Raw genomic sequence first — 137,662 nt, forward strand, 5'->3', positions numbered from 1 at the left:
GCGGTGGCTGCTGGCCCCAATCACCCGTCAGGGCTTCTCCACCTCCCCCTGGTCCTGAGGGGAAATCAGGGCAGCAGCCGCCACTCACATCTGCTGACAGCACTGACCCCAACCGCTCTGCGCCGTCAGTGGGTGTGAGCAGTGCATGGGAGCAGCAGCAGCAGGAGCAGGGCAGCCAGTAGACAGGGGACTGGGGGCCATGGTGGGAGGGGACAGGCAGGGGCACAGAGGATGGGCCAAAACCCGCCCTGTGCCCACTGTAACCTCGCAGCCCACAGTTCCTTTCAAGGTGCACAAATTCATGCAATGGGCCCGTAGTAGAGTTTATAAAAGAAAAATATTGAATATAACTTAAATGTCCATTAATAGAGAGTGATGAAATAAATGCTGGGTATAATTTCAATATAATTATAAAATAATAACATACCTTCAATAGCAGGCAACCACTAAAATAATAAGGCAGATCTATATGTACAGAGAAACATCTCTAAGATATATCATTAAGTTCTTTAAAAAAGAAACAAAGTGCTCTAGCTGGTTTGGCTCAGTGGATAGAGCGTCAGCCTGCAGACTGAAGGGTCCCGGGTTTGATTCCGGCCAAGGGCACATGCCTGAGTTGTGGGCTCAATCCCCGGTGGGGGATGTGCAGGAGGCAGCCGATCAATGATTCTCTCTCATCATTGATGCTTCCATCTCTCCCTCCCTTTTCCTCTCTGAAATCAATAAAAATATATTTTTTTAAAAAAAAGAAAGAAACAAAGTGAGATCAGGTATGCAGCACATTGCCATTTCTGTGGGAGGAACACTCAATGAATTTGCTTGCTTATATATTTATAAATGTATAGATTTTAATGAAGGGTATATAAGGAATCAGTAGTAGTGGTGGCTTCCAAGGAGAAGTATATTATGGGAGGAAGGAGCCTTTACCTTTCATTGTGCACTATTTTGTACCTTTCAAATTAAATGATTTACATATATTGTCAATCCAATAAAACTAAATAAAGCATTTAATGTCTTCTATTTAAGTAGAGGGTTTCTTCTTATCACAACTCTATAGCGCTTCTTTTGCCAACACTCCAAATTATATACCTTCCCTGGTCCTGCAACTCTCAGAATTATAGTATTTCCACTTATTCATTGAAGAGAAATTTTTTTGTATTTATTTGATTGCCAAGTACAGTATCTGGATTTACTAAAATTTAAGTTTTAAGGATTTTTATTTTTCCCTCTATTTTGTCCCTTTTATCATTCTTAAACCATTAAGTTAATGAAAGTTTTTTAAAAACATTGAAAAATCAAAGTTCTATTATTTGACATTCTTTTGAAATATACATTTAAATTATACAGAATTGGGGGGAAAACAAAACACCTTCTGTTTATAAAAGAAAACTCTCAAGCTATTCTTCTCAACTAGTCCCTCATTTTCTCAAAAATCAAAGACTTCTGTGTTTTTAAAATCTGAGTGAAAATTCTGTTTAAACAGGGCAGACACCGTAGTTCATTAGGGCTGCTATAACAAAAACACTGTGGGCTGGGTGGCTTAAACAACAAATGTTTATTTCTCACAGGTCTGGAAGTCCAAGACCAAGTCTAGCAGATTTGGGGTCTGGTGAAGACCCACTTTCTAGTTCATCAATGGCTGCCTCCCTGCTGTGTCCTGCATGGTGGAAGGGATGAGGGAGATTTCTGGGTCTCTTTTATAAGGGCACTAATCACATTCAGAAGGGCTCTGCCCCCAAGGCCCCACATCCTAATACCATGCATTGAGGGTTAGCATTTCAAAGTAGAAATTTTGTGGGGACACAAACATTCTGCCCATAACAATAGGTACATTCCTTAAATCAGAAACAAATAGTAACTAAAGGAGAAAATGATAAAAAATGTACTTAATTTGCTTTACCACCCACCTTTCTGAAGCCAAATACAAAGATTAAATTTGACTCTGCAAAGTCTAGATTTAGTTGTGTGGATAACTTAATTAAATTGGAAGTGGAAAAACAAACTGACTTTAATGTGCTTATAAAAGAAAGAAAGGATGCATCATAAAGTAAATAGCCATTGGGATTGGTTAATGAAAGAAATGACTGATTTTAGTAAATGATCTAAATTCATACAAAATTTTCTAAAACTGTCACAGAGTATGATGACCAAGGTCCTCCCTTTGCAAGGTGTCCTTTGGCCTGGTCATGGTAAACCAGGAGATCTGGAAGCCTCTGGAGAGTTGGGAGATTATCTTCTGAGGGCATTTTTTTCCAATAGGACTGGAAGTTCAGGTCAGAGTGGGATGAGTCAAGAGATCAGAAGACTGGACTGCCCAGCAGAGCCCAGTCCAAATTTTGAAGACACAGAATTGTGAGCTAAATGAAACGGTTGTTGTATTAAGCTACTAAGTTTTGGGTGTTCTGTTATGCAACAGTAAGTGTGACAACTCCCCATCAGCAAGGCATGATATATCTCACTTTCCCACCAACACTTGGCAGTATCAAGCTTTCTAATTTTTACCCATCTTACAAGTAGGTATATAGGCATACTAGCAAATGATATCTTAAGTTGGATTTCTTTAAGATTATAAACAAAATTGAGTATCTTTTTATATACTTGGTGGACTTTGGGCTTCCTCTTCTTAAAGTTGCTGCCTTTTTCTTGATATATTCTAGATGTTAATACCTTTCCATTTTAGGTACTACAATATCTTCTACTACCCTCTAATCTATGGTCTTTGCCCATGATGGCCTTTGTTGAATAAAACTCCTGAATTTTTTATGTAATCGAATGTATCAAATTTTTGCCTTATGGTTTGTGTTTGTAAAGTGTTTTTTTAAATATATTTTATTGATTTTTTTTTTACAGAGAGGAAGGGAGATGGGTAGAAACATCAATGAGAGAGAAACATCGATCAGCTGCCTCCTGCACACCCCCTATTGGGGATGTGCCTGCAACCAAGGTACATGCCCTTGATCAGAATCGAACCTGGGACCTTTCAGTCCGTAGGCCGACGCTCTATCCACTGAGCCAAACCAGCCAGGGTGTGTTTGTAAAGTTTTATTTAAGAAACGCTTTGCAACTCCTAAGGTCACAAAGACACCTTATTACAATTTCTTCTGTCTTCCTTAGAGTTCTTAGACCATTAGATCTTTCATTCATTCTGATAGTTTGGAAAGTGCATTTTCAAAAGGGCATTTTCCACCAAGTGGTCATGATCCCATGGCCTGGCTTTGGCACATGGTGTTAGATAGGGGTCAGGTTTTCTTTTTCTTCACAGTGAGTCAGTGTATCATCTATTGCACAATTTGCCCTTTTCTCCATTGATTTGTGATGACACCTTTGTTGTGTATCAAGTTCCCTTGTGCAAATGACACTATGCTAGAGATCTTTCTTCTATCCAATTGGCAAATCTGTCTAAGGAGCTTATTGTCTAAACAGAAAAATGACAATACAGTGAGTGAAGACCTATATGAAACTAAGTATAAAGTACAGGCATAGTCCAAAGGAGTGAGAGACCAATTTACCTGGGATGCATATCCAGGAACAGAATTGGTGGATTTGTGGGGCAAGAATGAGAGGGGGTTCGGGTAAGAGTGGGCTGTGTCAGAGGAAGAACTTGGAGTTGGGTCTTGTATTTTGCACAAGAATTAGGGAAGGCACCTGGGAGGAAAAGCATTCAAGTTGAGAGGATGTTTGAGTTAAGGGACAGAGCTGGGAAACAGGCTCCAGTGGGGGACTGGAACATTGATGTGGCTGCAGCAGGAGTTGTAAGGCCAGGAGAGGCAGATGATGAGGCTGTAAAGAAGGCATTTTTCTTGCTTTCCCAAAAAGGTGAAAGAAAAGAGAGTCTCTTTTTTTATGTGAAGTGATGTGATATGTACCCAAGTTAAAGAAAGTTTGCAAAAACTTCTTTGTGAGAAATTAACCAATGTATGTAGATATAGAAAAAAATTAATATGTGCATGTTAGAAATAGGCCTTTGAAATTATTGTTTATTGGAGAGGATTTAAAAATGTAGTTTGTTGAATAAACATTATATTCAAAAACTAAAGGGTATACAGTAAAAAGTAAGTTTCCTCCCACCTCTGATCCCCAGAATTTTAAATTTCCTTCCCCAGTGGCAAGCACAGTGGTCAGTTTCATATGGCATAAACAAACATAAATCTTATATTAGTTACCTACTGCTGTGCAACAAATTGCCCCAAAACTTAGTGGTTTAAAACAACAAATATTTATTTATTTACTTATTTATTTATTTAAATATATTTTATTGATTTTTTACAGAGAGGAAGGGAGAGGGAGAGAGAGTTAGAAACATCGATGAGAGAGAAACATCAATCAGCTGCCTCCTGCACACCTCCCACTGGGGATGTGCCCGCAACCAAGGTACATGCCCTTGACCGGAATCGAACCTGGGACCTTTCAATCCACAGGCCGACGCTCTATCCACTGAGCCAAACTGTTTAGGGCAAAACAACAAATATTTATTGTCACACATTTTCTGTGGTCAGAAATCCAGCGGCTTAACTGAGCCCTCTGGCTCAGGATCTCTCATAGGTCATGGTCAGTTGTTGGCTGGGGCTGCAGTCACCTCACAAATCCACTTAGGAGGATCTGCTTTCAGGTGCACTTAAGGGGTATTGGAAGATTTAGTTTCTCACAGGCTGTTGGGCTGAGGGCCTCATTTCTTTAACTGGCTTTTGGCCTGAGGCCTCCTTCAGTTTCTTGCCACGTGGGCCTCTCCACTGGGCACCTCACAGCATGGTAACTGATGTCATCAGAATAAACAGGCGAGAAGAGCTAGAAAAGTAAGAGAAGAAAAGAAGCCAATGTTTTTTATAACCAAATCTCAGAAGTGACATCTCACCTTTGCTGCAATTTTTTTAAATATATTTTTAATTGATTTTTTACAGAGAGGAAGGGAGAGGGATAGAGAGTTAGAAACATCGATGAGAGAGAAACACTGATCAGCTGCCTCCTGCACATCCCCTACTGGGGATGTGCCTGCAACCAAGGTACAAGCCCTTGACCAGAATCGAACCTGGGACCCTTCAGTCTGCAGGCCGACGCTCTATCCACTGAGCCAAACCGATTAGGGCTTTGCTGCAAATTTTTAATGAGAAGGCACATCACTAGACTGAGCACACACTCAAGGAGGGATTACATAGGGCATGGTTACCAGGGCTGAGAGATCATTGGGAGCCACCTTAGAAGATGCCTAACACAGTGTATGCTGTATTTCTACCTATAGGTACCTTTTTTTTTTTTTTTAGCTCAAATATTCACACCTTGCTTTTGTCATGCAACAGTGTATGTTTTGTAAGTCTGTACATAAAGATCTCTCTCATTCCCCCAGCAGTGGCAGGGCTTTTCAGCCCTGCTTCCACACTGAGCATTTTTTGGATGGGCCATACGCTGGTAAATAGTACCTTCTGATGGACTTTTTTTGTGTGTTAATCCTCACCGGAGGATATTTTTCCCATTGATTTTTAGAAAGTGTGGAAAGGAGGGGGAAAGACAGAGAGAGAGAGGAACATCAATGTGAGAGAGACATATAGATTGGTTGCCTCTCACACATGCCCTGACTGGGGCTGGGATTCCAGCCTGCGTGCCTTTGACTGGAACCAAACCAGAGACCCTCAGTCCGTGGGCTAACGGTCTAACTACTGAGCAACTGGCCAGCACGGTTAGGGCATTTTTGATCTTTTGCTGTAATGACTTGCTGTACATGTTCCTTATTGGTGTGAGAATGCATCTCCTTACAGAGTTGCTGATCAAAGGGTAGGTGCACTTCACATTTCGATAACTGTCTGAATTGCCTTCCAAGGGAGGTTGCACCAGCTTATTTTCCAACCCCAAAGTGTAAGCTTTGTCTAATTCACCACACCACCTTCAGACATTGTTTTCATACGTTTTGATGAAAAAGGAAAAGAGAAATGAGAAAAACTGAAAACAGAAATTTAATAAATAGCACAAATTGGGATAAGAGTCTACTATTTGCTAATTTGATCTGGATTTACCAGGGTATTTTCCTGGTCAGGCCCCAGTGTACCTGGAGACCTGCTGTGGCTCCTGTCACTGTTATCTCAGAGAGTATTTCCCTTCTGAGGCATGTGGTTCTCTAAGAGCTTTCAACAGCTCATCAGATTCCAACTTCTTCTGGAGGAGATGACACAAATATCAAACGAAGTTTACACTGATTTACTTTGGAAATTATAGCTTTGGTAATTTTTGTCTTTTCTACTGATACTTCAAGCATTAGAAAGACAAAGACAGTCTTTGTGAAGTCATGCCGTTTCCTGCTTCAACAGTGCTTGGACCAACCAGAGCTCAACCCATCCCAGACAGCCACCACAATCCAGCCTCACCACCTCCTCACAGCACCCTTGGATGCCACAAGCCCCCGGGTGTAAGGACCGTGACCTCCTTGCAGGTGCACCAGAACTGCCACCAAGACTCACAGATCACGCCAAAACCGGTTTGGCTCAGTGGATAGAGCGTCGGCCTGCGGACTGAAAGGTCCCAGGTTCGATTCCGGTCAAGGGCATGTACCTGGGTTGCGGGCACATCCCCTGTGGGGGATGTGCAGAAGGTGGCTGATCGATGTTTCTCTCTCATCGATGTTTCTGACTCTCTATCTCTCTCCCTTCCTCTCTGTCAAAAATCAATAAAATATATTAAAAAAAAAAAAAAAAAAAAAAAAAAAAAAAAAAGACTCACAGATCAACCTACAGCTCCTATATCTACTTGTCCAGGTCTTACTGCTTTGACCGTGATTATATGGCTTTTCTGAAGACCTTTGCCAAATATTTCCTTCACCAATTTCATGGGGAATATGTGAGAAATTGATGAAGCTGCAGGACCATTGATGTGGTGAACCTTCCTTCAGGCTCTCAGGAAACCAGGCCCCAGGACTGGAAAAGGGGCTGGATGCCATGGGGTGTGCATTACAATAAATCAAATAGAATAGAGAGACGGTGTTGGGGTAAAAGCAGTCTTAGAGCCCAGGAATAGCTCTCCTTCAACTCCCCTCACAACTCTGGAAAATTTTCTATAATCAACTAGCTCCTGTCTGTGTATTTTCACTGAAATACTTATTTCATGAAGGTAGATTGTTCCACTGTTAAACAGTGTAGAGGTTAAAAGTTATTTTGGAATGAGAGATATCTTTGCTCTGTGTCTACATCTAGTGCTCCCTCCCCTGTCCAAAAGCAGGGAAGTCTTTGTTCTCAGAAACAGCTCCCAGAGCCTCCTCCAGGCTGCCCTCCTCCATGCTGCCCTCCTCCAGGCTGCCCTCCTCCATGCTGCCCTCCTCCAGGCTGCCCTCCCCCAAGCTGCCTTCTCCCAGGTTGCACACTTTACTCTGCGTTATTCCTTCTTCCCAGGAATTGATTTTCTGCTGAACCCCACAGGATAGGCAGTGACTTTTAGGGCCATTGGTTGAGAGTTTGCATGACAAAGAGCTGCTGTGATTTAAAAAATGCTATGACAACGTTCATAGCAGCACAATTCACAAGAGCCAAGAGCTGGAAGCAACCCAAATGTTCCACGCATGAACAGATAAAAAAATTGTGACATAAACATAGACTGGAATATTATTTAACCTTAAAAAAGAAGGAAATTCTACACATGCTACATCACAGATGAAGCTTGAGGTCATTATGCTAAGTGAAATAAGCCAGTCACAAAGGGACAAATACTGTATGATTACACTTATATGAGATATATAGAGTAATTAAATTTGTAGAGACAGAAAGTTAGAATGGTTTCCTGGGGCAGTGGGCAAGGATGAGGGTGAGAATGGGGAGTTAGTGTTTGAGGGGAAGAGTCTTTTTTTTTAAAAAGTCTTTATTGTCGAATTATTATATATGTCCTCCTTTTTCCCCATTGACCCCTTCTAGCCTGCACCCGCTCTGCACCCCAGGCCTCACCACCCTATTGTTTGCTTAATCTCTTCCACCAACCCACTCACCCATGCCTTCCCTCTGAGATTCGACAGTGAGAACAGAGTTTTAGTTTGGGGAAGATGAAAAAGTTCTGGAGATGGATGGTGGTGATGATTGCACAACAATGTGTGTGTCTTAACCCACTAAACTGAATATTTACAAATTATTAAAATAGAAAATTAAATTGTGTATTCGAGACTCATTACTCATATACTATAGTTAGTTTTGGCTCACATTCCCTGTCCCCAAAATCTTCATTCATCCTGGTAAGTCTCTGGGAGCCACTTCCCTGGGTTCAGATGATTAGACTAAGAACAAGCATCTAAACTGAGCTGGATTATTCAGAATCCATGGCTGCAATTTTGGAATTCAGTTTCAGGAACTTCTTGTTAGTTTCTGTGTGGGGTGAGACAGAATGTGTTTCATATAGGTGGGAGCTGCAAAGTTGCCATCTCCACACTGATTTATTTTTTATTTCACCAATGTTTACTGTTCACCTGTTGTGTGCCAGGCATGCTAATATGTGCTGGGATTCAGCCCCGTCCCTGCCTTCCTGAATAAGCAAAGCAAGCCTGGTGCAAAGGTATTATCTCTAATGTTATCAATAATATTTCTATTATCTCAAATATTTTGTGGACTGTTCTCCCCTAAGTGAACATCATAGTATACCTCCTTTTATTCATATTTAACTTCCCCTCCTAAATTATTTTTAGCATATTTTTCAGCACCAGCACTAGCACAATCAATGTATTGGTTGACAATGACAGGGTATTAGATTTAATTGTAATAATAAATGTGACAAGAGCACCAAGATCATTCACAGAAGCTCTGTGTGTATTCACTGGACACCAATAAAGAATGGTGAGTGTTTTTGCTTACCAGTGGCAATAGCACCACCACGTGGCAAAATAATAAACGACATTTGCAGTCCCTGGAGCCTGCCTGCATAGAAATTACACAATTAGGTTTTTGTTTTTTTTTAATGTGAAGATCTAATTGGCTTTTTAAAGTGATTCATGAATTGGGCTATATCTCATTTGGCAACTAAAAGGGCACTCCCAAAAATTACATAATTCTTGGGGGGAAAATTTTTATTAGGGGGTTGAGAAATGCACATTATTTCCAAATTTGTACAGAAGAGAGACTTTTGTGCTCCCAAAACCTGCCTTTGATGTAGGATTTACTCATCAACAAATATTTATTGAGTGCCTTCATGGTGCTTACTCTGCTCTAGACTTTGCAGATACAGCAGTAATCAAATTGAACTAAAATTTGTCTTCACTGCTTACTCTCTGATTGTGACACATTTGTTTCCTTTATACCTTGGAAGTCAACAGAGACCTGTTTCATACCACCTTCACTGGAACCACACCATCTACCCACTGAACTCCTCAGGAATAATTTCAGAACTCAGCTATTTTGAAATGATTGTATTTATTAGGACCATCCACATATCAGTTTTATTGTGGGATCAAAGCTATGCCTGTCAGCCAGGGACAAAATACAGAAGCAGAAAGTTCATTTTAGATCCTGTGGCCAGTAAATAATAGCCCTTCAAAGAGTTCCACATCAGCCCTAGCCAGTTTGGCTCATTTTATAGAGCGTCGGCGTGTGGACTCAAGGGTCCTGGGTTCGATTCCGGTCAAGGGCACATGCCCAGGTTGCAGGCTCGGTCCTCAGTAGAGGGCATGCAGGAGGCAGTCAATCAATGATTCCCTCTATTGTGGATGTTTCTATCTCTCTCTTCCTCTCCCTTCCTCTCTGAAATCAATAAAAATATATTTAAAAAAAAAACCAAAAAAAAAAAACCAAAGAGGTCCACATCTTAATCCCCAGAACATGTTAATTTACATGGCAAAGGGACTATGTGGGTGTGATTAAATTAAAAGTCTTGAGATGGGGAGATTATTCTGAATTGTCCTGGTGAACCCAATGTAATCACAGAGTCCTTTCTAAGAAGAGGGAGTAGAGTTAGAGTCAGAGAGCAGACAAAAGGATGAAGCAGAGTCAGAGAAGAGAGGAGATGCTATGTTGCTGGCTCTGAGATGAAGAAGGGGACTACGAGCCAGTGAACTTGAGAAGCTGAAAAAGGCATGGAAATGGATTCTCCTCTAGAGCCTTCAAAATAAACAGGCCTGCCTGCACATTTGGACCTCTGACCTTCAGAACTAAGTCAATTTGTAATGTACATAAATCCTATATAATAAAAGCCTAATATGCTAAGTGTCTGGTCAACCATTCAACCAAAGTGTAATCCTATATAATAAAGAGATAATATGCAAATTGACCATCACTCCAACACATAAGATGGCTGCCCCCATGTGGGCACAAGATGGCCTGCAGGGGAGGGCAGTTGTGGGGGACTGGGCCTGCAGAGGAGGGCAGTTGTGGGGAACCGGGCCGAGCCAGCTCAGCCAAGGGTTCACAAGCCTGAGTGAGGGCGGTGAAGGATGAAGAAATGACAGACAAAGAGAATAAACTGGGTCTAGGTCAGGGGTGGGCAAACTTTTTGACTCGAGGGCCACAATGGGTTCTTAAACTGGACCAGAGGGCTGGAACAAAAGCATGGATGGAGTGTTTGTGTGAACTAATATAAATTCAAAGTAAACATCATTACATAAAAGGGTACGGTCTTTTTTTTTTTTTTTTTTAGTTTTATTCATTTCAAACGGGCCGGATCTGGCCCGTGGGCCATAGTTTGCCCACAGCTGGTCTAGGTGGATCTTCCTGTGCCTGGCTGAGGCCACAGAGAGAGATCCAGAGGCAAGCTGAGCCTTTATTTTATAGTCAGATGTAAACAAAGTAGTGGTCACCACAGTTACAATGTTCTTGTGAGTTTCACTTGTTTTGGCAGCACTTGCTGCACCTCCCACAGCCCATTAGTTTCCCAGATAAGATCTAGGGAGCATCATAAGGTCAAGCTTAATTATGCTAAGAGGACTGTGCCCTCTAAGCTGGGACTTGTTTATGGCTTTGCCAACAGGTCAGTCCGAGGCTTAACCCTATAGCCGCGCCCTACGGGGGTTACCGGCTGCCAGGGGAGGGCAGTTTGGGGCAACCAGGCCAGCAGGGGAAGGCAGCTGGGGGTGACCGGGCCTGCAGCGGAGGGCAGTTGGGGGCGACCGGGCCAGCAGGAGAGTGGTTAGGGGGTGATCAGGCTGGCAGGAAGAAGTGGTTAGGCGCAATGAGGCAGGCAGGCAGGCAAGCTGTTGGGAGCCAGCAGTCCCAGATTATGAGATGGATGTCCAACTCCCCCAAAGGGTCCCAGATTGGGGAGGGTGAAGACTGGGCTAAGGGACACCTCTCCCCCCAGTCCACGAATTTTGTGCACTGGGCCTCTAGTATGCTAATAATATGCTTAGGCCACTCAACTGCTCGTTATGACATGCACTGACTACCAGGGGGCAGACAGTCGACCAGTTGACCAGCTGCTGTGACATGCACTGACCATCAGGGGGCAGACAGTTGACTGGCCGACCAGTTGCTATGACATGCACTGACCACCAGAAGGCAGATGCTCCGACCGGTAGGTTAACTTGCTGCTGGGGTCCGGCCAATTGGAATTGGGACTGGGCGAGATGGGCCAGACACATCCTGGAGCCCTCCCGCAGTCCCTCCCCAGCTGGCCAACCTCAAGCGTCTCTCCCTGGCCCTGATCGTGCACCAGTGGGGTCCCTCAGCCTGGCCTGTGCCCTCACGCAATCTGGGACCTCTTGGGGGAAGTCGGAGAGCCAGTTTCAGCCCAATCCCACAGGGGAGCGCCACTCAGCCAGAAGCCAGGCTCCCTGGGGAGCGGGCCTAAGCCATAAATCGGACATCCCCTGAGGGCTCCCGGACTTCGAGAGGACACAGGCCGGGCTGAGAACAACCCCCACCCGGGGCTCTAGTGTTTATATATAAGCCACTAACTTGGCAGTAATTTGTCATGGCAGTAACAGGACACTAATACAGATTTTTAACTGTCCTCCCCTAATCAGTCCTTCCTGCTACCCACTCTCTCTGGTGCACAGAGCAGGACACTTCTAATTTGTTCCTATTTTCCAAAGTAATGGAGTTGTCCTGCTTTTTCTCAACACAAGCCTATAACTGTGCTTTTCTAACAGGGTTGTCTTTGGCATTCTTTGGCATATCCCAGAGTCCTTGAGGTTTCTATGAGAATTAAAAATTCTGTATATTAAGTTCCAAAGTTAGTTAAAAAATTAATATGTAATTCAACTTAAAACCCAGAGGTCAGACTCACCTTCATAAGAACACTCAAAGCGTTATCATGAAAGTCAGGAACAAGATAAGGGTATCATAAGTAGCACTCTTGCCCTGGCCGGTTTGGCTCAGTGGATGGAGCGTCGGCCTGCGGACTGAAGGGTCCCAGGTTCGATTCCGGTTGGGGGCATGTGCCTGGGTTGTGGGTGCATCCCCAGTGGGGGGCGTGCAGGGGGCAGCTGATCGATGCTTCTCTCTCATCGATGTTTCTAATTCTGTATCCCTCTCCCTTCCTCTCTGTAAAAAATCAACAAAATATATTTTTTTAAAAAAATAAGTAGCACTCTTACAGCCATGCTGGAGGTGCTGGCTATTTCATCACACAAGAAAAAAAAAAGATAGAATGGGACAAGAGGAGGTAAACTTGTATTTGTTTGCAAATGATATACCTGAAGGTCCAAGAGAAAAAACTAAAAAAATATACTAACAATAAAAGAATTCAGAGAAATGGCTTGGCACAACACTAATGTATAGTAATCAATACGTAAACCACAATTAGGGCATATAAATAATGTAAAAAATTATTCTGTGTCTAACAACAGAAACAAGAAAAGGAACAAGAAACATGTAAAATCAATATGAAGGAAATAAGCAAAACTTGAAAAAGAAAAAAGTATGCTTTGGTCTTTGATACAAAGATATGTGTTTAAGATCACTACAGTTAGATTTGTTATTGGCAACCAAATAAAATTCATAAGAGAAATTTTTATCTTGTTCAAAAGTTCATTGTACATTCAGCCTTTTATATTACCTGGTCTTGTCTCAAGAATTTCAGTCTTCATGGAGATATGTAGGCTCTCCACTGGTGGAAGGCAGGGCACAGGTTAAGTGAGGCCTGATCTCTGGGTGGTCCAAGCCAAGCCCACCTTCGGACTACCAGGCCATGGTGGGAACTCCTTAGATAGTGCCCTCTGCTAGTTGTCATGATCTGCCATGAGCAACTTCAGTCATCCTCTGTCTCTCTTCCTCTCACTCTCTCAAACACATACACACACACTCTACTCCATCTGGACCATGCTAGGTTTCATTATCTTATTGTTATAACAATTGCTACATGGTAAGGATAATCTTCCCACCAGGATCATAGCTAAAATAGCAATTTTTATTATCTTCAACATGTCTCTAGCCCAGGGGTGGGCAAACTTTTTGACTCGAGGGCAACAATGGGTTCTTAAACTGGAGCGGAGGGCCGGGACAAAAGCATGGATGGAGTGTTTGTGTGAACTAATATAAATTCAAAGTAAACATCATTACATAAAAGGGTACAGTCTTTTTTTTTTTTAGTTTTATTCATTTCAAATGGGCCGGATCCGGCCAGTGGGCCGTAGTTTGCCCACGGCTGCTCTAGCCCATCCTTGGGCTATAGGCTTTTTGACATCATTTTTACTTGTCTCATTTCACCCCAACTTCTCTTTCAGGTAATTGTCAGCAACACAGCAGTAAATATCAACACAAAGCAGATTATTATCGTAGATCATGCAGGGAGAACAAAGGGTAAAATATTTAACTGCAGCAGTATTTGACTATATTCTGTGCAATGAGAAAACCTAAAGTCATTTCTTCTTTTAGTCGGGTCAAGTTTCTGAGCTTTCTAAATATCCATTTTCCAGCTAATGAAAAGAAAGCAGGATTCCACCGAGTTCCTATCCACCTACTCCAGGACTTCTGTGAGGATCAAATGAGAGGAGGCACGGGAAAACACTTCACAGACATTTGGTTAAAGTATAAAATGCTTCCACCTGGCTATAAAGCAAGTCATGTTCCTGGCCAGAAGAAACTCCAAGGAGTCTAGTTGCTAGGGAGAGGAAGCTGGGCGTTGCTATGTGACATCATTGCCCGGCAACCACAGCCACCGTTTCAGGGCTATGGGCCTCATTTTGCACCATGGCAGTGTTGGCTGCGATTTGGTGGGCTGTCACTCGGGGTGGTGGCGGGGACTGTGTCCCACTTGGGGGAAGCTGAATGATGCTTTGTGGGCACCAAGTCTGCACTGCTGTTTCTCTGTAAATGGCCAGTGTGCATCACAGCAGCTCCTGTGTTGAGCATCTGCCCCCTGGTTGTCAGGGCACGTCATAGCGACTGGTTGGACGGTCACTTAGCATATTAGCCTTTTATATATATACTACAGGCCTGTTGCATGAAAAGATTTGTGCAATAGGCCTTACCTTCCCCTGGCTTCCGGAACCAGTTTTCCTCTGGCACCCGGAACCCAGGCCTTCACTCCGGCCAGAGCACCTTCAGTCTTAGCTCCGCGGCTTCGTGCCTATGTATGCAAATTAACCGCCATCTTTGTTGGCAGATAATTTGCATATCACTCTGATTAGCCAATGGTGGGAGTAGCGAAGGTACAGTCAATTTGGATCTTTGTCTATTATTAGATAGGACTAGGGGCCCGGTGCATGAAATTCATGCACTGTGTGTAGGGGGTGTCCCTCAGCCCAGCCTGCCCCCTCTTACATTCTGGGAGCCCTCAGGGGATGTCCTAGTGATGGCTTAGGCCTGCTCCCTGATCCCCTTGGGGATAGGGCCTAAGCTGCAGTCTCGCCTCCCTTTGTGGGAGGTGACCGAGCTGATCAGTGGAAGGCACCAGCCCCATCACCCCGCTGCTGTAGCCACTGCCAGTCACCGCAGCCAGCAAGGTTTTTTCATCAACACAGACTCCAGTCCCTTCACGATGAAAAAATAACAACTTTCTTTAGGCATTTTCAAGATGTGTCTTTCATATAATAATAATTTATTATTATTTTTATCCTCACCTGAGGATATGTTTCCACTGATTTTTAGAGAATGTGGAAGATAAAGGGAAAGACAGAGAGAAACATCAAAGTGAGAGGAACACTTTGATTGGTTGCCTCCTGCATGAGCCCTGACCTGGGCCCCGGCCAGGGAGAAGCCTGCAACCTAGGTACATGCCCTTGGTCAGAATGGACTCAGACCCTGCCATCGGCAGGCCAAGACATTATCCACTGAGCCAAAGTGGCTAGGGCAGGATATGACATTTCTTAGCCCTCCAGCAGCGGACCTTCGTTTTTTTTGCCAGGAGTGTGGTGAAAAACCCTAGATCACCTTTTTGGATTCTTATTACCCAAGTTACTAAGAATATTACCAGTGGCTTACAGGGAGCTTAGGCAATGAGCAGTCAGAAAAGGTGTTTCCTCTGTAGTTCACACCAATTGCCGGCTGGCCTCCCCCCTCCCCCACACCCCGGGCCTGACGCCTCTGGCCCAGGCTTCAGGCCTGGGCAGGGGACCCCCATCTCCCCTCGATCACCGGCTCCTCCCTCGCCCAGGCCTTGACCAGAGGTGTCGACCTCCATCACCCTCTGATCGAAGGATCAGCCCCTTGCCCAGGCCTGACGCCTCCGCCAGAGGTGTCAGGCCTGGACAGGGGACCTCCATCTCCCTCCGATCACCAGATCGGCCCCTCGCCCAGGCATGACAACTCAGCCAGAGGTGTTGACCCCCATTACCCTCCCATCGCCAGATCAGCCCCTTGCCCAGGCCTGACGCCTCCGCCAGAGGTGTCAGGCCTGGGCAGGGGACCCCCCATCTCCCCCTGATCACTGGCTTCTGTGGCTTCTGGGGCCGGCCTGCTGCCCGGGATGGCAGCTTGTGCTGGCGGCTGTGCTGTCCTGTCCTGCCTGCAGTATGCAAATTAGCCGCCATCTTTGTTGGCGGTTAATTTGCATATCATGCTGATTAGCCTATGTGAGGCGTAGTGAAGGTATGGTCAATTACCATGTTTGTCTATTATTAGATAGGATAGATGTTAAATGCTGCCTTTGTTGTAGCCTTTCCACTCTACCTCCTCCCCCTCCCTCACTTATTTTAAAATAAATCAAAACATTTTGGGAGACCTTAAAAGTATCTGTGGGCCCTGGGTTCAGAACTTTCCTTGCCAAATGGATGTTAGTTCTCCTTGGTGCCTGGGAACTGACTGTTAAATGTTTTGATCATCACCTTTGGTAAGACTTAAATTTGTATGTGAGAAGTATGTGGATGGGAAAAAAAAGGGATACTTTGGAAAGTAACTTCATAGGGTGATCTAGTCATAAAATCCAAACTGGGCAGGTCACGGTGGGTAGTCTCACCCCAGGCATAAAATTTCTTTAGTGGAAAGTTTTTAGCCAGCCTTGTCCATTGTTTTTGTGCCTCTAGATCAGTGGTTCTCAACCTTCCTAATGCCGCGACCCTTTAATACAGTTCCTAATGTTGTGGTGACCCCCAATTTTATTCTTACAAACTGAACATAATTAAAGCATAGTGATTAATCACAAAAACAATATGTAATGAGAGAAACCAAGATGGCGGCATAGGTAAACACCTGAAATTGCTGCCTTGCACAACCACTTCAAAAATACAACTAAAAGACAAAACAGACATCATCCAGAAACACAGGAAGGCTGGCTGAGTGGAAATTCTACAACTAGAAGGAAAGAGAAAAGCACACTGAGACTCAGAGGAGGTGCGGAAGTAAAGTGCAGAGGTACGGAGGCTTGAGCATGTGTGGAAAGGGGCTGGCAACGGAGGACGCTGGTGTCTTTTGCATTTGGGAGGGAGGCACAAGCTCCCGACGGCCCTGACTCCAGTTCCGGGCGAATCTCTGGGGACCCAGACTGATATGGGGAGAAACTGGACTGTCTGGCAGCGGGTAGAACTCGAGGGCGGTTTTTCTCAGAGGTGCTTGCAGCGATTACTGTGGGACACTGAGACCCGGGTCCTCTTAGGGCAGGACTGAGGATCAGCCATAGCTGTTTGCTACGCCCTGTTGATTTCCTGAGTCCCTGCCCCACCCAAGCTGCACGCAGAGGCTTTTGCATATGAATGGGCTGGCCCTTTGAGATCTAAAATTACCTAACAAACTGCAGCGGGGTGAGAGACCCAGAACATCCAAGAGAAGGCCCAAGGCCCCACAGCAGCTTGCATTGCTTCACAGCTGGGCCTCATCTGGGCACCTCCAAAACCCAAACAAGGAAGAGGAACCTGCAGATCTCTCCGTAGCTCTTGCTGGGTAGCCTCAGGCAGAGGCTAAATTAGCACCTCCTTAGAGATCCAAGAGCCTGTGTACCCAGTGGTCAGATTGGCACCATCCTGATTACAACTCCTCAGATCCATAAGGGACACACTCAGGGGGCAGACTCAGTGAGCACCAAAGCCCCACTGAAGCAAGTCTTGCCCCAGAAGGGTGTCTTCAGCACAGAAGTTCTCCCACTGTAGACACAGCTGATTCTCACAGACAATTGGCCTGGAGGTCAATTCCTCCCAGTGATACCTACAACAATCAAAGCTTAACTACAACAAGACTGTGCACACAGCCTACAAAGGGGTGCACCAAGAGTGTCCACCCCAGGAAATTGGGAAGGCTGAGCCACTGGGCCCTATAGGACACCTAGCACAGAAAGCCACTCTATCGACACAGCATAAAAAATGCGGAGACAAAGAAACAGGTCACAAATGACAGAAATGGAGGAAAGCAAACTACTGGATATAGAGTTTAAAACCATGGTTACAAGGTTTTTCAAGAATTTTCTAGAAACCGCCGATAAATTTAGTGAGACCCTTGAGGATATGAAAAAGGACCAACTAGAAATTAAGCATACACTGACTGAAATAAAGAATAATATACAGAGATCCAACAGCAGACAAGAGGATCCCAAGAATCAAGTCAAAGATTTGAAATACGAAGAAGTAAAAAACACCCAACTGGAAAAGCAAAAAGAAAAAAGAATCCAAAAATATCAAGACAGTGTAAGGAACCTCTGGGACAACTTCAAGTGTACCAACATCCGAATTATAGGGGAGCCAGAAGAAGAGAGAGAGCAAGATATTGAAAACCTATTTGAAGAAATAATGACAGAAAACTTCCCCTATCTGGTGAAAGAAATAGACTTACAAGTCCAGGAAGCACAGAGAACCCCAAACAAAAGGAATCCAAAGAGGACCACACCAAGACACATCATAATTAAAATGCCAAGGGCAAAAGACAAAGAGAAAATCTTAAAAGCAGCAAGAGAAAAAAAAGTCAGTTACCTACAAGGGAGTACCCATAGGATTGTCAGCTGATTTCTCAACAGATACTATGCAGGCCAGGAGGGAGTGGCAAGAAATATTCAAAATGATGAATAGCAAGAACCTATAACCAAGATTACTTTATCCAGCAAAGCTATCATTCAGAATTGAAGGTCAGATAAAGAGCTTCACTGATAAGAAAAAGCTAAAGGAGTTCATCACCACCAAACCAGTATTATATGAAATGCTGAAAGGTATTCTTTAAGAAGAGGAAGAAGAAAAAGGTAAAGATACAAATTATGAACAACAAATACACATCTATCAACAAGTGAATCTAAAAATCAAGTGAATAAAAAATCTGATGAACAGAGTAAACTGGTGAATATAACAGATCAGGGGCATAGAAAGGGAGTGGACTGACAATTCTCGGGGGGGAAAGGGGTGTGGGGGGTGTGGGAAGAGACTGGACAAAAATCGTACACCTATCGATGAGGACAGTGGGGGGGTAAGGGCAGAGGGTGGAGTGGGAACTGGGGGAAGGGGAGCTATGGGGGAAAAAAGAGGAACAACTGTAATAATCTGAACAATAAAGATTTAAAAAAAATTTTAAAAAAGCAATATGTAATTTCTGATGGTCTTAGGCGACCCCTGTGAAAGGGTCGTTCGACCCCCAACGGGGTCACGACCCACAGGTTGAGAATGCTGCTCTAGATCAACACATCTGTGAAATACCAGAATTAATTCCCCTTAAAAGATAATATTAACCCTCAAGAGATCACATAATCTTGTTACTATCCTGTAATCCAGTTAATTCCTGCCTTGCTTTCTCCCACCTCCATGTAATCGTCCTTACATCCCCTCCTTAATTTCAAATGCAGAAGCTGCAAAACTGTTATTCGAAGAATTTGAGATCTTGCTCCCTGGCATATGTAGTCAGTTTGGGTCAAAAAAGCTTATAAAAATTCTCTGCAGGTTGGGGTGTTTCTTACACTAACAAGTAGAAAACTCAAATGCCTTCAAGCAGTCTGGCTGTGGGGCATTTATTTGTTCACAGCATGTGTGTGGTGACAGCCTGGTGAACTGGAGTGCTCAGCCCGATTTCCAAGAAATTGCTGTGGCTCATTGCCAGACTTTTCCATTTTTCAAGAAAAGCTGGAAATCCTGAGTATTAAACAAGTAAATTCTCCCAATTTAAAAATGCCCGCAACCAAGGTACATGTCCTTGACCAGAATCAAACCCGGGACCCTTGAGTTTTCAGGCCGACGCTCTATCCACTGAGCCAAACCAGTTAGGGCAGTAAGTACACTTAATTAGGCCTTAATAAAGGCCTAGGTATAACTTATAGTCAGGTCAGATTTGTCTGACTTCCTTCAGGGCTTTATCGTATGAAAAAGAGAGGGAAGAAGTCTGCATTAACTTTAACTCTTTTGGGGTACACATTTAGTAAAAATTATTTTTATAAGAAGCAGAACTTTAGGAATCTGAATGAAAAGCATGCATATATTTACTTTATAGAGACCAGCTCATCGTCAGTGGAAAAGTGTAGGTTCCTATGGATCAGAAGCAGTCTCTAACTTAGGCTTGACGGGGGAAGAAGGTCTGTAAAGTCCTGGAGGAAGTACCATCTTCAAAAAAGTAGCCTTCAATTAGAGGACAGCATGAGGGTGGGGGAAGAAGTACAAAACTGAAAAAGCAAGATCTGAGATTGAAAATAGATTCAATTGGACTGGAGGTTGCAAAGCATTGTTCCATTTTAATTTCAATGTATAGCACTTGTCACTTTCTAATTATTTCTTGTTTAGAAATCCTTTTTTTTTTTTTTTTTTTTTTTGCTATTTGTTTATTGTTTGTTCTTCTAACCCCTCCCCTCACACAGGAGCCCTAGCCTGCTGAATCCTCAGTGTCTGGCACACAGATCCTGTTCTACCGGCTTCCCTCACCACTACCCAACCTCCCGCCTTCTGCTCCCAACACTAACAGACAAAATTTTACTTCTTCAGAGTTGGTTCGAATGCTTCCTTCTCTGTGAAATCTCCCCCATCTCCTTACCCGACCTTAACCTCAGAATTAATTATTTCTTTCAGAGTTCCCACAGCTATTGAGTTTTCCTTGCAGGATCAATTTAATTCTACAGTGTTAGTTTGCTGTTCTCTTGCCCAACCCTCATTAGGTTTTAAATCATATAGAGACAACGTATTTTTGTCTCTGCAAGCCTCTACACTTTGGGCAGGCTTTTATACACAAAAGGGGCTCAAAAATAGTTTGCAGAAATAAATTAGAGTGAAGTCATGAACTTGTCCTCTTCCCTTCCCCCAGTCCTCAGAGCCATCTTTAAAAACTTAAAATCTGACCAAGTCACAGTCCTAGTTAACTCTGTTGAAGGCCACTCTAGATCCTCAAAACATAATTCTAAATCCTAACCACCCTGGTTGCCTCAGGGCCCAGTATGAACGTACTTAGAATAGTATCTTCATGATTTTCTCTTATCCTGTCTCTGTAGACGCCCTAAATAGAGTCCGATCTCCCATTGCCGGAACCTCAGGTTGGGTCAAAAACTCATCTTCTCCGCTTTCTGGGCACAATTCTATATTCAAGTACCTTGAGCAGACTGCAAGTTTCCCATCAGGGTGTGAGCTCCCCAGTGGTGCGAACAAGTCTGCACGGAGCACCAGGTCCCTAGGCCGTTCCAGACCTATTTTCGGAGTTGAAGTAAAATCCTGCCCAGCTGATCAGTGCCTTTCTTCTTTAAGGAGACGTCTCCTCCTCTCCAGGAAGCAGAACCGGCTCGCACCTATCAGGGACTGGCACTTGAAAAATAGTAAAGTATTGGCAGCTCCTGAAAGTCAGGACCAGAAGCTTCTTTAAATTTGCGGGTCCAATAACACACCCAGCAACCGAGACAACCAGAAAAACCAGCGTAGTGGGCGGGGCCGGGAAAAGGAGACTCCGGAAGTCATATGCACAAGAGCTGGAACACCATCTCGGCAGTTGACTATTCAGCCTTGCAGACGTTCTGGCGGGCTCCGCTGCGATCCACTCTTTCGGCGCTCGACTCGCCGGCGCTGCTGCCGCCGCCGAAGGAGGGGCAAAGCTCAAGATGGCGGACAAAACGCCAGGCGGCTCTCAGAAGGCCAGTTCAAAGGTAATTTCTCAGAGGACTGCGTAAGTCAGAGAGTCCCCCCGTCGTCTGGGACCTGCAGATGCTCCTGGCCGGCGGGAGGGGTTTGGTGGGAGTCCGCGTTTCGGTCGCGATGGCAGGCCGGGTGCCGACGCACCGTGGTGCGCAGGTTGAGAGGCCTGGTTTCCCTCCTAGTGCCAGCCCGGACTGGCTGGAGACTGGCGGGCCCTGGGGTGGTGAGGGCTGCCGTGAGGAATCCGGCCCACGCTTGTCATTGGCATGAAGACAGAGGTTTCGATTGGGGTCTGAAGCGGCGAAAATGCGCCACGGTGTCTCACCTTATTGCGCGCTGAGGCCGCTGATCACAGCTTGGGAGAGGTGATCGCTTCCCGACGATTACGTCCCTGCCCATCTTTTCTCGGCTCTTTGGTTCTGGGTCTCACGGTGCCGGCCTCCCTCCATTCCCTTCAGGCCCGCCTGGGAATCAATAACCCGTGGGGCGGGCAGTTGTGAGCCGAGGACCCACCCGAGGGCGCGGGGCGGCGCGGCGCGGCGGGGCTGCTTCCCGAGGTTCACGCGCTGCACGTGGCCTGCCTCGTTGCCCCGAGGCAGAACTGAGCGAGTACCGGGTGCGCCCTGCCTGCGGGGCGCGGGTCCCCGCGTTTCCGCGTGCGCTTTACTGAAAGGGGGACTTCCGGGGTGCGAGGCCACCTGGTTTAGAAAGTCGCCGTGGAGTTTGCAGGGAGTTGGGTGCGCCACTTGGAAAACCTTTGAGCTGGAGAAGTTGTTTGGTGTTAGGTTGTGTTTAGCAGCATCAGGTCTTGGACGGGTCATTCAATCGTTTTCTCTTTGAGTTCCTCATCTCGAACACGATATAGGTACTGGCTGCAGTAGCTGTTAAGTTTTTAATGCTGATGTCAGAAGTTGTTTAACACTTAAACGCTCTGTTACATCTTAAAGCCGCTTATTAAGAAGTTAAGTGTATGGTAGACCGGGCGGACGTGCCTTGCGTTTACAGTTTGTTGTGACAAACATTAATAACCAGTTTTGTAGTTGCTGTCTCAGTTTCTAATAAATCGTAATCTTATGTCATTTGGGGGATGATGTTCACAATTAGTTTGTAATTAGAATGGCTTTACCAGACATCTTTCAGTTATGTAAAACTATGGTAGAGGGCCACTTTTGGCTGCTTTACATTATGCATTTACTCTTTGTCATTTTCTCCCTCCCTGGTACATTTCCCCTTGGGGATTAGGGGATTAGTTGGATACCTTACTCTACCCACTTTCTAGAAACAGACTCCTGACAAAAACAGCCTTGCTTACTATTGGAACTGTTGCTAAAGCTAGTTAAACCTATAACAACTCAAGCATAAGCGTCACAATTTTTTGTTTCTCCTCAAAATAGTATTTTAAGTATCTCCTAGTTTGAGGCCTTGGATACATTTTAATGTCTGGTTAGTCTTCCTTCTATAATAGGACTTTTCGTGATTGTGTGTGACTGTTGCCTATAATTAAATTGTTGGATCTTCCAGTAAATTTTTTTTGTTTGTTTTGTTAATCCTCACCCAAGGATATTTTCCCATTGATTTTTAGAGAGAGTGGAAGGGAGGGGGAGAGACAAACACCGATCTCACATCGATTGATTGCCTCTTGCAAGCTCGCCCCGCTGGGGATCAAGCAACGGAGGTTCATGCCCTTGAATGGAATTGAACCTACAACCCTTAAGTCCTTGGGTCAGACACTCTGTCCACACCAGCTAGGGCAAATCTTTTTAAATATATTGTTTTAGATTATCATCAGTTGATGCCAATAAAAGATATTCTGATGTCTGTAAAAGGAATCAATATCTCAGGATTCAAATAATATTAACATGATTTTCTCTATTAATATAGAGGCTACATGATGTAGAAAGATCTTGGATTTTGATAAAAAATAAACTAGATTGTGTTCAGGTCCTGTATTGGTAATTAATTATATTTGCAATTTTAAGGCAGATTGTATAAACACTTTTTTTAAATTGACCTTAAGGAGGAAGGGAGAGAAGGAGAAACATCAATGTGAGAGAGATACATCAATGGGTTGTCTCCTGAATCCTCCCTGACGGTATTGAATCTGAAACCTAGGTATGTATCCTCATGGAATCAAACCCACAACCTTCGACAATGCTCCAAACAACAGCCATAAATGGCCAGGCCAGATTGCATAAATTCTTGAGTCTTAGTTTCTTTTGTAATATGTATACAATTCATCCCTCTTTTCTGGGGTTGATGTAAGGATTAAATGAGCTAATGTTTATAAAGTACACTAGAGGCCTGATGCATGAAATTCATGCAAGAGTAGGCCTTCCTTCCCCTGGATGCTGGCACTGGCTTCCCTCTGGCACCTGGGACCCAGGACTGGGCTTCCCTTTGGCCACCAGCAGGCACCTGGGACCCAGGCTTCCCTCACAGCCCCTGCTTTGTCTGGAAGGTTGTCTGGTATAATTAGCACATTATGTTTTTATTATTATAGACTAGAGGCCCAGTGCATGAAAATTTGTGCACTCGGGGGAGGAGGGGGCTCCCTTCAGCCCAGCCTGTGCCCTCTCACAGTCCAGGACCCCTCGGGGGATATCCACTGCCGGCTTAGGCCTGCTCCCTGGGGGATCGGGCCTAAGCTGCAGTTGGACATTCTTAGTGCTGCCAAAGAGGCGGGAGAGGCTCCTGCCACCGCCGCTGTACTCACAGCTGTCAGCCTGGCTTGTGGCTAAGCAGAGCTCCGCCTGTGGGAGTGCACTGACTACCAGGGGGCAGTTCCTGCATTGAGCGTCTGCCCCTTGGTGGTCAGTGCGCATCATAGCGACTGGTCATTCAGCTGTTAGGGTCAATTTGCATATTACCCTTTTATTATATAGGATTATTATATAGGATTATTATATAGGATAATATTAGTTCTTTCCCCTTCTCCTTTTTATCCTTAAAAGTACTTTTCAGAATGTCAGGAAAATGTCTAATCCTGAGATTTAGAATCTTAAGTCATGGACTATCATAATGACTGCCCAGGTTGCTTTTTATTTTTAACACAAGTCCAGAAATGTTTGGAGGGAGGATCAGACCGTTTTGGCTGATACTACAGTATTTGGAATTTCTAGCTTTTGATCTCTGGTTTGATTTCCCTTCCTCTTGTGAAAACAGGTGAGTGACATTCTACAATACAGATGAAGAGATTTTTCTGTTTCATGTTCATTCTTCTTTGCTACTTAAATTACCATTGATATGGGAAGGGATGTTTGTAAATCATATTTCTAGACATTGAGAAAAATTTTAATTTAAAAATGTACAATATACAAGATTTTTGCATAGATAATGGCAAAATTATTTTGACATGTCTTAACTATAAAATACTGAAGTTATGTTAGATAACTTCTACAGTTCCTTCTAGCTTTAAAAATTACATTTTATGTTTGCATAAAATGATTTACCTTTATGTGTAGTTGTCCCCAGTGAAGAGATTCCATGTCCTTTTGTCTTCTGTTTAATTTTTTAAAAATGTGTTTTTATTGATTTCAGAGAGGAAGGGAGAGGGAGAGACAGAAACATCCTTGATGGGAGTGAACCATTGATTGCTGCCTCCCCCACGCCCCCTCCTAGGGATGGAGCCTGCAATCTGGGCATGTGCCCTTGACCGGAATAAAACCCGGGACCCTTCAGTCCGCAGGCGACGCTCTGTCCACTGAGCCAAACCGGCTAGGGCTCTTCTGTTTAATTTTGCTATGTTTTTCATTTTAAAGCCTGGCAAATATAGAAATTCAGAAATGTTTTAGGAATGAGCTAAGATTTTCCTATTTATTATTCCTGTTTATCACCAGACTAAAATACTGCTTTGGGGGAGAGGGACATTGATGCTATATTTGATTTTGGGAGGAGAGACAAAGACAAGTTTATAATTATTTGCTTATAAACTTGTTAAACATTTTCTTAGAATTTATCAAATTATTAAGAGGTTTTTTGTTTGCTTGCTCAGCAAAAATGAGGATATAAAGAGAATGTGATATATTTTCTTTGCTTCTGCATCTCCTGTGCTGGTAATAATATTAATATTGAATTGTGTACCCTGTTATTGCACTCTGACAATGCTTATTTTTTCCCACATTTAAAAATTGGGTTACATAGGTAAACATAATATTGCTAGCTTCCTTGACATCAGGTACTAAGTTGGTTTGGGAACAATTTTGATTGACTGCTGACTAACCAAGTATTTCACTTGTAAGAAATAAGTAAAATGAGCATTCATCCAAGGCTTGTGATCCTTAAGTATTAATTACTGCCTGTGTACATCTTTTTTTGTAGTTCCTGAAAATATGTAAGATTTAAATATGAACATCTGCAAACAAAACACAAACCTTGAAAATTAGGCTCTGCATAGTTTCCAGTTTTAGATTAAACTGAATTTTTATTATAATATGGTCATAACCTTATCTTAAAATATAAGGTGATTAATTTTATGTGTGGAAGGTTGTGTTTTGGGGTGGAGAGTGGAATTATGAACTTCCACTTTTTTGATCAGTGTTTTTTAGAAATGAGTATTTGCAGCATTGGTGCTTGAATATGAATGTTGATATGGGTAAAAAATATTCCTACCTTAATTGGATTGAATTGTTTTCAGAAAGTCTTTTTTTAAAATTTTTTTTATTCCTGAAACTTTGTTTTTCCTGGGAAGTATACCAATAAAAGATACCCATTTGCCTTACTACATCCCATTTGGGATGCGAGATGAAGACTCCTGCCTTTCTAATCCTTTTTACAAAGAGCTTCAATTTTGAAATAAAAATTAGAACTTGATATAGGATAATAAACTAAAAAACATTGATATTACAAATAATTTGCCTCATGTGCTATTATTAAATACCTTTAACATTTTATTACACACCAGCTGTGTGCTAGAAATTTTGTGGAAATAACCTTTTTGAAAGCAAGAAACAGTTGCCTGTAGCACTTGAGACTATTTGGTAGATGTCTCTTTGAGAAGTTAATTTTTTTCACTAGGCTCTTCCTCAGGTTAAATAAACTGCAGGACACTTAAAATGTAGTTACAACTTTTCATGTATTGGTACTGTTTTGGATATAATTTTAAAGATTACTTCAGGTTTGTTATTTAATTTTATTATACATAGTGCATGTCTCAGTGATCTTATGGAGTTGTTTTGGTTTGGCTTAGAGCAGCGGTTCTCAACCTGTGGGGCGCGACCCCTTTGGGGGTCGAACGACCCTTTCACAGGGGTCGCCTAAGACCATCGGAAAACACATATATAATTACATATTGTTTTTGCGATTAATCACTATGCTTTAATTATGTTCAATTTGTAACAGTGAAATTGGGGGTCACCAAAACATGAGGAACTGTATTAAAGGATTGAGGCATTAGGAAGGTTGAGAACCACTGGCTTAGAGAATGGTATTAAGCTAGATAGCTGTTCCATGTTAGTGAGTGGACAGCATAGTATGTGAACAGTGTATGGTGCAATTTTGTTGTGTAGGTTAAGCCAACAAGTATATTGAGTTCCGGTCACTTGCCAGATCTTGTGCTTGGTTTTGAGAAAGAAAACATTAAATAAGACCCTGGCCACTTTTGGGGGAGCATGCTGTCCTGTGAAAGAGGAGAGTCAACATCAAAAGTACCTATAAATTGGGTGAAAGAAGTGACAGCTGGTTGAATGGAGGGTGGATGGAGAAATCTTTAAGAGCATAGAAAAATTTGATTAAGTCCTTTTGAACAATGAGAGTTTTGAAGGATAGAGATAAGGGGTATAAAGAGATGGGTGAGGTGAAGAAAAAGAAATCTCAGGGAAGTGGATTGTTAAGTGGTCTTGTTTAGATAGGGGGCTTGCATATGACAGAAGGAGCTGAGATGGAAAGGTTAAGTTTTAGCTAAATTGTGGAGGGCTTTGAAAGCTACAGAATACAATTAAAGAGCCACTGGGGGGGGGGGGGGCGGGATAGTTTAGGAAGGATTTGGAAGTGAGGAGGACCAATTTGAAGATTATTGCAGTGCTGATATTAAGGATTGCTTCAAAAATCTCACCTCATTGTTTCTGGGAAGCTCTTCCTAACATCTTCCTCACTCCCATTAAGATTTGCCTCTGCTCTTTTGGCATAGCCACATTTTCACTTGTCTCTCTTATTAGCTCCTAGTGACAGGAGCTATGTCTTACTTTATATCTATAATGCAAGGCATAGTATTAGTAGATGGTTGCCCAGTAAATGGTTGAATAAAGGGGAGATCTGAACCACAATGGTGTCTTTAGCAAGGGAAAGGATTCCTTGTAGAAGAGTTATAGAATTAGAGGCAGGATGGACAGAATTTGACTCAGTTGGTTATAGGGGATCAGGAAGGAGTCCAAGATGACCCTGTTATTATGCTGCTGCTGGCTAACACTTATTGATTAACTAGAGGCTCTGTGCACAAAATTCGTGCACTTGGGGGGGGGGCGGTTGTCCCTCAGCCCAGCCTGCACCCTCTCCAAACTGGGACCCCGTAAGGGATGTCCGACTGCCCATTTAGGCCTAATCCCGGTGGGATTGGGCCTACTGGGATCAGGCCTAAACGGGCAGTCGGACATCCCTCTCACAATCCAGGACTGCTGGCTCCCAGCCACTTACCTGCCTCCCTGCCTGCCTGAATGCCCCTAACCGCTTCTGCCTGCCAGCCTGATTACCCCCTAACTACTCCCCTGCCAGCCTGATTGACACCTAACTGCTCCCCTGCTGTCCTGATCACCCCCAATTGCTCTCCCCTGCCGGCCTGATTGCCCCCAACTTCCCTCCTCTGCAGGCTTGGTCCCCCCTGCTGCCCTCCTCTACTTCCAAGAAACACCATCCGAAGGATGTAAAGTTCCAGTATGGTGATAAACTTGTCCGTGCATTCTAAAACAGTATGGCCCATATCCTGATGGCGATGCAATATTTGCACCCATGGAAGCAAAAGCAAAAGAACTATTTATGGAATGAATATTTTCCATGAAATTTTTACTGTCAGAATCTTCGTTTGTCATTAATCTTTTAAAATATTCTGATTATTCTGGAAAATGTATATCATTTGGACAGACTTTACCTTTGCTAAAACATCGAGTAAATTTCCCATCGGATGGTCTTTCATCAAAGAAATTTAGTGATAGGCAAAATTGACATCTAACAGTCATTCCACCACAACTATGTTTGAGAATTGCATCCTCATGTACTCCATTTTTGCTGAGAAGGCAGTTCCTGCTGGTATTGGTAGTACTTGTTGATGACTGTTCTTTAGACATATTCTGTTGTTGCCACTGCCTTCTTTCAACTTCAAAGACACGTTGGTCTTTAGACATTTTCTGTCTATAAGCCCTCTTCTTTCGGCTGCAGAGCTACATTGTATCAATAATTGCTCTTTAGACATAGTCCCACCTCTCTACTGTCACGGTCTGAGATGCAGGTGAATGAGAGTCCTGGCTGTAAGGCCACTGAAGCTGTCTCATCAACGGCTGATTCTGGCTGATTCTGTGGGGGTAGGACTTCCTTCTCCCTGCTGTCAGAGTCTCTGTGGCGGTGATGACGAAGCAAGCATTCCACCCAGCCGCTCTGGGCCCAGCCTGCCCAGAGGCCCTCTGCGGCCAGGCCAGAACGCTTGCCTCGTTGTCGGGGCGACAACGCAAGCGTTCTGGGCTCAGCTTGCCTAGAGGCCCTCTACGGCTGGGCCGGATCGCTTGCCTTGTCACCAGGGCAACAACGCAAGTGTTCCCCCTTTCCCCCCGCTGCTCTGTGCCTGCTGCCCAGAGGCCCTCTGTGGCTGGGGTGGAACACTTGCCTTGTCGCCGCAGAGATGAAGCAAGCATTCTGCCAGGCTGCTCACGCTGCCCACTCTCAGCGGCCGTCCTCCAGGACTGGGGGACTCCATCAGGGTTGAGAGGACTCAGCGCTGCCATTTGTGATGGAGTGTCGGTCAATTTGCATATTCACTCTTTATTAGATAGGCTTATTATGTACCAAACACTGAGTGCTTCACCTGTATTTATCCTTCACATCATCACTGAGGCAGGTGCTGTACAGCTTTACACATGAAGGAACTAGTCCCAAGGCTACAGATCTGGTAAATCTGATTCCAGAATTTGTGCTCTTAGCGCAGTGGTTCTCAACCTTCCTAATGCCACGACCCTTTAATACAGTTCCTCATGTTTTGGTGACCCCCAATTTCATTGTTACAAATTGAACATAATTAGAGCATAGTGATTAATCACAAAAACAATATATAATTATATATGTGTTTTCCAATGGTCTTAGGCGACCCCTGTGAAAGGGTCGTTCGACCCCCAAAGGGGTCGCGCCCCACAGGTTGAGAACCGCTGTCTTAGCATCTTACTATTTCCAGATTATGAGTAATTGAGAGTTACCACCTAATGTTAGAGGATAAGATAGTTTGTGAGGCATTTTACAACTATTGGATTTGAGAATGATGATCCAGAGAGCAGTTTGAGAACAGACTAGAACCTATGAGAGGACGAGGTTAAGATCAGGAATTGGCAGTCATCTCAGTACAATAAAGGTGTTGATTTGCTTCCTGTGGAAGAGATTGTTAAACTTGGGGGAGGTGTAAGTTGATGCTTTAGAGCAGTGGTTCTCAACCTTCTGGCCCTTTAAATACAGTTCCTCATGTTGTGACCCAACCATAAAATTATTTTCGTTGATACTTCATAACTGTAATGTTGCTACTGTTATGAATCTTAATGTAAATATCTGATATGCAGGATGGTCTTAGGCGACCCCTGTGAAAGGGTTGTTTGACCGCCAAAGGGGTCGCGACCCACAGGTTGAGAACCGCTGCTTTAGAGGATGAGAGGACAAAGACATCTGGGAGACAGAAATGGAAATGGAGAGCTGACTAGGCAGAATGGCAGCACTGGAAGGATGTTACTGTGGATGGCTTGCTAATTTGAAAACTCAGGTATGGAGGCCTTTCACTTAAAATAACGTAGGAGCAGCCAGGAAGAAAAAAGTTTTTATTCTCAGTCACCAAGATACAGGGTCATATGGCATGAGTGTAGTTGGCCTCACCTTTATCTTGTATCCTCAGCAGACATCAGAATGATCCTTTTTCCTTTGGGATTTTCTTGCTGTCCTTCCCCACATCTGTACTGTCACTTGATAAATTTCTCTTTGCATCTTTATTTCCTCAAACCTCCCTTACTCTACCCTTGCTTTTGGGTCTTTTTATTTGGATGAGGAATTGTTCTGTAACTTCAGAAGAACTTTAAGCATTAACTTGTTGTTTTTAGATTTAAAAGAAAATAAAAATCCAAGCCCAAGACAAATAATATGGTTCAGTTCCAGGTTAAGAAGAGGGAGAGGCTCAGCTTCTGAAGTAGCATTACATTTACAGTTTATCTGGAACACTAGCTTAAAAAGTTGGCTATTCTTTTTTAAAATCTTATTAACTACTATTTGAATTTAACTTCTCTTAAATGTCTGGTTTGCACTAAATATGACTGGTGCCATCTTAGGGTAATTGAAATCAGCTAATGTCTCTTCTTAAGCCAGGCTGTTATTTTTAAATCTTACAAATGATTTGGATGTGGTGGCATAGAAAATTAAAGACAGGCTAGCACATTCTTAGGTACTCTTGTATGCTTATTCTTCTGGGTGAACTTTAAAATTATTTTATTTTATTTATTTTATATTTTTTTAATTTTTATTTTTTAATCTTTAATTTCTTTATTGATTAAGGTATTACAAATGTGTCCTCATCCCCCCATTAACCCCCAACTTCCCCCCTTCCCTCCCACTCATGCTCTCATCCCCCTGTTGTCCGTGTGCATGTATACAAGTCCTTTAGTTGATCTCTTTCCCTTACCCCCACCTTCCCCTACTTTCCCTTTGGGGATTGATAGTCTGATCGCTGTTTGTCTGTCTTTGGATCTGTCCCTGTTCATCAGTCTATGTTGTTCTCTATATTCCACAAATGAGTGAGATCATGTGGTATTTATCTTTCTCTGACTGGCTTATTTCACTTAGCATAATGCTCTCCAGTTCCATCCATGCTGTTGCAAATGGCAAGAGTTCCTTTTTTTTTACCTCAGCGTAGTATTCCATTGTGTAGATGTACCACAGTTTTTTAATCCTCTCATCTGCTGATGGGCACTTAGGCTGTTTCCAAATCTTGGCTATGGTGAATTGAGCTGCTATGAACATAGTGGTGCGTATATCCTTTCTGATTGGTCTTTCTGGCTTCTTGGGATATATTCCTAGACAGGGATCACTGGGTCGAATTAGAGTTCCATTTTTAGTTTTTTGAGGAAACTCCATACTGTTCTCCACAGTGGTTGCACCAGTCTGCATTCCCACGAGCAGTGCAGAAGGGTTCCTTTTTCTCCACATCCTATCCAACACTTGTTGTTTGTTGATGATAGCCATTCTGGCGGGTGTGAGATGATACCGCATTGTCTTTTTCATTTGCATCTCTCGTATAATTAGTGACTTTGAGAATGTTTTCATATGTCTTTCGGCCTTCTGTATGTCCTCTTTCGAAAAGTGTATCTAGGTCCATTGCCCATTTTTTGATTGGATTCTTTATCTTCCTATTATTAAGTTTCATGAGTTCCTGTAAATGTTGGAGATTAAACGCTTATTGGTGTTGTCATTGGCAAATATATTCACCCATGCAGTGGGTCGTCTTGTTGTCTTGTTGATGGTTTCCTTTGCTGTGCAAAAGCTTTTTATTTTGATGTAGTCCCATTTGTTTATTTTCTCTTTAGCTCCCATTGCCTTAGGAGCAGTATCAGAGAAGAAATTTCTTCAGCATATGTTTGTGATTTCGCTGCCTATGGATACCTCTAGTATTTTTATGGTTTCCCGTCTTATGTTTAAGTCTTTTATCCATTTTGAGTTTATTTTTGTGTATGGTGTGAGTTGGTGGTCTAGTTTCATCTTTTTGCATGTATCTGTCCAATTTTCCCAACACCATTTATTGAAGAGACTGTCTTGACTCCATTGTATGCTCTTGCTTCCTTTGTCGAATATTAATTAGGCATAGTGGTTTGGGCAGATTTCTGGGTTCTCTATTCCATTCCATTGATTTATATGTCTGTTCTTGTGCCAGTACCAAGCTGTTTTGAGAACAGTGGCTTTGTAATACAGCTTGATATCTGGTATTGAGATCCCTCCTACTTTGTTCTTCTTTCTCAGGATTGCTGCAGCTATTCGAGGTCTTTTTTTATTCCAGATGAATTTTTGGAACGTTCGTTCTAGATCTGTGAAATATGCCATTGGTAATTTAATGGGGATTGCATTGAATCTATAGATTGCTTGGGGTAGTATGGACATTTTGATGATGTTGATTCTACCAATCCATGAACATGGTATGTTCTTCCATCTATTTATGTCTTCCTCTATCTCTTTTTTCAGTGTCCTGTAGTTTTCCAAGTACAGGTCTTTTACCACTTTAGTTAAGTTTATTCCTAGGTATCTTAATTTTTTTGGTGTGATGGTAAATGGGATTGCTTTTTTAGTCTCACTTTCTGTAAGTTCACTATTGATGTAAAGAAATGCCATAGATTTCGTGGCATTAATTTTGTATGCTGCTACATTGCTGAATTCATTTATTAAGTCTAATAATTTTTTGATGGAGTCTTTAGGGTTCTCTATGTACAGTATCATGTCATCTGCAAATAAGGAGAGTTTTACTTCTTCTTTTTAAATTTAGATGCCTTTTATTTCTTCTTTTTGTCTCATCACAATGGCTAGTACTTCCAGTCGTATATTGAACAGGTGTAGTGAGAGGGGGCATCCCTGTCTTGTTACTGTTCTTAGGGGAAATGGTTTTAGTTGTGGATTTTTTTTTTAAATTAAATCTTTATTCTTCAGATTATTACATTTGTTCCTCTTTTTTCCCCCCATAACTCCCATCCTCCCAGTTCCCATCCCACCCTCCGCCCCCACTCCCCACCCACTGTCCTCATCCATCGGTGCACGTTTTTGTCCAGTCTCTTCCTGCATCCCCCACACCCCTTTCCCCCCCATGAATAGTCAGTCCATTCCCTTTCTATGTCCCTGATTCTATTATAATCACCAGTTCATTCTGTTCATCAGATTATTTATTCACTTGATTTTTAGATTCACTTGTTGATAGATGTGTATTTGTTGTTCATAATTTGTATCTTTACCTTTTTCTTCTTCTTCCTCTTCTTAAAGGATACCTTTCAACAGTTCATATAATACTGTTTTGGTGGTGATGAACTCCATTAGCTTTTCCTTATCTGTGAAGCTCTTTATCTGACCTTCAATTCTGAATGATAGCTTTGTTGGATAAAGTAATCTTGGTTGTAGGTTATTGGCATTCATCACTTTGAATATTTCTTGCCACTCCCTTCTGACCTGCAAAGTTTCTGTTGAAAAATCAGCTGACAGTCGTCTGGGTATTCCCTTGTAGGTAACTGAGTTTCTTTCTCTTGCTGCTTTTAAGATTCTCTCTTTGTCTTTTGCTCTTGGCATTTTAATTATGATGTGTCTAGGTGTGGTCCTCTTTGGATTCCTTTTGTTTGGGGTTCTCTGTGCTTCTTGGACTTGTAAGTCTATTTCTTTCACCAGGTAGGGGAAGTTTTCTGTCATTATTTCTTCAAATAGATTTTCAATATCTTGCTCTCTCTCTTCTTCTGGCACCCCTATAATTCGGATGTTGGTACGCTTGAAGCTGTCCCAGAGGCTCCTTACACTATCTTCGTATTTTTGGATTCTTTTTTCATTTTACTTTTCGGTTGGGTGTTTTTTGCTTCTTCGCATTTCAAATCTTTGACTTGATTCTTGTGATCCTCTGGTCTGCTGTTGGGAGTCTGTATAATATTCTTTATTTCAGTCAGTGTATGCTTAATTTCTAGTTGGTCCTTTATCACAGCATCGAGGGTCTCACTAGATTTCTTGAGGATCTTAGTACATTTATCGGCGGTTTCTAGAAAGTTCTTGAAAAACCTTAAAAGTGTGGTTTTGAACTCTATATCCAGCAGTTTGCTTTCCTCCATTTCTGTCATTTATGATTTGTTTCTTTGTCTCCGCATTTTTTATGCTTCGCTGTGTCGATAGAGTGGCTTTCTGTGCTAAGTGTCCTATAGGGCCTGGTGGCTCAGCCTCCCCAATTACCTTATGTAGACACTCTTGGTACACCCCCTTGTGGGCTTTGTGCACAGTCTTGTTGTAGTTAAGCCTTGATTGTTGTACGTAACACTGGGAGGATTTGACCTCCAGGCCAATTGGCTGTGAAAATCAGCTGTGTCTGTGGTGGGAGAACTGTGCTGAAGGCACCCTTCTGGGGCAAGACTTGCTTCAGTGGGGCTTTGGTGCTCACTGAGTCTGCCCCCTGAGTGTGTCCCTTATGGATCTGTGGAGTTATAATTGGATGGTCCCACTCTGACCACTGGGTACACTGGCTCTTGGATCTAAGGAGGTGCTTATCTAGCCTCTGCCTGAGCCTACCCTGCAGAAGCCACCTGTAAAGCAATGCAATTTGCCCTGGGGCCTTGGGCAGCTGCAGTTTGTTAAGTAACTTTCAGAGTACAATGGGCCGGGCCTTTCATATGCAAAAGCCTCCGTGCATGGCTTGGGTGGGGCAGAGCCCCAGGGGATCAAGTGGGGGGGCAGGCGGAGTGAGCAGTACGGCTGCTCTCAGCCCTGTCCTCAGAGGCCCCGGCAATCACTGCGTGTGCCTCCGAGAGAAAGCTGCCCTTGAGTTCCGACCGATGCCAGACAGTCCCGTTTCTCCCGTATGAGTCTGGTTCCCTAGAGACTCACCTGGAAGTGGAGCTCAGAGCTGGAGATTCCCTCCCAATTGAAAAGGACAATTGTGACCTCAGCCGCCAGCCCACTCCGCGTGCACCTCCGCACCTTTGTATTTTAATTCTGCACCGCACCACCTCTGAGTCTCGGTATGCTTGTCTCTTTCCTTCTAGTTGTAGAATTTCCACTCAGCCAGCCTTCTTGTGGTTCTGGATGATGTCCGTTCCGTCTTTTAGTTGTATTTTTGAAGTGGTTTTGTGAGGCAGCAATCTCTGCTGTTTACCTATGCCGCCATCTTGGTTTTTCCGGTTTTAGTTTTTGCCCATTGATTATGATGGTTTGTCATATATGGCTTTTATTATGTTGAGGTATGATCTTTCTATTCCTACCTTGCTGAGAGTTTTTATCAAGAAAGGGTGTTGGATTTTGTCAAATGCTTCTTCTGCATCAATTGATATGACCATGCGATGTATCACATTTATTGATTTGCGGATGTTGTACCATCCTTACATCCCTGGGATAAAACCTACTTGGTCATGGTGAATGATCTTTCTGATGTACTGTTGGATCTGATTTGCTAGAATTTTGTTGAGGATTTTGGCATTTATGTTCATGAGGGTTATTGGCCTGTAATTCTCTTTCATTGTGTTGTCTTTATCTGGTTTTGGTATTATGGTGATGCTGGCTTCATAAAATGAGCTCGGAAGTGTTCCTTCTTCTTGAATTTTTTGGAATAGTCTGAGGAGGATAGGTTTTAATTCTTCCTTGAATGTTTGGTAAAACTCCCCTGTGAAGCTGTCTGGTCCCAGGCTTTTGTTTGCTGGAAGCTTTTTGATTACGGCTTCAGTTTTTTCCATAGTTAGTGGTCTATTGAGGTTTTTAGATTCTTCCTGATTAAGTTTTGGAAGGTCGCATTTTTCTAGGAATATGTCCATTTCTTCCAGGTTGTCTAATTTATGGAGTAGAGTTGTTCATAGTATTTTTTAACAACCCTTTATATTTCTGTGGGGTCTGTTGTTATTTCTCCTTTTTCATTTCTGATTTTGTTTATTTGGGTCCTTTTTCTTTGTTTCTTAGTGCGCCTGGCTTGAGGTTCATCAATCTTGTTTATCCTTTCAAAGAACCAGCTCTTGGTTTTGTTGATCTTTTGTATTGTTTTTGTATTGTAGAGCTATGAACTTCCCTCTCAAGACTGCTTTCGCTGTGTCCCATAGGTTTTTGATTGTTGTGTTTTCATTGCCGTTTGTTGACATGATGTTTTTTATTTCTTCTTTGATCTCTCTGGTAACCCAGTCATTGTTTAATAGCATGCTATTTAGTCTCCATGTGGTTGATTTTTTTGGATTGTTTTTATTGTAGTTGATTTGCAGTTTTATGCCATTGTGATGTGAGAAGATGCTTGGTATGATTTCTATCTTCTTGAATTTGAAGAGACTTTGTCTGTGACCCAATATATGGTCTATCTTTGAAAATGACCCATGTGCACTTGAGAATAATGTATATTCTGTGGCCATGGGGGGAAATGTTCTGAAGATGTCAATTAATTCCATCTGATCTAGTGAGTCATTTAGGATTGATGTTTCTTTGCTGATTTTTTTTTTTTAGAGGATTTGTCCAATGGTACTAGTGGGGTGTTACAGTCCCCTACTATGATTGTATTGCTGTCAATCTCTCCCTTGATCTCCTCCAGAAGTTTTCTTATATACTTGGGTGCTCCTATATTGGGTGCGTATATGTTTACCAGAGTTATTTCTTCTTGTTGGATTGCTCCTTTTAGTATTATGAAGTGGCCTTCCTTATCTCTTTTTATGTCCTTCACTTTGAGATCTAATTTGTCAGATATAAGTATTGCTACCCCAGCTTTTTTTTCGTTTCCAATCGCCTGAAAAACCTTTTTCCATCCCTTCACCATCAGTCTGTGTGCGTCTTTTTTTCTGAGGTGGGTTTCCTCTAGACAGCAGATGTATGGGTCGTGTTTTCTTATGCCCTCAGTTAGGCTGTCTTTTGATTGGGGCATTTAATCCATTTACACTTAAAGTTATTATTGATAGATACTTGTTTGTCGCCATTTTTATTCTTTACCCCTGTGTTCCTTCTTTGTTTCTTATTATTTTTACAGCAGACCGTTTAGCATTTCTTACATTGCTGGTTTGGTGGTAATAAACTCCTGTAGTCCTTTTTTGTCTGTGAAGCTCTTGATTTCACCCTCAATTTTGATTGATAGCCTTGCTGGGAACAGTATTCTTGGATTCAGACCCTTCCTTTGCATGACTTTGTATATTTAATTCCATTCCCTTCTTGCCTGATGTGTTTCTGTTGAGAAACCCATTGCTAGTCTGATGGGGGATCCTTTGTAAGTAACTTTCTGTCTCTCTGGCCATTTTTAAGATTCTTGCTTTGTCGTTGGTGTTTGCCAATTTAATTATAATGTGCCTTGGCGTCGGTCTTTTGGGGTTCATCTTGTTTGGGTCTCTGTGAGCTTCTTGGATTTATGTGAGTTTTTTCTTCCATATATCAGGGAACTTTTCTGTCATTATTTTTTCAAACAGGTTTTCCATTCCTTGCTCAGTTTCCTCTTCTTCTGGCACCCCTATTATGCGGATGTTGTTTTGTTTCGTGTCCCAAAGTTCTCTTAGGTTCTCCTCTTGCTTTTTAATTTTTTTTTTCTAGAAGTTACTCTGCTTGGGTATTTTTTCCTACCTTGTCTTCTAGCTCACTGATGCGGTCCTCTGCTTCTTCTAGTCTACTGTTGATGATTTCTATTGAGTTCTTTATAGCAGTGATGCCATATTTCATTTCTTCTTGGCTCTTCTTCATTTCCTCTTGGTTCTTACACATATTGTTGAATTTGCCTTCCATTCTTTTCATCCACCTTATGACCATTTCTCTGAATTCTTTCTCTGACAGTTTGCTTGCCTTCATTGTCTCCATTTTGTTTACTTCCTTTTCTGGTGATGGCTGTTTTTCTTTCATATGCGGGCTGTTTCTTTGTCTCCCATGATCTCTCTTCTCTAGGTGTTTGGTTATGTAGCTCTCTCTCTGCTGCGTTGATTTAAAGGCACAAAATACAACACAACAAGGCACAACGCACAAGGCACTGAACACAAATGTATTCACGATACTAATATCCCCAAATAAAGGTGACCACCATATCAAAGATTATTAGGGGATAAATAGAAAAAGAAAAAAGAGAAAAAGAAAAAAAGGAGTGCAGAAATGAAATTGGGAAAAGGAAAAAAAAGTAAGAGATAAAAGAAAGATAATGAAATAGAAGAGGGGAAGAAACTATTTATATGGGGAGAAGACTCCAGTAGATCAGCCACTAATCCCAACTAATTCCAGCAACAGATCCATGGAGATGAATGCAAACTACAAACAACAACTAATATCAAGCAAGGTGAGGGAAAACAGAGGCATAAAATTAACCAGGGAAAAAAAAAATCCATTAGAAATAAAGAAAAAGCAAAACAATCTCACAAACAAGCATAAAAAAACCCCAATATACTCAGCAATCAAGCAAACAACAAGAAAACAATGGAGAGAAAAAAAAACTTTGGATAGTGAAGAAAGAGAAGAGAGAGGTGTATATGGATTTAGAGCAGGAGATTGGTAATTCGATATATAAGTAGGGTGAAATTTTAACAGGAGGTAAAAAATAAGGAATAGGGAAAATCTAAATCAGGGATAGGGTAAGAGAAACAGGACAACAGAAGGGGAAAAGTGAGGAAGAAAGTTTTGGCATAAAGGTAAAGTTGAGGTAGAGTAAAAGGATGCTAAAGGAAAGAAGAAAATAGAATGTAGAACACTAATCCAAAAATATTAACCTTAACAAGACATGACCCAATGGGAACAAAGCATGAATGTACTCACTGCACCGATAACCCCAATACAGTGGGGCCTTGACTTACGAGTTTAATTCGTTCTGTGACGGAGCTCGTAACTCAAATTACTCATATGTCAAATCATAAAGTGAATGAGTGAGACACGTGATGCTGGGCTGATGTTGTGGCGTTCACTTTGACGTTCGCTGTGCCAACTAGCAGTGGGGTATCTGAAGCTGGCTGGTAACCCGAATTTGAGCTTGCAACTCAAAGCAAAAAATTCGGCCCAGAGACGGCTCATATCTCGAAAAACTCTTTAGTCAGGACACTCGTAAGTCAAGGCCCCACTGCATAAGCAACCACCTGAGAAAAGATAATTAGGGGAGAGAAAAGAGAGCACAAATTATATCTAAGAGAGAGAAAAAAAGATGGGAGAGAAAAGAAAAAGGAGGATATATATTTATGGAGAAAACACCACAGAGCCAATAGATAAACCAAAGATATACAAACACCAAACACTCAGTAAAGAGGGTGGGGGCAGAATCTGTAGAGGCTGAGCTGATATACAGGAAATAAGGTTAAGAATTGGATAAATATGGAGGACCTCAATTCAGTATAGAGGAAGTAGGAAAGGATGAATGGATAAGCAGAGAAAGAAGGGGAAAAAATAATATATTTACAAAAAAATTGATTTTAAAATGGTATAAAAATAGAAAATAGCAAGTAAAAATAAAATAAAATTGAATGATGAAAAAATAATTTGAAAAGAAGTAGAAAATAAAGCAACAAAAAGGAAAGCAGAGAAACAAGCAACAAAAAAAGGAAAACAAAAAAAAGCAAAAAGAAAAGCTAACAAAATAATAATAAAAAAATAAAAATGGGAAATTGAAATGTCGATCCTTTGGCTGACTTAAGATCCTAGTTTTCTGGAATGTCTGTGATTTTTTTTTTATTCTGTTTCTGGGACTGAAGGCCAGACCCTGTTAACTCCCAGGGACTAATCAGATTATTTTAATCCTTCATCTCATTCAGGGTGGAATCTGGGTGTGGCAGTATTCCTTGCCTGGGGGCTGGAGGGAGGGGTTAACTTTAGGAGAAAATGGCTGCCCAGGTCCTGGGCTTGGGCGTGACTCAGCACTCAACTTGCTGCCACCTCTCCTGGACCACCTTCTCTCCCCAGCCTCTCCCCAGATTCTACTTGTCTGCACCTTCTCCCACTCCTCAACACGGGTGTCTGTATCCAAAATGTCCTATGAACTGGGTTCAGTGAAAATAAACAAACGCCGGCAGCAGAAACGGGGAAGACTGAGTCTCTGGGAGCTCCTCTCTTACCAGCACTGCATGGTCTGGTCAGCGCTTCAGGGTGCCCCCTCTGGGCTCAGTCTTTTGTAATTATGGCACCCAGATCTCAAATCCCCCCGTGCCAATAGTCCTGCGGATCTCCTTTCCTCCTTCAGAGGCTGTGCCTGTCCCAAGGGATGCGGCTGGGTGCCACGCAGTTTCCCTTTGACCCCCTGGGCTCAGAGATCGGGAAGACTTTCCTGCCCAGAACTCTGGTTTTTACCTTTCCAGGGGAACTCTGCCTTTCCTGCCTGCAAACTATCTCACCAGCTGAGTCTGCTTCGTCAATTCGTGGTGGATATTATTCGTTTCAGCTGCTCATTCTGTTTGCTCCGGGACAAGCCTTGGGACACGTCTGCCTATTCCGCAGCCATCTTGTCTCGTAGAGTACAAGGTGGCACAGAACAGTAGTCTGGAGGGCAGCAGCAGGAAGACTAAGATGGGAAGTTGGGGGAACTTTAAAATTATTTTTGGCAATCCCCTTTGCCCCCTTGCGAAGATTTCCCTTTGGGATTTTGAGCTGTTGAATGAAATTGTATTAGAAATGTGAATACATTTGGGTATATTGGGCATTTTCTTAATGAGTTTTCTCATGCAAGAATTGGATGAGTCTTTTCAAAAGCTGACTTGAATGACTGAGTCCTTCTGTAAAGTTTGTGTTTTCACACAGGCTGTATACATTTTCTTTAGTTGGTTTCTAGGTGTTTTATATTTTTGTTACTATTATGATTAGGATATTATTTTTATTACTTAGCAGATTAATAAATACGGCTATATTGGAAGGCAGTTGATTTTTTTTTCCAGACCATTCAGTCTTTTGACTGAACATTTTTCTTTTCTAAGAGGAATTAATTTATTTTCTTGGATTTTCTCACTGTCTGCAAATGGGCACATTTCAAATTGTTTTTGAAGGTGTGTTTTGCAGAGTTAATTTAAATATAAAAAAATTTCTTCTTCCATACCATCTTGCCGTTTAAGAAAGGTTAGCTGGGAGAAGAAAGTAAATGTGGATCACAATAAAAGTTGGGAAAAGAAAAACAATGGATAGAAAGAACAGAGGTAGCCCTAACCGGTTTGGCTCAGTGGATAGAGCATCGGCCTGTAGACTGAAGGGTCCCAGGTTCGATTCCGGTCAAGGGCATGTACCTTGGTTGTGGGCACATCCCCAGTAGGGGGTTGTGCAGGAGGCAGTTGATCGATGTTTCTCTCTCATCGGTGTTTCTAACTCCTTATCCCACTCCCTTCCTCTCTGCAAAACCAATAAAATATATTTTTAAAAAAAGAAAAGAAAGAAAAAGAGGTAGGAAGTATCTCCATGCTTGGTTGTTTTGGGCTGAATTTGACTAGGACCCAGTAAAGTAGAGTTCAGAGGGATAAACTGATTCAGTATGAAAATATGACCTGCTATTCTTAGCCTTATGTTTAGACAAGATAAATAAAGTAGTACTGTGTGGATCCACATGAATTTTATTTAGTCTTGCAGCTTGGCTTCTTTGTCTTTAGTAGTACAAAACCAATAAAATGTCTGCTGTATGTAAACAATAGATTAAGGGGGAAAAAGATAAAATTTTGAGAGTTGACATTGTTGGCATGTGCCATGACTTAAAGACTACTTGTGCAATAGTCAGCAACAGTGGCATGCCAAAGTTGAAGCAGCCCCCTTAAAACAAGTTGCAGGGCCCTGGCCAGGTACTTAGTTGGTTAGAGCATCATCCCTATATGCCAAGATTGTGGGTTCGATCCCCGGTCAGAGCACATACAAGAAATAACTAGTGAATGCATAAAGGAGTGGAATAACAAAGATCTCTCTCTCTCTATCTCTTTCTCTCTCTCTCTCTCTCTCTCTCTCTCTCTCTCTCTCTCTCTCTCTTCCATCAGTCAATCAATAAAGAATTTTAAAAAGTTGCAAATGGAGGCCCAGTGGGGATTTCATAATAGGATTTTGTTTTTCTTGAAATTTTTTCTGCAGAATTTGTACCTTTTGCTATATATCAAGAGTTTAATGTGTATTTTCTTGCTATTAGACTCTGCTATATGACTTTTGGGTGGTTGGAGAAAGGAGGAGAGGGTTTTTTTGCTGTGTAGTAAGTTGCTGCTAGGTCAGTGTTACAGCCGTGATGTATCATTTGTATCATATTATGGGCAGTACACATTCTGAATTTTAAAGAATGGACTTGCGCATTTATTTTGGATCACAACTTTTTCATGTTAGAGATTGCCCTTTGGTTTTATTAGTTGAGAAGAAATTGCTACAAGTTTGGAAAAATTAAGTCTGAAAAATTGAGTATGAGAAACACTTGTTTTGTTAGTATAGTAAGACATTTTCTGATCATTTAATATTGACTTACTTTTCATACTTGCAGACAAGATCATCAGATGTTCATTCATCTGGATCTTCAGATGCACATGTGAGTATAAAAGGCAATCTTTATGTGTTTTTTTAAAAATTTAATTTCACTTTGTGTATATCCCTACCCTTATGATTTTACTTGATAAGTACAATTATAATGTATGTGCCTCTTTGTTTTTATTTTATTTGTTAGGTGTCCTTCTCTTTTGGTTCTGTTCAGATAAGTTGGAACAGAACATGTTAGAAACCCAGTATGTATATTTTCTTTTTTTTAATTGTGCTTATAGAATTCTATGCATACATAAAGGTGTATACTTGTACGTTAACTATGGCATTGCACTATACACCCTCATTCTTTTCTCATTGCACAATATACCTATTGAAATCCCTGTAAGTTAACAGGCATAGCGCTAATCTAGTTTTTCTAATGGCATCATAATGTTCCACAGGAAGAGGTACAATTACTTATTATGGTATTTTTCTGTTGATGGGCATATACTTTTTGTTGAAAGGGTTTTGGCATTTTGTATAGTACTGCAATGAACATTCTTTACATGTTATTAACAGCAGTACTCAAAGTATGGTCTTCAGACCCCTGAGAGTCAATGAGAATCTTTCAGGGGGTCTGTGAGTTCAAAACTATTTTATAATAGCACTAACACATTACTTGCCTTTTTCACTGTGTTGACATTTGCACTTACGGTGAAAAAAACAATTGATGAGTAAAATGTTGGCACCTGAGCACGAATCAAGGCAGTGTTTCCAAAATGTTTTAGAAGTCATTGTATTATTTCTCAAAGGCATAGAAAAATATGCTAGTTTCTCTTACGACTGTTCTTGATGAAGCAGTAAAATTATTATTATTAGATTTTGTCCTTTTATATGAGTCTTTTTAATGTCATATACAATGAAATGGAGAGTACCAATAAGGCAGTTCAACTTACTAAAGAGTAATGTTTGTCTTGAAAGAAAAGTAATTGTGGGATTTTTTAAATTGAGAAATAAAACTGGCTTTTTTTTTTCATGGAATACCATTTTTATTTGAAGGAGCAACTGAGAAAGTATGGTTGGGTGTTTGGCAGATATTGTCTTGAAAATGAAAGAACTGAACCTGTTACTTCAAAGTAAATAGCTGTTTGTTACTGATAAAAAATTTGAGCTTTCATTGAAAACTTTCCCCATAACTAAGGACCTTTCTGATGAAATTAGTGGTGATATTAAGAGATGAGTGATTTGATAGTGTATAATTAAATTTGTCAATATTTGGACAATGGGGTTATTTCTAGTTTTCAACACTACATATGTGTTGAAACATATGACAAAACTTATTTTCCTTTTCCTATAAAGATGGATGCATCTGGACCCTCAGAAAGTGATATGCCAAGTCGAGCACGACCTAAGAGCCCAAGAAAACATAATTATAGGAATGAAAGTGCCCGTGAAAGCCTTTGTGATTCTCCTCACCAGAATACTTCAAAAGTAAGTTGTTGATAAAGATAATAAAGTATAGTTGATGATTTTTTTTTCTTGATTTCAGAGAGGAAGGTAGAGGGAGAGAGAGAGAGAAACATCAATGATGAGAGAGAACCATTGACAGGCTGCCTCCTGCACGCCCCCCACCAGGGGTCGAGCCCACAACCCCGGCATGTGCCCCTGACCGGAATCAAACCCGGGATCGTTCAGGCCACAGGCCTATGCTCTATCCACTGAGCCAAACCAGCCAGGGCTAATTAATGATTTTAATCTGTTCTTTAATTTGGTGCTTGTATATCTTGGTTTTGTACTTGTTTCATCTTATAATATTTGAAAATAGCATTTTTTGTTGTATTTGGGTTAATGATAAACTTAAGTTCATCCAAAGAAGTGTTTTTTAGTTATAAGTGAGGTATGTTTTATTTAAAATTTTCTTTTAAAAATCAACGAGTGTTTTGGATGTAAAATGGTTAAAATGGTCACATTTATTATCTCTCCCTCCCAACCCCCATTTATACCACACATTTACTGAAACAAGTGCAAATGCTAGTCACATACACAGATGTTTAAAACATAGATAGCTCTTGCTCTCAGCGAGCTTATAGTCTTTTCCTGGGAAGTAGACAGACAGGTGCTATTCACACTGGGTAGTGCATTGTCCAGGGCAATATGAGAACCCAGAGAAGGACCTTCCTTACTGCATGTGTCTGAAAAGTGCTCTTTTTTCTGTTTTAAATGTTTTCTTGTGATTAAATGTGGAAAACATAATAAAGAAGGTAATCAGCACCAGCCAGTATTAACATTGATAACACTTAAAAAATTTTCCACGAATATTTCTCAGCATAAAAATACTTTTACTTTCCTGAGATCCATTTACAGGAACACATTTAGAAATATTCTGTCTTTAGTTCTGATTTTTCTAACTTTCGCAAAATAAAAATTTTTAATGGATGATTGCATTTCTTTGCGTGAATAGTCCTTAATTACCTTAACCATTTCCATTTTGGGTTTAGCTCTTAGGCTATAAATAAAAATTGAGCCCAAACATTTTGCTTTATAAAATTATGTATTTCATTGAATTTACATGTGATTTTACAATTTGTTTAAACTTTTTAAGTTGAAACCAAAGATGTTGACTGAATGATGGCAAAACATTTTTCTTCCTATTGCAGAGAAAAAATTATTTTGAATCTGTTCTGAAATCCAATATTGACTTTTGGGTTATAAGCTGCTTTATTTATTTATTTTTTTTAAAGGAATTTAATGTAACTTTAAAATAGTTTGTAGTAATATTACTCTTTCATTTTGCATATTGCAAGGGCAAGCCTTTTTAACTGGGATTGATAAAGTCTAATTTTGCAGTTGGTTAACTTCTCATTTTAGTAGGTGCTAGAGAAACCTTCAGATTTAATGGCAGATAAATATTTTCAGTTATAAACATTTGTCTTAAGTTATGAATCATAAGCTAACATTCAAATTAATAACTGAACAACTAAAGGTCTATAATTTATTCAAACCATATTTCAGAAGGAAATACTATTTTCTCACATTCAAAAGTAATTGATGAATGTTTACTTGTGCAGGAACCTGAAATACTGTTTATGATATATTACCAGCAAAGAAAATGAAATTATGTTCATAAATATTACTATTGTTGATGAGGTGCTTTCAGGTGTCCCTCCGTAGATGAGTGGAGAAAAATTAGTAGTACATATAAACAAGGGAATATTACTCATCCATAAAAAAGAATGAAATTTTATCATTTGTGACAGTGTGGATGAACCTAGAGCAGTGGCCGGCAAACTGTGGCTCGCGAGCCACTTGCGGCTCTTTGGCCCCTTGAGTGTGGCTCTTCCACAAAATACCACGTGCGGGTGCGCATGTACAGTGCGATTGAAACTTTGTGGCCCATGCGCAGAAGTCGGTATTTTGTGGAAGAGCCACACTCAAGGGGCCAAAGAGCTGCATGTGGCTCGCGAGCCGCAGTTTGCTGACCACTGACCTAGAGGATATTATGCTAAGCTAAATAAGTCAGTCAGAGAAAGACAAATACCATATGCACTTATATGTGAAATCTAAAGAACAGAATAAATTAATAAGCAAAATTAAAATAGACTCATAGGTAACAGAACAGACTGATGCTTGTCAGAGGGGAGGAGGGTTTAACTGGGTGAAAAAGGTGAAGGGGTTTAGAACAGTGGTCGGCAAACTGCAGCTCGCGAGCCACATGTGGCTCTTTGGCCCCTTGAGTGTGGCTCTTCCACAAAATACTGACTAATGTGCATGGGCCATGAAGTTTCAATCGCACTGTACATGCACGCTCGCACGTGGTATTTTGTGGAAGAGCCACACTCAAGGGGCCAAAGAGCCACATGTGGCTCACGAGCCGCAGTTTGCCGACCACTGGTTTAGAAGTACAAATTGGTAGTTAAAATATAATAATGGGAATGTAAAGTACAGCATAGGAAATATAGTCAATAATCTATAATAATCCTATCTAATAATAGACAAACATGGTAATTAACCATACCTCTGATACGCTTCCCATTGGCTAATTAGGGTGATATGCAAATTAACTGCCAAGAAAGATGGCGATTAGTTTGCATAGGTAGGCACAATGATGGGAGGCGAAAGGGGAAGGACGGAAGAAGCCGCCTGCCGGTGTCGGAACCTAGGTGGCAGCCAGAGCTGGAGAACTGGGCCGCCTTTGTGATCAGAGAAGCCAGGCCGCCTTTACCAGCCCTGGGCCAGTAATCGGAGAAGCTGGGTGGGGCAGGGAAGAGGGGATGTCCACCTCTTCCCTGCCCCCGCCGGGCTTCTCAGATCACTGATCACCAGTGATCGGAGAACACCCAGAGGCGGGTCCAGAGGCCAGGCTGCATCCCTGCCTGGGGATGCTATCCGGTCCCGGGGTGACACAGCCAGGCCTCAGAAGGAGACCCAGGGGCTGGGGCTGTGTTGCCGCCGGGGCACGCCAGGGGCCAGGGCTGTGTCGCCGCCACCGGGGCACGCGATGCGGTGCCCAGGCGGTGACACAGCCTCCGCCACAGAAGGAGATCCAGGGGCTGGGGCACGCGATCCGGTCTTGGGGGCGACGCAGCCAGGCCCCAGAAGGAGACCCAGGGGCTGGGGAATGCGATCTGGAGCCTGGGCAGCGGCGCAGCCAGGCCCCAGAAGGAGACCCAGGGGCCGGGCCTGTGTCGCCACTGGGGCACGTGATCCAGTGCCCAGGCAGTGGCGCATCCCCAGCCCCAGAAGGAGACCCAGGGGCCTCCCAAGCGGAGAGTCTCCATGGTCAGACTGCACAGTGTCGGGACAGGAATAATGATGGAGGTGACTCAGATGCCTGGCCAGTGGCGTTAGACCAGCAAGCAGGGCCTTTCAGCGGGGACTCGAGGTGGGGGTGGAGCGAGGAAAGTGAGCGGGAAATAGAGAACTACAACTCCCAGGAGGCTTAGCGGCCGGGGCCTGTGTGCCTGGCCATGAAATCGGATGGGGCGAGTCGTTTTGCACTTTAAGAGGCTTGCAAGGTTGGAAGTTCTGCCGGGAGCCAGGGAGAAATGGAGTTGGAGCAGAGAGAGGGGTCCGTGGCAGCTGTGGGCTTTGAGTTCTCAGCATCTCCCTGCTCGGAGCTGGCGCTGCCTCCGCTGTTCGGTGGTCACATCCTGGAGAGCGAGCTTAAGACCGAAGTGGAGTTCGTGTCTGGGGGTCTGGGCAGCTCCAGCCTCCAAGAGCGAGATGAAGAGGAGGAGGCAGCCCAAGGCCAGCGGCCATGGTGCCAAGGGGAACTCAATCACAGGAAGTACCAGGTGCTGGGTCGGTGCTGCAGGGAGATTGAGCAGGTCAACGAGCGGGTCCTGAACAGGCTCCATCAGATATAGAGAATAACACGGAGACTCCAGCAGGAGCGGAGGTTCCTCATGAGGGTGCTGGACTCCTACGGCGATGACTCCTGGGCCAGCCAGTTTACCATCTTACTGGAGGACGAGGGCAGCCAGGGCACAGATGCCCCCACCCTAGGCAATGCCGAGAACAAGCCTCCGGAGAAAAGAGGGGCTGTCCCTGCCCAGGAGGGCACCAGCGCCTGCAGAAGCCAGCAGCCCGGCCCCTGGTGAGGGGCCCAACGGTTGGAAGAGGCGGCGAGTACCACGGGAAGGGTGCCGGGCGGGAGACTCCGGAGCTGGCCCCCATGCAGATAAAGGTGGAGAAAGACTTTGGCTTCAAAGTGGTCAAGGCTCTGGACTCAAGTTGGGTTTCTTGGGGGCCAGACAAGCTGCTGCCCTACCCCACCCTAGCCAGCTCCCCCTTTGACTGACACCCCAATAAACAGATCCCATGCTCTCCTCTGCAAAAAAGAAAAAAAAAAGCTTATAGAGGCATGCTTATAGGATCAAATAGTATAAATATAGATGTAACAGGACAATAAAAAGAGAACCTGGCTATGATGATTACCTGAACATTGCCTCTGTGTCATTCCTTCTTCGCCAATTCCGTCCACATCTTTGGGAACCTCTGGACCTGCTGGGGCTGGACCCCAACATTCCTCTTCTTATAAGGACTTCAGTGAGATGGGCTAAGAGTCACACTGGAACTGCCTCAATTTAATGTAATCCCCTCTTTAAAGATCTTATCTCCATATGCAGGTACATTCTGATGTTCTGGGGATTAAGATTTTAACACACATTTTGTTGATTACCCAAATCAGCCCTTAACAACCAGCATGTTTCAGAAAGTAGATTCCTACAGGGTTATTTACCAAACATTCAGAAGTATTTTTAAAAGAGCTAAGCCCCTCACCCACCGCGCGGGCCTCTCCTGGCGAAGAGCGAAGGCCTGGGTTCTGGGCGCTGGAGGAAAATGTGCCAGCAGCCAGGGGAAGGGGCCCCAAGGGGGCCCCAGATTGCGAGAGGGCACAGGCCGGGCTGAGGGACCCACCTGAGTGCACAAATTTTTGTGCACCGGGCCTCTAGTAAAAGTGTAATATGCTAATTAGATTGGATGTCCTTACTGATGAAGTCAGGGCTTCGAGGGAATCCCAGGTCCCGGGTGCCTACCAGCAGCTGGAGGGAAGCCCAGGTCCAGGGTTCCGGATGCCAGAGGGAAGCCGGTGCTGGCAGCAGGAGGAAGGAAGGCCTACTCTTGCACAAATTTTGTGCATTGGGCCTCTAGTACTGTAATAATGATGTATGGTGTTAGGTGGGTACTAAAAATATGAGGGGAGGGGAACACTTTGTAAAGTACCTCAAACTAATCTTTATATATAAAAGCCTAAGTGACCATCCAACTGTCTGACTGGTAGCTATGGTGCACACTGACCACCAGGGGGCAGATGCTCAACACAGGAGCTGCCGAGCTGCAGTGACTTGGCAGCTGCAGTTCTCCGGTGATGCACCGGAAACAGAGAGGAGGGAGCCTGATTCCAGGGTGCATCACCCGAGAACCACCCTCTCGCAATCGGGGACCCCTTGGGTGATGTCAGAGAGCCAGTTTCAGCTCAATCCCTGCAGGTCAGTCCAAGGGACCCCACCAGTGTACTTGCCTCTAGTACAAAATAATGTTGAATGTAAACTGTAAGTGGGAAAAAAAAAAAAAGAAAGAAAATAGAAAGGCATTGGGGGGAAAAAGGAATGAGGTAATTTACTGAGTTATACAAGGAAGTGATGCAATTTGTGGTACTTGAACTGTTGGTTATAAGACTTCTGCTTCTGAACCATGAAAATGTATGCCTCTTTCTCTCTATTTGAAATGTCTATTTTCTATACCGCTGCTTTTGCTGGGAAACTTCTGTGCTTTCCCTCCTCAATTGCTTTTTTATTCTTGCTGCCAACAAGCAAGTTGAATGAGTTCGAGGCCTTTTTTACCTTTTATATGTTGGTAACCTTCAGCTAACAAATGAAGCTATTCTTTGCTAGCTGAAGGTAATGAATACTTACATCAGATTTAAGCTTTAAGATAGGTAGGTACCCTGATGCTTAGGGTACTCTCAACTTTTCTTTACAATGAATTTTTTAAGTTGTCTGTTCTGAAGATTTGGTTATCAGTTTAAGTGTATTAAGTTATAGATAGTATTAAGACTATGTAAAGGTATGCTTTTTATTTCTTTTCATAGCCTCTTCTAGAAAACAAACTTAAAGCATTCAGTATTGGAAAAATGAGTACAGCTAAGCGAACTTTAAGTAAGAAGGAGCAAGAAGAATTGAAGAAAAAGGTAATGTTTAAAATGTATTTTGAGTGATCCTTGGAAATGAATGTATCCAAAGGGACAGTAAGTGTATGGGCAGTAGAGATATGTTTTTCAGAGATTTTTGACCGCCAGGGTTTCTTAGCTGCCACCTCCAATTCAAGTCTATGACACAAGGTCTATTCAGAGGAGTCCGGCTTCTATCCCTATCTCTTCCACTGTTTTCTCTCTACTATTGTAACAATTTTGATTATTTTCTGGTCTATTCTGTACGCAAGTGTGTATTTCTATATTGTACCCCACTCCTCTTTCTTAGGTTCACAGTAGCATATAGTTTTTTCATCATGCGTTTTTTCACTTAACATTATGTCTCAGAGATTACTAGAAGTATATTGAGATATTTCTTTTTTTTTTAAGTATATGTGTAGATATGCAATAGTTTATTCAATGAAAATCCTATTTGTTTCGGTCTTTTGCCATTTCAGATAGTGCTGCTATGGATAGTTAATATGCATATGGTTTTTTCTTTGCTAGTGTATCATTGGGACATATTCCTGTAAGTGACATTACTGGGTTGATGGTAAACACATAAATGTAGCTCACTACTAAATATTGTCAAATTGCTTTCTCTAAGGGCAGAGCCAATTTGCTTTCCTGTCAGCAATTACTGAGAGGTAGTTTCCTCATAGCCTATCAACAAAGGATGTTATCAAAGAAGTTTTGCCAACCTGCTAGGTGAAAATAGTATCTCAGTATAGCTTTAAATTTGCATTTCTGTTATAAATAAATAAAGTTGAACAACTTTTCTTGTGTTTGTTTCTGTGACTGTCTGCTCCTAATTAAACTAATCTTTCTGTAAGTTAGTAGGTTACCTATATTTTTAGAAACCTTGTATATTATGTATATTAACACTTGGTCTACAATACAAGGTGGAGTGTTTTGTCCCAGTTCATCGATTGTCTTTTTATTTTGCTTCCGGTGTTTTCTCATGTATAAAGTACTTATTATGTAATCAGATTTGTGGGTCCTTCCTTTAGGGTTCTCTTTTTTTTTTCTCTTAAGTCAAGTTTTTTCCACTCCCAGCTTATAAAGGAATTTCCTGATTTTTTTCCTAATACTTACATGATTTTATTTTTTTAAAATTAAATCTGTGTATAATGTGAATAATTGGTTCATTTTTATCTCTTTTAAAATAGCTATCAAGGTAGCCCCCACCATCATTCATTGAAAAGTCCATCTCTTCTTTGCTAATTTGAGATGCCACTTTTATTGAATACTAAATTTTCACATGCTGTTGGATTTATTTCTCTACTTTCTATTCTGTTCCAGTGGCCTTTCTATCCATACATTTTGGAGAGCATTTAGCATCCTATCTAATAAAAGAGAAACATGGTAATTAGCCGTACATCCACTACCATTCCTATTGGCTAATCAGGGCGATATGCAAATTAACTGCCAGCCAAGATGGCGGCCGGCAGCCAGGCAGCTTGAAGCTAACATGAGGCTTGCTTGCTTCAGTGACGGAGGACTCCAACGTTCCCCGCCTGCATTGCTGGCCTCTGAGCTTGCAGTTTGAAACATTGTTACAAATATAGAAGCTAAACAAAACCCCAGAAACCTGCTTTCAGCCCACCGGGATCTCAGAGCTGGAGTTGATACAGTGTTTCGATTATAGAACCCAAACAAACCAGATACCTGCTTTCAGCAGCAGAGTCCTCAGAGCTGGAGCCAAGCCTCAGAGCTAAAGCTGGCCCAGAATAAAAAAAAAGAAAAAAAAGGAGCAGTTGGGAGCAGCCTGAAAACAGCCCTCAGCCCCTCACCCAGGCTGGCCAGGCATCCCAGTGGGGACCCCCCCCTGATCCAGGACACCCTTCAGGGCAAACCAGCCAGCCTCCACCTGTGCACCAGTCCTCTATCCTATATAGTAAAAGGGTAATATGCCTCCCAGCACCGGGATCAGCGGAGCCGAGAGGCCTCCGGCACTGGGATCAGCGTGACGGGGCAGCGCCCAAACCCCCTGATCGCCCTGCGGCTCTGTGTGTGACAGGGTGGGGCACCCTAACCCCCTCCACCCCCCATGGGCCCTGCTCTGTGTGTGACAGGGTAGAGCCATAACCTCCCCATCGGCCCTTCCCTGAGTGTGAGAATGGCAGCGCCCCAACCCCCTGATCGGCCCTGCTCTGTGGGTGATAGAGGCCGGCGCCCCAACTCCCGTATCAGCCCTACTCTGTGAGTGACGGGGGAGCTCCTCAACCCCTGATGGGCCCGCTCTGTGCGTGACAGGGAGGAGCTCCCCAACCCCCTGATGGGCCCTGCTCTGTGCATGACAGGGTACAGAGCCCCAACCCCCTGATGGGCCCTGCTCTGTGCATGACAGGGGGCAGCGCCCCAACCCCCTGATTGGCCCTGCTCTGTGCATGACAGGGGTGGTGCCGCAACCTCCCCATTGACCCTGCCTTGAGTGTGACGGGGTGTTTCCCCAACCCCTAATTTGGCCCTACCCTTAGTGTGACTGAGGGTGGCATCGCAACCTCCCTGTCTGCCCTGCTCTGTGCATGACGGGGTGGCGGCCCAACTCCCCAATCGGCCCTGCTCTGAGCCCGACCAGGGGCTGCACCTAGGGATTGGGCCTGCCCTCTGCCACCCGGGAGCAGGCCTAAGCCAGCAGGTCGTTATCTCCCGAGGGGTCCCAAACTGCGAGAGGGCACAGGCCGGGCTGAGGATACCCCCCTCACCCCCGAGTGCACAAATTTTTGTGCACCGGGCCTCTAGTAGTTATTATAATGGAAATTGTCAAGATTCTGAGTTTTTTTTTTGTTTGTTTTTTTTTTAATGCCAACTGTCTGGATATAATGCTGCTTCAATTTCTAATATTTATGTCTTCAGTGGTTTGGAAAGGAAATCTTTGTATTTGTATTCACTGAATTAAATCAGTGTGCCTTGGAAACAGTATAAACATTAATAGAATAATATATTTTCTGAAGTCAATTGTCATATAATTTGACCCTAGAATTGTCTCTAAACAAATTTACTTAGTGGGTCCTTTGTGGTTCTACCAATTATAGTCAAACCTCGTTTTTTGAATGTCTCCCATCTAGAAGAATTCAGTTCTCAACCTAGTTGTTCACAGAAAAGATGTGGACCAAAACTTCAGTTTTCCACCTGACAAACCCTTTCTGGCTGATAACCTCAGCATAACAAAAAGCTTCCCTCAGGCAACAAAGGGAAGAATGCTTTTGTTGCTGGCCAAATCAGTGGATGATTAGCACAATTTTAAAACACGATGACACCATCTAGAGTGCTAAGGGTGTGAAAGTGCTCACAAAACAACTATCACAGGCTATTGAATAGGTAGAAAAACTGTTGAATGGATAAATGAAAAGCAGGTAGCAGCCATATATGAAAATTTTGTTTAAGGCTAATAGGGGGTGGGTTGATAAATTTAAGAAAGGAATTATTTATTTGTAGATTACACAGTATAAGACATATACCGTGTATGAGAAAGGTTAAAATGGAATAATTTGAGGGTCTGGAACTGATTAATTCAATTTACATTATTGCTAATGGGAAAGAATGATTCGATTTCCTAACAAATCACTTCTTAATCTTTTGGAATGAATTATGTTTGAAAACAGGTTCCACTGTACCAGTAGAAGAGCAAAGCCTCTTTCTTAGTTTCAGTGTTAATTAATATGTAACATCTATGTCTTATTTTACCTATTAAGACTACTTAACCTACTTTCCCCAGCAAAGGGAGAGGTTTTGTTTACATTATTCCTATTGAGTTTAAGCCTACGTACAATAATAATTTTTGTATTAGGCAATATTAAGGTATTCATGTGTATTTAGGAGGATGAAAAGGCTGCTGCTGAGATTTATGAGGAATTTCTTGCTGCTTTTGAAGGAAGTGATGGTAATAAAGTGAAGACATTTGTGCGCGGAGGTGTTGTTAATGCAGCTAAAGGTAAGCATGAATATTATAGCCCTTGTGTAAACCCAAAAGCCTTGGTTGACTGACCAAGATAATTATGAGAGAAGTTTGGTTGCTTTTGAATTTAATGTTTCCTTTTTATCAGCACCCTCTAGTGGTGATATTAATTATCAAAATAAGTGGCCAAATGTGGGTTAATGAGAATTGGAGCCAGATAAATTTTAAAAATATTTACTACCTTCCAAATTTTAAGACAGCAGAACACTCTGCAAAAACATTAATATATTTCAGTTTTACTATAAATTTATTAAATTAGTATTTTTAAGACTATGTATCAATACTAAAAGCATTTTATTTTTATTTTTAAATACAAATAGCAAATAAACAATTCAAATAATATGAAATTAATATTGAAAGTTAGTGTTTTAAATTTCAGAAGAACATGAAACAGATGAAAAAAGAGGCAAAATCTATAAGCCATCTTCAAGATTTGCAGATCAAAAAAACCCTCCAAATCAGTCATCCAATGAAAGACCACCATCTCTTCTTGTGATAGAAACCAAAAAACCCGTAAGTCCTTCTTAAATAAGTGATTACTTATGTTGAGATGACACTGTCAATGGTACTTTTAGTACTTCCACTGTAAGCAGGACTTTGGTTTCTTTTTAATTCTTTTGGGACTAGATGTTGAGTTTTGGACCTTAATCTTCCTTCCTAGATGAGAGAGAATAAATTAGAATAGCACCTGTTGTTCGGTTTTTAGAATATTATACACCTTTTGGAGTCAAGTTTTGTATCAGCTATATGATTTAGAAATGTTTTCTCCCATTCTGTGGGTTATTTTTGCACATTCTTGATACTGTCCTTTGAGGCATAAAAGTTTAATTTATTTGAAGTTCAGTCTATCAGTTTTTTTCTTTTGTCATTTGTGTTTTTGGTTTCTTGTCTAAAAACTTGTTGCCCACGGTCATAAAGATTCACTCCTGTGTATTTTTCTAAAAATTTTATAGTTTTAGCTCCTATATTTAGGTGTGTGAACCATTGAGTGAAATTTTTTATACAGTGGTGGTTTAGAGTTGTGTGTACATGAAACAAGCTTATTCTTGTATTATTATTTATTAACTAGAGGCCTGATACACGAAGATTCGTGCAAGAATAGGCCTTCATTCTCCTGGCTACTGGCACCCGGGCCTTCACTCCGGCCCTGCCACCCTCCTGTAGCTCCCTCCACCCCCCACACCTCTCCTCATAGGAGGTGTCCGGGGTCGGGTGGAACGCCTGCGTCGTCGCCATGGCAACAACACAAGCGTCCCGGCTCATCCACCTCCATCTCTGTTGCATCAGTTTGCATATTCCCTCCTTATTGGCTGTGGGCGCCGCCATCTTTGTCACAGATTGATGGTTAATTTGCATATTCCATCTTTATTAAATAGGATTATTGTATTACAACTATACACCTACTTTTGTTCACCCCTGTATCCTGTGCAGAATTCCAACTTCATTCTTTTTTGCATGTGCATATTCAGTTGTTCTAGTACCATTTGTTAAAAAGACTATCCTCCTTTGAATTATTTTGGCTCTTATAAAAGGTTATTCTAAAAGCACTTGTGAAAATAAATTTTAGGACTATTACATGCAACTTAAAAATACACACACACACACACACACACATATTTTTTTAAGTAATTCTTTATTGTTGAAAATATTACATATGTCCCCCTTTCCCCCCATTGATTCCCTCGAGCCCACCAGCTCCAGGCCTTCAGCACCCTATTGTCTGTGTCCATGGGTTATGCATATAAAAATACAAGGTCTTTAGTAGATTACCATCCAACCACCCACCCTCCCCCACCTTCCCTCCAAGATTCCACACTCTGTTCCATGATTCTTTGTCTCTAGACCCACTTTGTTCAGCAGTTTATTTTGTTACTTAGATTCCACATATGAGTGTGATCATGTGATACTTGTCTTTCTCTGACTGACTTATTTCACTTAGCATGATACTTTCTAGGTCCCTCCCTGCTATCTCAAAGGGTAAGATATTATTTTTTTACAGCTGCATAGCATTCCATGGTATAAATGTACTACAGCTTTTTTATCCACTCATCTACTGATGGGCACTTGAGCTTTTTCCAGATCTTAGCTATTGTAAATTATGCTGCTATGAATATAGGGATGCATACATTCTTTCTGATTGGTGCTTTGGGTTTCTTAGGATATATTCCTATAAGTAGGATCACTGGGTCAAATGGAAGTTCCATATTTAATTTTCTGAGGAAACTCTATACTGTTTTCCATAATGGTTGCACCAGTCTGCATTTCCACCAGCAGTGTACTAGGGTTCCCTTTTCTCTACATCCTCACCAGCACTTGTCATTTGTTGATTTGTTGATGGTAGCTATTCTGACAGGTGTGAGGTGATACCTCATTGTCGTGATTTGCATCTCTGGGATGATTAGTGACTTTAAGCATTTTTTCATGTGTCTCCTGGCCATCTATATGTCCTTTTTGGAGAAGTGTCTGTTTAGGTCCTTTGTCCATTTTTTTAATTGGATTTTTTGTCTTCCATTAAGTTGTATGAGTTCCTTATATATTTTGGATATTAACCCTTTATGAGATGAATCATTGCCAAATATGTTCTTCCTTACAATGGGCTCTCTTTTCGTTTTGTTGATGGTTTCATTTGCTTTGCAGAAGCTTTTCAATTTGATGTAGTCCCATTTGTTTATTTTCTCCTTAGTTTCCTTTAGCTTAAGAGATGTATCTGTAAACATATTGTTGTAAGAAATCTCTGAGATTTTGCGGCCTATGATTTCTTCTAGGATTTTTATGGTTTCCTGACTTACATTTAAATCTTTTATCCATTTGAGTTTATTGTGTATGGTGTAAGTTGGTGGTCTAGTTTCATTTTTTTGCATGTATCTGTCCAATTTTCCCAATACCATTTATTGAAGAGACTGTCTTGACTTCATTGTATGCTCTTGCTTCCTTTGTCAAATATTGAGTGTAGTGGCTTGGGTCAATTTCGGGGTTCTCTGTTCTATTCCATTGGTTTATATATCTGTACTTGTGTCAGTACCAGGCTGCTTTGATTACAGTGGGTTTATAATATAACTTGAAATCTGGTATTTTGATTCTCCAACTTTTTTTTCTTTCTCAAAATTGCTGCAGCTATTCGGGCTCTTTTTTGATTCCATATAAATTTTTGGAGTATTTGTTCTAGGTCTGTGAAATATGCCATTGGTATTTTAATAGGGATTGCATTGAATCTGTAGATTGCCTTGGGTAGTATAGACATTTTAATGATGTTAGTTTTACCAATCCATGAACACAGTATATTATTCCACTTGTTTATATCTTCTATCTCTTTTTTCAACTATAGTTTTCTGAGTATAGGTCTTTTGCCTCCTTGTTTTAGTTTATTTCTAAGTATCTTAATTTTTTTGTTGCAATGGTAAATGGGATTGTTTCTTAAATTTCTCTTTCTGAGAATTCATTATTAGTATATAAAAAAACCATCAATTTTTGGGTGTTGATTTTGTATCCTGCTACATTGCCAAATTCATTTATTAAATCTAGTAGTTTTTTGGTGGAGTCTTAGGGTTTTCTATATATAATATCATGTCATCTGTTAAAACTAATTTTTTAAAAGAAGGCCTAAAGATATTAATGATTGTTTTTAGTAATTCATATCATCCCAAGGTAATTGTTTTGAAGAGTACATATATTTGGTAGTTTTGTTCTTGGAAGTTCAGTTACTTTTGCCCCACCCCCGTATCTCAGTTGGTTAGAGCCTTATTGTAATACCCCAAGGTTGTGGGTTCTAGTCCCCCATCCCCAGCCCCCTTGCCCCCCAGTCAGGACACATTAAAAAATCAACCAATGAATGTGAATGCATAAATAAGTGGAACAACATACCTCTTCCCCCCTCCCCCCAATCAATGAATTAAAAATAAAAGAACTTACTAAATTTTTTTTGCCCTACTTCTTCCAACAATACTCAGGCTTGATTATTGCAGGCTTTTGGGGGTTAATGTTAGTGGCTTCTTTACTTTAAGACTGATAGTTGTCATTTTGTTTAGTTATTTTTATTTATATTTTAAGTTTAATTTAATTTTTTTTATCACTATTTATCATATCTATACCCTCTTCCCACTGCCTTTTATCCTCCTCCCCCCACAATTACCAACCTGTTTGTTTTTAAAAGTGTTAAATATTTAGTTTGAGAGAACAGAAAGGGAAACTGATAAGAGAAGCATTCATTCTAATATAAACAATTAAAACATAATTCGCACTAAAATAAAAATTATTTAAAATGATTATTGAGCCATTGGTTTTATTTAACCTTCTTTTGTTTGAAGTATAACTTATCATATCCTTCATAGCCACTGAAGAAAGGGGAGAAAGAAAAGAAAAAAAGCAATTTGGAACTCTTCAAAGAAGAATTGAAACAGTAAGTTTACTAGTGTTGAGAATGGCTATCAGAGGTATACTGAGCTGATACCTACAGATGGCAGGTATGAAGAATGGAGCATATTACTTAACTACTACTAACTGGTTTATCATGAGGTTTTTTTAGATATTATAGTGGTATGTGGAGTATGTTTGAAATGTATTACCATGTCATCCAGCATTTGGGTTGCTTGCATTATGTGGATGCAATTAAATTAATTAATGGCCGGAGTCCTGTTTGCAGTGGAAACAAAAGTTACTGAAGTGTGGGGATAAGGAATGGTCAAACTTAGCCGAGAAAAGACAAATTCTTGGTTTTAATGTTGAATTTCTTCCTCACCTTCAAAGTGGGCTTTGTAGTTCATTGATTATATGATATATCAGAAATTTTCTCATAACTCTGTTATAGCTGAGGGACTCTAATCTTATCTGAAGGTAATATCTGTATAAGTTGTGTTTTTATTAAATGTGAACAAAAAAATGTTGGCTCATTATTAGTGATTGTAAATATTTTCAACAGAATTCAAGAAGAGCGTGATGAGAGACATAAAACAAAAGGCAGGTTAAGTCGATTTGAGCCTCCTCAGTCAGATTCTGATGGTCAGCGGCGTTCCAGTAAGTGACATTTATTTTAATGTTTATGTTTGTGATTAATTATTCTGAAAACTAAGAATTTTTTTTTTTTTTTTTAAAGTGGATGCGCCTTCAAGAAGAAATAGATCATCTGGTGGTAATACAGTTTTTTGCTCTTTTAATTAATAGAAATTGTCTAGACTTTGTATTTTTCAGGTTATAATTTTTATTTTATTTTTTTGGCTCTTTGCTTAGTTCTTGATGATTATGCACCTGGGTCACATGATGTGGGAGATCCAAGCACTACTAATTTATACCTTGGAAACATTAATCCACAGGTAATATTAGAAAAGTACAATGAATGTTGGTTTATATGCTTTTATACTTTTTTGAAAAAAACTGCTTTGTCAGTCAGTAAAAAAAAATAAAGTCAAGAATCTGATGTAAGCAAATTTTATAGAACTAGAGTCTTTAAAGTTATCTTGCTAGTATGGGCTGAATTGTCTTGCTCTTCTTATTAAGGGCTTGTTTCCTCTTTCTATAATTACACTATATGAATTTGAACTGTTTTACTAGGTGCTGATTTCATTATTTATCACATGGCAATATGGCCAGTGGTGGACGATATCTTCCTGATGCATATTTGTATTTTTTGTCTTTTATATGTTAACTAGAGGCCTGGTACACGAAATTCGTGCACTGGGGGTGGGGTGGAGGGGGATGTCTCTCAGCCCAGCCTGCACCTTCTCCAATCTGGGATCCCTCTCACAATCCGGGACTGCTGGCTCCTAACCGCTCACCTGCCTGCCTGCCTGATTGCCCCTAACTGCTTCTGCCTGCCAGCCTGATGACCCCCTAACCGCTCCCCTGCCGGCCTGACTGACACCTAACTGCTCCCCTGCCGGCCATCTTGTGACAACATGGGGGCAGCCATCTTATGATGATGTGGGGTGGCCATCTTGTGAGGGTGTGAGGGTCAATTTGCATATTGCCATTTTGTCATATAGGATAGGATTCTTTTTTCCACATCAGGTTAATTATATTATGGGGAATGTAATGATATATAAATAATACCCTTTTTAAAAAATGACATATCTTCCAGGACCCATTGCATATTTATCATTTTCTCTGTTCTTGATTACACTGGTAGCTGGATGCTGGAAAAAGAAAATGTGATTAGATCCTTTTTTTCTTCTTCTTTCATTGCCAACAAAAAAAATCCTTAACCTAAATGTGGTAATTTCTGTGGCCTGAGAAATCATTCAGCAATGCCTAAACAGATTTATTTTAGATGCAAGATCTCCAAAGGAGAAAGAGGGGAAGTAGAGATGTGCTTTGGATTTTTCCAGCCACTCAGCCTCTTCACCCAGACTACTTGTTTACATAAAATAGTGAATGTCTGGTATGAAAAGATTTGGGAATTCCCCATGAGGGCAGGATTTTATTTGTATAGAGCTCCTAGTACTTGAATAGAAAAACATAGCATTAATATCTCTTTTCATTTTGCAAAAACTACTTTGCTTTCTGTTGTGTAGAATTCTTTCTTCCCTTTCTTTTTGGCATTCAAAAAACTCTTATGCCTTTGAATAGATGAATGAAGAAATGCTGTGCCAAGAATTTGGAAGATTTGGACCATTAGCGAGTGTGAAAATTATGTGGCCTAGAACTGATGAAGAAAGAGCAAGAGAGAGAAATTGTGGCTTTGTGGCCTTTATGAATAGAAGAGATGCTGAAAGAGCTTTAAAAAATTTAAATGGTAAGAAGGTTTTTATTGTTCATTTATAAGAATTCAGACCTTTTCTTTTGGTTCTGGAAAATATGATATAAAGATTTTGGAGAAATAAATGGACCAGAAATGGAAAGGTTAAAAATTAATTCAAATCCCTGAAATCTTTTATTTTCTTTTGCTAGTTATTACCAAGGTGATCTTTCTTTTTTTTCTTGTAGGAAAGATGATTATGTCTTTTGAAATGAAGTTAGGTTGGGGTAAAGCTGTGCCTATTCCTCCACATCCAATATACATTCCGCCTTCTATGATGGAACATACGCTTCCCCCACCTCCATCAGGACTGCCTTTTAATGCGCAGCCTAGAGAGCGGTTAAAAAATCCCAATGCTCCCATGTTACCACCACCTAAAAACAAGGAGGATTTTGAGAAGGTAATTTTAAAAATGTACATAGGGCGCATATATTTGTAAATACTAAATCTGTGGTAGTATTTCTTTTCAACAATTATATAGAAAATGTGTAATTCTGTTTGGCAACTCTTAAGTAGATTTGTCTTCCCTGCCTTAGCCCATGGATACCCTGTTTGAAATACTAGGTCCTATTTTTATTGTGGCTACCATTCTTTTTGACCACTTATTAAGTCCAGCTCGCCCCATTTCCTCATTTGTCCATTCTTGTATCCTGGTTTGCTTAAGTACAATATCTAAATTTACTTTGTTCTAAGAAAGTGATACTTTGTATTTAGTTAAGTGACTTTTCAGTTAAAATACCTCCTAAATAGCTAAACTGTTTGGATGTCAGCTAGCTAACAAAGTTCTCAAGATATGAAGTATTAGAATATTTAAGAACATATGTGATTTTTAAAAACATTAACTACTCTAGTAAAAGAAAGGGTGAGTATTTTTTTTAATTAAACATAAAACCAACTTAATTTCAAGTTATAAGAATTTGTTGGTTGCATTATGAGTTAATTGCAACTGGCTGGTTTTAAAGGCTTGGGAACTTAAAATGACAGGGCTGGTTTTAAAGGCTTGGGAACAAAGTAGCAAACTATATTATGGTGAGAAGCAAACAGTTAATTATTTCACAAATTAAAATCTTTATCTGATAATTCTCAGTGTAGTACCTAATTCAGTGCATTGATGTTCATTCTGGCAGGAATGTTCTGATTCTTTGCATTTGGTGAACATTATTGTTCATTGGACACATCCATTTGATTTTATGTAATTGCTTAGTGTATAATTACTTCAAAAGCAGTGATTGCCTGCAAAACTTGTGATTAGATGTGTAGTATTTTCATTGCATATGTATATTTTTGCTTGTTATTTGTTAACAATACTCACATATTCTATGTTTATTATCTGATGTGACTTCATATACAGACTCTGTCGCAAGCCATAGTCAAAGTGGTTATCCCAACAGAAAGGTACATGTTTTTCTTTATTATTACTGATCTAAATATAGACAATATCCCCTTCTGAATTAAAAGAAAAAATGGTGTTGAGGAAAAGGTGATATCTTGACTGAGCAATGGTTCCTTCCCAGTATTTTTGGGGGGGGATATGTGAAATTTAACTAACAAATATACTTGCAGTTTTATGCCATTATCTATTTTGCTTTTATTGTTACCATTGGTAGGGAATTTTATAGTTTTGGTAGTTAGAATATGTTTAATAGATTTGATCTGGTATTGCTAGTTTAATCGCATTAGATTATTGTGATGGGAAAATAAAGGTTTTAAATGTATCTTAAATCTTAGATAACTTTCTAGTTTGACCCAATCTGTTATTTTTCTTTGTTTCTGTGTTTAATATGCAATGTTAGTTTGAGTTTTCTTATTGAAGACATAGCTTTGTTTTTTTCTGATTGAATTTAAGAAGGAATTCCTATTATTTTCATGAACACTAAACCTATTAGAAACTTTTAAAATGATAATATAGTTTTTTGGAATTCTTTTATTTTATTTTATTTTTTTCTTTTCAACATAATGTTGAAGCAGAAGAATTCATGCTGTAGGTATGCTCTTGCTCAGTCAAGTTAAGCCTTTTCCCAAACACAGGAACACAACACTGGTTGAATAATAAATGAACACAAAAGAATACCAAATTCTCTTTGACATTGGCCTTGGTGAGCAACACCAGCTGAACTGTCTGCGGCAGCGGGGGACCAGGAAAACATCATGGGATGGATTGGGAAAGTATACAGTTTTTGACCAGACATTGGTACGATCGACTCCAATAAATGTGGTTTTATTATAACTGAGAAACATTTTTTTTGTGTTTTTTTTTTTGTTGTTGTTATTGCCCAGAATAAGATAATTACCATTTTAAAATAAAATAGTAGACTTAAAATATATCACCTTTTTGTACTACACTGTTTCATTCTGATAGAAAAGTCACCCTTTTTAAAATAAGAAACACAATCTTTAGGAAAAAGAGTGTGATTACAGTTACTTAATAATGTTGGATTCAAGTTAGCAATAACTAATTGTCAGATTCTGATTTTAAATAATTATATGCAACATTTTTAAACTTTAAATTTTCTAAAAATAGATTTTATCAGTTACAAGCCTATTTAAAACTATAAGTGGGTGTTTTCTTCCACTGATAAATCATTCACAGGAAAGTATTTTGTAGCATTCAAAAAGCATATGTTGAGTAGTAGCTTTACATGTGGCTCAGCTTCTTTGTAAACAAAATAAGTTACTTTTGACTTAATTCATACAAGTTTCTGAATGTATAGCATTTATCCACCTAGAAAGTGACTTTATATATTGTGATACATAAGATTTCCCTTTATTGTAATTTGACACATAGCAGTAGGAGTTTTGGAACTGAATCATAACTTTGCACTAACCATAGATCTGAGAATATGTTCATTTTCATTTAGACATCAAGAACTGCAAATTTGCAGAGCAATTAATACTTCCGTGAAAGAAAAAAATATTTAGATTTAAAATTAAATAATGCTTTTTGTTTTAACAATTTAAAGTCGAATCAATAGTTTTTAAGTATATAGTTTCCCCTTTGGAAAGATTAAACTTTCATATAATTTTTTGACCTCTTTTAGGTTCCTATAAGAGGTCAAAAAATTCATTTTCCCCCCCACTATGTAGAGATTTAGTGTCCACTTAAGTAGGTTTGTTTGAAAACTGAGAGAAAATAATTATAATAACCATGAGATAAATTATATTACTATTCATGTACTCTGAAGCAGGCATTTTAGAGCCAAAAAAATTCTGTCTTATTCTATATATATATTCTAGCAGTTACATAAACTTAATTTCTTGATTTGAGTTGGGAATGCTAAAGGTGTAATTTTCTGTGTGCTTTGTACCAAGAGCCAATATCCTTTTGCTTTTCCCAATTATTAATTGCCAATTCTATACTGGGGGACTGGTGAAATGAGAAATCAAGAGTAGCTTATAGTAAGTTAAGTCATTTTGCCTGACATCATAACCAATGTCTAAAATTCTGTTTGGAGTATAATAAGGTATCATATGATTTTAGGACCCAGCTACAGATTTTAAAAATAAAGACTGTCTATGAGCCCAACCCATAAAATGAATGTATTAAAAAATTGCATGTTTATTTTTGGCTTAAATATTAGAAAGTAATTGTTTGAAAAAATATGAAGGGTATCGCACCATGTCCCTTATTTTGAAATATTTTGGAAAGAGGATTCCATTTATTTAAGGCTTTGGCAATATAATTGCTTCATTGTTCATAAGACACAGGCAGAATTATACATGTCATGAATTGTGTGAACTAGTTTAAAGTGTGGTCCAAAGGGATGTTGCCTCATTTAAAGGTCAGATTTAATAAAAACTCCATCTGCTATATGTGTACCAGAAAAGCACAGGAGTTGGATGGATTTTTTATTAAGTCAGGCCTTAAGTTTGTTAAATAGTTTTGCATTTTTATAAGTAATAGTCATACATAACATTTCAACACCACAAAAAGTGCTTGGTTTAGGAATATTTTCTCTTAAAACTGAGATAGTGTGTAAGATTTTAGATGGCTGTGATAACATGTAAGGTCTAAATTACTGACACTATATATTTTGCAGCTTTTTAATTAGTTGGATTCAAATTTAATGTTTTGCATTTGGAAAATGAAATTAAGTGGCATTTAGAAAATTAAATCTTTATTGTTACGAAGCTGTGTTGTGATTTTCTACCCTCCCTTTACCATTCCTCCCCCTCCCTTTCCCCTATCCCTCTATCCCACTCCCTCTTAATGCACAAGGCATTAACATGCTCCAGGTTACTTTTTTGGTATAAAATTCTGTATTAGTCAGCAGAATAATTTTTTTCTGCACAATATAGTAACTTAGGTCAAGTGTAGTTTTATATAGTGTTAGGTCTGAATCCATTTTCTTTAACTGTGTTGTTGTTGTAGGAATTTGCTCGCCCTGATACATCGAATGATAGAGTTTGTTGTACGTGAAGGGCCAATGTTTGAAGCTATGATTATGAACAGAGAAATCAACAACCCCATGTTCAGGTGTGCATTTTTTTTTTTTTTATTGTGTTAAAATCCTATAGAATAAAAGGCTAATCTGCAAATCGACCAAACAGCAGAATGACCGGTCGCTATGACATGCACTGACCACCAGGGGGCAGACGCTCAACGCAGGATCTGCCTCCTGGTGGTCAGTGCGCTCCCATAGTGGGAGCACTGCTCAGCCAGAAGCTGAGCTCATGGCTGGCGAACACAGTGGCGGTGGCGGGCACCTCTCCCGCCTCTGTGGCAGCGCTAAGGATATCCTGCTTTCCCCAGAGCCATCAGTCGGACATCCCCTGGGGGCTCCCAGACTGCAAGAGGGCGCAGGCCCAGCTGAGGGACCACACCCCCTCACCCCCATGCACAAATTTCATGCACCGGGCCTCTGGTACATATATAACACAGTTTTTTATGTGTACAGTTCAGTGGCATTAAGTATGTTCACATTGTTATGTAGTTGTCACCAGTAATTCCTTTCCAGAATTTTTCTTGTCTTCCATAACTGAAACTTTGTACCACTTAAACAACTCCCCATCCCTTGATTCACCTAGCTTCTGATAGTCACCGTTCTGCTCTCTCTGAACTTGATTACTCTAGGTACCTCATATAAGTGGAATCAGATAGTACTTGTACTTTGGTGACTGGTTTATTTCACTTAGCATAATGTCTTCAAGGGTTATGCATGTTGTAATATTTGTCAAAATTTCATTACTTTAAAGTCTAAAATATATTCCATTGCATGTTTTACCACATTTCATTCATCATCAGTATGAATTTTAAAAGTACTTTTCATTTTTTGAATTAGATATATTTCCAAGAATAAAGTTACAAAAGTATCAGGTTATTTTTGCAATGAGATGAAAAGGCAGATTTAGTAATTCAACTAGAATGTATTTCGGTCAGTTTTCCATCTGATTTTGCTTTAGTTAATAAAAAAAGCATTGTTTTTAGTATTCTCTAGGAGGAAAATACATTTCATTATGCTTTTCAATGAAAGTTTCTCATAAGTGAGATATAGTAGAACAAATGAGGCTTATAGGAAATTGCTTATCTTCTAAGACATTTAACACTTTTTGGTGTGAATGAATCAAAATTATATCTATTTCATTTAACACTCTTAAGTAGTTTTAAAAAACCACTGTTTAAAATTATATCTTGGGAAAATATCTTCATTGTCAGACACAGTATCTGGCACATTTTATTGAACACAATAAAATTGTAAGATTTAGCAAGAATCATATATGCCTTGTGAATATTAGTGTCAGTCATGAAGGTAGTCTGGGGCTGGGTGAAGAAGGATATAGATGGCACATCACATGAATAGGGGTTTCTCTTCAGCAATCTTTGCTTTTGGTTTTATTTAGAACTAAGTAGGCAAATATTTTTCATTGGTTTATATTTACTTGAATGCAGTTCTTAAAGAATCTGATGTTCGCCGAAACCGGTTTGGCTCAGTGGATAGAGCGTCGGCCTGCGGACTGAAAGGTCTCAGGTTCGATTCCGGTCAAGGGCATGTACCTGGGTTGCGGGCACATCCCCAGTGGGAGATGTGCAGGAGGCAGCTGATCGATGTTTCTCTCTCATCGATGTTTCTAACTCTCTATCTCTCTCCCTTCCTTTCTGTAAAAAAGCAATAAAATATATTAAAGAAAAAGGAAAAAAAAAAAAAAAAGAATCTGATGTTTAATTTGTTTGTTTTGTTTTAGATTCTTATTTGAAAACCAGACACCAGCCCATGTTTACTATAGGTGGAAGCTTTATTCTATTCTGCAGGCAAGTAGAATCAGTTACTTTGTTAATTTTGACTGAGGTATTGGAGCTTTCTAATAACATTTTGGATGTTTATTAGGGAGATTCTCCAACTAAGTGGCGGACGGAAGATTTTCGTATGTTCAAAAATGGATCTTTTTGGAGGCCACCACCATTAAATCCATACCTGCATGGGATGTCAGAAGAACAAGAAACAGAAGCTTTTGTAGAGGAGCCTAATAAAAAGGGAGCACTTAAGGAAGAGTAAGATTTTTCCCTTTCTGTTACATACTCAGAAAAGTCCTTTAATGGTGCTTTAATTAATGGTCTTAGGAAGATGTTAACCTTAAAATAAAGTTTTTAACTGTGCTTAAACATCTTAGCAGCAAGAGTAAATGTGTATCTTATTGGTCTTGACCTCTTCCTACTGATAAAATTTGTAATAAAATTTGTGATGATTTTATGAGCAGTGATTCTTTAGCAGTGGAATACTTTGTATTCTTACAGAAATTATCTCAGTAGTCTTAGAATTCTTGTCTCTCTGAATGCAACATAAAGAGGAAAAATTGTTGTCTGGCTTAGTAAGGTCAGATGGTTGACTGTTGAAGCGTCTCTACACTGTACAGTATATGGCCACTGTGGGTGCATTTGTTCTTAACAGTGCTCTGCCAGCTCTGGGACAGTGAAGTTAGCCTGGTTTAAGAAGCAGAAACATCTTTTCCCAGGCAGCTGATTAAGATGGTCGAGGGGCAGGTCCTGGTGCTCGGTGGTCAAGGCATCTTCTGGGTGCCTGGTGGCCATCGTCACTGTGCACTGTGAAGGCATCAATATTTCTGGCAATTTTTAGAGAAACAGGTTGAAGGAACTGGCCTTCCTCTGCAAGCAGATGAACACCAACCCATCCCAAGGTCCTTACCTCTTCCCAACCCCAGCCGCATCTTTTGGCAGACTGTGTTAGGCATGCTGCTGCACAAGACCAAGTGAGGCCAGGTGGCCTTGGACTGCCTCAAGGTGTTTGATGTTGATGGGATCGTGCTGCCCTATGATAAGAAAAAGCTAATGGTGGTTCCTGCTGCCCTCAAGGGTGTGCATCTGAAGCCTACAGGGAAGTTGGCCTACCCAGGACGCCTGGCTCATTTGACTTCCCTGAAAGTACCAGCAGTCACAGCCAGTTTGGACGAGGAGAGGCAGGAGAAGGTCGAGATCCATTACAGGGAGGAAAAACAGCTTGTGAGGCTATGGAAACGGTAATGTGGAGAAGAAAACTATACGTACACAGAGGCCGTCCTCAAGAGTCACGGACTTCTAATCTGAGCGCAATAAAATTGACTGTTAATTTGTCGTGCTGGGCCTGGCCTACCCTTCCTCCATTGCACTCTTGGATATTGGGGGACCTCCAAGGGCTGTCATTCAAGGCTACAGGCACCGTGGACAGTAGTAGACTGGGAACACAGAAGGGGCCTTAGTCACTGCTGTTTAAGAAATGCCTCTTGAAAAGTTTAAATGGCTCTAAGTGCTGTACAGGAATAGTTTGCCTGTGACCTACTCATTCTTGAGAGCTTTAGGAAATTAGCAGTTAGAATAGTTATTTCAGTTTCAGTATTTACAAGTAAGCTGGAAAACACATTTAAACTTCCCACATGGTCAGATATTGTACTCTGTAGCAGTTAGAATGTGAGTGAACACTTTGGGTCAGGATGAGCCTGGTATACACACTATCACATGCTTAGACTGTGTTGGGCAGCATGGGAGTCACGGGCATTGCCCTTGAATCCTCCCTGTACCTTGTGATCAGAAACAAATTATTTTTAAAGAAAATTAAAAAAATAAATGTAACTACTAAATGTTCAGAGGAAGTTCTGTATACCTCATGGAAAAAGAATTTTTAGCATATAGGATTATATACTTCACTGCATAGTCTATAAATCTTAATCTGATTGCATTGATGCATTGTTTATGAGAGCATTTGGTAATGGAGAACTGTAGTATTTGAAAGTATATTTGCTTCTGAAGATGTATGGTCTTTACTTTTGACTAGGGTCCACAAACAGCCCACAGGCTAAATCGGGCTGCCTTCTGTTCTTGTAAAGTTTTATTGCAACACAGTCATGTCCATTCCTTTCCATGCTGTCTATGGCTGCTGTGGTGTTGTACTAGCAGAAAAGTAACTATGACAGAGACCATATGGATTGCAAAACCTAAAATATTTACTATCTGATCCTTTATAGGAGAAGTTTGTCAGTCCCTGTTTTAGCCTTTCCTAATGTTATGTAGAAGTGCTAAAGACCCTTCAAAGGAGGGTAAAGAACATGAAGGTTCTTTTTCAGTGGAGTGGCGTAAAAGGACTGGGATGCTTTTAAATACTCTTGAAAAAGTGCCCATAATTTTAAAATGACTTAAATTTGTAAACTAAAAGTTATTGGAATTGTTTATTAGTTTAAGGCCAGGAAAATGATTCTTCCTCATATAAGTTCTTTAAAAAGAACAAAACATATTTGGGGGACTTAATACAAATCAGATTTAACACAATTTAATCGTCAGAATTATTTTACTGATTGATTTTAAAGAAATTAGTTTATGAGCAGTAGCTATAATGACATTTGAAATTTGTATTTAGACAGAGGGACAAATTAGAAGAAATCCTGCGAGGGTTAACTCCAAGGAAAAATGATATTGGAGATGCAATGGTTTTCTGTCTTAATAATGCTGAAGCTGCTGAAGAAATAGTGGATTGTATTACTGAGTCATTGTCGATCCTAAAGACGCCCCTTCCCAAAAAGGTATGATTTTTGTTTTTGTTTTGTCATGAAACCATTTAAGCAGTTGTTTATTCTGATGGGCTTTGGTTAATATTATTACATTGGTATTTTTAAGTCTAATTACAAAATTCAGAAATAATACATTTTTAAGAAAAGAAAGTAATCATCCTATATAATAAAAGGGTAATATGCAAATAGACCCCAACAGCAGAATGATGGGAAAGACTGGTCACTATGACACACACTGACCAGCAGGGAGCAGACACTCAGTGCAGGAGCTGCCCCCTGGTGGTCAGTGTGCTCCCACAGGGGGAGCTCTGCTCAGCCACAAGCCAGGCTGACGGCTGCCAGCACAGTGGTGGTGGCAGGAGACTGTCCTGCCTCCTCAGCAGTGCTAAGGATGTCCGACTGCAGCTTAGGCCTGCTCCCCGCTGGCAAGTGGACATCCCCCGAGGGCTCCTGGGCTGCCAGAGGGATGTCTGACTGCCAGCTTAGGCCCTATCCCCCGGGGAGCAGGCCTCAGCCAGCAGGTGGACATCCCCTGAGGGGTCCCAGACTGGGAGAGGGCACAGGCTGGGCTGAGGGCACCCCTCCACCCCCCCACCCCCGCCCCGAGTGCACAAATTTTTGTACACTGGGCCTCTAGTATGGATTATATAAACCATTTAACAAGTTAACTGTTTATAAGATACTGCCTAATTCCTAATTGAGTATATATCTAATTTAAAAATTATAATCCCTCTTGAATTTAGAAATTCCAACAAGTAAAAGAAGATCTGCTTTTCATTCCTAGCTCTTATCACTAGCTAGCTAGTCTTGGATGGTTTATAAGTTAAAATGAATGCTTACTTTGCCAAGGTTCCTCATCATATAATAATTAATGAATCTGTCATTTATTCATTTAGATAACATTTATTGAGTTGTGTGCCAGCTGAATTTTCTTAATGGACAGATTGAATAGGTAAAAGGGGAGATAATAGTTGGCTCTTTGGATTGAAATTGGTTTCCTTTTTTGCATGAAGAACTTGACCCAGGAAATCTTTTCTTATGCAGTCTTGTTATGTTAATTGACAGACAAGTTAACAGGTTGAAATGTAAATGAGTTAAAGTTTTATCCCTGCAAAAGTAATGATTGTGGTAATGTGAAATTTCTTGTAACTATTCTAATTAGTCATGATTATTAAATTGTAAACATTGGCCTTATTACACTGATTCCAAAAAATTCAATATGGATTTTTTTTTTCTAGATATGTTGTTTCTGATGGTTTTTATTTTTAATTTGTTTTATGTTATCTTTTGGTATTCTAGATTGCCAGATTATATTTGGTTTCTGATGTTTTGTACAACTCTTCAGCAAAAGTTGCCAATGCTTCATATTATAGAAAATTGTAAGTAAAATGAGGTAAATTGATATTTCTGAAATAAAATACTTTAAATACTTTAGGGTAAGGAGTTCAGAAGAGAGCACTGTTTTGTTAACACCATCCAATAATAAGAAATAATTTGAATTTCTTTGTAGTCATAGAATATTCTAAAAAATTGGATTGCATTCATTGAACTAAACCACTTTCAAGCTAAAGTAACAGTTTTTTGAAAGTTTTTATTGGTTAACTTGGTAACAAGACAAATAGGACCAGTTAAAAAGTAACTGTTTTTATTGAATATTTAGCCACTTATATAATAAATAAACTGAAACAATGGCAAAGGAAGAGACAAAAGACAAAGCATTAACTATCCAATATGTGTTTACTTCTGATCATCATTATATTGTTGTAGTTCATTGCTAATGCTTTCCTCGGCAATAGGAAATTATGTTGCTTAACTGTAATTAATTTAGAACTCTTCCATAATTCCCCAGAGTTCCGACTAGGTGGCTCAAAGTGTCAGATGTAAAGTTCTTTGCTAATCAAGGAATATTACTTAAGGCTCTTTTGGGGATTTTGCAAGAGAAAAATTTAGAATTAGGTGTTAAAGCAGTTGAATTACAGTTTTAGAGGTTAAGCATCTAGTTCTTGATTTTTACAAGATTGCTTAATTTATTGGTAGGTTTTGTTGTGTTTTTTTTTTAGGTCTGGGAGGGGTTTGGATAGCATACTGAAGTAGGTAGGGATTTTAAAACAAATTCTGTTTTAAGAATATATTATTTCAATTTCAGTTTTGAAACAAAGTTATGTCAGATATTTTCAGACCTCAATGCTACCTATCGTACAATTCAAGGCCATTTACAGTCTGAAAACTTTAAGGTATGTTTACTATTTTATTATTTTTGCTGCCTTAGTTTTGAATATGGGGCATGGGAGCTGAGAAGCACATTGGAGAGCTAGAAAAGTATATAAGACATACTAGAGACCCAGTGCATGACTTCATGTACCGTTGGGGTCCCTTGGCCTGGCCTGCGGGATCGGGCCGAAACCAGCTTGCCAACATCCCCTGAGGGGTCCCGGATTGCGAGAGGGCACAGGCCAGGCCAAGGGACCTCACTGGTGCACGATCGGGGCCGGGGAGGCATGCGGGAGGTTGACCAGCCTGGGAGGGACCCTGGGAGGGCTCCAGGGCGTGTCCGGCTCATCTCTCTCAGTCATGATTGGCCGGACCACAGCAGCAAGCTAACCCATCAGAGCGTCTGCCCCCTGGTGGTCAGTGCACATCATAGCGACTGGTCGACTTTCTGCCCCCTGCGGTCAGTGCAGGTCATAACGACCAGTTGAGTGGCCTTAGCATGTCATTGGCATATTGAACGGCCAACCAATCGACCAGACATTTGCATATTAGGCTTTTATTATATAGGATATAAAACATAACTTGCCTGATTCAGAAATTATTCTGAAATTTACTGCAATGTTACCTTCATTTCAAAATATACCTGAAATTTAAAATGTATTATTTAGTGTTATTTTGTCGACTGTTAGTTTTAAGTATTTTACAAAAATTCGCTGAAAATTAGTCTTCTCTTTTCAAAAAACACACTCAAAAGATTACTTGTTTTGTAATGGTATACAGTAATGCACTGCATAAGGACATTTCAGTAAAAAAATGATGGTGGGCCCTGGCCAGTCTGGCTTAGTGGAAAGACTGTCGGCCTACAGATTGAAGGATCATAGATTCGGTTCTGGTCAAGGGCATGTACCTGGGTTGCAGGCTCCATCGCCCCAGTCCTGGTCGGGGCATGTGCAAAGGCAACCAATTGATGTGTCCCTCTCACATCAGTGTTTGTGTCTGCCTGTCTCCCTCCCACTCTCTAAAAAATCAATGGAAAAATATCCTCAGGTGAGGATTAACAAAAATAATAATTTTTTAACAATATGGTGTTGCTTCCATAAGATTAGAGTGAAACTGAAAAACTCCTAGCCTAGTGATACCGTAATGACTAGTGCAGCATCTTCTCACATCTTTGTAATAATGCTGGCTGGTGTAAACAAACTTACTGTGCTGTCAGTCACATAAAAGTATGCTATTTACTATTATGTATAGTCATAAATAATACTTGATAATGATAATAAATGACATACTCATTTATGTATATACTTAACTTTTATCAATCTTGTATTTTGAGGGGCGTTAATCCTCACCCTAGTATATTTTTCCATTGATTTTTAGAGAGTGGAAGAGAAGGAAGGGGTGGGAGAGGGAGAGAGAGAGAGAGAGAGAGAGGGAGAGAGGAACGTCTATGTGAGAGAGACACATCAATTGGTTGCCTCCCACACTCGCCCCAACCAGGGGCCTGGATCAAACCTGTAACCCAGGTATGTGCTCCTGACTGGGCATCGAACCCCTGACCCTTTGGTGTGTGGACTGATGCTCTAATCACTGAGACACACCAGCCAGGGCATTTTAAAAAGTTTGCCGTAAATTAGTATGTCGTGTTACCTGGCAACAGCCTCATAAATCTCTTGAATATTGTTCTCTTGTGCTTGATTTAATCTCATGTTTTTTTACAGTAATGTGCTGCAGAGGTTTGTAGTCCAGGAGCAATAGGCTATACCATACAGCCTAGGAGTGTAGTCGCTGTACCATATAGGTGTTGTAGGTGCACTCTCTGATGTTTGCACGATGAAATCACTTAACAATACATTTCTTAGAACCATATTCCTGTTGTTAACTTTTATAATTTGTCTGGGTTAGAAACACACATTTTAATTATTCATGTTTACAATTATATGCATTACTAATTTTTTATAACCTCTTAAGCTGTAAGCCGTTGTTAAGAAAAGCTAAACAAAATACCTTATAATTGAATAAATAGATATATTTTCATTGGAAGAAGACTTTTTTAAGGAAATTTCTTAACTTGGAAAGATGCCCAATGACAACATCATTTAGGGGATTCAAACAAACCAACAGCACTTAAAATATTTTCACCTTAAATGACCGTAAGTCAGAGTTTATTATATAGAGAGGTTTAGGGATGGGGTAGAAAAAAAGTGTTAGCCAGAATTAGAAAGTACTTCATTGGCTCATAAAGGAATTTGGGTCATATCTTCATACCTTGATATCCAGCTTTCATAAGTTCCTAAGATAATGTTTCCCAGAATGTGGCCTCATGTGTACCACTAGTGCGGTGATGGCGAACCTATGACACGCGTATCAGAGGTGACACGCGAACTCATTTTTTTGGTTGATTTTTCTTTGTTAAATGGCATTTAAATATATAAAATAAATATCAAAAATATAAATCTTTGTTTTACTATGGTTTCAAATATCAAAAAAATTCTATATGTGACACGGCACCAGAGTTAAGTTAGGGTTTTCAAAATGCTGACATGCCGAGCTCAAAAGGTTCGCCATCACTGCACTAGTGATATGTATGGGACATTGATCTTAGGTGATCAAGAGCAAATAGTGCTTCTTTTTCATTATTTTTAATTGGAAGGTGACATTGATTATTTAAAAACATGGCAATGATAGTTATTTTCTATAAATTTTAAAAAGAATGTTGACCTAGTGAAAAATTCAACAAATTGTGATATTTATTTTCATGAGATGAAATTTGAGACGTTGTCATGAATAACTTGTTATGTTTTCCTATTTCTTTAGCAACGGGTAATGACCTGCTTCAGAGCATGGGAAGATTGGGCAATTTATCCAGAACCATTTTTGATCAAATTGCAAAATATTTTCTTAGGACTTGTAAATATTATTGAAGAAAAGGAAACAGAGGTAGGTACTCAGTGTATTTGTCTGATTATTATATTTAATGATTTTTATATATCGATTTCAGAGAGAAATAGAGGAAAGGAGAGAGAGACAGAGAAACATTAGAAACCTTGATTTATTGGTCCACTAATTTATGCATTTATTGGTTGATTCTTGTATGTGCCATGATGGGATCAAACCTGCAGCCTTGGTGTATAGGGGCGATACTCTAATCAGCTGAGCTACCCAGCCAGGGCCTTGTCTGATTATTTTAAAATTTATTTCTGGGGATGCTGTGGAAGTGTGATACGTTATAGATATAAAATTTCTTCATGAAAATATTTACTTTTTACCACTAAATAGTAGATTTTGTTGCTGTAATTACTAGAACTCACTAGTTGAGATTATTTGTAACAGGAATTCTCTGTTTTGTGTCCTTATGTGAAAATCAGTGACTGTTTTCTTATTTGATGACATGAAAAGATTTACTGTATACCAGTAGAAAGAAGCAAGTAATTGAGAATATATGTAGCAGGATTTTATTTTGTTAGACTAAAGATCCTATGTAATAAAACCCTAATATGCAAATCGACCAAACGGCAGAAATACTGGCGGAACAACTGGTCGCTATGAAGCACATTGACCACCAGGGGGCAGACACTCAATGCAGGAGCTGCCCCCTGGTGGTCAGTGTACTCCCACAGCTGGAGCACCGCTCAGCCAGAAACTGGGCTCATGGCTGGTGAGTGCAGTGGCAGTGGTGGAAGCCTCCCACCTCTGTGGCAGTGCTAAGGAATGGCGAGCCAAGTGGTAAAGAGCAAGCAGGCGAGCGGTTAGGAGTGAGGGGTCCCAGATTGCAAGAGGGTGCAGACCGGGCTGAGGGACCTCCCCTGGCCCATGCCTCCCTCACCCCCCGCACAAATTTTGTGCATTGGGCCTCCTATGTAAATAAGTATGTACATGGAAAGATGTACCACAATGATAGCGGATTCTATTCATCACCATTCTGTTGCTTTTTACCTCCTCAGTAGTTCTTGAATCCTTCATACTTATAATTCTAATCCAGCTATCATGTTTTCACTTTCTTCCTTACAAGATACTCCTAATTGGCATCCATACTCCAACCACATGGTCCTTGTTTCAATTTGTTTTTATTTTTCTTCAATGTACAATGTTTCCTCCTACCATAGCTCTTTCTGGAACATCTTTTTTATTTTACCTGAGCTCTTCAGACCTCAGTTTAAGCATAATGTCAGAATCTTCTCTGACCTCTTTAGGTGAAACCTACTTATTATGTACTCTAATAGTATGATATACCTCCTTGTTTTAGCATTCATCTTAGTTGCAGTTATATGTATACTAGAGGCCCGGTGCATGAAATTCATACACTCAGTGGGAGTCCCTCAGCCTGGCCTGCGTCCTCTCGAAGTCCGGGAACCCTTGGGGGATGTTCGACTGCCGGCTAAGGCCCACTCCCCGGGGAACGGGCCTTAGCCAGCAGTCGAACCTCCCTTAGACTTCCTTAACACTTCCGCGGAGGCGGGAGAGGCTCCTGCCACCGCCACTGCGCTTGCCAGCGGTGAACCTAGCTTCTGGCTGAGCAGCACTCCCCCTGTGGGAGCGCACTGACCACCAGGGGGAAGCTCCTGCGTTGAGCGTCTGCCCTCTGCTGGTCAGTGCACGTCATAGCAACCGGTCATTCTGCTGTTCGGTCGATTTGCATATTAGTGTTTTATTATATAGGGTAAGATTGTTGTGATTATCTGGTTGCCTGGCTCTCCCCTCCCCCCAAATTCTAAGCTCTATGACAGAAGAGACCAAGGGACCAAGCTTGTTTTTCACTCATCATTATATACTCAGTGCCTCACATGGTACCTGGCATCAGTAAACACTTGTTAATATTTGATAAATAATGTATGAATGAATGAATGACTACTGTTTCTTTGTCAGACTGGATGATAAAGCATATTCTTTCCATTGATTTTTAGGGAGTGGAAGGAAGGGAGGGAGAGAGGGAGTGTGAGAGAAACATCGATTGGTTGCCTCCCTCATGAGCCCCAACTGGGGTGGGGATTGAACCTGCAGCTCAGCTATGTGCTTCTGACTCGGAATCAAAACCCGAGACCCTTGGGTGCTAAGGCCGACACTACCACTGAGCACACTGGCCAGGGTATAAAATACAAGATGGGGCAAAGTAGGTTTATAGTTATGAGTACTCAAAACACAGTTTATTCTTGTATTACTACTTATTAAGTACTAAAAGCCTGGTGCATGAAATTCCTGCATGGGTAGGGCCTCTAGCCCTGGCCGACAATCAGGGCCAGTCTGTGGGGTGACCGGCAGGACAATTTGAGGGCCCCCGCTAGCACCCGCCTTAGCCGGCCTGGCGCCACCTGCTTGCCGTCCCCGCCCCCTGGCACCTGTCGCCTCCCTCTGCGGGGTGATGGGCGGCGTGATCGGGGCTCCCCCTTACAGGCACCTGCCTTGGCTGACTTGTGGGCTGGAGGCAGCTTCTGCATTGAGTGCCCCCTGGCGGTCAGTGCATGTCATAGCTACCAGTCGTTCCTCCATTTGGTCGACTTGCATATTAGGTTTTTACTATGTAGGATTATATTATTTTCCATACAAACAACTGTAAACCTACTTTTGTTCCACCCTGTATATTCTTGTCCTCACTTTGGACCTGGGAATGTGGGTATCCAGTTAGTTGGTTTATTCTATACTGCGAATTCATCTTTAGCAATATGACTTCAGTAAGTTAAAGAAAATGTTACTGTCATATGTGTTTCCATAGGATGTACCAGATGACCTTGATGGTGCCCCTATTGAAGAAGAGCTTGATGGTGCACCTTTGGAAGATGTGGATGGAATTCCTATTGATGCTACACCCATTGATGATCTTGATGGAGTCCCTATAAAGAGTTTTGATGATGATCTTGATGGAGTGCCTTGTAAGTGCAGACTTCAGACTGATTAAATCTAAATCTGTTAATATCCAAGTTGGATTCCAAAACTCTGAATGTCCACACAAGCTGATATGGAAAAAGGGAATAAGATGTCAGCCATTGACTTTTTTATTTTTTTATTTCTGCCTTTTCCAAATTGAAATACAAGTAATACAATTGACTATGTGAAGAACAGATTTTCATTCTGGTCACATTTTTTTGTTGGGACAGTTAGCCTATTATATTAACAAGCTTCTTTTTTTGTCTTATATTTTTTTAATTATATTTTTATTGATTTCAGAGAGGAAGGGAGAGGAAGAGAGATAGAAACATCAATGATGAGAGAGAATCATTGGTTGGCTGCCTCCTGCACAATCCCCTCTGGAGATCGAGCCTGTAATCCGGGCATGTGCCCTGACCGAGAATTGAACAGTGACCTGGTTTACAGGTTGACGCTCAACCACTGAGCCAGTCGGGCTCTTTTTTGTCTTAATTGTCAGGAAACTAAAGGTAAAATCTTGTGCTCAATTGTATTCATAATCCCAGGTGCCTGGTGTTATCAGTTCTGTTTTTATTATTAGTCTTCCTAACAAATAGGCTGTTTTCTTATCTGCCAAAAATCAGTTTTGGAAATAAGAATTCTGTGCAATCTCCATTACATTTGAATTATGTTAAGATATTGCATGATATATGAAATCTTTGGTTTAAATGGTAATTTAAGTAAAGGTATTAAAGATTCTTTTATTTCCTTCTCCATTTGCTTGAAATAAAAATAACCTACATGTTCTGAGTTGATTTATATGCTATTTAAAAATTTTTTCTCAGATGCAGAGAATTGTGTAGTCATAATCCTTGTTTTTATTTATTTTTTATTTTTTTATTTTTTTTTGTTGTTAATCCTCACCTGAGGATATTTTTCCATTGATATTTTAGAGAGCGTGGAAGGGAGGGGGAGAGACAGAAAGAGAGAAACATTGATGTGAGAGAGACACATTGATTGGTTGCCTCCCACACGTGCCCCACACAGGGCTGGGATCAAGCCTGCAACCGCTGTATGTGTGACCATGGTCAGAATCAAACCTGGGATCCTGAGACCCTTCAGTCCGTGGGCTAATGCTCTATCCACTGAGCAAAACTAGCCGGGACATAATCCTTGTTTTTGACACTAGAATTATTAGTCCATGTGTGGCCTTATTTTTATTACATTGCAGTGATTTTTCAACCTTTTCATCTCATGTCACATACATAAACTATAATTACTAAAATTCTACATGCAACACACCAAAAAATACCATTTTATGCCAATCTGACAAAAAAGGTATAATTTTGATTCATTCACATTGGGCAGCTATTGTTGTGTTATCTGCTGTTGTTTTTTAATTTGACAATCTAAGAGAAAAGAGGTCAGGTATTGCGCGTCTTAAAATTTTTTCCGGCACACCGGTTGAAAATAGCTGATACAGTGAATACCCGTAAATTCTTTAATTTAGGTCATCCCCTAGAAGTCAGGGTTAATGGCTTATGTTTCCTCAGTAGTGGATGCCACTGAAGACTCAAAGAAGAATGAGCCTATATTTAAAGTTGCTCCATCAAAATGGGAAGCTGTAGATGAATCTGAATTAGAAGCACAGGGTGAGTAAAAAAACAAATACTGAATTTTAGAAAATTCAGTTCTTAAAATCAATCATTGGTGTATGTGAGTATGTTTTTATGTTTTACAATATTTCAACCTTAAGACCCAGTGTTATCAGATTTATGTCTAGTAGCTAAGTTTTCATTGTGGGCCTGCTATAATTCCTTTAGATCTTTCCGTTTTTATGCCTTGAGAGTAACTAAAGAAATCAGGGTTAAGGCAGTGGTCAGCAAACTGCGGCTTGCGAGCCACATGCGGCTCTTTGGCCCCTTGAGTGTGGCCACGAAGTTTCAATCGCACTGTACGTGCACGTCCACACGTGGTATTTTATGGAAAGAGCCACACTCAAGGGGCCACAGTTTGCCGACCACTGGGTTAAAGCATTTCAGTAGAAAATGTAGATGGGAGGCTGTACCTGTGTGGAAATCTACTTAGAAGTCAGTTTCAGAGAAACCAATCTTTGCCCCTCCCATAATGCTTGACTTAGTTAGATCTGCCTTCCATATGTATCCTACTGCTTATAATCTGTAATTGTTAATACTTGTAGGTTCTAATGAATAAATCTTATCATCTAGCACAGAAATAAGGATAACATTATTTGTCACTTCATGAATTTGAATAAAAGTATAGTGTATGTGTGAGGAGGAAAGAAATAGATTTTAGCATAGAAATGGACAAAGACTGAATAAATACATGTAGATAACCAGTAATATAAAATTTCAGTTCTGCAACTGGGCTTCTACTAAGCTTCTGCAAAAATGCTAACTTATCTTATGGAATTAGATCTTTTTTTCTCTTCCATCCAGCTGTAACAACTTCTAAATGGGAGTTATTTGACCAGCATGAAGAATCAGAAGAAGAAGAAAATCAAAAGTAAGAGTCTAATGATTTAAGTTTTTAATATACTCTGTTTCTTATTGCATATGTGCTCCCTTTTTTCATTAAAAAATACTTGAAATAATAGTAAAGAGGGAAACTTCACTGTTAAAAACCTTGTTATGGGGGTCAATTTTAGTTATCCATTGTTTTTCCAGTGAATGAGGAGCCTTAGATTTCTGGTCTTGCTGCATCTGGTTTCACTTTGCTTTTGAGTTTATTTTTCTGTCCTAGGTATTACATTCTCATTTTGTAGTTACTAAATGGTCACCCGCATTTATTTAAGTCTTTGTTTTGGTTTCACAGAAAATTATTATTAAAATGTGAATAGGAAGGTTATGTTTCTTTTGGATTGTACATTGCTGGAAAAATGCATACTCTGTTATGTTATTTAAATGTAAAAACCTCAGAAGAACTAAGATTAAAAGGAAAAAAATATTCCTTAATGCATGAAGAAATTGTAATTTTGAGTTTTGCTTATTGTTCATCACTCCAAAATTGTTTTTGCATTTGACATCAAATGTAACTATAGGAATCCCTGCTCCCAATTCTGCAGGTTAATATTAGTAGCTTTTCCATAGCACTTGACACCTTTTTTAAAATAATTGCACCGGAAGTTAACTTTTTAAATAGAAAAGGTAGGGCCTCAAGAACACAAAGAAGAAATTTCCAATTTTTTAACCTTTGGTTTTTTATTGGTCTCAAATGGAAGAGTGAACAAAGGGGCCTTTGTGTCCCAGCACAATTTGAGCATTTGAATGGATTCAATAAATGGGTATTAGTAGCATTTAGATTGTTAAGGAAACGTGATTGATTTGCATTTGTGGAAACAATTTTTTTTAATTTTTATTGATTTCAGAGAGGAAGGGAGAGGGAGGGAAACATCAATGATGAGAGAGAATCATTTATTGGCTGCCTCCTGCACGCCCCCTACTGGGGATCGAGCCTGCAACCCGTGCATGTGCCCTTGACCGGAATCAAACCCAGACCCCTTCAGACCGCAGGCTGATTGATGCTCTATCCACTGAGCCAAACCAGCTAGAGCCATTTGTGGAAACAATTTGATATGATGAGGAAAACATGGCAACAGTAATGCTTTTCCATAAATATCAGTGTGATCAGAACAAGTCAGCAATTGTTATCACAGAGTATTTAAAAATGTAGATGTGGTTTGTGGAAATACCTATCTGAGACTGTTTAGGAGTATAGGAATTGGGAACAGTAGTTTTTCTAACTTTTTAAATCTATAATCCCATTAATAACATCTTTCAACGTTGTGGAATCACTGCTGTAGAATGAGTCCGTGTACCCATAGAATGATTATTTAATTTAGGGTAAAGAAAGGATAGAAAAGCCATTGCAGAGCTCAGATATTGTTTAATGGGTTTTATTTATAAAGGTGTTAATTTTTTTGCATACATTTGATATTTGTGTTAATGTTTGGAATGGAAATGCATTGTAGTATTGAGAATAGAGTAATCATGTTCATATAGTAAGGCATGGGTTACTGAAAATATTTATATTTTTGATTTTTCTAGGAGCTCTAAATAAATCATGACAAGAAAAATAATTTTATGAAAGTACAAAGCAAGGAAGTTTTTCCCATACAACTTTGAGCCTTAAAATTTTCCTATGTCTCACTACTGCTCTCTAGTGGCTGAATCCAAAACGCCTTTTTACTAAGGAGCTGCTTTTTGAAACTAGTAATTGCATTTGTGGCAGAAATGTGATTTAAAAAATATATAGTATCACGAATGCTTTGGATAAAAGTTCCAAATAGTAATATAACTTCATTTGTAATGAATTCTGTATGGGTTTAGAGTCTTGAGTTTCTATTTCTTTAAAGAGCAGGATGACGTTGTGATAAGATCTGAACCTAGAATTGATAATTTAAGAGCTAAAGTCATAACCAATTAAAACACACTGCTTGAGCCTTGAAAAATTAAAATGACAATTCTAAAATATATATATCTTTTTTTTAAAAAATATATTTTATTGATTTTTTACAGAGAGGAAGGGAGAGAGATAGAGAGCTAGAAACATCGATGAGAGAGAAACATCGATCAGTCGCCTCCTGCACATCTCCTACTGGGGATATGCCTGCAACCCAGGTACATGCCCTTGACCGGAATCGAACCTGGGACCCTTCAGTCCGCAGGCCGACGCTCTATCCACTGAGCCAAACCGGTCTCGGCAAAATATATATATCTTAAATTATTGAAGTATAGTGTGTCTCATTTAATAATAGGCTTAATAATATGGTTAATGTTTAGTGTCCAGCCATCTAGATCCTTTCTCTGTATATGTAAAAACATGAGTATCATTTTTAAACATGTATATAATAAAGAGCCAGGGTCGTAACAACCGATTATGACCGAAGGCTCAACCAGACCGAAAATGCCAAGGGGGCTTCAGATCAGGCCCAGAGAGAGGCAGGGTCTGATTTGTAGCCTCTGTGGCAGCCGTTGATCAGAACTTGCCTCTCTTTCTCTCCCAGCCTGGCCAACAGCTGCCCCTCCCTTTCTCTCCAGGCCTCCACCGGGGCTGCTGATCAGCCCTGCCTTTCTGATCAGGCCCTGTTGATAGGCCCAGAGATGCTGACTGGCATAGAAACTGACCAATCAGAACCAAATCTGGTCAACTGTGAGGAGCCAATGACTGCCTAGGAGACGGAGCTTTTGACACTGACTGGCATAGAAACTGACCAATCAGAACCAAATTGGCCGGCAGAGGAGGGCAGTTGGGGGCGAGATCGGGCCGGCAGGGGAGGGCAGTTAGGGATGGTCAGGCAGGCAGAGGCAGTTCGGGGCGATCAGGCCGGCAGGGGAGAGCAGTTAGGGGCAAAATCAGGCTGGTGGGGGAGGGCAGTTGGGGGCGAGATCAGGCCCTCATGGGAGGGCAGTTAGGTGTGATCAGGCAGGCAGAGGCAGTTGGGGGTGAGCTCAGGCAAGCAGGGGAGAGCAGTTGGGGGCTCAATCAGGCCAGCAGGCAGAGGCATTTAGGGGCGATCAGGCAGGCAGGCAGGTGAGTGGTTAGGAGCTAGTGGTTCCAGATTGTGATCCCATAGGACCCCAGCGGTCGGACATCCTCTGAGGGGTCCCCGATTGGAGAAGGTGCAGGCTGGGCTGAAGGAATCCACACACACACACACACACACACACACACACACACACACACACCCCGCCCCCCCCCCCCCCCCCCGCACAAAGTTTGTGCACCAGGTCTCTAGTTAATTATATAGTACTGTACATACTATTCTGTGACCAATGCTTGTCACACTAGTGTTATGGGTATTATTTCATGTCAATCTACTTATTTAGCTGCTTTGTAGTCATCTATATTTACAAGCAGTCATTGAGGTAAGTGCACAAGGAATATTTGAAATCTTGAAAAGAAATTGAAACAAATAAATAATAGGCTGGAAGTTAAGTAATTTCCATTATGCAGGTGTCACAATTTAATTAACAGTGTCACGTCCTTATTTTGATAGACCCTTTCCAGAATAATCCTTCAGTAAACACCTGCATTAATATGCGCGCGCGCACGCGCACACACACACACATACACATACACACACACACACACACACACAGTTGAGCTGTTTAAAGCATCTGAAACACTTGTAAAAGTTTTATGTACCATAAAACAAGAAATTCTTGTGTTTAAAAATTTAGTAAAACATTTATGAAGTTTTTGACAGATTAGTGAGAAATATTAAGTGAAAAGTTTATTTCCAAAAATATAGTGTTTGTTTAATAGTTGGCCTTGATTTTTTTTCTCCTTACCTAAGTATTGTGTTAAGTTGTACCTATATATAGTACTAATGATTTGTGGGTTCTGAGAGTCTTAAGTTTATAAAGCATAGTAGTAATATTCTGGAAGGCACCTTTGGATGAGACGTTAAGCTAGTTTTCTTAAAAAAAAAAAAACCCCAAAAAACTAGTTTTCTTTTAATATCATGTCTTTTTTTATTCTAAATTGCCAGTACTTTAATTTTATCTGCTTTGCTTATGTTTTTCTCATTCACTGTGCAAATCTTGTCAGGCTCTAAAATAATGAAATTCTTATTTGGAAAGAATTTGTTTATAACTGTTTTTACATTATTATCAATAGTCTTCTATATACTAAAAGGACTCCTACTTATGGTAGAATTTATTTAGTACCCAGATACCAACATATAAGGGCTTCTCAGCTGAGACATCAAACATCAAAGAGAAATGGCATATTTGCTAAACCAGTAATGTTTTACAATATTGTTTATAAGGAATTTTGTTTATATACATAAACATTCTGAGTTTGTTTGTACACAAATTACTTGCTTTGCCCAGATTTAACATATACACACACAAAGCCCAGATGCAGAACACAACTTTTTCTTAAGCCCCTTCATTTTTTTGTGTGCTTGAAGAACATTTTGTTAATCCTGTGGTAGTAATGATACACATGGTTGCCTGCCTGTCTGTTTCCCTAGATGGCAGCCAGCGGGATGGACAGGAAAAATTTCTTCTTCATATCCCTACCCATGCTAGTCACTTAATTTTTCATTTTCTTCTTATCTGACATAGAACCTGCACAACTTTCAGTATCATTAGTGTGCCAGTATTTAAAATTTACACATGCTTTCTTTATTCCAAGAGTTATATGCTAATCAAATAATTTCTCTACATGCTGCATTGATTGTTTCATAGCAAATCTGTGTGCCTCAAACTGACATTTTCTTCTCGTTTATAGGTTCTGCTGAAGGAAGGGTAAACACTTGGCTTTTTAAACATTAAGCTGGTGGAAGTCACTGTGAACTGTGATTTCATTTAACTGCTTCAGGGAAAGTTTGGTACAGAATGAAAGGCACACATAACATTAACATAAGCAGAATTTTTGAAAATATGGTTATGTTTAAGCCACAACTTTTTCTGTGCAGGAAACAGTTTTATAAAATTATCTATATTATTTGATAAAATATTTTGTAAAAAATGTTTTTGTGATGAATTTTCCTCTTATATTTTATTAGCGTCATTTAAACTGTAAAGCAGTTTAAGCCAGACTGTTAAATGTAACTTTTGTTTGCTGCCTTGACATACAATGTATTCTGCTTATTTCCAAAGTCAAGAAGAAGAAAGTGAAGATGAAGAAGATACTCAAAGTTCCAAATCTGAAGAACATCATTTATATTCTAATCCAATCAAAGAAGAGATGACCGAGTCCAAGTTCTCTAAGTACTCTGAAATGAGTGAGGAAAAACGAGCCAAACTTCGTGAAATTGAGGTTGGTATTGCATTGAAATTTAAAACTGCACTGACCTCTCAATTTTTCTATTGAACTAGGCTTCCTCTTGGCATCACACCTTGGTACATCCTGTTCCCTCTCTGCCTTAGCTGACTTCCTTCAGTCCTTTGTTCAAGCATCCCTTCTCCCCCTGTATCCTTTTTCTTATCTGGATTTTCTTACATCTCCCTATTTATCTGTTATGATTAGTGATTATGTTTTATGGGTTTTTTTCTTGATTGCTTGCTTAATTTCTGTATTCCCTCCTAGACTGTGATTTCCATTGAGGGCAAAGAACCATGTCTCTCCAGTGCCTGGCACATAGGAGATCTTCTCAAGATATTCTAGTGAATAGATTACATCTGACATTATGAAAGCCATTACATTTTGAGTGTACATAGAATATAACTCAGAAAAGTGAGATACTTTTTGGCATGTTCAAGTTATGTGTACATTTATTACAGTATGCTAACTTTAAGTGTCTGCATCCTTTAGTGATGGAGAGACAGTAGACATTAAGTGAGGCCTCACAATAAGGAGAAAAACTTACGGGAGAGTCCAAACTTTCTCCAGCAGAATCTTCCCTCCCTCTATTCCTCCCCTGTTTTAAAGCATCTATTTATTTTCAAAGGTATTAAAATATATGTCAGGGAAGAGTTCTATAATGGGAACCTTCCTTCCTATTCCTTGCCACAAGATTTTGAAACATGCCCAGTAAATAGTGTAGCAGTCAGTCAAGAATCTCAAAAGTGTACATGAGTGGCCCTGGCCATTGCGGCTCAGTTGTTTAGGAGTCATCACGTGCACCAAAAGGTTGCCAGTTCGATTCCTGCCCTGGGCACATACTCCAGTTGCAAGCTCCACCCTGGTAGGGGGCATGCAGGAGGCAGCCAATCAATGTTTCACTCTCACACTGATGTTTCTCCCTCTCCTTTTCTCTCTTAAAAAAACAAACAGAAAAGTATACATGAGTGAATGTTAATACTCTGTCCATTCATTTAACAGTATTTATTTTTTAATGCATACTCTGTCAGTGCTATTCCTTTTACTGATAATTCATTACCTTATTTCTGTTTCTCCATCTACTCACTGTTGGGGCTGGTTTTAGTTCTTGTCCACCTCATTCTCAAATGTCACCAAGCCAAAAAGTTAACAGAGAAAGCATTTTGTCTACTTTACCACAGAATCATATGGGGTTATTGTAAGTTTAGAGGCGAGATTTCAGAGTTAGGTTGATTGATTTTTCCTGGGATGTGTTCAGTTACACTCTCTAGAGTTTTTAGGGGCGCAAGGTGATGGATGTCCGTGAATACACTCACAGTTGCCCTTTTCAGGCTGCATGTGCCCATTTTAACAGCCTTGCTGAACTCCGCCTAACTGACCCGATGGAATATTGGAGTAGAAACAAAGACCAAGTTCATTAAAAATATATTTTCTTGATAATTGAAGTGACATTTTGGTAATTAAAAATGCCAAAACAGATTTTGATCATTCTTAAATGTTCTATTTCCTTATTGGCTTAAAGAGAAAAAAAACTAATTTAGCTTTTTTGTTAATTTTGATGTATTTGTATATATGTGCTCTCTGATGATCTGACCTTTCCTTTCTTTGCTAGACACTCCTCGATTGTTTCTCTTGCTCTTGTAGTGCCTACCTCTTAACAACTTAACATTTGGGGAATTGCATTGTGAACCAAATTCTAATTTTAAAATGTAATTCTTTGGTGAACCAGATGGCAACTTCATTATCATTGTGTTGAGATAAGTTCTTAAGGGCATGAACCACATTTAGGTTTTTGAGTCATCTTATACGGTTGTGTGGAGAGCTCTGCATAGTTGGGCTTGTCTGACACATGCTACTTTGCTGTATTTATGTTTTTCCTTTTAATACGCTTGTTTCAAAGAAAATATTTTTTTAATTGAATTTATTGGAGTACAGATTTCAAGTGTACAACTCAATAAAACATCATTTACACACAGAATTGTGTGCCCCATTGCCCCAAGCAAAGTCTCTTTCCATCCCCATTTTCCCCTCTTTGCCCATCTCCACCACAGTTCCCTTTTCCCTTGGCCATCACTACACTGTTGTCTGTGTCTGTGTTATATATATATATTGGGGGTGGGAGGGTTACTTATCACTTCACTTTCTTTCATCCAGACCTCCTGCCCCCCCTCCCCTCTGACAGCTGTCAACCTGTTCCATGTATCCATGTTCATCAAGCAGTACTTGAGAAACTATAGTGATGAAAAAATTTTGTCTTATTTCACAGCTCAAAGTTATGAAGTTTCAGGATGAATTGGAATCTGGAAAAAGGCCTAAAAAACCAGGCCAGAGCTTTCAGGAGCAAGTAGAACACTACAGAGATAAACTTCTTCAACGAGTAAGGAATAAGAATACTCAATAACATGCATTTTTCCAAAATTATTTGTTTTGACTCCCTAGAATATTGGTATATTAAGGAAAATTATTTCAAATTGCATCCTTTGATGTATAAATGCTGGATACTGGTAGACAACTAGGAACATTTGAAATTTCATGTTTTACAATTATTTCAACTTGTAAAAGAGTTAGGGTTATAGCATAATATTTTATTGTAGATAAACAAGAAACAAGAAAATCCTGGTAAGAGTATGATTTCAAAACTGGAAGACCCTATAGAAAGAGTATTTGTGACAATGAGATACCAGAAACCATGAGAAGTGGCATAGAGACAAAAAGATGGAGTTAGGGTTTAGAAAGTTCATGTAGGACTCCTTTTCCATTGTTTTCAAGGAGGGACAGCAAGTGGTAGACTACCTCATCAGTGAACTCTAAACTTTCGAGAGACCTGATATTCTTGTACATTAAAAAATATGTAGGGGTATACAGAATTTTAGGACAAGGGGACCCACATGATAATTGTTGGGAGAACCCAGGGATTTTATTGGGACTGCTATGTCTTGACTCATAAAAAAAACTAGAGGCCCAATGCATGAAATTCGTGCAAGAGTAGGCCTTCCTTCCCCTGGCTGCTGGCACCGGCTTCCCTCTGGCACCTGGGACCCAGGCTTCCCTCCAGCTGCCGGCAGGCACCCAGGATCCAGGCTTCCCTCGCAGCCCCAGCTTAGTCCGAAAGGATGACCAGTCTAATTAGCATATTACACTTATATTATAGGTTATATAGAAAGAGAAATAGGAAAAAGCTGGAAGGGAGATTACAATCACTACAAATGGTATAGAACTAGTGATGGGTGCAATAGGATGGAAAAACAACTTTGGTACTGCTTTTTCTCTCTGAAACTGGGCTATAGTCCCAATTTTGCAGGATTTTGAGTTAGATAATAGCAACTATTACACTTTATTATTGAATTAAAATATTTCAACTATAGTTTGATTTCTATAAATTATGCATGAGGAAACTATATTTTACAGACCATCAGCCTCACTTTTAAAATTTGTACTCTATATGATATATTTTGAATAAAGATAATTTAGATTTAAAAAAAGATGTTATGTATCTGTACCACACGAATCCCTTTGGAGATGGTGGCAGGTGTTTGATCTTTGTGGAAGATTCCTACCTTGGAATGCTTACTGGTCCTGAAGGTAGTAAGACATGTATGTTTTAGTCTCCTGCATTCCAGATTGCATTTGGGGAGGAGGGTGTGTTTCTTGAAGGTGTGCACAATGGGTTGGCAGACTGTAGCTAGCCATCACCTCATTTTTTTATATAAACATGGCTCACAGCCATTCTCCAGTGGCAGAGTTGAATACTTTTGACAGTTTTTGTGTGGCCCACAAAGCAGAAGATATTTAATATTTTCTGGCTCTTTATAGGAAATGTTTGCCAACATCTGGTGCAGGCTTTTTGTCAGCTATCAGATAGCTTTCTTGATGCACAGAAATCATAGAGCAGTTAAATTCCTACTAATGAAGACCTGAGTTGGCTTTGTGGGTTCATTGTCTATAGCTATTCCTTTAACCCTTTGTGGTCGTACTAAATTTGGACATGGGTGTCGTACTGGTCGGAATTAATTTCCATTGAAAGAGCAGTGATACATAACATGCAAGATTATGAAGGATAAACAAGATTTACTAATTCTTTTTTGGAACTGCGTCACTACTAGTAGAGTCACTATAAATGCTATCACTTTTTACGTCAGAGTCAGTATTCAAGGTGCCAAAATAAAACTCTTCATAGTTACTTTCAGATTCGCAGTACACTTCTTTTGGTAACTTTCTTTTTGCCATTTTGGAGTATTATTTTGAAATATCTTAAGAAGTGAGAATGCCTAATTACAGTTAAACGTAATTTGTAAAGCTTTATTTGAAATTCTGCGAAGTATCTCCGAAGCTTGTCGATTTCTTCACTCTCAAAAGGCGACTGACTCGCCACGCCACGGTGTTTTGCATGGCGAGTGTGGAACGACCGCGTTTGTTTATATTGAGTTTCGATATCTCTGATTTGTTGGGGCAATGTTTTGGTTCGTGACAAGGTCGCTTAGACACTTAAGAGCTTTCAGAGAAATTATGAACTGATACATGAATGAATAGAGTTAAGATTCGTATGGTTCCTTGCTGTGGTGGCTGAGAGCAGCCATACGACCGGAAACAGTAAAAAAGCTTTGGTGGCTGAGAGTAGACAAACGACCGCAAAGGGTTAATTATATAATCAATAGAAATTATAATTTCAAGTGAGAAGTGGCAATTACAGCATCTGAGGATAAGGATATAATTTTTCTGGTTTATATAATTGTATACTCACGTAGTTTTTACTTTCATAAATTAGGAATTAAAATTTCCAATACAATTGGTACCTGTCTCTCACCAGTAAGATTTTCTGATGGACAGTTTTTGTGAATAGCTATTTCTCCTTTTCAGCCTATTGCTTTGGTAAGGCTCTCTTTTGATTAAATAACTTGCTGTGCAGTTAGTGTCACTGCTATTTTATTGTCATCTGAGAGATGTCAGGGTCAGTGCATTGTTAGCTTGTAGGGGACAGCATTCTGCAGGTGGTAGTTACGAACCTTAGCTTCAGAGCTTGGGCTCAAATCCTGACTTTATTCTGTGTGACCAGGGGCATGGAACTTAACCTTTCTGTGTCTCAGCTTTCATCTCTAGAACTGGGATAAAAGCACTGCTTTGGGTGTTTGGAAGAAATACATGAAATGGTGTGTGAGGGTTGTTTACTAATTACCTGGCCTATGGTAAGCACACAGTAAATACTTAGCTGCTCTCACTGGTATTACTGTTGTTATTCAGGGTGAGTAGAAGAAATGGCTAGCTTTTCTGGAAGAGGAGGTATTTTTTTTTTTAAATGTTATTAGTGATTTGAAAATTAGTTAAATAGAAGAGAACATATTATTATATAAATGAGATTAACCCAGATTGATATATTTTCATAACAAAATATTCTTTCTTTAAAAATTAAATACACAGGAGAAAGAGAAAGAATTAGAAAGAGAACGAGAAAGAGATAAGAAGGATAAAGAAAAATTGGAATCTCGATCCAAAGACAAGAAGGAAAAAGATGAGTGTACTCCAACAAGGAAAGAAAGGTATAACATTTCTAATTTAATACCTATACTGGTTTTAGGATTTAGAATGATGTTCCATGTTACAATATTTTCAACACCGGTTCCAACAAACTAGAAAAGTATTTTTTCATGATAAATATGTTTGGCTCTTGCCTACAGGAGGCGAACTAACTGAGAAATGGGACCATTAATTAGCACTTGCTTTTGTTAATTAAGCCATCATCCCATTATATCCTTTCACATGGTTCACAAGGTACCTTAAACTTAGTTCAGTGCTAAGAATTTAGTTATCATACTAGGTATCAAGCTTAGGCTTAAATAACTAAACAGTTTGCTAGATCTTTCTTGTCTCCAATATAAGCATTCTGTGCTGAGTCTGCCACTTATAAACTTGAGTCTTCCAGTCTTACCTGGAAAGGAGACTGTGCACATGGACTGTAAGGACTTGCTATTTACTTTATCTTCATTCTAATAAACATCGCTTCTCTTTTAATTTTTATTTTCTATGTTAATAATCCCCAAATCTGATTTAGTAGAGAAAATTGCTTCAATTAACAGTTAATTTTTTCCTAATGAAAACCAAGTGAATTCAAATTTAAAAATTCTGGCTTAGTTACTCTACAAATAGTTACAAATAGCATAGTTATTAGTTAAATAGTAAATCTATTTTTTCTTTTTTATTATTTTGATATAATTTTAGATTTACAGAAAAGTTGCAAGAATAGTATAAAGAATTTCCAGATGTCTTTCTACTTTTGCCTTATTTTCTTCTCCTTTCCCCTTCCCCAACAATTTAAGAATAACTTGGTGCCCCATCCTTCCTATATAATAAAAGGCTAATATGCAAATTGTCCCCTCAACTGGAAGTTTGACCGGGGGGCGGGGCCAGTCAACCCTGCCCCTGATCGCCCCCCACCCCGATCAGGAGGGGCCAGCCGGTCAACCTTCATTGGATCCCACCCGTGCACGAATTCATACACTGGGCGTCTAGTCCTCCTATCTAATAAAAGAGAAACATGGTAATTAGTGTACATCCACTACCCTTCCCATTGGCTAATCAGGGCGATATGCAAATTAACTGCCAGCCAAGATGGCGGCCGGCAGCCAGGCAGCTTAAAGCTGACATGAGGCTTGCTTGCTTCAGTGACGGAGGACTGCAATGTTCCCCGCCTGCCTTGCCGGCCTCTGAGCTTGCAGTTTGAAACATTGTTACAAATATAGAAGCTAAACAAAACCCCAGAAACCTGCTTTCAGCCCACCGGGATCTCAGAGCTGGAGTTGAAACAGTGTTTCGATTTTAGAACCCAAACAAACCAGATACCTGCTTTCAGCAGCAGAGGCCTCAGAGCTGGAGCCAGAGCTAAAGCTGGCCCAGAATAAAAAAAAAAAAAAGAAAAAAAGGAGCAGTTGGGAGCAGCCTGAAAACAGCCCTCAGCCCCTCACCCAGACTGGCCAGGCACCCCAGTGGGGACCCCCACCCTGATCCAGGACACCCTTCAGGGCAAACCAGCCGGCCCCCACCCATGCACCAGGCCTCTATCCTATATAGTAAAAGGGTAATATGCCTCCCAGCACCAGGATCAGCGGAGCCAAGAGGCCTCCCAGCATCGGGATCAGTGTGATAGAGGGCAGCGCCCAAACCCCCTGATCGCCCTGCGGCTCTGTGTGTGACAGGGGGTGGGGCCGCAACCTCCCTATCCGCCCTGCTCTATTCGTGACAGGGGAAGGCGCCCCAACACCCTGATCAGCCCTGCTCTGTACCTGATAGGGGGAGCTCCCCAACCCCCTGATCGCCCTGCGGCTCTGTGTGTGACAGGGTGTGGCGCCCCAACCCCCCTGCCCCCCACGGGCCCTGCTCTGTGTGTGACAGGGTAGAGCCATAACTTCCCCATCAGCCCTGCCCTGAGTGTGAGAGTGGCGGTGCCCCAACCCCCTGATCGGCCCTGCTCTGTGGGTGATAGAGGGCGGCGCCCCAACCCCCCCTCCACGGGCCCTCCTCTATGTGTAATGGGGTAGAGCCATAGCCTCCCCATCGGCCCTGCCCTGAGTGTGACAGTGGCGGCGCCCCAACCCCCTGATCGGCCCTGCTCTGTGGGTGATAGAGGGCGGTGCTCCAACCCCCTGATCTGCCCTGCTCTGTGTGTGACAGGGGGCGGTGCCCCAGCTCCCCTATCGGCCCTACTCTGTGAGTGACATGGGGGAGCTCCTCAACCCCCTGATGGGCCCTGCTCTGTGCATGAGAGGGTGCAGCACCCCAACTCCCTGATTGGCCCTGCTCTGTGCGTGACAGGGGGTGGCGCCGCAACCTCCCCATCGACCCTGTCTTCAGTGTGACAGGAGGCGGTTCCCCAACCCCCCAGTCGGCCCTGCCCTGAGTGTGACTGAGGGTGGCATCGTAACCTCCCAATCTGCCCTGCTCTGTGCATGACAGGGAGCGGCGCCCCAACCCCCCATTCGGCCCTGCTCTGAACCAGACCAGGGGCTGCACCTAGGGATTTGGCCTGCCCTCTGCCACCCAGGAGCAGGCCTAAGCCAGCAGGTTGTTACCTCCTGAGGGGTCCCAGACTGTGAGAGGGCACAGGCCGGGCTGAGGGACACCCCCCCGCCCCCCGAGTGCACAGATTTTGTGCACTGGGCCTCTAGTTATGTATAAAAGTCTAGGCGACCATTCAACCAGTAGCTGTGATGTGCACTGACCACAAGGGGGCAGATGCTCAATGCACAGGCATGGAAACATGGAACAGACTGATGAATCTCAGAGGGAAGGGGAGATGGGGAGGGGTAGGAAGAGATTAACCAAAGATCCTATATTTATACTAGAAGCCCGATGCATGGATTTCATGCACTGGTGGGGTCCCTCGGCCTGGCCTGCAAGGATTGGGCCGAAACTGGCAGTCTGACATCCCCCACGGGGTCCCAGATTGTGAGAGGGCGCAGGCCAGGCCAAGAGACACCCACCGGTGCACAAATCTATGCACCGGGCCTCTAGTCTTTTTTTTTTTTTTTTTAAATATATTTTATTGATTTTTTTACAGAGAGGAAGGGAGAGGGATAGAGAGTTAAAAACATCGATGAGAGAGAAACATCCATCAGCTGCCTCCTGCACACCTCCTACTGGGGATGTGCCGGCAACCAAGGTACATGCCCTTGACCGGAATCAAACCTGGGACCCGTTAGTCTGCAGGCCAGTGCTCTATCCACTGAGCCAAACCGGTTAGGGCGGGCCTCTAGTCTTATATAAACCACAATAAAAGTTTCAAGATTGTGAAATTAACATTTAAAAACTTACCTGATTAGAGACCTTAATGAAATTTTGTCCATTGTCTCAGTAATCTCTTATAGCAAAAGAAATTCCAGTATCCTTGATTTCAGTTTTTGGCTTGATCAATCTCTTTTAAGACTTCATTGGATCTTGGTATAAAAGGCTTTGAATGTTTTTGGAAAGTAACATCAGTAAGGTTAGTGAAATAAAGTTGGTACAAGTACTGGTAGGAATTAATAGCTAATTTAGTAGCAGGAACTTGAATGCTTGTTCCTTTGCTCACTTATGGAATGTTTTTGGGGCTTTGTTCCATAGGAAAAGGCGACACAGTATGTCCCCTAGCCCATCTCGCAGTAGCAGTGGTAGACGAGTGAAGTCCCCATCACCAAAGTCGGAGCGATCAGAGCGTTCAGAAAGATCTCATAAAGAGAGTTCACGGTCCAGGTCATCTCACAAAGATTCTCCTCGAGATGCTAGCAAAAAGGCCAAAAGGTAAATGCAAATCATTTTTTGCAATATTTGAGATACTAATTTCCTTGTCATTCTACCAGTTTTTGATAATGATTTGGTTGGTAGCTATGTTTTACAGCAAGCATGTCAAACTGAAAGGCTATCACAGGCCAAATAAACAAGGTTTAAGTTTATGTGGGCCGCAAAAAAATGAAAGCTTCAATTTTCATTGAAGCGTAGGTTTATTTCAATAGAGACTTGCTGAATACTAAGGGCTGAAATAAATGAGTAATCATTAACATAAAATAATAGAACATTTTAATAAAAATTAATGTTTTTTTCTTGTACATTAACTTACCAGATACTGAATAACTGCACAAATTAATAAGTGTAATGCAAATAAACCTATTTTTCTTGTTCTCTGAAAGCAAAATATTTCCTATTGCACACACCAAACAAGTCCAAGACAATGATGTGGCAATTGGTTGCTAAAATATTCGCTGCTAGTATTAGTGGAGAGAGATGGTGCACCTGTGTGTCAAGGAAATGAATGCAACACGATTATAGTAATCAGTCATTAGCAAATGTTGTAGTTTGTTATTAATTATGTATAATAGGATATTGTAAAAATTAAGCTGCAACATTTTTATTAAAACATTTTTTTTAAAATATATTTTATTGATTTTTTACAGAGAGGAAGGGAGAGGGATAGAAAGCTAGAAACATCGATGAGAGAGAAACATCGATCAGCTGCCTCCTGCACACTCCCTACTGGGTATGTGCCTGCAACCAAGGCACATGCCCTTGACCGGAATCGAATCTGCGACCCTTGAGTCCGCAGACTGACGCTCTATCCACTGAGCCAAACCGGTTAGGGCTAAAACATTTCTTATATACTGTTATTGGCTGGGCCGCAAAAATATTTGTTGTGGGCCACGAGTTTGACATGCTTGTTTTACAGGATTTTAGAAAACCAAAAAGATACTTTCATTTTAGATTATGCCTTCCCATCTCCTAACACCAGTCTCATGACTAAAGCACAATAAGGCTTCCAACAAGTAAAGCCAGCCAAGAACTTTAACATCACATCCAGTGTTTCCTATGGGATAGGGATAGCTGCTTTACTTTTCATTCTGTTCTTTAGTTTCTATAGAACATTTTTTGATTTTTGTCAAGGCTGAAAAAAAAATACATCCTCCTTGCCTCCATATTTCTCCTGCAATCTTAATAGTGAGTTTTTGGGTAGAGACTTGTGAAAATAAACACCATTTCTTCAGTGTATAATTTAGTGTATACTTTTATTCTTGTAGTTCCAGAAAAGTGTTTCAGAAATGTTTTATTATCTGGTGTTATTTTCCTAGGAGCTAAAACTTATCCTCTAAAACTTTATTATTGTAACCATTTTTAGTAAAATCTTTATAAAATAGATAAGTTACTGGTATGTATGCGCACACACATACACATCAATACATTATTTGTTTTGGTAATCTTCATGAACAGTATTTACAAAATTGTGCTGTTTCACATAGTTCCCTTGAATGATACTGCAATAGTTGGATCCTTTTCCCTCAAGGAGATAGGCTACAAAGCTGTCTTCTGTTTAAAATGTTGTGAATGCTAGTAATTAGATGCCATTTTGAACTTTATCTTGTAGATTTAGAGGTTCAGACTTGGAGGTATATCACTAACTTGGGGAACTTATTAAAACTGCAAACCCCCAGTTCTGCCTTGAGATTTTGATTCAGTAGAGTGGTGTGGTAAGTCTTAGGATCCTGGCTTTTTAAGCAAGTGCACTATTTATTTATTTATTTATTTATTTATTTATTTATTTATTTATATGTGTGTATATATATACAATTTTATTTTTTAATTAATTTTTTACAGAGAGAAAGCGAGAGGGATAGAGTTAGAAACATAGATAAGCTGCCTCCTGCACACCTCCTACTGGGTATATGCCCGCAACCAAGGTACATGCCCTTGACCAGAATCGAACCTGGGACCCTTTAGTCCACAGGCCAACACTCTATCCACTGAGCCAAACCGGTTAGGGCAGCAAGTGCACTATTGATGACTGATGCAATGCACATGAAGTACAAAATCTGTGTGTGTGCGCGTAGGCAGAGTGTAGACCTGGGAAATTTGCAACCTTATGTATTTCAGTGACTTTTGTTGTGTTCAGTTAAAGCTCATTTTAGATAATTTAAGAAGTCAATTTTGATCACAGAGTACTGTGATAAATTGTTTTTGTTTGTTTCCTCAGATCACCATCTGGTTCAAGAACACCTAAAAGGTCTAGGCGATCACGGTCTAGATCCCCTAAAAAATCAGGGAAGAAATCCAGATCCCAGTCCCGATCTCCACACAGGTCTCATAAAAAGTCAAAGAAAAACAAACATTGACATACGTTTTTAAGATGCTGTCACTTATTGGAAATGCAATTTTGTTTTGTGCCTGAATGGTCTGTTTTAAAAAAAAATCAAATGAAAGAGCATTCCTGGGATTTTTGTTTGTTTATTTGTGAAGCATGTGTAACTGCATCTGTAGACCTGTCATTGTTTTATATTGTGTAAATTACTTTTTTTGTGGCTGTTTTCAAGATGAAATTATTGTGGTAATGAATTTCATCAGAAATGTGTATAATGGATCTGCTGGCAGTAGTAGTATTTTGTTTTAGAATGCTGTGACTTAGCAAAACTAATACAGATGTCTTCCCCCATTTTGTAGCTTTGGCAATTTGAATTAGATTTCAAATAAAATCTGAACAAAAAACCATGATGTTGTTTTTTTGCCCTATTGGTAACATCAAGTCCCTTAAAGTCCTTGTCCTACTAAGTGAGTTTAGCACTTCTGTTGTATTTGTATACCTAACACACTATACCTAGCTCCATTGTTCACGCAGCTAAAGTTTTATATTTACTAAGATGACCATAAAAATTAGGGAACCCGAGACTCCTATTTGGTAGGTTTGCAAGCCAATTTCTTTGATAAGGTTCTCTTGGGTAATACTAGTACCCAGAGGTCAAAAGATAAGGTGAATGTGGCTACAGTAAATTTACTTTTTCAAAGAAGCAATATGATTTCAGTACACTCAACCTATGTCCTGAGCAACTACTTATTATGAGGGAAAAATTAAATCTCCATCTTTTTATTTCATCCGTCATGAAAGAATTTTATTTTGAAAGCATTTTTCTAATAAGAATTGCCCATAGAATTAGTTGTTTGATAGTTGCCCCTTCATTTTTTATTTTTTTTAATCCTCACTGAGGATATTTTTCCATTGATTTTTAAGGAAAGTGCGAGGGAGGGAGAGAAACATCACTATGGAAGAGACACATCAATTAGTTGCCTCCTGCACATGCCCCAACTGGGCCAGGGATCCAGCCTGCAGAGCTGATAACTGAGGTACTTGCCCTTGACCCGAATCGAACCCATGACCCTTCAGTCTGCAGGCCAACACTCTATCCCCTGTGTCAAACCTGCCAGGGCGATACTTGCCCCTTTATAGCCCTCCGTAGGCTATCTTCAAAACCCTAGTGTTAGTAAATTTCTACAAGCTTCTGTTGAAAGTACCTTTGTTTTTGTGTGTGTGTGTGTGTTTTTAAAGATTTAGTTTTAGCTTTAAGTAAAGTTTAAAAATAAGATAGTTTTAAGGAAACTTAACATCCAATAGTTTGTAAATTCAGGGTGCAGAAAGTTGATTTAAACCATTTGCAGAGTTGAAATCTGTTATGCAGTGGGAGAAACATTGCTGCTGTCTAAGGAAGAAATAAGAAACCTTGTATGATGTTGATCACAGTATTGCTATAAATGTAATGTGATAAAGGGCTTTGTAAATGGAACCGACACTGCTCTTTTTGAATCTGTCTCCATTTCACATTTAGGCACCGTGATTTCATGGGGGGTTTTCCCCCTTAAAAGAGAGTAGAAAATGATCCCAAATAAGTTGTTTTGAGTTACTATGCTTTTTAAAAATATATTTTCAATTGTTTTACTTAATCTTGCCTAGTCACAAAATAAAATAAGTTGTACCCATTTTGGAGGGAGTTAGGTATATTAGCTGAGCAGTGAGGCATGCTATTTCCAAACTGGTCAAACCTACAATAGCTTTAGAAGTGAGCCAATCATATTATTTTACTTAGTGGTTCTTATCAACATGCAGTATTGCTTGGAAGTTATTCTTTTATTGTTCATTTTTTTGTTTGTTCATATTTTTTAATTTCTAAGTGTTGCTCAAAATAAACATGAACATTTGGTACTGGTTTTTAAAAACTACAAATACAGCCATTTAAAAAATTATCTTTTTTTTGCAAAAATTATAATGTTGAGTTTCTGCTGATTTGGGCATTCCATCATTCTCTGGTATCTATTATAGGCTTAGAAATAACTGAAGTCAGGTAACGATTTTGCCAGTCAAATTGCAAGGAATGCTTACTTCTATCTTAAAACATATCTGAGAGAAGTAGGAGTGAGTAGAAATTGTTAGGTCGGTTGTGGGTGCTTATTTGTAGTATTTTTTTCTACTGCAATGGGATTTAGCAGTTCTTTTAATGTGGAACCAGATACAGTGAACCTAGTTTATGTCACAGTGGGTAAGACTGGCTTCCTTTTGGATGCATGGGTGGGGATTGCTTGGTCTTGATAGAATATGTATTCTCTGAAGTTTGTTAATGTATGTATTAGATTGTATGGGATTTTTTTTTTCTGGAATTGCAATACTATTGTTAGATAAATTTTACTTACTGAGAAAATATCTAAAGTAAGCCTGTTTAATTCCCCATGGATTTCTATGAAAGTTTAAAGGGATCCAGAAATTGGTGAATATTAGCGGGGAGATAGTCTACCATATTTTTATAATAGCATATTGCATAATGCTAAATTGGTTAGCAAAATTTTTACAGGTTGACTAAAATGTTAGTAGGCAAGGCCTTCTAGTTACAGGAAATGCCCTGTTTTGCTGGCTCTGTGATAGACAGTTACTATTTTCTGCCATAGTTGTCTGCTCTTCTTATAAAGGGCGTGGTGTAAACCCTTTACCCTCTAACCTATTTATACACAGGTATTCTATACCAGGTTGGTCCTATCTAATAAAGAGGTAATATGCAAATTGACCATCACTCCAACACACAAGATGGCCAGCAGGGGAGGGCAACTGTGGGCGATCAGACCAGCAGGGGAGGGCAGTTGGGAGGGACCAGGCCTGAAAGGGAGGGCAGTTGTGGGCGATCAGGCCTGCAGGGGAGGGCAGTTAGGGGTGACCAGGCCGGCAGAGGAGGAAAGTTAGGGGTGACTGAGCCAGCAGGGGAGGGCAGTTATGGGCAATCGGGCCAGCAGGGGAGGAAAGTTAGGGGTGACCGGGCCAGCAGGAGAGGGCAGTGGGGCTGACCAGGCTGGCAAAGGAGGGCAGTTAAGGGCGACTAGGCCAGCAGGGTAGGGAAGTTGGGAGTGACCAGGCCCGCAGGGGAGGGCAGTTGGGGGTAATCGGGCCGGCAGGGTAACAGGTGTCGATCAGGCTGGCAGGGGAGTGGTTAGAGCAGGGTTGGGCAAACTTTTTGACTCGAGGGCCACAATGGGTTCTTAAACTGGACCGGAGGGCTGGAACAAAAGCATGGATGGCGTGTTTGTGTGAACTAATATAAATTCAGAGTAAACATCATTACATAAAAGGGTATGGTCTTTTTTTTATTTTAGTTTTATTCATTTCAAACGGGCCATAGTTTGCCCACGGCTGGGTTAGAGGATGATCAGGCTGGCAGGCAGAAGCGGTTAGGGGTATGCAGGCAGGCAGGCAAGCGGTTGAGAGCCAGCAGTCCTGAATTGTGAGAGGGATGTCCAACTGCCCGTTTAGGCCTGATCCCCCTAAACCGGCAGTCAGACATCCCTTGAGTGGTCCCAGATTGGAGAGGGTGCAGGCTGGGCTGTGGGACATCCCCTCCCATCCCTCCACCCCCACCCCTGTGCATGAATTTCATGCACCGGGCCTCTAGTCTATAATAATAAAAGTGTAATATGCTAAATAGACCAGTCTTTCTCCTGGTCGAAGCCGGGACTGCGAGGGAAGCCCGGGTCCTGGGTGCCTGCCGGCAGCCGGAGGAAAGCCTGGGTCCTGGGTTCCAGAGGGAAGCCGGTGCCAGCAGCTGGGGGAAGGAAGGCCTACTCTTGTACAAATTTCATGCATTGGGCCTCTAGTATCATAATCTCCCTCTATTTTACAAGTGAGAGAAAGGAAGTAAATGGGAGTCTATTTCTTACCAAAGAGAGACCTGTGATTGAAAGAATCATGTTTGGGAAATTTTTTTTTTACACTCTCTTTACTGTTAGTAAGTGTATGGGCATTTCTGAGCTGTAACATGTTGAGTACTTAGAGATTAAAGAACTAAACAAAAAGCCCTGACCCCAGAGAATGCTCTTATTTGTCTCAGAATGTTTTTGGCTTTCGAGATAAAGTTTGCAGAAGTTATAGCTTGACCTAATTTTTCTTCATTGCAGACCATTCCTGTGGGCTTACCCTGAGACTTTTATCCTAATTAAGGAATATCAGAGGGAGGAAAGATTTGTATTTTGCCCCCTAAACTTGGGTATTCTTGAGCACTTGAAAATATTTTTTAATACTAGTTGTGCCCTAGCTGGTTTGACTCAGTGGAGAGAACATTGGCCTGCAGATTGAAGGGCCCTAGGTTGATTCCAGTCAAGGGCACATGCCTGTGTTGCAGGCTCGGTCCCCAGTGGGGGGCGTGCAGGAGGCAGCTGGTCAATGATTATCTCTCATTGGTGTTTCTATCTCTCCCTCTCCCTTTCTGAAATCAATAAAAAAAATTTTAAAAAGCAAATAGTAAAAAAAAAAAAAAAAAAGGAAGAAATTCCAGTTGTGATCTAATTGAGGTTTATTAGAAACTAGAAGCCTGGTGCACAAAAATTTGTGCACTCGGGGGGGGGGGGGGTCCCTCAGTCCGGCCTGCGCCCATTTGCAGTCCAGGACCCCTTGGGGGATGTCCACCTGTCAACTTAGGCCCACTCCCCGGGGGATCAGGCCTAAGCTTACAGTCAGACATCCTTCTGGCAGCCAGGGAGCCCTTGGGGGATTTCCAACTAAACGCTTAGGCCCCCAAGGGATCGGGTCTAAACCATTAGTTGGGCTTTCTTAGTGCTGCCACAGAGGTAGGAGAGGCTCCTGCCACCACCTCTGTGCTGGCCAGCCATGAGCCAGCTTCTGGCTGAGTGGCACTCCCCATATTGAAGTGCACTGACCACCAGGGGGCAGCTCCTGCATTGAGCGCCTGCCCCCTGGTGGCCAGTGCGCATCATAGCAACCAGTCATTCTGCCGTTCAATCAATTTGCATATTAGCCTTTTATTATTATATAGGATGTCCCTATTTCCCCCCTTTTGCCCCCTCTACCCAGTTCTTGCCACCCATTTCTCTCTGGCCATCACCATACTGTTGTCTGTGTCCATGGGTTGTGCATATATTTTCTTTGGCTAATCCCTTCTTGAAATTCACTTCTTTAAATTTTTATTTTCAGATAAGTGCTTATAACTGCACTAGTATATATTTTCTATTATATCATTTAGAATTAAGATATTTTTAATTGAACCCTTGTAAATTTTAGCACAATTTAATAAATTATGCTAGAAGCAATTAGGAGATTTTTCATGTAATGCAGATACATTTCAATTAGTATTTTGTTTTTAATTTTTTAATATTTTAATTTGAAATAATCTCATACATGAAAAAAAAACTATAAAGTACTACAGCATATTATATGTACCCTTCACCCAATTTCTTAGGTGTTAATAATTTAAACATAACCATTATACAACTAACAAAATTTGGAATATATTTTTCTTATAATCTCTTTAATGTTACTTAATCCATTTACTTTGTTTTTTTTTGTTTTTTGTTTTTTTTTTAAATATATTTTATTGATTTTTTACAGATAGGAAAGGAGAGGGATAGAGAGTTAGAAACATCGATGAGAGAGAAACATCGATCAGCCGCCTCCTGCACACCCCCTACTGGGGATGTGCCCGCAACCCAGGTATATGCCCTTGACCGGAATCAAACCTGGGACCCCTCAGTCCGCAGGCCAACGCTCTATCCACTGAGCCAAACCAGTTTCGGCCATTTACTTTGTTTTTGTTAATCTTCACCCAAGGACATTTTTCCATTGAATTTTAGAGAGAGTGAAGGAAAAGGGAGAGACACATTGATTGGTTGCCTCCTGCACATGCTCTGATAGGGACTGGGGATCAAGCCAGCAACTGAGGTACATGCCCTTGACTGGAATAAAACCTGGGACCCTTCAGTCCACGGGCTAATGCTCTATCCACTGAGCAAAACAGGCTGCAACTTAATTCATTCACTTTAATCTATATGTGTCTTTATATTTAAAGTGGGTTTTGTTTTTGATTCACCCTCATAATCTGCCTTTTATTTTATTTTATTTTATTTTTTTTATTTATTTTTTTAAATATATTTTATTGATTTTTTACAGAGAGAAAGGGAGAGAGATAGAGAGTTAGAAACATCGATGAGAGAGAAACATCGATCAGCTGCCTCCAGCACATCTCCTACTGGGGATGTGCCCGCAACCCAGGTACATGCCCTTGACCGGAATCGAACCCGGGACCCCTCAGTCCGCAGGCCGACGCTCTATCCACTGAGCCAAACCGGTTTCGGCCATAATCTGCCTTTTAATTGGTGCATTTATGCCACTGACTTTCAGAGTGCTTACTGATAGAGTTACTGCCGTATCAGGCGGCTTCTGGGGCCGACCTGCGGCCCAGGATTGGATCCGATCAGGGGCGGCAGGCAGGCGGCTTCTGGGGCTTCCAGGGCCGGCCTGCAGCCTGGGATCGCGGCTTCTGTGGTCACACACAGGGGCCTGGATGGCGGCTTGCGCTGTCCTGCCCTGCCTGCAGTATGCAAATTAGCCACCATCTTTGTTGGCGGTTAATTTGCATATCGTGCTGATTAGCCAGTGGGGATGTAGTGAAGGTACGGTCAATTACCATGTTTGTCTATTCTTAGATAGGATATTCTGTACACATTTATCTCTGTAGTGGTGTAAATTCTGAAAAATTGTATGGCCATGGTAATAGTTTATCATTTTGATCATTCAAAATGAGAGCAAATTAATCTGTTTGCCAAAGTTGTTTAACCTAGTCTCAGATGACCACATAGAATGATTTTTTTAAAAATATATTTTTATTGATTTCGGAGAGGAAGGGAGAGGGAAAGAGAAACATTAATGATGAGAGAGGATCACTGATCAGCTGGCTCCTGCATGCCCCCTACTGGGGATCGAAGCCAGGCATGTGCCTTTGGCTGGAATCGAACGTAGGACCCTTTAGTCCACAGTCCACTGAGCCAAACCAGCTTGGGCCAGTATGATTTCTTTAGCAGAGAAAATTGTTTTTGAAAATAAATAGTACCACTTTTCTAAGACTATACATTTAAGAAATAAGAGCTTTTTTTTCTTTGTTGTTTTCCTCTTATACTAGTATTTTAATGGAAAAGCTAATTACAGAAAATTCTGTGTAGATACTAATGAAGGCATTAGTATAAGTTTAAAGGAACATGTGACTAAAAACTCAGCTTGGTTTATTCACACTCTATTTGCATGTTTTAGGATAGAGTTTTAGAGGTCTTTAATTCACTATATTTGTGGCTTTATTTTTTGTTACCAACTTCCCAGGACTTAGATAATGTACAGATGCAAATCCCAGGGGAAGTGCTATGATGACAAGACTGGGAACTACTGCTGCTCAAAGTGAGCCCTGTCCCAGGTGAGGATGTAACTGTGCTCCCTCAGTGCCACCACCTAAGCTTCCTGTACGTGGGTTATATGCATAACTGGGTGTCATATAGTTTTATAGTTGGAGAAGATGACCTCACTCATTTCACTTGTAATTATGCTTGGAGAATTGGTGATTTATCTTTTTACTTCAACAGGCTCTTATACATTTTACCTTTGGTGATTTTGAATATCAGGAAATACAGTTTTTCAGAAATGAAAATAATATATTTGAATCAGCTCAGCTAAAATGTTCTCCAGTAAGACAATTTCTTTTGGGTGAATTGATTCCATGATTTACTCACTCTTGATGTAAGGGTTAAGTGTATTTTAGAGCTGCTCTCCAGACTGTCACTTTATGGTTTTTCTACATAAAGATTATCTATTTACAGACAAAGGTTGTAGAATTCCCCTTTTGTTGTTTTTTGACTTTTGATTACTTTAATAAAAATATGTTCTTTTCATAGCAAACTATAGTCTGTTTCACATAATTTTCTCTGTATAGTTTTCTAGTGCCAGCCCAGCAACCATATCTAGTTTTTGGCAGCTTTCTTCCAAGAGAAGTAAGTGATGTGTCACCTTTACCAGTTGTAGCTAAAGTGTTACTACATTTCACATGTTTAAACTACAATAAAATATTTTCATGATAGATTATTCTCTTGATTATGAAATTTTATTATTGGTTCTCCCTTTTTTGAAGAGTTACTTTGTTTTATTTCATTGAGGAAAATTTAAAGCATACAATTTTAGAATTAATGCTCACCAACCTGCAAATATCAACCTATTAGTATTTATTTAAGTGTTTTTAAAGCATAACCACAGTATTATTACTGCATTAAAAATAATTCATTGTTTCCTTAAAATTAATTTCAATTGTAAAATACTCAACAAAATTTACCATTTTTAGGTATATAGTTCAAAAGTATTAAGTGTATTTACATTGTGCAGCCAGTCTCAACTTTTCATCTTACAAAATTAAAACTTTGCCTTAAACAATTCCACACTTTCCCCTACCTCTGGCAACCTCCACTTTACTTTCTGTGAGTTTGATTGCTCCTGATGCCTCACGTACATGGAGTCATAATATTTGACCTGTGACAGGCGAACTTCACTCAGCATGGTGCCCTCAAATCTCATTCATGTAGTAGCAGGTGCCCTGGCTCTCTTTTTAAAATCCACTTTTTTTCAAGCTTCTGTGTTTCCTTATAGATTTTTAAAAGAATTTTCCCAAAATGACATGTTAGTATTTTCTATTCTGAATAAAGTGTAAAGAAAAAAAAACGCCAAATATATATGCCACCTACTCCATACCACATTACCATTTTATCACTTTTTATATGGTTATGTATGATGTAATTTAATCTCAATACTTCTTAGCATGAGTACAAAATATATTTTCAAAGCAAACTATGTGATTTTGAAATAGTACTATATTAATGTCAGTGACCACGATAAATATTTTTTAGTTTTATTTATTGCCTGATGAAAAGGAAATGAAAATTTTGGCATTTAATAATTAAACTCAATGATTGGATTAGATATTCATTTTTGCTGTGGAGTCATATTTGGACTTAAATACCAGCTCTTCCTCACCATGATTTTTGAAGTCTTATTTTCTCTCATAAAATGGGGTGAATTAATGTGTGTTTATTATAAAGATGAAATCACATGTAAATTATCGGTACATGGTTGTCATGCAGTGGCATTTTAAAACAGAAACACTACAATTCCATGGCACTGATACCTTTAAAAGATACTTTCTTGTACTTGATTTGTACTTATCTAACAGATTTTACATTTGGGGATAGTTGGTTTATTGCACACTGACTATCATTTGTAATCTGCTTTCCCATCCTTCTGGACATTTGATTATTAATCTCCTTTGAGAAAAACTTATTAGGTGAATTTTTAAAAATATGTTTTATTGTCATTTATTGTAGAATTGCATAAACCAAAGTTCCTGAAAGGAAGCTCATAAAAGAAAATCCCAATGTAAACAGCTTAAATCAGATATATGTGGAGTGGAAAGAGCCTTGAGAATAGTATGAAATAAACTGCACTATATTTTTTTGTCCAAGTTCAAAGTAAAATAGAAAAATTTATACAAATTATCAGAGCTGAGCAACAATGTGAAATTTTCATGGACAGAAGACTCAAAAGAGGGTTAATGTGTAATTGAACTTGTATTTGTGTGTATTTGCAATTTAAAGGTTTTTTTTTCAGAACACAGAAATAAGAACTATACCCTAAAACTACTTTTAGAATAGAGAGCTGAAACTATAGAATTTGAAAAGGAAATTACACTGTAAATTCTGCTCAGGACATCTGTGAAGCTCTTTGGAGTTGTAGAAACTGCCCACACATGAGTTTGGGAAAACAAAGGTTTGATTTAAAACAGCCTTGGAAAAATAAAAAAATAAAACAGCCTTGACCTTCCATCTAGCAGAGACCTTGGCATTGAATTAAGTGTCTCTCTGCACTGCCACCAGCTGAAGCAGTTCTAGCACATGAAGTGGTATTAGATGATCCTTCTTGCTCAGTATATTTTGTTTTATTGCACTTCAGTAGTTATTGGGTGTGAGCAGCTTATTGAGAGTATTTAGGAGAATGCTTTCAGATGTTTTTTGACCATGTTAACATTTTAATAAAGGATTTGTCAAATTCTTCATTTATTTCTGGGAGAATAAATTTTTAGGGCCTAATAATAGTCCTTGATCATGGGGGTGTAGTGAGCTATCAAAACTAAAAGGTGTTCTAAGTAGATTTTTATCTTTATATTCTTCAATCACAATAGTTTAGCTAATGTGAATTTCGACTCAGTCTCAAGACCACATATGTGTACCACATAAGGGTTTTATAGGATGCTTATCCTCAACTCCTGATATATCCCATTTTAACAACGTTTCCTCCCCAGAAAAATCTGCAGCATGTTTAGCTCTGTGCCAAACCCTATAAATGTGTGAGAGTGACAAGCAGAAATCTCAAGTGCCCCTCAAGATACTGGTTTAATTTTGAACTGATTGTCCTAAAAGCATGATTCATTTTACTTACGTAGCAAGCAGATGTGAGAAAAGTCTTAAAGCTGGAATTTTTGTTGTTGTTGTTCTCCTGACATGAACTTGTCCAAGCCACTCAGGTTATTTTTTATTTTTACGTACTTTGTAATGAAACGGTATAGTCTTTATTTTTGTCTATCCTAATTAATAAAAGGCTAATATGCAAATCGACCAAATGGCGAACGACCGGTCGCTATGATGCGCACTGACCACCGGGGGCAGACGCTCAACGCAGAGCTGCCCCCTGGTGATCAGTGCACTCCCAGAGGGGGAATGCCTCTCAGCCAGAAGCCGGGCTCATGGCTGGCAAGAGCAGCAGAGGTGGCGGGAGCTTCTCCCACCTCCGTGGCAGCGGACTTCCCCCGAGGGCACAGGCCAGGCTGAGGGACCCCTCCCCCCCCCCCCCCCCCCAGTACACGAATCTCGTGCACTGGGCCTCTAGTTATATAATAAAATCTGACAGTGTGTGAAGAGTGAGAAAGATTTGGTGCTAAGATAAAGAATCACTCTGCCTGTTGTATATTTCAGAGTTTATAATATGCTAAGTTAGAATGCTTTCTTGTATTCTGCATCAGCGATCGTGATACTGTCCTAACTAGTCAAGAGTCATGCTTCCCTTCAAGTGCCATATCCTGTCACAACGGATTCAAAGTACTTAGCTATGCAGACCACCACCTCATAGCTTTCCTCATACCTCATATGTTCTTATATCACTTGGATTATAGGGGGAAAGCCATCAAGCTATTTTTAAGCACCTGAGTATACTAATACCTGCCCCTCTTTAGTCAGACTGGCCTTTGGTCAGTTTACCTTGATATGTTCTACAGGCACTCATTGGAGATCCAAGGCCCATGGACTTTGCAAAACTCCTTGACGGCTATGGAAGGTGGTTTCCTCTGTGGAGCATTCCTTTTTGATGAAGGTGGAGAAGAATAGAATGTACTTTTGGAGAAAATAGAGGACTTTCCTTGCCCTTCTTACCTCTTCTGATTTCATTCTAGTACTTCTTTTCCTCCCCATTTTTTCTGAAGTTTTCAGTTCTTTCCTTGCAGAATATTTTACAGGCAGGGTAAATATGCTAAACTATCTGATCGTGGCTAAAATGATATTTCTCTCTAAAGGATTAATTTGTACTGATTACTTTGGCCAAAAGCCCACTGCAGGAAGAAAGATGGGCAGGTGGGACATGAAATATAATCACTTCCATAATCGCATGGATGAACTAGTCAAACCTCAAGGATATTTTGGGTGGAATGTGATTTCTAAAGATAAACTTCTGACCATGATCATCTTTAATAAATCTGGACTAGCTCCTACAGGGCTTGAAAGGGAGACCATCCACAGAAGCGGAGTGCCTCCTTGAAAACCTAGTCCTCGCCGAAACCGGTTTGGCTCAGTGGATAGAGCGTCGGCCTGCGGACTGAGAGGTCCCAGGTTCGATTCCGGTCAAGGGCATGTACCTGGGTTGCGGGCACATCCCCAGTAGGAGATGTGCAGGAGGCAGCTGATCGATGTTTCTCTCTCATTGATGTTTCTAACTATCTCTCTCCCTTCCTCTCTGTAAAAGATCAATAAAATATATTTAAAACAAACAAAAAAAAGAAAACCTAGTTCTTTCTATTTTGTGGCCTAATAGGCCTTAGCCAACTAAAATGGTACCTGGTCTCCATAGACCCAGAAACTCCCTTAAGCCTTACACTATTGCAGCCTTCCATCACTTCTCAGCTGTGTGGCCTTGGTCAGGTTACATAACAAGAGGTGTTTTGAACCCAATTTTTCATCTGCAGTATGAGTGTGCCATCCACTTCACAGGGTTCATCAACCAGCGCAGCATCTGCTAGGCACCGGATACTTGTAGCTGCAGGGAATATACCAGTATGATTAAGAGTAGGACAGTCTAGTTATCCTTGATCATGGAATGTGCATATTAATGGGAGAAAGCAGACAAGAAAACCAAATGAAATATTTCAGATGGTAAAATGTACTGGGGGGGGGAAAGAGTGGTGAGACAAAATGGGTGAGGATTACCTCTTTAGATAGTGTAGTCAAAGAGGGCCTCATGGTGTTTGAGCTGAGACCTGAGTAATGAAGTGGAGCTGACTGTAGGGCACAGTGCTGCAGGCCCAGGTAGTGTGCTGGGCTGCATTATCTGGCGCTTCGGCCAGACGGGGCGCTCTGTGCTTTCTGTTCCTAAAACACATAGATAGGAATGTGCTGACATCAGGCCAGGCCTTGAGATATGGTCTCATGGCCCCTTCCCAGGATGCTGTACTCTCTGTTCCTAGAACACATAGATAGGAAGGTAGTCACTGTAATGATGCTGTACTGTGTCGGGAACTAAGGTTTTGTAACTTTGTGGTTTTTGCAAATAAAAACGCTGTAACTCCTGCAGTTAGCGCTGCAGTTCAGCCTCTGCTGCAGCAGGGTGCTGTAACTGTAGTCGCTGGCCAGCTTAATAAAGGCTCCTAAATTTTGATCTGAGTCCTGGAGGTCGTCTCCGTGGGTCACCCCATTACAATAGGTGCATGTATGGGTGTTTTAGGAGGGGTGGGGCAGTGTTGGTGTTCAGAGGAATGGACAGCAGTCAGTGAGGAGAGGAAAGTGTTGCATACCATGAGGTTAAGTAGAACTGGACATTTTAAGCAAGGAAAGTGGAGTCATTACAGATCATGGCCACTGCCAAGAGCATGGGAGAGGGGCAGGAGGAGAACTAGGAGCCAGTGAGGAAGCTGTTGGCTGTGAAGAGTCAATAGGATCATATAAATAAGAGGTGTTACCCCAAGCACATAGCAGCTTCCTAATAACTAATCCAACCTCTCCTCTTATTTTCTTGGCTCTTGTATTCATCCTAAGATTAATTTCACTTCACTCTTAAACACATCTAATCAAATCAGGATACAGCACCCTGTGGCTCCAAGGCTGGCCTCTGAGGAAATTATAAATGACTAGAGAGCACTGCAGGGTGTTAATAGGTGCTGCTTGGAAAAAGATGTGTAATCAAGTTGAGAAATGGCTTCTTTGCAGTAACACATCTCAGAACCTTGAATTTGTACTGTGTACTCCCAGGTAGGAGACGACTTATCGTATTTCCCAAACTTACCTGTCCAAGAAAGGAGGGGTGTTATCCAAGGCGTCCCTTGAGATAAACTTAACCGTGTAGGTATTCGGACATTCGGACATTTTAACACGTTAAGCGCCCAGCCTATTTTGTCTTCGGGACGGAAAGTATAGTGTCAGTCACCGGTGATTGACATGGCGCTTGTGTTAAGTAGTTGCTAGTGAAGAGAATACTCTAAGCCAGCAGGACCGAGGGCAGGCTTAACACTTAGGATCATTAAGAGCTATCGGGAGGAAATAGGCCACACAAGATTTATTATGCAGTTGCTAAATCACACAGCACACTTTATTTTACTCACATATAAGGTCCTTGCGCCGTGGGTACGAGCTTAAAAGGGATCCCAGGGTCTGGTGGCTTCCTCCGAGCGACATCGTCTCTGTGGGCTGGTGTGTCGGTCCCAGCAGGGTGAGGAGAGGGCCAGCGTACCTGACCGAGATCCGGGCATCCGGGGGAGAGAGCGTCCCTCGGAAGCGGATTGAATCAGAGGCTCGGCTGTTCGTCTGCCCTCAGGTGTGGAGCGGGAGGACTGCACCCGGACTGGGGGCTATCAGCGAAGGCAAGCTTCCAGCGATTGAGCCACCAGCCAGGCGCAGGAATCAACGCGATCAGCGAAGACACGTGTCCAGCGATCAAGCGAGAGATCACCGAATGTCTCTTCCGACCCCTTTTTATAGCTCGTCTGTCAACCCAGGGCAGTCCAGGTTCTTGTAAACAAAATACGGTTTTACATAGGTTTCTTATGGCATTATCAGTAAACAACTCCACTCTGCACTCTGTGCAGGAGGGGGAATACACTCTCTTGCTTATCTAAGTTGAATACACACAGCTCTTGCAGTAAGAGGTTACAAGTTAAAGTCCAGGGTTTTTCTCTACCCAATTTCAAAACACTTCAAAACAAATACAGAATATTATTCTAATGCATTTATATTTCTAATAACACTATCTAGGTTATTATTCTATCCTAATACATTACCTGAACTCAGAGGGCTATAGTTCCACTGAGCATGCTTGGGAACGTCTTTCAAATTGTGACTGTGAAACAGGAATTTGTTAATGTAAAAAAACATTCAAGCCTGTAAAGAATTTTTGTGAGTTTATTTGAGCCAAACTGTCGACATATGCTGGGAAGCAGAACCTTAATGAATTGAGATAATGCTCTGGAGAATGGTGGGTTACATCTGTATTTACGGTATACATTGCAATCAAAGAAAAGGGATGCAGGGGAATTACATGAAATCTATTGGTGATAGACTAGAGAGGTGGGAGAAAGCAAAGCAGGGAAACCCCTGGGATTGGATAAAAAGTAAAATGATAGTCCCATAGTTAGGTGGGTGCAGGAACAATTAACATGATAATGAAGGAATTTGTGGTATCTGTCCTGGCGCCCAGCACATTAGATTGTGTCCCAAGGGGTCCAAGAAAAGGGAAGTTACAAGTTACCCTGACATTTCAGGGTAACTGAACTCCCGGGCCCTGCTTCCTTGGGGACAGCAAACCTTGGACAAAGTCAGCTAACATTAAGCACCTATTTTATGTCAGTCACTTTTCTAACTTTTATATGGAGCTCATTTAACCCTTATAAAAACTGTATGCAGTAAGGATAGGGCTAAGTTTATTTTGATGAGGAAACAGGCACAGAGGGGATACAAACTTGCCCAAGGCAGAGCCAAGATTGGAACATCCCACAAAACCCAGTCAGGCCTGCATTTCAGTTGCATGTTATATTCCTCCAGGGGTGTTAAAAAGGCTCAGATGACTCCTTGCCCATCCATCCTGCAACTTGAAGTGTTAACTATTGGGACACTCCATCCTTTTGTTCAAAACTTATTTAAGTGTTCTCTGAGAGGAACATTTACTATCAAGTAAGGCTTTGGGGCAGAGAGCAGGGGGACATTTAGGCACTAGGGGACAAGGGGAGAAAGTGAATGATCACCAGGCAGGAAGGCAGTCTTCATTTCACATTTGGTAGACCTACTCCTTCAGCAGTCGGACCCATTGCAGTCCGTATGCTAGTCAGTGAGGGGTGCTTCTCTTTCCCCCTCACCATTGGGAACTGGAAGGAGTTGAGAGTGTAGCCAAGGGGAGAGGCCAAGAGAAGGAATCATTTCTTCGTTCAGCTTCGTTTTATCTTCTTATTGAAGTGTAACAGTGATTTTTCTCAAATGAAACACATGAACAGTCTTTAGCCAGATCAACAATATTACTGAAAGGACAAAGCGGGACTGACTATCCTCCATCTTGTAAAGCTGGGTCCCCAACCTGACCTCCCTACTGGGAGTAACCACAGGAATGCTAGAAATGTCCCAACTCCCCAACCACAACCTGAGTGGACTAATGACGTTCCAAAAACGCGGCTAAGGTCCAAATTAGGCTATACCATAGGATGCTCCTTGTGCGCCACCCTTGACCAATCAGGAGGTAGCGGGGTATGGCTCAGGCCCAGGAATGCGTTAGTCATTTCCTGCCCTTTGTGCTGTAAGTCCCTGCTGTAAGACCCTGCTGAAAAACCTGGAATAAAACCCTGACCTGAAACTGACCAGTCACTGTCACCCACGTCACCCACCTAAGCCCACCCAAATGACTAGCCCTATAAAATCTTTGTTCTCTGGGGGCTCGTCTCTCTTCACATGCTGCCGTTGTGTCAGTGGAGCAGAGGGACCGAGCCCGGCTTGAATAAAGGCTCTTTGCTTTTGCATTGGACTTGGCTCCCTAGTGGTCTGTCTTTGGGGATCTTGAAATCTGGGCATAACATTTGGGGGCTCGTCCGGGATCCCCAAAACCCACGAGGGACCCCAACCTGGAGAGCCTGACTGACCACGGTAGGTGTCTGTGTGTTGTGTGTTCTGTCCTGTGTGAGCTCATTTCTGAAATTCTGGTCGTGCCCGAAGCAGTCTAGGTGGACGCACTGGAGGACCCCGGGTGGGAGGAGTTGGAAGACATTCCGATCCTCCTTCAGGAGGGACGTGGAATCCCCTCATGAAGGACGTGGATTCCCCTCGAGGATCTGAGACGAGGTGGGTCGCTCCCGCCGGTTGGCGCATGGCCATCGTCTAGCTTTCAGTTTTGTTTCTGCGGAGTAGGAAGGCTGTTTTGGGGGGATTTTTGTTTGTCTGTTTCTGTGTTTTTCTGTTTTATTCTGTGGACTTACTGGACAGACATTATGGGACAGACTCAGACTACTCCTTTAAGTATTATGATTGATCATTTCAAAGAGGTTAAGGGAAGGGCTAACAACCTCAATGTGGAGGTACAAAAGAGCCGGTGGCAGATTTTCTGTTCCAGCGAGTGGCCAGCTTTCAACATTGGATGGCTGCCAGAGGGAACTCTCGATCTCCCTACCATCCGCTGGGTCAGGGATGTCATCTCCTGGCCGAAGGGGAGTCATCCTGATCAACTCCCTTACATTACTATTTGGCAGGACCTTGTGGAGGACCCACCCTCTTGGCTTAAGCCCTTCCTAGCCCCGTGCCCTCTCGAGCCAAGACCTATTCTTGCCTTGCAGGAAACGGAGAAGAAAAAGGAGGAGAAGAAAGTCACCCCGCCATCAGCTCCCCTCTACCCTGTCTTTCAGGGGGGAACTGAAGAAGAACTAATTTTTCCTCCCCTGTATCAGCTCCCTAGGGTGCCAGAGAGACCCGACCTTCCCCCATCAGGGGAAGCAGACGCTGCCCCGAGAGTGGTTGGAGGAGGAGTTCCGGGAGGGGTTTGGGGAGGAGTTCCAGTGGGAAGCCCGCCCTTGACTAGACAAAGGGCTCAGATGGAGCAGTCTGCCCTGGCCGCCGACTCCACTATTAAGACTCTGCCTTTGCAAACCGTGGGCCCCCCAGATGCGGATGGCAATCAGCCCCATCACTGTTGGCCTCTCGCCACTAGTGACCTTTACAACTGGAAGGTTCAGAATCCTAAGTTCTCTGAGAAGCCGGTGGGACTTATTGATTTGTTAGACTCTGTACTTTTCACCCACCAGCCTACATGGGACGACTGCCAGCAGCTTTTACAGGTCCTGTTCACAACTGAGGAGAGGGAAAGAATCCTCAATGAGGCCCGGAAAGTGGTTCCAGGCGTGGACGGGAACCTAACCACCAACCAGGCCCAGATAGATGTCTCTTTTCCCTTAACTAGGCCTGAATGGGATTTCAACATGGCAGAAGGTAAGGAGAGGCTCCGGGTCTACCACCAGACTCTAATGGGGGGTCTCTGAATGGCTGCTAGGAAGCCCACTAATTTTGCCAAGGTAGGAAATGTTCAGCAGGAAAGGGATGAGTCTCCAGCTGCCTTTTTAGAACAGATCATGGAGGCATACCGCACCTATACCCCCATGGATCCAGAAGCTCCTGAGAGTAAAGCAGCTGTAATCATGAGTTTTGTGAACCAATCAGCTGCAGACATTAGAAAGAAGCTGCAGAAAGTAGATATATTAGGAGAAAAAAGTCTGCAGGACTTGCTGGAGGTAGCCGAGAAGGTGTATAACAACTGGGAGCCTCCTGAAGATAAACAGGCTCGCGCCATGGTGGCTGCCAGTGACAAGCAAACCTGAAACCTGGTCAAGATTCTGCTAGCCACCACCGTGGACTCCCCTGAAGAATGGAACTGCCGCCTTTGCCGACTTGCCAATAACCAGGAGGAAGTTAAGGAGGCCGCCCAGGGTGGGAGAAGAAGGCTGCAGAAGAATCAGTGTGCTTACTGCAGAGAGATAGGGCACTGGGTCCAAAGAAGGCCGGCGGGAAGGGAAGCAAGACTGACTGAGTGAAAATCTTAGAGCTGGAAGAGCTGAGTGATTAGGGGAGTCGGGGTTCAGACCCCTTCCCCAAGCCCAGGGTAACTCTTAGAGTGGAGGGGACCCCTGTTGACTTCCTTGTCGACACTGGAGCACAACATTCGGTCCTCCGCACACCTCAGGGGAAGCTAGCCAATAAGAAGTCCTGGGTACAAGGGGCAACTGGTATGAGCCAGTATTCATGGACTACCTGAAGAACGGTAGATCTAGGAACGGGCTGGGTATCCCACTCCTTTTTGGTGATTCCAGAATTCCCTTACCGGTATGCCACTATTAGGACGGGACTTACTAACCAAGATTGGAGCCCAGATAACTTTCAGACAAGGGGGGCCTCAGGTCACTGATGGCAAAGGCCACCCCATCCAGGTTTTGACCCTGAGACTAGAGGATGAGTACCGCCTCCACCAGGGGCCATCCCCAGTAGAAAGCAACATGGACAGATGGCTACAAGAATTCCCCACAGCTTGGCCAGAGACGGGGGGTGTAGGACTAGCCACTCACAGGACCCCAACCCTGGTAGAGCTAAAACCAGAAGAAGGCCCAATAAGAGTCAAGCAGTATCCTATGTCTCAGGAGGCCGGGAAGGGAATCCAAGCCTCACATCCAGAGACTGCGAAGCCTAGGGGTACTAGTTCCCTGCCAATCTGCCTGGAACACCCCCCTCCTGCCAGTCAGGAAGCCTCACACGAATGACTACTGACCAGTACAGGACCTCCGGGAAGTAAATAAAAGAGTCATGGATATACACCCAACTGTTCCCAACCCATATACTCTCTTAAGCTCTTTGGCACCCTCTAGAGCAGGGGTGGGCAAACTTTATGACTCGAGGGCCACAATGGGTTCTTAAACTGGACTGGAGGGCCAGAACAAAAGCATGGATGGATTGTTTGTGTGAACTAATATAAATTCAAAGTAAACATCATTACATAAAAGAGTATGGTCTCTTTTTCAATAGTTTTATTCATTTCAAATGGGCCAGACCTGGCCCGCGGGCTGTAGTTTGCCCACGGCTGCTCTAGAGTCTGGTACACAGTATTGGACTTAAAGGATGCCTTCTTCAATCTGCTGTTGGCGCCTCAAAGCCAACCCTTATTGGCTTCGAATGGCACGACCCGGATGAGGGCTACAGTGGACAATTAACCTGGACACGATTGCCCCAGGGGTTCAAGAATTCACCCACCATCTTCAACGAGGCACTACACGAGGACCTGGGTGAGTACAGGAGGGAGCACCCGGCCTCACTGTCCTCCAGTACGTAGATGACATCCTGATTGCTGCCGACACGGCCGAGGACTGTGAGCAGGGGACCTGGAATCTGCTGGCCACCTTAGGGTACCTTGGGGACCTTAGGGTACCGGGCATCTGTGAAGAAGGCTCAGATATGCATAGAGGGTAAGTTACCTGGGATACATCCTAGAGGGCAGACAGCAGCGGTTGTCAGATGCCAGAAAAGAGACTGTCCTGAAAATCCCTACCCCCACCTCCCGAAGGGAAGTAAGGGAATTCCTAGGATCAGCCGGCTACTGCCGCCTCTGGATACCGAGTTTTGCTGAGATCACCAGGCCCCTATATGAAGCTACCAAGGAGGGGAGGGCGTTTGGATGGACTGAGGAAGAAGAGACTGCCTTTAACCAGATAAAGAAAGCCCTTTTTGCTGCTCCAGCCCTGGGCCTGCCAGACATTACAAAGCCCTTCCGCCTCTTTGTAGACGAACGCAAGGGAATAGTGAAGGGGGTTTTAACTCAAGCCTTAGGCCCCTGAAGCTGTCCAGTAGCGTACTTGTCTAAGAAGCTGGATGCAGTAGCTGCCGGCTGTCCGCCATGCCTAAGAATTATTGTGGCAACCGCGCTCTTAGTCAAGGATGCTGACAAACTGACCCTGGGGCAGGAAATCTGGATCACAACCCCGCATGCCATTGAGGGAGTCCTAAAACAGCCTCCTGACAGATGGATGAACAATGCACGTATGACCCACTATCAGAGCCTCCTACTCAACCCTCCTAGAGTGCGATTCCACCCTAATGGGGCCCTTAACCCCGATACTTTGCTGCCTGACCCCAACTTAGATGCCCCACTACATGACTGTGTGGGAATCCTAGAGCAACTACATGGATTCCGAAAGGACCTGACCAACCGGCCCCTCCCAGATGCTGAGGCCACTTGGTTCACGGATGGGAGCAGCTTCATACGGGATGGGCACAGGTATGCGGGGGCAGCAGTGGCCACTGAAACGGACACTGTATGGGCAGAGGCTCTACCCTCCGGGACGTCAGCCCAGCAAGCAGAGCTTGTCGCCCTCACTAAGGCGCTGACCCTGGGAGCTGGAAAACAGCTGTACATCTACACAGATAGTCGTTATGCGTTTGCCACAGCTCATGTTCATGGGGCAATCTATCAGGAGAGGGGGTTACTGACGGCAGAAGGGTGGACTATAAAGAATAAGCAGGAGATACTCAAACTGCTTACAGCCTTATGGCTTCCTGCCAAGTTAGCCATTATCCACTGCCAAGGGACCAGAAGACAGACGACCCGGTAGCAAGAGGTAACTAGAAGGCTGACCAGGCAGCCAAGGCAGCGGCCCTTACTTCGGTCCCCACCATGGCCCTACAACTACTGGACCCAGAGGACCCAGTTTTACCAGCCCAGCCCAGATACTACCAGGAGGAGTTGCAGCGGATCAGGAAACTTCCCCTAGCCCAGGAGATAAAGGGATGGTGGTATACACCGGACAAGGAGCTCATATTGCCGGACCGGCTCGGAGTCTCAGTGTTAGGACCCATGCACTGGTCCACCCACCTGGGGACCCGGAAATTAAAGGACTTAATCCAGCATGCCGGAATCAAGATTCATCAACAAGACTCCAAAATAAATCAAATTGTATAAGACCTGCCAACTCACGAACACAAGGGCCGGGTCGAGTGAAAAAGGAACCAGGCTCAGAGGAACCAAGCTGGGGGCTCAATGGGAGATAGACTTCACTGAGATCAAGCCAGGGAAGTATGGTTACAAATATCTTTTAGTATTTGTAGACACCTTTTCCGGACGGGTAGAGGCATACCCAACCAAGCATGAAACAGCTCAGACGGTAGCCAAGAAACTGCTAGAAGACATCCTACCCAGGTATGGATTTCCTGCTATGATAGGGTCAGACAACGGACCAGCTTTTATTTCACAGGTAACAGAGGCAAAAGCCAAGGCTATAGGGGCAGATTGGAAATTGCATTGTGCTTATAGGCCCCAAAGTTCAGGGCAGGTAGAAAGAATGAATAGAACTCTAAAAGAGACCCTTACCAAATTAACCATGGAGACTGGCGGGGACTGGGTGACTCTCCTTCCGTATGCCCTTTACCAGATGAGGAACTCCCCTTACACCCTGGGTTTTACTCCCTACGAGATCATGTTTGACAGGCCACCCCCTATCATTACTAACCTTAAAGCTGAACTTCTTGCTGAATTTGAAAATCAAGAAATATCTTTTCTCTTAAGAGGGCTCCAGAGGGCGCACGAGGACATTTGGCCACGCCTCCATGCCATCTACGAGGCTGGCCCAACCCCGACGCCTCCTTAGTACAGACCGGAAGACTGGGTGTTCGTCAAGAGGCACTGCCGGGAGACCCTTGAGACACGTTGGAAGGGCCCCTACGTCACAGTGCTGACTACACCCACCGCTCTCAAGGTAGACGGTGTCGCTACCTGGGTTCATCATACCCACATCCGCCCAGCTGATCCCTCTGCAGTCCGGGAGGACCTCATCAAACAATTGAGCCTCGATCCCAATCAGCACAACCCGCTCAAGCTCAAACTACGGCGCATTCGACCCGCCTAATGTTGGTAACTCTGTTGACTCTGTTCGCTGTCGCCCATGCTGCCGAGAGTCCTCACACCCCTTACGATCTTACCTGGCAGATCATAGACACCAGCTCGGGGACAGTACTTAATCAGACTTCCCAACTTCATCCCAAGGATGCATGGTTCCCAGAGCTCCGAGTAGACCTCCAGACCCTTTTCACCGGAAGACTCCATGGAATAGACATCAGGTGGCGGAACCTTCATTTTTATATTTGCCCTGGGCACTCGCGGACGTGGACCCTGACTTGCACACAAAACTCATGTGGGAGCGTGGTAGACTACTTCTGCACCTCCTGGTCATGTGTCTCGACTGGGCACACCTGGTGGACTCCCCCAAGAACCGGTGACCTAATCACCGTAAAGCGGCTGGCTGCCCCACCTTGCAGCCGGAAGGATCCCTGTAACCCTGTGGGTATATCTTTCACAGAACAGGGGAAGAAAGCAATGGGATGGGAGACTGGAAAAACCTGGGGAATTAGACTATATGACAAAGTAAGGCTTAGGGCCCAAGACCCGGGAATGCTGTTCACCCTTCGGGTACAGGTAGCACCCCTCTCCCAGCAGGCTCCCACAGGAGTAGGACCTAACCAAATACTAGTGCCCCGACCTGTCCCTACCCAGGTGTCCACGCCCAAAAGCACTCGAGCCCCGGCCTCACAGCTCTCTGCATCCCTGGACCATACCGGGGCGCCACTCATATCTTCTACCCCGGGTCCTGCCTTACCATCTGATGTGGACCCTCTGTGGAGCATGGTTATAGGAGCATACCATGTTTTGAATGCTTCTAGGCCCGACCTGACCAAATCCTGCTGGCTCTGTCTGGACGTCCAGCCACCATATTACGAGGGTATTGCTATTAAGGGCAATTATACCATGGCCCCCGATTCCAGCTCCTGTAGGTGGCAGCAGGCCACTGCAAAACTGACTCTCCGGGCAGTAATAGGGCAAGGTACTTGCATAGGCCGAGTGCCCCCCCGAACAATCACATCTTTGCAACTACACTTTATCAGTCCCTGGTGGGGCAGTTTACCTGCTTCCCCCCGAAAATGCATGGTGGGCTTGTTCCAGCGGTCTCGCCCCCTGCGTCCATTCCCAAGTCCTCAACTCCTCGAAAGAAGACTTTTGCATACTTGTCCAGTTAATCCCTAAGCTAGTATACCATTCGGGGGAGAAAATATTTAGCTGGTTAGGTTCTGCTAACCCCCGGAGTAAGAGAGAGCCTGTTACAGTCCTAACTCTAGCTGCGCTCCTGGGGTTAGGACTAGCAGGGGCAGAAACCGGAATATCCTCGCTTGTCATACAAGGCAAGAACTATGAAACCTTGAGAGCAGCCATTGACCTAGACATAGAAAGAATTGAAAAATCCATTACCCATCTGCAAGAATTCCTTACTTCCCTGTCTGAAGTAGTACTCCAGAACAGAAGGGGATTGGACTTGCTATTCATGCAGCAAGGAGGCCTATGTGCAGCCCTAGGGGAGGAGTGCTGTTTTTATGTTGACCACTCCGGAGTTGTGAAAGAATCTATGGCTCTTGTAAGAGAAGGACTGCAAAAGCGAAAGCTAGAGAGGGAGCAATCTCAGTCTTGGTATGAATCTTTGTTTAACTGGTCCCTGTGGTTAACTACTCTTATTTCCACCCTCGCCAGACCCCTTGTAATCCTACTAATGCTGTTGACTTTCGGCCCTTGCATTATTAACAGACTAGTCCAATTTGTCAAAGAGCACATAGGGGTGGTTCAGTTGATGGTTTTGCAAGCCCAATACAGGCCTTTAGCTATGGAAGGTGAGATGGAAATGCAGTCCGTCTCATGATTGAACCGTGAGTTCCAAGACAAGGGGGGAATGAAAGGACAAAGCGGGACTGACTATCCTCCATCTTGTAAAGCTGGGTCCCCAACCTGACCGCCCTACCGGGAGTAACCACAGGAATGCTAGAAATGTCCCGACTCCCCAACCACCACCCGAGTGGGCCAATGAAGTCCCAAAAATGCAGCTAAGGTCCAAATTAGGCTATACCATAGGATGCTCCTTGTGCGCCACCCTTGACCAATCAGGAGGTAGCGGGGTATGGCTCAGGCCCAGGAATGCGTTAGTCATTTCCTGCCCTTTGTGCTGTAAGTCCCTGCTGTAAGACCCTGCTGAAAAACCCTGGAATAAAACCCTGACCTGAAACTGACCAGTCACTGTCACCCACGTCACCCACCTAAGCCCACCCAAATGACTAGCCCTATAAAATCTTTGTTCTCTGGGGGCTTGTCTCTCTTCACATGCTGCTGCTGTGTCGGTGGAGTGGAGGGACCGAGCCCGGGCTTGAATAAAGGCTCTTTGCTTTTGCATCGGACTTGGTTCCCTAGTGGTCTGTCTTTGGGGATCTTGAAATCTGGGCATAACATTACCAGTCCCCTGGAAGCCCCTCCTGCTCCTCTCCAGTTACTACCTCCCCACGGGAACCACTATCTTAATTTCTAAGAGCATAGATTAGTTTTGTCTGGTTTGAGAAATTACACAAATAGAATCAAATAGTATTTATTTTGTATTTGGCTCATTAACATTGTGAGACTTATTGCATGTATTTGTTCATGGTTCATTCTCATGGCTGTATAGTATTCTACTGCATGAATAAACCACATATTATTTATCTGAAAAAAAAAATCTTAGATGCAAAACGACAATAGGCTCAGTTAAGGTAAAGGTTGACCTTGTCAGTGAAGATACTGGCCTACGATGTAACTACCCAACATAACTGCTTTTATTTAAAGTTTAATTTCAGACCATCCTTTGTGGTTACTTTAGGTCTCTGAGTTTGCAAGACCACCAAACAGGCCTTCCCTGAGCTTGTCAGGTTAGGATGTGTCCCCTTTCGTCCACAAATTTTGGGGGGTGAAAAAGACAGGTTTAGAAATTTTAGAAATTAAGGGGACCATAGAAGAAACACAATGCCAAAGAGCAGCAGAAGGTATATTTCCATAGAATAGGGAAGCTGAAAAGCTGCAACGGGTACATTTCCATAGAATGTGGGAGCTGGGAACAGCAAAGGTCTATATTTACAAAATAAAGAGAAGGAAGCTCTTCATCCAGAAGGAGAAGAAAGCCCAAAGGGAATAGGAAAACAATAAGGAAGGAGGGGAGAGAACCTCATATGTCCCATGTGAGGCTCAACCTTTGAGCCCAGGAGTTACCATAGTAACCAGTCCAAGGGAATAGTGACAAATCAGAGGGGATATCAAGGCACCAAGATCTGCAGCCTTTATAAGCCAAAGGGAAAAGGAACTCAATGGGACTCTTTTCCCCTCCCCCACATGGGAGTCTGTACTTGTTCTTTAATAAATTTCCACCTTTGCTATACCACCTTCTGTCCATGGTTTTATTCTTCAACTCTGGTGGACAAAGAATCCAGGTTCCAGTCCAAAAATTCTGTATCAAATTGGTGTGTTGGCTGGGAATTTCTCTGTAAGTCAGTCAATCCTCTTCAGGTTGAATGGTGAGTAGCCATGGATTCTGTCCCTTTTCTGTCTCTTGTATGATTTTGGAGGCTGAATGCCCGCCAGCATTTAAACTTGACTGCCATCTAAAAAGCAGGCATATTTCTCTCTCTCTCTCTCTCTCTCTCTCTCTCTCTCTCTCTCTCTCTCCTTCTCTCTTTTACTGCTCCTTTCTGGATGTATTCTCCAGGTCCAAAAACCTAAGTGGGCATGGGTTAGTCAAGTAAAGGCCAGTAGCACGACTGTCGCTAGAAAAAAACAAAAGTCTCCCATGGAAGGATAAACTGGTGCCGGTCGGGTTAGAGCATTAGGCTTCCACCAGTCGCAAGTCAAAGCCCAGCCATTGACTAAATGAGTGCTTGGGTCTCTGACCAGCTACAAAGATCAAAGAGGCAGTCCCACCCCCACCCCCATCACCCCGGCTCAGGACTCTGGGATGTTCTTACGTGAGTAAGAACCATAGCAGGGGTGCTGGGAGAGAATATCTCCATGGCGTGTAGACCACCTCATAGGGTTTTAACAACACATGTAATTTAATTCTGACCCATCCAGGGGATGCATATAAGGGTTGATCACCCAGCATTCTGGGTCCTCACAGTTGTCTTAAACAGCTGGGAGAGAAACTGAGACATGGTTCCAAAAACAGCACATTTCTGACCCCTTAAATATGTCCACTCCCCTGGTCCAGATCCCAAGCAGGTTTTAATCAGAGAATCATCTGCCTTTTCATCTGCTCTCTATCTCAGTCAGGCCTAGCCAGTAAGACCACTGCCTCTATGGTCCAGGTCCCACTAAGCTTAACTCTTCAGTTTCCATTTATGCAGGCCTTTCTAGTAAGATTCCTAAGGAAAAACTTCTAGGCAAGAGTTAAGAAAAGAAGGGCAAACTAACTGTTTTCCATTCCTGGCATATGATCAGGGCCCTAGATCTTCCCATTAGGCATAACAGGAGTTAATCACAGTCCTTAGCTGCTTCTGCCACCACCCCTGTAGAAGTTTTAGCCTTCCAGAGAATTTAGCATTACAGCCAGACACAGCTGTTAAGTTAGCCCATTAATTACTAGGTCACTTGCCTCTCACTTTTATTATGATTCTGTAAAATGGTCGCCCACTCTCAGGAGTGTTCTTAAAAGTCTCATTTTTGCGATGTCTTTGTTTCCCAGTCCATCATTTGAAATTTGGGTCGGTGAGCCATTTCTCACAATATAGGGATGCTTCTGGGACTTCTATACCCATGTAGAGGGAAAGGCTAGTTCAAGGGGAGGCACCCCACTCAATTTCTGAGCCCCATCTTTTCATGGATGCTATAGAATAGGCCCAAGACTGTTTTTCTTTAGTAAATGGCAAAAATGACACAAGGGGAATATACGCTGAGGTTCTGGGGAGGATCAGTCCCCCAAACTTGGGACAAGAGACATTGCTTTTTTTAATGGAGTGCTTTCTGGAGTGTCTGTAGATTGTATGCACTTGTAAATATCATGTATAAGAGTGTTTCCTGTTGATTTTGAGTCAATCTGTTTAAAGATAGGACATGTCCCACTTTGCTGGGGGCCCAGCTGCTTGTGGACAGGTTAAACATGTGGCAAGGTTTGAATTTTGAGAGACTTTTTGTCTTTAATATACCTTGGTTACTGATATTCTTTGCTAGCTTAGCTTGCTCTTGGCTGTTTTTATAGGGAACCCTCTGTGTAGGCTTTGTGTTACTCAGAACCAAAGGTTATTTTGCTGTGCTGGGTTAAGATTTTAAGATTCTAAGGCAGCTTTGAAAATGACTTTCAGTTTCAAGCAGCAGAATGACAGGTGGCACAGGTGCTTAGAAAAGGGGCAGGGTGGGGGAAATTTGCAAAGCCCTGCCTAACATCATGTCCATTAAACATCTGGTGGGCAGTTGCAGTTTTTTACTCTCATGGGAATGCCACTCAAGGGAATAGGCTAGTGGTAGGAAAGTACTTCCAGCACTTTCTCTACAATTCCAAGTATATCGTATCTGTGGCATTACTAAAATATAAAAATTTAATAGCCAAATTGAAAATGATTAATTATATGGTCAAGACCAAATATTTAATGTTAAAACCGGTTTAAGTTTTAATAATCTTTAAATTGGGTATATTTGACAACTTTGCCGAATGTAATATTTCAAGAATTTAACTGACAGACAGCTTTGTGACACCCCGAGGGCCCTGAGGTGACACAGATTTATTCTCTCTTCCTAAAAAATATTTTTGAACTACATTAGACCAATGCAATATACTTGAGATTACATGAGGAAAGTCTGTCAAATAAAAATTAATAGCAGTGTTCTATTCAAATATGTTGAGTGTTTCCTTCCACGACTCGCGTGGAGTAGGGTTCGGTATCTGAAAGAGGAGCCGCACAGCAAATGAGAGAAAAAGACATGAGATAATTTTGCAATATTGGGGGACCAGGCGGCAAGTCCCGAAGGACTTCTCCTCTTCCTCAGGCCTCACCAAGCTTTTTATTGATCTGGGATGCACCCATAGCATAGCCCTAGGCAGGTGACCCCCTGCAACAGGCAGACTAGCCCATCGGCAAGGATTTACATAATAATAAATGGGGGAGCAGTTTCAGCTACCACTGTCTGGACAAACAGAGGTGGCGCCTAGCTCCGGGCTTTGCTAGGGCTTCAAAGGCACCCAGCCTTCAGGGGGTTTCGGGGAGTGCTCTGTCTATGCTTATCAGATAGTGAAGGCAATAAACAGTTTCCCACATCTCCCCCTTATTTTTTCTTTAAAAAATAATCAAGTCCCAATTTCAATGTCCAAAAGTTCTGAGTCCATGTTTCAATGTCCGACAGTTCATGTGTACATGCCAGCAATGAAATGTTGGTTCTGGATGGTGGAAAATGCAGGTCCGGTCCTTTCTGGTCTGGTCCTGGGCAACCTGCAGCGATGCACAGCTGCTGACTGCTAGCGTCTTCACCATCTCCATCTCTGAACTGTCTCTTCTGTCTTTGTGGCTGGCTTTCTGTGATCTGTTGTTACAGGAATCCACATGGTCTTGGAGTTGTTCTCTGAAAGTATACAAACATATTCTCGACCAAAGGTTAATAAACTTGGGGAATCCTTTTTATATTTGCCCAAATGATTTTCCTTTGGCTTATTTTGACACCACATATGTTTTTCATGGGTGTCTTGCTGTTAGCATTACAAAATGAAAAAAAAATTTTTCTAGATGTAATTTAGTTACAGGATATTTTTCCTTACATGGTATTCTTCCACTATCCCCCTTTTTTGATTTAATTAGGAGGCTTATGGAAAATTTTTTAATGCAGTCTAGATAACTTTAAATATTAATTTTTTGCACACAAAAAAAAAATGAGCCTGAACATGCTTTAGGTTCATTGCATGTTAAGCAATTTTACCATGAAATGAAAATTTTGGTTAATACTATATGAATAATTACTTATTTCAAATAGCCAAATTTAATTAATTTGAAAACTTGAATTTAATTAGTTTGAAAACTATTTTGCTGTCAAATTTAATATTTTAACAATAATCTTAATTTACACTGTAAATATTAATTGAAAGGATCGCTTTACATCCTTGTGAAGGCTCTGAGCATTCCTGTTGTTAGGCTAGATTTAGACATAGGGTCTGTTAGCCAAGCCTCCGTTTTTCTGGATTCTGATTTCAGCTGGACCAAATCTCTTCTGTTTGGTTCCTGATCTGGGCTGGGCATGGGAAGCAAGAAGCAGCCATGGGGACAGGAGACCTTCCTCAGAAGGGCCGAGTGTTCAAGCCCGTGCACCGTTCAAGCCCGTGCACCATTGGGGGGGGTGAGGATCTGTGCCCCACCTTTGTTGCACCCCAAGTTTTCTCCTACTGGCCCCCAGCTGTGCCTGTCTTAGGTCGTCCCACCCTGTGGGATCTTACCCGTCGTTGACTACCAGCTATCTCTGGGCCAAGTAGGGTGATGTGAGGTTCAGTTCTGTCTCCTTGATAGCCTATGTCCCTCTGGCCTCCATACCCAGCAACTGCCTTTGGATCCCCTCGCCTGCTGGCGGGGCCCCGGCATTGATCATAGAGAACCCAGGTTTCTTCTCCAGAGAGGGCCCAGCTTACGCCATTGGGCCAGAGACAGATCCATGGTACCAGCTTTTCATGATCCCAGCTTGAACAGAGAGCTAAGGTAACAGCTGTAGGCAATTGGATTCCTCTTGGCAAAAAAAAGTCAAGATAGGTCAATACAGAATGCTTAAGTGCCTTCCCCAGGAGGCCCTCCACACAGTGGAAAGGAATAAATCCCTTCATGTAAAACATTCAAATTCATTTGTAAATTTGTTTGGGATAAATGCACAATATACTGTTATAAAGCATCAAAAATTATTAATGAAACTTGTAGAATAATACCATGTAAGAATATTCTTTGCTCTAGGTCATGACAACTTAATTTTAAACTCAAGGTTTGGAATGAGGAACCTAGTTAGCAAAAAAAAGCAATTTACAGAAGCAGAGACAGTATGCTATCTAAATTACAGTTTTGGGTAAATACATTATCTAGAGCCCTTGCATAACCTAGGTAAAATTTAGGCATGTTATCTGAACTACAGTTTTTACCTGAATGAATTGTTACCATACTTCACTTTACCATGCCCCAGGTGGTCTCTGGGCTGTTGGTTGTCTGGTTTGTCTTCCTCCTGCTGGATTCCACTTGGAGAACATTAACTTAAAAAAGAAAAACCTTTCTTTTTTACACAAAGTAACTTATAGGACTACTTCTTGGATGTTGACTGATAGTGCTGCAAGGCCATGTATTCCAAGTCATTAAACATTTATGGTGACTGTACTTATTTTCAGATTTGTATTTTAACAGCAAATCATTAGATTATCCTGTAAATATTAGTGGAAGATATTTCAAAATATTAAACTTTCTCCTTTTTATTAAATTTAAAATAATGTTTTTAAACAGCATTCCCTTTTGGCTTATTTGCATATACAGAGGGATCATGGGAAGCCTTCAGTAACTTTTTAGAAGAATTTTACTTTACTAGGATTCAATTGCTTACAAAGATTAGTAAATTTAGTAAAGTTTTATGTCTGATACACAAGGTGCAAACGCTGCTTCACTTCCAGCCTAATTTAAAACGCAGCGGTGAGGAGCTTTTAAATAAAAGACATTGCTAGTTTAAATAAAGACTTTGCTACTAATAAATCAATTCTTTCTTTTATTTGGCAGAAATTCCTTATGCAACCAAGTATATTATATTTTGAAATATTGCACTCGGGAAAAACTTCCAAATACATATCTAATTAAAACATTTTTAACACTTAAAAACAGTTCTCAACATAATAGGATCTAGTCTTGACCATGGAATCAATTACTCTTAATTTGTTTATGATATATGTATAACTGTGGTTCTACTGAGAATTTAAGATATCTTTGAAAAATGTATCTACAAGCCTTTTAAGAAATATGAGCTCTATTGTCGGCCCTTATAAAGCCAACTGCTTAAAACATTGGTCTATCATACCACTGAAATTATATTAAGACCGTGATTGCTAATTTATTAAGTATTAAAAATATCTTCTTAAAAATAGTATTAAATAAATCCACGAGGCAAGCACACTGTTTGCCCCATCCAAATTTCCGCAGTAAAACTCCGCCTTAAAACTCCACCCCTGAAATCCCATCCTGCCTCAGTGAGCAGACACTCCTTTTGTGATTGGCTAAGTCAGAGGGCGGGGCTGTTCCAAGATGGCGACCCCCAGGGGCGCGGCAGGCCATGCGGCCAACATGGCGGCTGCCAAGGCAGGCAGCTCAACATTGAGGCTGTCTACACTGTTCTCTGACAGAAAAGATGATTTCCTTATTCTCACAATAAACAAGGGAAGAGCAAACCAAAATCCCTAAAAGATAGATGGCCAACATTATATTGTAGACAAACAGAAATCTCATTAGTAGCTGTTTATACCCTTTATAATTATCTTAATATTAATTACATTTAAACTGGTTTTTGTATTAAAAATTTCAGTTGAGATCTTAAAAATTAATCCTCTTTTTAAAACAGACCAAGAAGTAACATATTTTGAATTCCTAATCATCTAAGAGAAACACATTCTATTTTTTCAAAAACATGTTATACATTAGATATTTAATTAATTTCTCCCGATTCAATTTGCACTTTAAACTTTCAGAGCTTTAAATCTTAGACATTTCAAATAAAATATAAGGCATTTTCAATTAATAGATTAACTTCTATCTTCTAGACTTCATAATAGGCATACTCAGATCAACATTTCAGTATTATAAATTTCAATACTTTTAGATGATTTGAACTTAAAAGCTTTAAGTTTCCAGCCAATAAGCCTGGCATAGCTGCTAAAATGGTCACAATTTTCCCGTTGGGGAAGTCAAGAAACAAAACCATAGCTATTCACATGTAAAGTTGACTATCAACTTCCTGGTGGTACTTGCCTCAGGGCGGGAAATTTCAAGAGCTACTTTAAATCGCCTTGGGAAACCAGTCTGCATTTTTTTTTCTTAGGTTCAACTTCGCCATTTTTAAAGCCAAAACAGTCTCGGGTTTTTATTCTGTACTCAGCAAAAGGTCAAGTTCAGCTCAAAACTATGCGCACTCGTTTTTAAACTGGCCTTTTCCCTTTACATGTGCACAGAAACCCCAGATGCATTTATAAATTTGTAAAAGCTTTAAGTCATTAGCTGGAAAAAAGGATAAAGATGGTGTATTTGTTCCCAAAGTCATGCTTAATTGAAAAAGACATTTTAAGTTTTTCCCTATTTCGCTTTCTAAAGTCATGGCTAGCACCCAAGGTTATCTTAGCCAAAGTTTGGTTGTCATAAGATGTTCTCCGGTAATTTTTAAATAAAACATTAAGTAATCTCATTGTGGGAGAGCTTATAACTCTGCCTTTTCCTGCCACCTTCGAATCTCTCCACACCAGAGGCGGACTCGGCAGCCGGGTTTCATTTCTTATTACAGATTTTAGATTCCAAATACAAATTAAGATTTTAATTTGGACAAGAAACCACATTAAGATGACCATGGCACTCTTTTTTCAGCTTGATTTAAAGGAGTACCTTTTAATATTCCAATTTCTTTATAATTTGGCCTTTTTGCACAGGTGATTCTATTAATGGCAAATTAAACATTTAAGGATTAGGACATGGAGGTGGAGGGAGCCATGAAGGCCATTCCTCCCATTTTTTTTTTCTTTTTTTTTTTGTATTCCTCTTAAGGAGCGGAGGGTGCAAGGGGAGGAGATTTATCCTCCTTGACCTCTCCTAAAGCCTCTAGGAAATGAAATGCCGTGTTCCACAAGGGGAAACAATTTTTGGCAAGTTCTGATTAACTTTTTGGCAAACTTTTAAGATCTAATGTACCTTTTTCAAGAAACCAAGGGTTATGTTCTATAATAACATGCAAAAACTGTAAGAGATTACCTTCTAAAATTTTAACACTTTAATAAACATGCAAATCAAAAGCACATAATACAGTTTCTTACTTTTTAAAAAGCCAAATATACCTTTTTTAAAGCCAAATCTACTTTTTTAAAGCCAAATCCTTCCCCGTTTGTTAGCCTGGTTAAGAAAACGTTCCCAGTTACTTACAGACCCGGGCTTCTGTAGTTGATCCTGGGCATTGCGTGCGGTGGAATCCCCCTCACCTTTTGTCGGTGAGTTTTCCACACCTTTTCGGTGAAAACTTCCTTTTCTCGCTCCAGCGAGACCTGCACTTCCAGATTACCCGTTGGGCGCCAGATGTTGAGTGTTTCCTTCCACGACTCGCGTGGAGTAGGGTTCGGTATCTGAAAGAGGAGCCGCACAACAAATGAGAGAAAAAGACATGAGATAATTTTGCAATATTGGGGGACCAGGCGGCAAGTCCCGAAGGACTTCTCCTCTTCCTCAGGCCTCACCAAGCTTTTTATTGATCTGGGATGCACCCATAGCATAGCCCTAGGCAGGTGACCCCCTGCAACAGGCAGACTAGCCCATCGGCAAGGATTTACATAATAATAAATGGGGGAGCAGTTTCAGCTACCACTGTCTGGACAAACAGAGGTGGCGCCTAGCTCCGGGCTTTGCTAGGGCTTCAAAGGCACCCAGCCTTCAGGGGGTTTCGGGGAGTGCTCTGTCTATGCTTATCAGATAGTGAAGGCAATAAACAGTTTCCCACACAAATACATGTACTTTGAATGTTATACAAATTTCAAAAGAACTTACACAGATTTAAAGCCAAGTTCAAAATGGAAACTTTCAATCAAGGAAAAGGGCAAGCATAATAATTTTCTCTGCATCTGCCAATGACATTCCGGGTATTTGTGTTTCACATATAAGAGGTTTCAAATTATTTTCATATTGGGTTTTTTCTTAGGATTGTTTGTGAGGTTGTTCTGCTTTTTCTTTTTATTTTTCTGCCCCTGCCCCCCCCCCCCCCCCCCGGTCCGTTTATTTTTGTGCTTCTGTTTTCCCTTGCCTCACTTGATATTATTGGTTGTTTGTAGTTTGTATTCATCTCCAAGGATCTGTTGCTGGAATTTGTTGGGGTTAGTGGCAGTTCTATCAGAGTTTTCTCCTCATATAAATAGTCTCTTCCCCTCTTCTACTCCATTCTCTTTTCTCTCTTACTTTTTTTTCCCCCTCCATTTTTCCAATTTCATTTTTGCACTCCTTTTTTTTTCTTTTTCTTTTTTCTCTTCTATCTTTTTCTCTTCTTTCTTCCTTATCCCCTAACTCTCTTAGCTTGGGTGGCCACCTGTATTTGGGGTTATTAATATCATAAATACATTTGTGTTCAGTGCCTGGTACGTTGTGCCTTGTTGTGTTGTATTTTGTGCCTTTAAATCAAGGCAGCAGATCCAAGCAACAGTGGCCTGCTGATCACCACACGCTCTGTCTGAGGAACAGTTGCTGTGTGTGAAGCCTCCCCCCACCAGCCAGAAGAGCCACTACAGCTGTGAACAGCACCCACCAGAGGACCTGCTACCAATGGAGGAGCAGCTGCTACCACAACTGCCCAAGGAGCAACCACAGCCCGAGGAGCCACTGCCACCCAGGGAGCAGCCACTGAACGACTCAACAACTAGATAGGTCGGTGAGATCAAACATGGGTAGACAAAGAAACTCCCAAAGGAAAGAAAAGGAGGGCCATAAAAGCAGCTAAGCGATACAGAGGCATGCAACATGACAGAAAAAGAATTCAGAATAAGGGTCCTAGAGAGCATAAACCCAATTGAGGAAAAAATCAGCAACTTATGCAAGAAGCAAGAAGAAACAGATGAAAAGATGAAGAACTTATGTAAGACCCAAGAAGAAATGAAGAGCGATATAGCTTCAATAAAAAACACCATTGAAAGTATTAAGAGTAGACTAGGAGAAGCGGAGGACCGAATTAGTGAATTAGAAGACAAGGAAGCAAAACACGCCCAACTGTACTTTAATTGGAGAAAAAAACTAAAAGACAGGAGGAGAGCCTAAGGGAGCATTGGGACAACATGAAACGAAACAACATATGAATAATAGGGGTGCCAGAAAAACAGGAAGAGGAACAAGGATTAGAAAACCTATTCGAAGAAATAATATCAGAAAAGGTCCCTGAGGTGGGAAAGAAAAAAGTCACACAAGCACAGAGAGTCCCAAACAAGGTGAACCCGAAAAGACCCACACAAAGACACATCATAATTACCATAGCAAATGTTGAGGACAACGAGAGAATCTTAAAGGCTGCAAGAGAGAGACGGAAAGTTACATTCAAGGGATCTCCCATTAGATTATCAAATGATTTCTCAACAGAAACACATCGGGCCAGAAAAGAATGGACAGAAATTTACAAAGTGATGCAAAGCAAAGGACTGAATCCAAGAATACTCTATCCAGCAAGGCTATCATTCAAAATTGAAGGGGAAATAAGAAGCTTCACAGACAAAAGGCTAAGGGAGTTTATCACCACCAAGCCAGCAATGCAAGAAATGCTAAAGGGGCTGATGTAAAAAGAAGAAAGAAAAAGCTCAACAAGAAAACAGCCACACAAAAAAAGAAATGACTACAAACAAGTACCTTTCAAAAATAGCCTTAAATGTAAATGGACTAAACGCTCAAACAAAAAGACATCGAGTGGCTGAATGGATAAAAAAACATGACCCATACGTTTGCTGTCTACAAGAGACCCACCTCAGAAAAAGGGACTCACACAGACTGAAAGTGAAGGGATGGAAACATATCTTTCAGGCAAATGGAAATGAAAAAAAAGCTGGGGTAGCAATACTTATATCGGACAAAATAGACCTCTAAGTGAAGGCCAGAACAAGAGATAAGGAAGGCCACTTCATGATACTAAAGGGATCAATACAACAAGAAGATATAACCCTGATAAACATATATGCACCCAATGCAGGAGCACCCAAATTCATAAAAAAACTCCTGGAAGATATCAAAGGGAGAGATCGACAACAATACAATCATAGTAGGGGACTTTAATACACCACTGACATTACTGGATAAATCCTCTAGAAAAACAATCAGCAAAGAAACAGCAATCCTAAATGACTCACTAGATCAGATGGACTTAATAGACATCTTCAGAACACTTCACCCCAAAGCCATGGAATATACATTCTTCTCAAGGGCTCATGGGACATATTCAAAAATAGACCATATATTGGGTCACAAGCAAAGTCTCCTCAAATTCAAGAAGATTGAAATCATACCAAGCATCTTCTCAGATCATAATATTAGAAATAAACTACAATAAAAACAACCCGAAATACTCAAACACTTGGAAGCTGAATAGCATGTTATGAAATATTGTGTTACCAATGAGATCAAAGAAGAAATTCAAAACATCCTGGAAACTAATGACAATGAAAACACAACAATCCAAAACCTATGGGACACAGTGAAAGCAACCCTGAGAGGGAAGTTTATAGCTCTACAGGCCTAGCTCAAAAAAACAAAAAGAAAATGATAGTAAATCATCTAACTCTACAACTCAAAGAATTAGAAAGAGAGCAACAAGAAAAGCCCAGCGTGAGCAGAAGGAAGGAGATAATAAAGATTAGAGCAGAAATAAATGACATAGAGACCAAAAAACAATACATAAAATCAATGAAACCAAGAGCTGGTTCTTTGAAAGGATAACCAAATTGATGAACCTCCAGCCAGACTCACCAAGAAGCAAAGAGAGAGGACCCAAATAAACAAAATCAGAAATGATAAAGGCGAAATAACAACAGACCCCACAGAAATACAAATGATTGTTAAACAATACTATGGACAACTCTACTCCAACAAATTAGACAACCTGGAGGAAATGGACATATTCCTAGAAAAATACAACATTCCAAAACTCAATCAGGAAGAATCTAAAAATCTCAACAAGCCAATAACTATGGAAGAAATTGAAGCAGCCATCAAAAAGCTTCCAGCAAACAAAAGCCCAGGACCAGGTGGCTTCACAGGGGAGCTTTACAAAACATTCAAGGAAGAACTAAAACCTATCCTCCTCAGACTACTACAAAAAATCCAAGAGGAAGGAACACTTCCCAGCTCATTCTATGAAGCCAGCATCAACCTAATACCAAAACCAGGTAAAGACAACACAATGAAAGAGAATTACAGGCCAATATCCCTCATGAACATAGATGCCAAAATCCTCAACAAAATCTTAGCAATTCGGATCCAGCAGTACATCAGAAAGATCATACACCATGACCAAGTAGGACTTATCACAGGAATGCAAGGATGGTACAATATACACAAATCGATAAACGTGATACATCACATAAACAAATTGAAAGAAAAAAAACACATAGTCATATCAATTGATGCAGAAAAATCATTTGACAAAATCCAACACCCATTTCTGATAAAAACTCTCAGCAAGGTGGGAATAGAAGGATCATACCTCAACATGCTAAAAGCTATATATGACAGGCCCACAGCCAACATCATAATCAATGGACAAAAACTAACACCATTTCCCCTAAGAACAGGAACAAGACAGGGATGCCCACTCTCACCACTCCTGTTCGATATAGTATAGTACTGGAAGTATTAGGCATTACAATTCGGCAAGAAGAAGAAATAAAAGGCATCCAAATTGAAAAAGAAGAAGTAAAACTGTCCTTATTCTCAGATGACATGATATTATACATAAAAATCCCTAAATACTCCATCAAAAAACTGTTAGACTTAATAAATGAATTTGGCAATGTAGTAGGATACAAAATTAACACCACGAAATCTATGGCATTTCTATACACCAATAGTGAACTTACAGAAAGAAAGACTAAAAAAACAATCCCATTTACCATCGCACCAAAAGAATTAAGCTACCTAGGAATAAACTTAACTAAAGAGGTAAAAGACCTCTACTCAGAAAACTACAGGACGTTGGAAAAAGAGATAGAGGAAGACATAAACAGATGGAAGAACATACCATGTTCTTGGATTGGTGGAATCAACATCATTAAAATGTCCATACTACCCAAAGCAATCTATAAATTCAATGCACTTCTCATTAAAATACTAATGGCATATTTCACTGATCTAGAACAAACTCTCCAAAAATTCACCTGGAATAAAAAAAGACCCCGAATAGCTGCAGCAATCCTGAGAAAGAAGAACAAATTAGGTGGGATCTCAATACCAGATATCAAGCTGTATTACAAAGCCACTGTTCTCAAAACTGCCTGGTACTGGCACAAGAACAGACATATAGATCAATGGAATAGAATAAAGAGCCCAGAAATTGACCCGAACCAATATGCTCAATTAATATTTGACAAAGGAGGCAAGAACATAAAATGGAGTCAAGACAGTCTCTTCAATAAATGGTGTTGGAAAATTGGACAGATACATCCATAAAAAATGAAACTAGACCACCAACTTACACCATACACAAAAATAAACTCAAAATGGATAAAGTACTTAAATGTAAGATAGGAAACCATACAAATACTAGAGGAATCCAAAGGCAACAAAATCTCAGACATATGCTGAAGCAATTTCTTCACTGATACAGCTCCTAGGGCATTGGAAACTAAAGAGAAAATAAACAAATGGGACTACATCAAAATAAAAAGATTCTGCACAGCAAAAGAAACCATCAACAAAACAACAAGAAAACCCACTGCATGGGAGAACATATTTGCCAATGTCATATCTGATAAGGGCCTAATCTCCAAAATTTATAGGGAACTCATACAACTTAACAAAAGGAAGATAAACAATCCAATCAAAAATGGGCAATGGACCTAGATAGACACTTTTCAAAAGAGGACATACAGAAAGCCAAGAGACATATGAAAACCTGCTCAAAGTCTCTAATCATCTGAGAGATGCAAATCAAAACAACAATGAGGTACCATCTCACACCTGTCAGAATGGCTATCATCAACAAATCCACAAACGACAAGTGCTGGAGAGGATGCGAAGAAAAGGGAACATTCGTGCACTGCTGGTGGGAATGCAGACTGGTGAAGCCACTATGGAAGACAGTATGGAGTTTCCTCAGAAAACTAAAAATGGAAGCAACATTTGACCCAGTGATCCCACTTCTAGGAATATATCCCAAGAAATCAGAAACACCAATCAGAAAGAATATACACACCCTATGTTCATAGCAGCACAGTTCACCATAGCTAAGATCTGGAAACTGCCTAAGTGCCCATCAGGAAGTAGATGAATGGATTAGAAAACTGTGGTACATCTACATGATGGAATACTATGCTGCTGTAAAAAAGAAGGAACTTTTACCATTTGCACGGCATGGATGGAACTGGAGAGCATTATGCTAAGTGAAATAAGCCAGTAAACGAAGGAAAACAGCACATGATCTCACTCACTCTTGGATAATAAAGACCATTATAAACTTAACAAAATAGATACAGAGGCAGAGCTGCCTCTAACAGACTCTAAAACTATAGCGGGAAAGCAGGGGAGGCTTGAGGGGTGGTAGGGCAGGGGTAAGAGATCAACTGAAGGACTTGTATCCATGCATATAAGCATAACCAAGGACATAAGACACTGGGGGTAGGGGAGGCCGGGGGATTGTTAAGGGCGGGAAAAAAAGGAGACATATGTAATACTCTTTGTAATACTTTAAGCAATAAAACAATTTAAAAAAATAAAAATAAATAAATAAATAAAATTAAATTAAAAAAAAAAAAGCTTCCAGCAAACAAAAGCCCTGACCAGATGGCTTCACAGGAGAGTTTTACCGAATATTCAAAGAAGAACTAAAACCAACCCTTCTTAGACTATTCAAAAAATTCAAGGGAAAGGCACACTTCCAAGCTCTTACTATTAAGCTAATATTACCCTAATCCCCAAACAAAATAAGACACCACAAAGAAAGAGAATTACAGGCAATATCCCTGATGAATATAGATGCTAAAATCCTCAACAAATTCTAGCAAGCCAGATCCAGCATTACATTAGAAAGATCATACACCATGACCAAGTGGGATTTATTCTGGGGATGCAAGGCTGGTACAATATCTGCAAATCAATAAACATGATACATAAATAAATTGAGAGACAAAAATCACATAATCATAATAGTTGATGCAGAAAAGG

At 41.3% G+C, this 137,662-nt stretch overlaps 2 protein-coding genes, 1 long non-coding RNA gene and 1 pseudogene across 13 annotated transcripts; 3 read left to right on the plus strand and 1 right to left on the minus strand.

The window, feature by feature from the left end:
* Nucleotides 1-4,447: 4,447 nt before the first annotated feature.
* LOC118676354 lies at nt 4,448-21,150 on the minus strand. Its single transcript, XR_004974089.1, has 3 exons — nt 20,657-21,150; nt 19,709-19,884; nt 4,448-4,785 (listed from the first exon to the last, which is right to left on the minus strand). It is a non-coding gene; the product is annotated as an uncharacterized LOC118676354 (long non-coding RNA).
* Nucleotides 21,151-21,251: 101 nt separating this feature from the next.
* LOC118676351 (U2 snRNP associated SURP domain containing) lies at nt 21,252-97,801 on the plus strand. Of its 11 annotated transcripts, XM_036350138.1 has the most exons (29): nt 21,326-21,342; nt 42,615-42,659; nt 42,795-42,852; nt 43,949-44,080; nt 50,184-50,282; nt 54,105-54,219; nt 54,623-54,756; nt 58,572-58,639; nt 59,159-59,253; nt 59,333-59,368; nt 59,467-59,549; nt 60,802-60,967; nt 61,159-61,370; nt 62,322-62,365; nt 65,340-65,444; nt 67,151-67,217; nt 67,294-67,457; nt 69,811-69,973; nt 71,261-71,340; nt 72,108-72,195; nt 74,987-75,109; nt 77,880-78,036; nt 79,564-79,662; nt 80,470-80,536; nt 85,642-85,801; nt 88,071-88,181; nt 91,220-91,338; nt 94,895-95,071; nt 97,290-97,801. In XM_036350138.1, exons 4-29 carry the CDS (start codon nt 43,949-43,951, stop codon nt 97,426-97,428), a joined length of 3,003 nt encoding a protein of 1,000 aa, XP_036206031.1. In that variant the 5' UTR covers nt 21,326-21,342; nt 42,615-42,659; nt 42,795-42,852; the 3' UTR covers nt 97,429-97,801. The 11 variants fall into 11 exon arrangements, 10 of the variants coding, with proteins under 10 accessions (XP_036206029.1, XP_036206031.1, XP_036206025.1 ...); XM_036350136.1 differs by lacking the exon at nt 42,795-42,852 and having other exon boundaries at nt 21,252-21,342; XM_036350132.1 differs by lacking the exons at nt 21,326-21,342; nt 42,795-42,852 and adding an exon at nt 30,204-30,272.
* On the plus strand, nt 67,475-69,193 carry LOC118676353 (annotated as a pseudogene).
* Nucleotides 97,802-114,156: 16,355 nt separating the features above from the next.
* On the plus strand, nt 114,157-118,308 carry LOC118675618. Its single transcript, XM_036348488.1, is given in 6 exon segments — nt 114,157-115,494; nt 115,546-115,719; nt 115,722-116,030; nt 116,032-116,398; nt 116,821-116,985; nt 117,548-118,308. Coding segments are annotated over 6 exon segments (3,114 nt in total).
* The last annotated feature ends 19,354 nt before the right edge of the window (nt 118,309-137,662 follow it).

This window comes from Myotis myotis, unplaced genomic scaffold (assembly GCF_014108235.1).
Source record: "Myotis myotis isolate mMyoMyo1 unplaced genomic scaffold, mMyoMyo1.p scaffold_m19_p_2, whole genome shotgun sequence".
Taxonomy (NCBI): Eukaryota; Metazoa; Chordata; class Mammalia; order Chiroptera; family Vespertilionidae; genus Myotis; species Myotis myotis.

Bases quoted from the DNA above. Each gene is read 5' to 3' on its own strand.
- LOC118676351 (XM_036350132.1), top strand. From the start codon at position 30,219: ATGGCAGCACTGGAAGGATGTTACTGTGGATGGCTTGCTAATTTGAAA. The intron at 30,273-42,614 runs GTATGGAGGCCT...TCATACTTGCAG, and splicing joins TTGCTAATTTGAAAACTCAG to ACAAGATCATCAGATGTTCA. The intron at 69,974-71,260 runs GTATGATTTTTG...TTGGTATTCTAG, and splicing joins AGACGCCCCTTCCCAAAAAG to ATTGCCAGATTATATTTGGT.